The sequence below is a fragment of the Oncorhynchus nerka genome, linkage group LG14 (assembly GCF_034236695.1).
Source record: "Oncorhynchus nerka isolate Pitt River linkage group LG14, Oner_Uvic_2.0, whole genome shotgun sequence".
In the NCBI taxonomy this organism is placed as follows: Eukaryota; Metazoa; Chordata; class Actinopteri; order Salmoniformes; family Salmonidae; genus Oncorhynchus; species Oncorhynchus nerka.
Window position 1 is genome coordinate 41,400,200 of NC_088409.1, and position 144,179 is coordinate 41,544,378.

The 144,179-nt window shown below is 42.7% G+C and overlaps 5 protein-coding genes across 7 annotated transcripts in view; 1 reads left to right on the top strand and 4 right to left on the bottom strand.

The window, feature by feature from the left end:
* Nucleotides 1–15,340, bottom strand: part of LOC115142237 (synaptic vesicle glycoprotein 2A-like) — a 48,674-nt gene extending 33,334 nt beyond the window's left edge. The window contains exon 1 of the mRNA XM_065000077.1: nucleotides 15,124–15,340. The gene's annotated coding sequence lies outside the window, so the exon portion shown is untranslated. The remainder of the gene's footprint in view (nucleotides 1–15,123) is intronic.
* A 15,898-nt stretch (nucleotides 15,341–31,238) lies between these two features.
* Nucleotides 31,239–64,306, bottom strand: LOC115141102 (myotubularin-related protein 11-like). Of its 2 annotated transcripts, none has more exons than XM_029679723.2 (17): nucleotides 63,909–64,306; nucleotides 57,977–58,046; nucleotides 50,182–50,318; nucleotides 49,865–49,934; nucleotides 49,506–49,645; nucleotides 42,236–42,320; nucleotides 40,982–41,129; nucleotides 40,668–40,755; nucleotides 40,247–40,335; nucleotides 39,761–39,885; nucleotides 37,359–37,437; nucleotides 36,818–36,888; nucleotides 35,577–35,749; nucleotides 35,241–35,411; nucleotides 34,755–34,973; nucleotides 33,911–34,237; nucleotides 31,239–33,585 (listed from the first exon to the last, which is right to left on the bottom strand). In XM_029679723.2, exons 1-17 carry the CDS (start codon nucleotides 63,963–63,965, stop codon nucleotides 33,151–33,153), a joined length of 2,484 nt encoding a protein of 827 aa, XP_029535583.2. In that variant the 5' UTR covers nucleotides 63,966–64,306; the 3' UTR covers nucleotides 31,239–33,150. The 2 variants fall into 2 exon arrangements, with proteins under 2 accessions (XP_029535583.2, XP_029535584.2); XM_029679724.2 differs by having other exon boundaries at nucleotides 64,254–64,276.
* Nucleotides 64,307–66,075: 1,769 nt separating this feature from the next.
* LOC115141103 (OTU domain-containing protein 7B-like) lies at nucleotides 66,076–98,489 on the bottom strand. The gene is given in 13 exon segments (XM_029679727.2): nucleotides 66,076–69,872; nucleotides 69,875–71,195; nucleotides 72,115–72,193; nucleotides 75,319–75,433; nucleotides 76,292–76,441; nucleotides 76,566–76,693; nucleotides 76,912–77,009; nucleotides 77,110–77,237; nucleotides 77,657–77,758; nucleotides 77,949–78,176; nucleotides 78,434–78,604; nucleotides 79,045–79,265; nucleotides 98,286–98,489. Coding segments are annotated over 12 exon segments (2,766 nt in total). The 5' UTR covers nucleotides 79,130–79,265; nucleotides 98,286–98,489; the 3' UTR covers nucleotides 66,076–69,711.
* A 12,795-nt stretch (nucleotides 98,490–111,284) lies between these two features.
* LOC115141104 (RNA-binding protein 8A) lies at nucleotides 111,285–114,928 on the bottom strand. 2 transcript variants are annotated; one of them, XM_029679729.2, is made up of 6 exons: nucleotides 114,821–114,928; nucleotides 113,919–113,978; nucleotides 113,699–113,776; nucleotides 113,359–113,495; nucleotides 112,154–112,290; nucleotides 111,285–111,835 (listed from the first exon to the last, which is right to left on the bottom strand). In XM_029679729.2, exons 1-6 carry the CDS (start codon nucleotides 114,885–114,887, stop codon nucleotides 111,787–111,789), a joined length of 528 nt encoding a protein of 175 aa, XP_029535589.1. In that variant the 5' UTR covers nucleotides 114,888–114,928; the 3' UTR covers nucleotides 111,285–111,786. The 2 variants fall into 2 exon arrangements, with proteins under 2 accessions (XP_029535589.1, XP_029535590.1); XM_029679730.1 differs by having other exon boundaries at nucleotides 114,827–114,927.
* A 2,511-nt stretch (nucleotides 114,929–117,439) lies between these two features.
* On the top strand, nucleotides 117,440–119,104 carry LOC115142049 (type-4 ice-structuring protein LS-12-like). The gene is made up of 4 exons (XM_029681527.2): nucleotides 117,440–117,525; nucleotides 117,839–117,907; nucleotides 118,202–118,319; nucleotides 118,660–119,104. Exons 2-4 carry the CDS (start codon nucleotides 117,862–117,864, stop codon nucleotides 118,952–118,954), a joined length of 459 nt encoding a protein of 152 aa, XP_029537387.2. The 5' UTR covers nucleotides 117,440–117,525; nucleotides 117,839–117,861; the 3' UTR covers nucleotides 118,955–119,104.
* Nucleotides 119,105–144,179: the final 25,075 nt, after the last annotated feature.

Genomic DNA, 144,179 nt, shown 5'->3' on the forward strand with positions numbered 1-144,179 from the left:
GGAATATGAATTGTGGTAAAGCCAAAAGGCAGAAGTACTTGAAAAACATAAGGAGGTAAATATGAAATGGAAATCCTCCTGTAGGACCTTTGGCAGGTGAACAAGAGCAGACATACAGTATGCATAAAACATGAGGCTTGCTGTAACAAGCAGGTTTCCCAGGAAGGGAACAACCTTGTGGTTGCATTACACATGGAGTTAGTGCGTAAAGAGGAGGAAGCTCAAGAATAGTTCTATATGCTGATTTGTATGCCAGCAGCCTCTCTAAGAAAACAACATTGAATACATTGAATCATTGCATACTTTGACAACAGTATATTCATTGGCAATGAGATTGGAAATGTGGGCTGAGAGGGAATCCAATGAATCCATGTTGATATGAATTATTTTCAAAGAAGAGAAAATTATATCATTTGAAACAGACAGACAATGTATCAGAATATGTCGCCATGCAAATAAAAACTGTTGTCCCTTGTGCCTGCCTGTATTGGTGGAGGAGTTTCCTGCCTTAACATCCTTAGTGGTTAATGGGCCATAGTTTACAAGGATCCTTACACAGAATGACTCTGTTGGGAGCTGTCTGCTTTGGTAAGACATCTCAATCTAGCAACCAGAGGACATATTCCATGTGTCGTCAGAGAAGATGAATGAGGCCCTCCCAGAGGACATATTCCATGTGTCGTCAGAGAAGATGAATGAGGCCCTCCGAGAGGACATATTCCATGTGTCGTCAGAGAAGATGAATGAGGCCCTCCGAGAGGACATATTCCATGTGTCGTCAGAGAAGATGAATGAGGCCCTCCGAGAGGACATATTCCATGTGTCGTCAGAGAAGATGAATGAGGCCCTCCCAGAGGACATATTCCATGTGTCGTCAGAGAAGATGAATGAGGCCCTCCCAGAGGACATATTCCATGTGTCGTCAGAGAAGATGAATGAGGCCCTCCGAGAGGACATATTCCATGTGTCGTCAGAGAAGATGAATGAGGCCCTCCGAGAGGACATATTCCATGTGTCGTCAGAGAAGATGAATGAGGCCCTCCCAGAGGACATATTTAGTTCTGTGTTTGGATAAGAAAACGTGACACTAAAACAGAAGAGTAAAAGCTGTATTAAACCTCCCCCACCTACTGAAATATAGTTACTCCTTACTCCCTAAAGGTCTACCCTCTGCTCCTGATCTTTAATACTTTAAGAGGGCTATTACTCACCTACCCCATTCTAGAGACCCTGGTGTACCTTTACTGTAATGGTCCACTGAGCTAGGCTATTCTGTAAAAGAGCTGCTCCAAAACCAAAAGCATATTGTATCATCTCTTAGCAATCCAAGATCTTCAGGGCACATAAAACCGCCCACCTCTGCACTTGGTCTAGAAACTGCAGAAATCTTGATCTTCACACAGTGCCTCAGTCAATCTTCTATCCCTCTCGGAGACACCAGCCGTTTGGCTGGCTGTCCTTTGTCTCCATGGTCACAACTTCAACACCAGGAGCCACTCACTACTAAATGCAATGAGCTAGCCATCACCATCAGATTTCTCTTTAACCATCCACACTACTGATAGATATGAGTAGGTACAGATAGGCTCTTTAGCCTGGAATAATAAACCATTCTCTACTTGAGAGTTATGCTGCATCAAGTATGTGGCTGTTAGTACTAAAAAAACTTGAGCTAATCTGTGAGTCATGATGTGGACATTTGGCCACAACAAGACAGCAAATCCGTTTGGAAATATGCAACAACAAAGGGCTTAATATACGGGATAAACAGCAAGAAAGTCGATAAGATAACAATGTAATGAGTTATTCCAAAGTAAAGCACATCTCCTATTGGGCCTGGCATCTTCAATGAAGTGTAAATTGATAATAAATTAGGTGTCCAAAGGGAGCCGGACCAAAACCCTAGCTGTAGTTTGCCAGTGATGAAAGACTTAATTATTTAAACCTATTTCCTTCTATTGAGCTGAGAGGATGCCAGGGGGTCAGTGGAGCTCCTCTCTACACCACACACGAAACCGGAACAGAGCAGCAGCTTGCTCACAATAAAAGAGAGCAGAGAGAAACAGGAAATAACCTACCCTGAAGCTAAGATAACGCTAGCTAGCACGTTAAAACTGAAGCAGTGCACTAAAGCGGAACGGCCTTTTGCTCTGGCTGAAGCTACTGTATTTGCTTAACTTAAAAGGCACTACCACGGCTAAAATACAGCTAGTAAATTTAGACTCGAGCACTGGGCTAGGCAACAGTTAAGAGCTGAAATTGTGTGGGTCAATTTCCAATCAAATCATTGCTAATGCTAAGGAGCATTTGCTAAATGTGATACAACACTGTCAATTTCCACCCTAAAACCATTGTGCTAATAGTAATGGAGGAATATATGCCGAAGTTAAAGACAACAACAAGTTCAGACAGTTCTGTGCCAGAAGGGTACGTCACCGTGGCTTAAAACGATTCTAGTTTAGTGCTAATGCTACCAGGGCTATTATTCCACCCAAGAAAGTTTATGAGTTGGAAAAACGATGTATGTTAAAAGAGAATACTAGAGACATAGGCCCAAATTTATGTCATGCAGTATCGGCTCAACTTTATGTCATGCAGTATAAGGTGTGAGACAATCAATAAAAGTCACAAGTCAATGAAAACAGATACAATGGAGTAGGCCCTATAACTCAATATAAGCCTTGTTTGTTTAATCACAGTACATGAGACCCTACATACCTTTCGGTGTGTAAATGTGTACAGTAAGCTGTATCGATCTTTGTGCACAGTGTCTCCCTCTGTTCAAACAATGGAGTTCGGAGGGAATATGATGTTTCCGTTTCAGTCGACTCTCTCTGACTCCTCTGTTTACAGTTCACTGGAGCACAGATTGTCAGTCACTCTGCCAAGGACGAGAGTCAAGATCCCATTACAAAATGGCATGAGTGGCTTGGGGAGTCTGTCAGTAAAAGCTAACTGTTGTCATATATCCTACTAGCAAGAAAACCCTTCCACAGAAAACCCACAACTGTGCTGAATAGGGACACTTCAATTTAGCCTTCGGCTACACTTGGATAAGCTAGGTGAATGTGCATATAAATCGGTCATTTAGATCCACTTCAAACAGATCTCCATTTGACAATGTGGGGTATATATCCACCAAATAGAGAAATGCACGTGATAAAGGAGTGACATTTTATTCAGCGGAGGCTTTCTAAGCGTTTAGCGGGAGACAGTGTTGCCGGGGAGAAGACAGCCAGTAATGGGAGTAAGAAGATGGATGACAGTAGGACTAAAACACCAAACAGATAGATAGTGAACTGTGTAGACAGGTCTTTACTCTCCCACTCTAATCATATCCTCCTGACTAAACTGTGGTTTGATGAAATCCCACAGATTCTGTATGTGGTAAGACAACTCAATTTACTTCCACAAGAGTATAGTTTGCCTCAACAATATAGTATTGTTTGGCTGTCCAATACAGTAGTCTGGCGGGTGCTTACATGAACTAGCTAATCAGGAAGATTATCCATAATGCTCTGGATGGAGTTTACAGTAAAGTATTATTTGAGGACAGAAGAGTGAATGAGATTGGCTCCTCGTGGATGTGTTGATCTAACAGAGTTTTTGTGACAGGTTACAAACAGCAGGGCTTTAGCATTGTGTCAAGGTTACATCTCTCTAGGGATGCATATACCAGTTGAAGTCGGACGTTTACATACACTTGGAGTCATTAAAACTCGTTTTTCAACCACTCCATACATTTCTTGTTAACAAACTATAGTTTTGACAAGTCGGTTAGGACATCTACTTTGTGCATTGACACAAGTCATTTTCCCCAAAATTGTTTACAGACAGATTATTTCACTTGTAACTGTATCACTATTCCAGTGGGTCAGAGGTTTACATACACTAAATTCACTGTGCCTTTAAACAGCTTGGAAAATTCAAGAAAATTATGTCATGGCTTTAGAAGCTTCTGATAGGCTAATTGACATAATTTGAGTCATTTGGAGGTGTACCTGTGTATGTATTTCAAGGCCTACCTTCAAACTCAGTGCCTCTTTGCTTGACATCATGGGAAAATCAAAAGAAACCAGCCAAGACCTCAGAAAAAAATATTGTAGACCTCCACAAGTCTGGTTCATCATTGGGAGCAATTTCCAAACTCCTGAAGGTACCACATTCATCTGTACAAACAATAGTACGAAAGTATAAACACCATGGGACCCGAGAAGAACGTACTTTGGTGCGAAAAATGTAAATCAATCCCAGAACAACAGCAAAAGACCTTGTGAAGATGCTGGAGGAAACAGGAACAAAAGTATCTATATCCACAGTAAAACAAGTCCTATATCGACATTACCTGAAAGGCCGCTCAGCAAGAAAGAAGCCACTGCTCCGAAACCGCCATAAAAAAAGCCAGACTACGGTTTGCAACTGCATATGGGGACAAAGATCGTACTTTTTGGAGAAATGTCCTCTGGTCTGATGAAACAAAATAGAACTGTTTGGCCATAATGACCATCGTTATGTTTGGAGGAAAAAGGGGAAGGTTTGCAAGCCGAAGAACACTATCACAACCGTGAAGCATGGGGTTGGCAGCATCATGTTGTGGGGGTGCTTTGCTGCAAGAGGGACTGGTGCACTTCACAAAATAGATGGCATCATGAGGTAGGAAAATTATGTGGATATATTGAAGCAACATCTCAAGAAATCTGTCAGGAAGTTAAAGCTTGGTCACAAATGGGTCTTCCAAATGAACAATGACCCCAAGCATACTTCCAAAGTTGTGGCAAAATGGCCTAAGGATAACAAAGTCAAGGTATTGGAGTGGCCATCACAAAGCCCTGACATCAATCCTATAGAAAATGTGTGGGCAGAACTGAAAGGTGTGTGCGAGCAAGGAGGCTTACAAAACTGATTCAGTTACACCAGCTCTGTCAGGAGAATGCACCCAACTCATTGTGGGAAGCTTCTAACTCCAACTGTACCTCCACTTCTAATCACACACTCTCTCTCTCTCTCTCTCTCACCCTCTCTCTCTCTCACCCCCCTCTCTCTCTCTCACCCTCTCTCTCTCACCCTCTCTCTCTCTCACCCTCTCTCTCTCTCACCCCCCCTCTCTCTCTCTCTCACCCTCTCTCTCTCTCACCACCCCCCCTCTCTCTCTCACCCTCTCTCCCTCTCACACCTCCATGTTGGCGCTCTGCCACCTCATCCAACTACAGATGTCTATAATAACCCCGTGTAGGTGTGTGCCACACTGTCATCACTCTAAATCACATTTGGAAGCAGACCGCCTTCATAAAAGGACACCCTTTGCCTCAATGATTATAGACTGGACCTGACCTATAGGTTGTTAATTCCCAAGCATAATACGGTGCAAACAGCACCATCTGCACATTATAGAACAGGTATTTTCTGATGATGACACTTCAGATGATAGATGCCTTTTATTAATAAGATAAGAAGTGTCCTTAGTTACAACCCAAAACAGATCAGGTCACCACCGATGACAAAGCCACTATCAACTCTCATTGGCTCTGTGTTTTCTAATATTTGGTCTTTTGACCAATCACATCTGATCTTTTCACATCAGATCTTTTTCAGAGCCAAATATAACAATAATGTGCAATTGAAAACCCACTTGTTCTTACATCGGTTCAAAATACCGCCTTCAACAAGGCAAAAGGAAGTGTCCTTTCCAGCTGTGGATTAAGAAGGACAGCTGTCGGTTGGCATGATCACATATCTTCCCTTGAGCTATGCTATTCTGGTGAGAAGACATGCTAAATGTTACAGCCGAAAGGTATGAATGAAATTAGCAGAACATAGTAAAAAAATGGATCAGAATTGGCCTGCCTGTGTAAATGCGGCGGCCATTGAGGCTGACTAAGAGGTAACATAATAGAACATTTAATGGAAAAGCTCATCAACACCAAGTTACAGTACAATACTGCAGAGAGAGAGAGAGTGGCTTGGAGTCATCAGCAGCCTTGCTATAATCATCAGAAGTTTAGCTAAAGCAGCTCAGCTAAACTGCAGCTCCAGTGCGGAGTCAATCACCACCTTCCGGAGACACCTGAAACCCCACCTCTTTAAGGAATACCTAGGATAGGATAAAGTAATCCCTCTCACCCCCCCTCCCCCTGAAAAGATTTAGATGCACTACTGTTCCACTGGAGGTCATAAGGTGAATGCACCAATTTGTAAGTCGCTCTGGATAAGAGCGTCTGCTAAATGACTTAAATGTAATGTAAATGTAATGTAAATGCATTATGACTCATGCCTGATAAACCCAACTGAAATGCAGTGGAACATGCCAGTAATTGCCTGCTGATGTCCAGAAGAGTTTTCTTACTATTAATAAACATACAGTCAAATGTGAATTAAATTGCTGGGAATTTCCGTGTATATGATTTGAAGTGTTATGGTCCAAATGAATAGCAATTGGCTTCAGATTTACTGTACATGGTGAGAAGAGAAGACGCATGGCCATGATTAGTCATGGGGAAAACCATCAATATCCTTTATAGGTAACTGCAGCAATCTTCATCCCTGTTTATTCACTACCTGGGTAGGCCGACAGTATATGTAATTATAAGCTGGATGGTTCGAGCCCTGAATGCTGATTGGCTGACAGCCGTGGTATATCAGACCGTATACCACGGGTATGACAAAACATGTACTTTTAGTGCTATAATTACGTTGGTAACCAGTTTATAATAGCAATAAGGCACTTATGGGGTTTGTGGTATATGGACAATATACCACGGCTAAGGGCTGTATCCAGGCACGCTGCGCCGCACCTAACAGCCTTTAGCTGTTGTATTTTGGCCATATACCACACCCCCTTGTGCCTTATTGCTTAAATATACCTCAAGCCGTATTCAATGTATCAAGTTTCTGGTTGAGCCATATTTTCACACCATACTCCCAGCAAAACCTTGGCTTGCCTCAGTGTCATGTGTGCAGAGCACTACATGCTGGGCCGTGTCAGTGCGGCCCACTCACTCCTGGCACACGTCTGGTCTGTTTGAAGTGATCCCCACAGGGTCCAGTCAACAAACCCCTATGCTGGCACCATTCTGTCCACCATGGTGAAACACATACACACTGAGGAGGATGTGTATCTAGTCAAGTCCATTTGATTGGGCAATATGTTTCTGTTCAACCCCATTACACTTGGATAGGTATTACTATCAATACAGGTGTGTGGACCATAATCATCTCCAGTGTACAGTACACATCGAGCGAGAGACCAAATTCACATTCTCGTGAGTGTCTTTTTTGCTTTCTATAATTTCCTCAATACCAGAAAGCGTGTTAGTGAGGGGGTAGCAAACAACATGGAATACAAATATCTCAACATCTGTTTGTAACAGACTAACTGCAATGGAAATATATGACCTTCTAGAGACTAAATATTGAACTAAATGAGGAACCAGTGGTCCAAAACTAAAGATCCTATGAATATACTGTAGAATGCTCCTGAATGTGTGAAATGAAAGTAAATGTGTTTAAATTGGTTCCCCTTGGAGCGGATGAGGTGCCGCTCTGAAAGACCAGATAAACCAATACCTTTTCACTTATTCTAATTCTAAGCGAAAGTTGCATGAGTTGCAGTTTTGAGAATACGACATGATAGACTAGACAGTCTTTCTAGGTAATAAAGTCATTGAATTTCCCTCAAGGAATAAGTCTAGGTAGACAATAGAGTGCTCTGTTGAGGTAAGGCAGACAGGTAGAGAGCCTTGGGACTCCCGTGAGGACATACATACAAGCTCGCACGCACGCACGCAAGCACTCACACACACACACACCTTTTAATTTAATGTCAATCTACCACAAACTGCAAAGAAAGGAGAGAAAAGAGTATCATGTTAAAAAAAGAAAGTTGTGGAGAATAGGGAAGGGTGAGGTGAGGTTGTTACAGTAACTTTCAGAATATGATCTACTTAGACAGCTAAGTTATGACTCAGTTCCTTTTCCTCTCTTGCCGTAATTCAGATATCTGCTGCTCTGGTCTGAGAGTCCAGGGGTGGCCTGGTCTGGTCGAAACATCCATCAGTTATTGGCTGCTCTGGTCTAAGCGTCCAGGGGTAGCCTGGAGCGATCGAAACACCCATCCATAATTCATGCCTGGTTTTCTGGGCACAAGGACAGGGGCGCAGCGGCCAAGTCATCCCTCAGTGATGATGTATGTTGAAAGTTTCCTCAAGTGTAGTTGCAGAAACCATCAAGCGCTATGATGAAACCGGCCCTCATGAGGACCGCCACAGGAAAGGAAGACTCAGAGTTACCTCTGCTGCAGAGGATAAGTTCATTAGAGTTAACTGCACCTCAGATTGCAGCCCAAATAAATGCTTCACAGATTTCAAGTAACAGACACATCTCAACATCAACTGTTCAGAGGAAACAGTGTGAATCAGACCTTCTTGGTCAAATTGGTGCAAAGAAACCACTACTAAAGGACACCAATGAGAAGAAGAGACTTGCTTAGGCCAAGAAACACGAGCAATGGACATTAGACCGGTGGAAATCTGTCCTCTGGTCTGAGGAGTCCAAATTTTAAACGTTTGGTTCCAACTGCCTTGTCTTTGTGAGATGCAGAGTAGGTGAACGGAGGATCTCTGCATGTGTGGTTCCCACCGTGAAGCATGGAGGAGGGGGTGTGGGGGTGCTTATTTAGAACTCAAAGGCACACTTAGTCAGCATGGCTACCAGAGCATTCTGTAGTGATACGCCGTCCCATCTGGTTTGTGCTTAGTGGGATTATCATTTGTTTTTCAACAGGACATATGCGGACATATCTCAGCATATGTGGGAACTCCTTCAAGACTGTTGGGAAAGCATTCCTCATGAAGCTGGTTGAGAGAATGCCAGGAGTGTCCAAAGCTGTCATCAAGGCAAAGGGTGGCTACTTTGAAGAATCTAAAATATATTTTTATTTCTTTAACACTTTTTTGGTTACTACATGATTCCATATGTGTTTTTTCATAGTTTTGATGTCTTCACTATTATTCTACAATGTAAAAAATAGTGAAATCAAGAAAAACCCTTGAATGAGTAGGTGTGTCCAAACTTTTGGTGGGTACTGTACCTAGAAAGAGACTCCAAGGAAATGTATTTCTTTATTTGATTACATTGTGTCACTGCTGCCTGAACACTGCACAGGCTAGACACTCCTGGGTTGGGCATTGCAGGGTGGAGGTATACCTGAGAGAGGATGATGAGAGGCTGTTCAGCAGGAGCAGCAAACAGAGAGTAGACAATATCTATTTATTTAGCTGTTCCTTTCTGTCCAGCTCCAGTGCCATGTTTGGATGTGCGTAAACACACTCCTTTCATGGCTCATACAGTAGCTCCACCCACCTAGACAGTATGCATGGTTCTGCAGAGAAAGAGAGAGAGAGGTCCCCTCTGGAAAGGGCACAGCCCAACATGAGTCACGTCATCACTGTCATCATTCCCTGGGTGGAACCTCTTAGTGTGTGTAGTCAACCTGGGCTCACTACAGCAGTCAGCAACACCATGTCAAACAGCATGTCATCCCAGCATCCATTTTAGTTCCCCACACTGCTATATGGATATTCAAAGACAAAACAGCTGTGGATGCATTCCCAGTGCCTATAATGACAAATGTCATTATAAGCATCTGTGGAAGTTGCCCTTGCTACAGAATAGTTGAATATACACAATATTGTACTATTTGAGAGGGCTTCTTCATGTCGGTTTTGAGAGGCAACAAGGGAATGAAATGGGTGATATATGCAGAGGGAGACAACTCAATGAGCTTGTATACCCTTCAACGATGTAACAGTCCATAGGTTTTAACAGTACGGTACTTGAATTGGATATTGGTGGTATCCATGTCAAGGGTAACTACTTTGTACCACTTCTGTCCACCTTTAAACAGGGGCTCTGATTCTCTAATAGAAGCTATTGGCATTTGATTATACCTACTGTAATGCCTGAGTGGTAATGCCTACGTATGAAATAATAGATATGTAGAGGGTTTTTACCATTTTCATGGTCGTTTCATGACTCATAACAACAATGTTTCTGTTACTGTTTCAAAGCAGCAGGTGTAGATGCTAACACAAGGATGTCCGGCTTTGAACTGAAATATGAGAAAATTGTGACTATGTGTGCTGGATGTGACAATTGTGAAAGGTTGGAGAGGAAAGTATAAAATGTCCTTGCTGGAGAAAGGGAATCTTACGAACAGGAAATTGCACACTGCAGTGAAACACCAGAGAGGAGAAGGTGATTTCTCTAACAGAACCCCAAAATATACTGCAGGGATTATGGGAGGAGAAGATTATGATGCTGGGGACTGGGGTACTCTCGATGCAGATATCCTCACCACTGCATTCTGTAGAAACTATGGCAAGCTCTCCATTCTCAGTGTTATGCATTGGCTTAATACCATTTGTTGCTGTTACAAATTTAGCCCATGTGAAGCGTTTGAAATTGCTACTATACAGCGACAAGGTTTGCTCTTGTTTTCCTACTGCGTGCACTGAGGCTATTTGTTTTCCTACTGCGTGCACTGAGGCTATTTGTTTTCCTACTGCATGCACTGAGGCTATTTGTTTTCCTACTGCGTGCACTGAGGCTATTTGTTTTCCTACTGCGTGCACTGAGGCTATTTGTTTTCCTACTGCGTGCACTGAGGCTATTTGTTTTCCTACTGCGTGCACTGAGGCTATTTGTTTTCCTACTGCGTGCACTGAGGCTATTTGTTTTCCTACTGCGTGCACTGAGGCTATTTGTTTTCCTACTGCGTGCACTGAGGCTATTTGTTTTCCTACTGCGTGCACTGAGGCTATTTGTTTTCCTACTGCGTGCACTGAGGCTATTTGTTTTGCTACCGCTTTACAGTTTGGTTTACAACATTACATTCCTCTGAGGTAGATACCCCTTATGGCAGATTAAAAGCAAATGTGCTGTCAGTGGAAGACGGACGGTAAATGTGCTTTGAGAACTCCGTCGAGACACAAAAAAAAGGCATTGATTATCTCTCAGTTGTACAGTCAATCTATAAGAGAGTAGAAATGTAAAACACGTAAGTATGTATTTGACCGATGGCCTGTGTTTCTGGGTTGCTAGGCGGTGACGGAAGTGGACTGTCTAAATTTAGCAACACCTGCATCTCAGCGATATATGCCCATCTCAGCGATATATATTGGATACTGGTGGATGAGAATGAGTTGAATGACTGTGTTGCTGGTCCACAGGCTATTTCAGACTGTTTTAGGGTGCGTTATGGTAATGCAGTAAGCCACAGTGCTCACAGCCACCGCGGAGTCAAGTTGTAACTTGTGACAAGGCTCATCTTTGAGGACAGCCCAGAGCACACCCTAATCAGCAGAGGTAGCAGTCAGAAAATAAGAACACCAAAATGTCCAGCTCCCTTCCCTGTCGTCTGGCTAACTGTGGAGGCTGGAGCTGCTGTCGGATATCCATGATACTCTCCCTCTTCAATGGATAACCTCCATTATATTGTTGTTGTACAATTAGCCCAACTCTCCCTTAGTATAGCCACCCAGAGCTTGATCCAGAGCCCCTTGTGTCTCAATACTTCCCCAGTTTGTCAAGCTTGCGGGTACTTGATGTACTTGATTGTACTTCTGTGCCACATCACTGCTCAAGGAGCCCAAACAGCCACTGTATTTAATGAATACTGCCTTTAACGCCACTTTACAAATGGCTCATCTGGCCTCAACGGGTTGTTGAACAAGCACAAACAACACAGAGGGAGTAATATCAAAACTTCAATGAAGATTATGCATTGAAGAGGAATGTTTCATCATGGGCATGACTGTAACTGTCGCCAACCTGAACTGCCATGCCATTCTCAATGTATTCTGTTTTACTCTGTACTCTACAGTACACACACCTTTCAGAAGTAATCTCTCAAGGTTACACTACAGTGAGTATTGCAGCATCAGAAGAGCAGTGAATCAGCCAAGAGACTCACGGAGGAATTACTGCAAGGTTAGAGAAAAACATACATTTATAAACTCAACCAAAAAAGAAACGTCCCTTTTTCAAGACCATGTGTTTCAAAGATAATTCTTAAAAATCCAAATAATTTCACAGATCTTCATTGTAAAGGGTTTAAACACTGTTTCCCATGCTTGTTCAATGAAACATATACAATTAATGAACATGCACCTTTGGAACAGTTGTTAAGACAGTAACAGCTTACAGACGGTAGGCAATTAAGGTCACAGTTATGAAAACTTAGGACACTAAAGAGGACTTTCTACTGACTCTGAAAAACACCAAAAGAAAGATGCCCAGGGTCCCTGCTCATCTGCGTGAACGTGCCTAATACACTGACCACACCGCTCGCATCGCAAAATAAATTTAGGAATCTATGTTATTCAATTATTGCACCCACACTGCTCGCGTGCGCCAACGAGCGTCTGCATTGCCAAGGGCTAAAATAGAAGTCATTACCTATTTCTGACGCAGATCGTGCTGCAAGTCCTGCCTCTCCCATCTCCCCATTGGTTTATAGAAGCAGGTACCCACGTGCCATCTCCTCATTGGTTATACCGACGTGGGTGATTGAAAGACGAATTGTGTTGCCGGTTGTCGTGGTAATACTATGAAAGTTTAGATGCCAATCACCATATAAGTTCAAAGATGAAAAGGCTTAGAAGGAGGGAGAGAGATGACTAGAAACGATTCGGTTGACCGTGTGTGGACTAATTGTCAGAGTAGAGGACCTTGTGCTAGGACCTAGCAACAGCAAGCTAGCTAAATAGGACAAATTAGCTAGCAAGTGCAAGCTAACTAGCTAAATTGCCATAAATGTTTAATGCTTTTCGACCTGTCCCCAAATGAATGTCATTGGTTTAGAGTTTGTTTTGATATTTTAACCTGCATGTCGTGATCGCGTTTGGTGTAGGGGGACAACATAAATGGTGTAGGGGGACAACATAAATGTATGCAGATGGGGGCACTGTGAGACCCCTAAGACAGCACAGGGAGACAGGACGGCAGCTGGTAACAACACCTGGGTTAAACATGTTAAGCATGCTGCAAGGAGGAACACACAATTCCTCCATGAGGACTGCAGATGTGGCCTGTAGGGGGAAAGATGTGTGGGTCAAAGCATCATCTGGACAAGACTGAAAAAAGCTTCATTATCAGTTTTGCAGGCAATCTCAGCGGAATGAGCGTTACACCGAGGCCTGTGCTCTGGAGCGGGATCGATTTGGAAGACATCCTCACAGCATCCTCCCTCATGTGGAAGACCCTTCCTGCAGGCTCATCCTGAGGCTCATCCTGACATGACCCTACAGCATGACAATGCCACCAGCCATACTGCTTGTTCTGTGCGTGATTTCCTGCAAGACAGGAATGTCAGTATTCTACCATGGCCAGCAAAGAGATCTCAATCCCATTGAGAACCTTGCGGAGGGTGAGGTGCCATTCCCCCAGAAATGTGGAAGAGGTGCCTTGGTGGAAGAGTGGGGTAACATCTCACAGCAAGAACTGGCAAATCTGATGCAGTCCATGAGGAGGAGATGCACTGCAGTACTTAATGTAGCTGGTGGCCACACCAGTTACTGACTGTTACTTTTGATTTTGACCCCCTTTGTTCAGGGACACATTATTATATTTCTGTTAGTCACATATCTGTGGTACTTGTTCAGTTTATGTCTCAGTTGTTGAATCTTGTTATGTTCATACAAATGAACACATGTTATGTTTGCTGAAAATAAACGCAGTTGACAGTGAGAGGAGTCACCAACAGCCTTTGCAAGCTACAGCAGGACTTGATTGACATCAAGCATAACAAATGAAAGGGAGGGTAGTAAAAATACTGTGTCACTATTTGGCAAGCACTGTAATCCAATCCATAGGCCTAGTCAATTAGATTATAAACTGATGTAAATCACAAAGCATCTTCCAATCACATATTGATCTTAATAAATAGTGTGTTAACCAAATAAAATAAACATATATAGGCTATCATTCTATTGGTAAAGGCCATATTGTAGTTAATCCTATCCAAGGTGAGAACACGCGGACGTAACAGTGATTGTGAATAAAGGATTGTAAAAGAGATAGGTATGTGTCAATTGTTGTAAAATCAGATCGAATATTTTTCCCAGAATGCCTTTTCTATCAGGCCAATAAGTCAATGTAACCGTAGCCTATCCACGCATAGACGTTGCCTTCAAAAATCGACCATGTGGGGTTGTGTCATGTTTTTTAATGGCAAGGTCATTGTAGCAGAACTAACGCCACACTGCAATGACATATAAAAAAATTAAATAAGATTTCGTCAATTCGTTTAGTCCTAAACTAGACTCGTTCATCTTCAGGTTCACAGAGCGCAAGGTCATTTATCGTGTTCTACGCGTAATGAATAGGTCGCAGCCGTTTATGCCGCTTCTTTTAAAATTCTAAATAAACAGTCTACATATAGCCTATGTTAAAAACATTCACTGATGCTCAACAGTGTGTGCAGCCTATACCTTATAGTTCAGGTGAATATATCCAACCATCAAATCAAATGCAAGCAGTCCAGACTGGTGAAGGGGCGAGGCGAAGGTGAGAGGCATTATGTAAATCAACGCCACTTAACCATAAACTAAACTATGGAAGAGTCTTCACCACTATACGTACACCAACTGTAGCCTATATTTGGCCAGGTTATGTCATGCTTGAGAAGAACTCAGTTTTCAATAGTAATAATGGCTAAGATGTGATCGCGCAGGGATGGAGCTGGGATGCAGGTTTACATTATTACGCACGAGACCACGGGCCAAATTTGGTGGCTTTCGAAACGCTATTCGTTCTTTGGAGATATGTTGTTTTTGTTGTAGAAACAGATGTATATCACCTGTATTTTACTCACAAACGTCGACTTCTCCTCTGGCTCTTTCACTAACAGGCTATTAGGGGATGGGGTGGGGGTCATTTTCTATCGGTTGTGCGTTCTTGCTATCGCTCAAAATAACATCGGGAGCTCGGCGTGGTCAGCCGTGGGAAACTATTGACTAGGCTATTTAACACAATTATTGCAATACTAGCCTAAATGCTCTTGATAAACATCGAGTATGACGAAATAAGCGTGAAATAAATGTAACCAAGACTTATAATCATCCTTACCTTTGGTAGAAAAGGTTCGCGTTTTTCCACTTGACCTTATTAATGAACTGTATTTGTTTCTTAAGGTTGTCACCGTGTTCAAAAAATATATAAAGGTGTTAAATCCGGTCTATGAAAATTGTTCTGTGGTCACCTACCCAGTTTAGAATACAACCTAACCCTGTTATGTGCACAAGGCTGACGTGGTACGACAGCGCTACCCTACCACACAGCATCCTTCTTGGAACATCCCCCTCCTCTCGAGCATCCATCCCTCTTCTCTCGCGTACCCCATTCTCTTCAGAGAGGGGGTTCCTCTTTTGCTCCAGTGTGGACGTTAGAATGTCAATGGAGCCGTATGCTGTTTGTGACGTGGCATTCATTAATTCTTCAAACCACGGAAGCATTTGAAGACATATTATGATATAAGGGTTTTTTCGTTTTTATAGACGCTATAGATTTCTTACCAAACTGATATGGATTCGACTTAGATTTTCGCCATACTCACCAAATTGTTGAGGGAATGATCTGTGCACGAGATGTCTCTGTCTACACGTGCTGCAACTCGTGGCTATAATTGACCATGAAAAATTATAGTTTGATATTGATTTGGATGACTCAAGTGTTGTTTTTAATTAAAGCAGCACTGGCTTGAATTTAAATGTGTAAATCTTGTGTAGAACTGTACTTGTAGGTATTTATTTTGGGTGTCATCTTGAATACTCATTAGGTTATCAGTATCGACTTTAAATTAACACATGTGCAATAAAAGACTGATAAATCATTTGGGAGAAGTAAAAGGTGTAACATATTTTCAGGAAAGTTATTGCTGTAAATTAATCTGTTAAACTGAGATGGAGAAACCTTACCACTGTCTGTGCAAACCATAAATTGTAACACCAAAATAGACTAACATACACTACCAAACTGTACACTGCACCATATGTCTAACCCTGATAGGCCTACCTATTGCCATGCCAACTGCAAACCCTCTCCATCATGATCTCATCAGACCAGATGAGTCCCTGGCCTTTAGCTTCAGGCCTTACTATAGTCGCCAACCACAGTCTATTTCAGAGATGGCCAGCTGCCATTTGGACAGCTGCCTACAGGCTGGTATCTATTGACCACAACAGTCCTACTCCTATCTTTTCCCCAATCTCTGCCCTGATTACACATTAAATTAGCCTATACCCTTTAATTCACAAAAAGTGAGAAGAGTGATTGATGGAAGCTGTCAGAGTGACAGGTCACATGACCATGATGTTGATGGGAACAGGACATCAGGACATCCCATAGTACTCCTAACCTCTGGTGCACTGCACTCAGTCCCAGTTGGATGCTCAGTGCATGACTGGCATTATGTTAGAATAGCTATATGGCTTCTCTTACACTCTTCCACCCACCCTGGCTGACATATGTGAGGAGTACAGTGCAACACATCACTATCTTCCAATCATTTCCAGCATGGTTTGTTGGTGAGAGATTTGATTGGTCGGGGTCAAAAGTCGACATATTAAAGCTGCCTTGTTATTTAATCAGCATTAATGTGAGAGATCTGCATTAGAGCTCCAAGTGACTTCTCACTCGTAGCACGGTCCAACTTGGAAAGCATACTTGAAAAGCATACAATTAGGGTCAGAACAGAAGTCAGGAAATGGAACTCTCAGGGTGCTGTGATACCATCCCAGAATTCATTAGGGAGGCCATGCTGGTTTTAATGAAACACGTTCAAAGATGTTTGGGGAAGTTGTGGTGCCTATTGCTACAGTAAACAAAACATGTTTCTATAAGGTCTTTATATGTTTTTCATGTTGTGAAATTGCATGTTAACAATACTGTATTGAAAAGTGACCAAAATCTTATTTCCGTTGCTATCTATAATACTTTAACTAAATTCATATTAATATAATACTATAATCAGTGTATCACTGCAACCACACACAACCCTGAGTAAAATGATAATCCTATATTGCAGTAGGTGCTTATATTGCCATACTGTATCTCACCTAGACATAATTTCCACAGATGGTCCAGACTCCAGTGGAGGGAGGAGGAGCAACACCTATCCATGCATCACCCTCAGAGGAACCAGAGGAACAGCTGCACAAATTGCCCCTAAACCAGTCAGCAGATGGCTGGTGTGAGATCCACATAACTGACAGAAAATATTACAATCTTAACAAACAAATGTGCTTGAAAGTTAACACTGCCCAGGCTAGGTAGCATTTCATGTGGCCTACAATAGAATGATCTTCATTGCTATTTGCATCTATTTGACTAGTATTTGCCTGTTATTACATTTAATTGAGAAAAATATAGGACTGCATCGTATCTTTGTACAATAACAAAAGTGAGCCTAGCCAGTGCTGATTTACCAAGAACACCTCATTTAATTACAAAGAGATCCAATTTCCTGAGCACAATAGTGGCATCATGGGCCAATATTACTATGCATTTCCTTCCCTGCCCTATAATTTCATACTTTATGATAAACATATAAGACAAATAATAGAACACTTGCATTGGAACCACTCTTTTTTTTTCAAACATGAAGTTAAAACCATAGCTGATGTTAAAACTCAGTGGGACAGTAAGTCGTGTCAAAGAATGCTCAGGTATGTATCGCCACCCTGTGGCTACCTTGTGAAGTTATGCCTTCATGTAGCGATTGCCGCATCCTAATGACCCGATATTCCATATGAACACATGCACATGGCCCATAAAGAGAAAAACCCTATGTGCGTTTGAAGTCAGCATTAAATGAACGTATTGCTATATGTCGAAACGCCAAGTGTAACCTATAGACTTTCCATGTATGATAATAAATAACGTTAACGTCAATATCAACGGTTTTCATCGTTTTGGTCAAATCCAGTCTACGTCGTGTGCGTTTTTAATCTATCCTGATTACTCCAGCTGCTCTACCTCGTATTCAGTTTCTGTTCGCGTGCCGTGAATACCTGGTGTCAATGTAACCTACTCTAGTTAGAGGAACATTCGAAAGCAATTGCCATTGTAACGTTATTCATTTTCTCTCACTGGAACTGGTACAACGATACTGCTTTGTTATGCATTTTGGATTTGCCTAATTTCCATATTTAGATAGGGTGGTTTTAAAGGCAACAGAGAGTGTAACATATGAAATAAGACCGACGCATAGAGGAGAGGATGTGCCCCAGAAACCAGGTCGATGAAATATTGGCACTACCATGAGAGGAAGCGGTATGGACCTTTTATGGAGAATCTTAGCGGCTCTGAGCTTCGATTGTTTTAAAGGTTCGGCGTCTACACAGAGGTGAGTGTGAGAAAATTCCATCAAATTTTCCCACGGGCAATGACCATAATTGTTTAATATCCCACAGTTTTTATGCCATTCTATATTACACTGAACAAAAATGTAAAGGCAACATGCAACAATTTCAACGATTTTACTGTTTTACAATTCATGTAAGGATATCAGTCAATTGAAATAAATGATTTATGTCCTAATCTATGGATTACATGACTGGGAATACAGATACCTTAAAAAAGGTAGGGGTGTGGATCAGAACCAGTCAGTATCTGGTGTGACCATCCACACATCTCTGTCACATAAAGTTGATCAGGCTGTTGATTGTGAAATGTTGTCCCACTCCTCTTCAATGGCTGTGCGAAGTTGCTGGATACTGGTGTGAACTGGAACACGCTGTCATATGTCGATCCAGAGCATCCCAAACATGCTCAATGGGTGTCATGTTTGGTGAGTATGCTGGGCCATGGAAAAACTGGGACATTTTCAGCTTCCAGGAATTGTGTACAGATCAGAGTGCTACACATTATCATGGTGAAACTTGAGGTGATGGTGACGGATGAATGGTACGACAATGGGCCTCAGAATCTAGTGTTGGTATCTTTGTGTAATTCAAATTGCCATACAATGCCATCTTCCCGGTACACTTGAAACCCGGGATTAATCCGTGAAGAGCACACTTCTCCAGCGTGCCAGTGGCCATTGACGGTGAGTATTTGCCCACTAAAGTCGCTTACGATATCAAACAGCAGTCAGATCAAGACCCTGGTGAGGACGACGAGCATGTAGATGAACAGCAAGGAGTCATCATGTCAGGTAGTCCTGAGGCATGGTCCTAGGGCTCAGGTCCTCCGAGAGAGAGAAAGAAAGCCCCCCGACATATAAACTACTGCAGCATAAATACTGGAGGCTGAGACAGGAGGGGTCAGGAGACACTGTGGCCCCATCCGAGGACACCCCCGGACAGGGCCAAACAGGAAGGATATAACCCCACCCACTTTGCCAAAGCATAGCCCCCACACCACTAGAGGGATATCTTCAACCACCAACTTATCATCCTGAGACAAGAACGAGTATAGCCCACAAAGATCTCCGCCACGGCACAACCCAAGGGGGGGCGCCAACCCAGACAGGAAGATCACATCAGTGACTCAACCCACTCAAGTGATGCACCCCTCCCAGGGACGGTATGAAAGAGCCCCACAGTAAGCCAGTGACTCACCCCCTGTAATAGGGTTAGAGGCAGAGAATCCCAGTGGAAAGAGGGGAACCGGCCAGGCAGAGACAGCAAGGGCGGTTCGTTGCTCCAGAGCCTTTCCTTCCCACTCCTGGGCCAGACTACACTCAATCATATGACCCACTGAAGAGATGAGTCTTCAGTAAAGACTTAAAGGTTGAGACCGAGTTTGCGTCTCTTACATGGGTAGGCAGACCATTCCATAAAAATTGAGCTCTATAGGAGAAAGCCCTGCCTCCAGCTGTTTGCTTAGAAATTCTAGGGAAAATTAGGAGGCCTGCGTCTTGTGACCGTAGCGTACGTGTAGGTATGTACGGCAGGACCAAATCAGAGCGAGGGGTAGGAGCAAGCCCATGTAATGCTTTGTAGGTTAGCAGTAAAACCTTGAAATCAGCCCTTGCCTTGACAGGAAGCCAGTGTAGGGAGGCTAGCACTGGAGTAATATGATCAAATTATTTGTTTCTAGTCAGGATTCTAGCAGCCGTATTTAGCACTAACTGAAGCTTAGCCGGAAAGTAGAGCATTGCAGTACTCAACCTAGAAGTGACAAAAGCATGGATACATTTTTCTGCATCATTTTTGGACAGAAAGTTTCTGATTTTTGCCATGTTACGTAAATGGAAAAAAGCTGTCCTTGAAATGGTCTTGATATGTTCTTCAAAAGAGAGATCAGGGTCCAGAGTAACGCCGAGGTCCTTCACAGTTTTATTTGAGACGACTGTACAACCATTAAGATTAATTGTGAGATTCAACAGAAGATCTCTTTGTTTCTTGGGACCTAGAACAAGCATCTCTGTTTTGTCCGAGTTTAAAAGTAGAAGGTTTGCAGCCATCCACTTCCTTATGTCTGAAACACATGCTTCTAGCGAGGGCAATTTTGGGGCTTTGCCATGTTTCATTGAAATATACAGCTGTGTGTCATCTGCATAGCAGTTAAAGTTAACATTATGTTTTCGAATGACATCCCCAAGAGGTAAAATATATAGTGAAAACAATAGTGGTCCTAAAACGGAACCTTGAGGAACACCGAAATGTACAGTTGATTTGTCAGAGGACAAACCATTCACAGAGACAAACTGATATCTTTCCGACAGATAAGATCTATACCAGGCCAGAACTTGTCCGTGGTGGTCTGCGATTGTGAGGCCATTTGGACGTAATGCCAAATTCTAAAACGACGTTGGATGCAGCTTATGGTAGAGAAATTAACATTCAGTTCTCTGGAACAGCTCTGGTGGACACTCCTGCAGTCAGCATGCCAATTGCATGCTCCCTCAACTTGAGACATTTGTGGCATTGAGTTGTGTGACAAAACTGCACATTTTAGTGGCCTTTTGTCTCCAGCACAAGGTGCACCTGTGTAATGATCATGCTGTTTAATTGGCTCCTTGATATGCCACACCTGTTAGGTGGATGAATTATCTTGACAAAGGATAAATGCTCACTAACAGGGATCTAAACAAAGTTGTGCACAAAATTGGAGAGAAATAAAGTTTTTGTGCATATGGAATATTTCTGGGATCTTTTATTTCAGCTCATGAAACATGGGACCAACACTTTACATGTTACGTTTTACATTTTGTTTAGTATATTATGGAGTCAGAGCCGAAGTGTCAATATCACAGTAAATAATATTTCATTTCAGTTTTAGGACTAGATTAATAGCATAGGGGATAATCTATTTGACCCCCCCTCTATAAGAGTTTGTGAAATGTAACAATATATTTGCTATGAAGAAAAAATCCATCCTTTAGTTGTTATGACAAAAGGTTTGTGAAGCAAAAAGATTTGCCTCCATTCTCCAACATTGTCTTCATGAGACAAATTATGAGAGGGATGAAATAATGTCACATGACCACAAATGTAGCCAGAAATGCATCTGTTGGAAACTCTTTGTTAAACCAAAGCATATCATACACTATATATCTTACTGAAAATGCAATGATATCTGCATGTATGATATGTGTTCTATTCAGGGTTGCTGAATGATAGTTTCTGTACATATATGATTCTATTACATACCATTTTGCCCCACAGCATTTGTTTGGACTAAATTGATTTTCAAGATTCTCAGAGTACCACACTGTATAGTCTATACACCCCCTACCATTGCAATTCAGCAAACACCTTGTCATGCCTATTCCTGCTCCCTCCCTCAGGCATTTGACATCACCGGTCCTAGCAATCCACATTGCGCAAACCTGCTCCCCTTCGTTAAGCACACCTGGACTTCATCACCACCCTGATTACTTTCCCTTCATATAGCCCTCCGTAAACCTCAGTCATCAGGCAGTATTGGTTTTGGTCACATTCAGTACACGTATCCTGTTTTGTATTTTCTTCATGTTTATTATTATTAAACTCACCTTCTGCGCCTGCTCCCTGATTCCCTGCGTATACGTTACTCACCTCTTACCTAGAGTCCAACCCCTAACTTCTCATCCCCTCTGTAGGTCTCCAGGCAAGCTGAGCTCCAGCCAGGCAGGTAGTCTGGAAAGCAGCTCCCTGACTGGCTCGCTCTCCCTGGGTCCAGACCTGCCTCACTGCCAGTGCTGCATCTCCTACGAAGCCCGCCTGAAACGCCTGTCCTGCGGCCATCTCTACTGTGACCTTTGCACAGACCAGATCGTCAACCTGGCCTTCGAGGACATCGAGGGCCTCTCTGATTACCCCTGCCCCATGTGCAAGTCCCTCCGCAAGCTAGGGGACCTGGGCCCCCCTCTTATGGGTACCTGGGGACCCCCTCCTTTGGGCCATGTGGGACCCTGAAGCAACAGATGGCTAAAGAGCATGGGAGCAGCTGGGGGTAAAACTGAGGCAGTTTATACTGTACATCAAGGGGTGTGGGTAAAAAAAAGCATGTTGTCCCCTCTCCAGATGAAATACCGTAGGAACCATTTTGTCTTTTCAGTTATGTCTTTAGTGTTTTGATTTGAATGTTTTAATGCACTGCCTTACACTGAGATTGTGATCTGGTAACATGTGGTGCGAAGTGGCTCTGTCTTTCTTCTTTGTGTAATATGGTGGTGGAAGTGAAACTAATGGAAGTGCATAACATTACAGATAAAGTGCATTTGTGTGCCATAACATGAGTGGTTATTGCAGGGTGATTAAGCCAGATCAAAGATAAATATTAGATGTTTGTGTCAGAAAGTTCTTTATATTTATGTGTACTGATTAAGATTACTAGACATTTGCACCTTATTTTATATTTTGAGTGTACTTACAGCTTATGCTTTTTAATTTAACTGAATTGTGCAGTGCCATACTACTTTTAAAGTGTTCAATATCATATCGGAAATATTTATTTTGCTAAAAAATAAAGTTTGTGAATTGTATTACTCTGTTTGAAGACTTGAATGATTGCAGTACATCATCATCTGGTCATCTGGAGTCCACGGCATGAAAAATGTGTCTTCCAGAGCTTCCTGTCCTCCATTGTGATCTCTGGCCTGACTCTTCTGCAGAACGGAATATGTTCCGGGATTCATCCGATGGCATTGAGGAGTATACTACCACATCCGTCATTGGCCTCGATGATGTTGTTCCCCACAGTGACTGTACGCACATATCCCAACCAGAAGCCATGGATTACAGGCAACATCCACACTGAGCTAAAGGCTAGAGCTGCCGCTTTCAAGGAGCGGGAGTCTAATCCTGGTGCTTATAAGAAATCCTGCTACACCCTCCAATGAACCATCAAACAGGAAAATCTTTAATACAGGACTAAGATCGAATCCTACTACACTGGCTTTGACACTCGTTGGAGGTGGCAGGGCTTGCAAACTATTACGGATTATGAAGGGAAACCCAGCCACGACCTGACGTGAGCATACCAGATGAGCTAAATTACTTCTATACTCGCTTCGACGCAAGCAACACTGAACCAATACTGAGGGCGCCAGCTGTTCCGGACGACTGTGTGATCCATAGGTGATGTAAGACCTTTTTTAAACAGGTTATCATTGACAGATTACCAGGACACATACTCAGAACATGTGCTGACCAGCTGGCAAGTGTCTTTACTGACATTTTCAATCTCTCCCTGACTCAGTCTGTAATACATGTTTCAAGCAGGCCACCATAGTCCCTGTGCCCAAGAACGCAAAGGTAACCTGCCTAAATGACTACCGCCCCGTAGAACTCACATCTGTAGCCATGAAATGTTTTGAAAGGCTGGTCATGGCTGAAATCAACATCATCATCCCGGAAACACTGGACCGACTCCAATTCGCATACTGCCCCAACAGATTCACAGATGATGCAATCTCTATTGCACTCCACACTGCCCTTGACAAAAGGATCACCTACGTGAGAATGCTGTTCATTGACTACAGCTCAGCGTTCAACACCTGCGCTGCAGGCATCTTATGTGACCCAGGATTCACAGCTGTAAAGAAGTGTGGTGATAGACTGCTTGATAGACAGCAACTTTGGTGTGGAGGTGGAGATCCCTGTTTTGGAAGACTGAGTTTCCTGAAGCCAGTTGATGCTTTATCCTATTTTGAATTTCGAGGTCGATGCTGCAGTCCTCGGAGAGGATGCTTCCCAGGTATTTGAAGGATGGGACTATTGCAAGTGATTTGTGTTCAGTGGTGAAGACAGGCATGGTGGGTGGAGGGCTAGATCTCCATTGGTAGACCACCTCTGTCTTGGTGGTGTTGCTAGACGGTCTCATCCTGCTATAGACCCTCACAGCCGCTACAAGGACAGACTGAAGGTCTTTCAGAGTGTGGCCACGAGCACAGTCATCAGCATACTGCAGCTCAAGTACCCACGCCGTCAAAACCTTGATGGTTGCTTGGAGCTTCCTGATGTTGAATAGGTTTCCATCCAGCCTGAAGTCCACTGCAAACCCGCTGCTGTCCTCAATCTCCTTATGGAGAAGCTGGGTGACACATAGGAGGAAGATGTTAAAGAGTACAAGTGCCAGCACATGCCCCTGCATCCCACCGATGCTTACTCCAAAGGGCACTGACTCGCCCTCCTATGGCCACCCGAGCCATCACCCCATCATGGAACTGGCAAAGGATGTTGACAAATTTATCTGGACAGCCAAATTTGAGTAGAATGCTCCATAGTAGTTCCCTGTTCAGTGTCGAAGGCCTTGGAGAGGTTGACAAAGGCAATGAAAAGGTCCTGATGTTGTTCACAGCACTTCTCCTGGAGATGCCGTGCGGTGAATATCATGCCGACTGTACTCCTGTTCTTTCTGAAGCTGCATTGTGACTCTGTTGTTTACCAGCCTGTGTAACATCACCTTGGCCAGGACCTTGCCGGCAACAGCCAGAAGAGATATCCCCCAGCTGTTGCCACAGATGGATTTGTCACCCTTGTTCTTATAGATGGTGCAATGTTGGCATCACGCCACTGTTGGGGGATCATCTCCCAGTCCCAAACCTCAGTGATGTACTGGTGGAGCTCTCAGTGATGTACTGGTGGAGCTCTCTTTTGGTCCTTCAAGAGATTCAGACCATCAGCTGTTTTCAGGGGGGTGATGGAGTGACTTCTAGGGTGAAGATAGAAATTGTGCATGTTGTTTTTGTCGGCCGACATTTGGATTTCCTGTGCCTTATTCATCCACCATTCGTTCTGCAGAGCACACAAGGTTGTTTGCACTTCCTTGCGCGACGCATTTGAACCTTTTATTTAACCTAGGCAAGTCAGTTAAGAACAAATTCTTATTTACAATGACGGTCTACCACGGCCAAACCCTCCCCTAACCCGGGCCACACTGGGCCAATTGTGCGCCGCCCTATGGGACTCCCGATCACAGCCGGTTGTGATACAGCCCGGGATCGAACCAAGGTCTGTAGTGACACCTCTAGCATGCCATTGACGGTGGAGGGTAGCAGATGTGTGGCTGTTGAGAGTAGCTCTGTGCGCTTTGCGCATATTGTCCAGTGGGGTTGTGATGGTGACAGTTCTCATCGAACCAGTCCTGATGTTTCCTACCTCTGTAGCCAATGGAGTGGGTCGCTGCCTGATAGAGCACTGAGCTAATAGCCACTTCTGGTCCATGGGGTCCTCTGTGCTCAGAAGAGGCTAAGTCTCTCTCAGCCTTTTAGCGAGAGGGCGAAGGAACTCGTCCCTTATTGCAGCTTTCTCAAGCCGAGTACAATGCAGAGGCCTCTTACTGGACATCTGCAAGCGTTGGGGGGACGTATTCTCACCTGGAGTGTAGCCAGTATCATACAGTGATCTGTCCAGCATTCAGCACCTGTAACAGTTTTGCTTCCGTCCCTCTCCTCGCCCCTACCTGGGCTCGAACCAGGGACCCTCTGCACACATCAACAACTGCCTCCCACGAAGCATAGTTACCCATCGCTCCACAAAAGCCGATGGCCCTTGCAGAGCAAAGGGAACAACTACTTTGTCTCAGAGCAAGGGACGTCACCGATTTTGAAAAGCTATTAGCACCCACCCCGCTAACTAGCTAGCCATTTCACACTGGTTACACACCCCTCATAGTATGTGTCAGCAGGACATCATTTGTGTCAGAATGTCTCACTATGACGTAGTCGATCAGGTGCCAGTGTTTGGAGCGTGGGTGCATCCATGATGTTTTATTTGTTCTTCTGCGGGATCAAGGTGTTAGTGAAAATGAGATCGTGCTCTGCACGTAGTTAGCAGTCTCGTGCCGTTCTCATTGACCTGGCCAACACCATGCCTACCCAGTACTCCACTCCATATCCTGTTGTTCCATCCCACCCTAGCGTTGAAGTCACCCAGCAGAAAGATTTTGTCATTCCTGGGGATGTGGTGAATGGCCTCATGTAGTGACTGGTAGAAGCAGTCCTTTGACTCATTTTCAGATGGTAACGTTGGTGCTTATGCACTGAGAGGAGTAGTAAAACACATCTTGGCTAAGGGGATATGGAGAGACATGACTCTTTCACTTATGCCGACAGGTGTTTCGGTGAGGCTGGGTAAAAGGCTGTTCTTAATTGCCAGTCCCACACCATGCTGATGTTGTCCACCTGGAGAGTAACTTTCCAAAAGAAGGTGTAGCCTTCTCCCTCCTCTTTCAGGGATCCTTCATCCAGGAACCTGGTCTCGGGTGTCAATGATGTCAAATCAAATTTTATTTGTCACATACACATGGTTAGCAGATGTTAATGCGAGTGTAGCGAAATGCTAGCGCTTTAGTTCCGCACAAATCAAAGCTGTTCTCTGATAGGGTCTATCGCTATTATCATCAGTGTCCAAAAGAGTTTTGATGTTCCATGTCGCCAGTTTCAGGGGAATTATTTTCGTTAGCATTTTTTGACTGCTGAGTGGAACTGAAATAGGTGCGGTAGCCTATCCAGGATGGAGCGAGTGGGCAATTTTTAGACCAGCTTTTCTAGGCCTCTTCCCAGCTTGGGTGAGCAGTGTGGCTCCTAAATAGGGCTGCTTAGTCACACAGGGGTCTGTCAAGAGCAGCTGCCACTCAAGTCCTAGCTGTTGGCGACCATAATCGTCCTGTGCCGCTGGCGTGCATTGGTCTAATTTAAGGGATCCCGGTGCATTCACTCCTGCCCCTGTCACCAGACACCCCAATGCCACCAGACTTTAGTCCGGTTTCCGGTTGATGATTTCACCGAGGTCAGAAGTGGATACCTGCGCAAAGGAAGTTATTTAAAGTGCCACTGATGGTGCACAATCCCCAACAGCACTGCTTCACTGTAGGTAGGTGAATTCCAGTGGCAAGGAGGAAAACCCAGGATGTCCGGTATCTTCCACAGCTGTAGGAGGCTGCCAGATCCCCACCTACCGCTCACCTCCAGCACGCTACTTTTCTCTCAGGGTGTGCTCCCCTAGCCTTTGTCGTACCAGACTAACCCACAAGGCAGCAGAGCAGTGGTTGATGGCTGCCAGGACGTGTCCACACAGAGGTGGGCCTGTACAGATGCATCTCTGCGGCCCACTGCTGCTCTGAGATCTCCTGCCGGTTAGCCTGGAGTTTCAAGACAACCAGCTAACTGGGAGGAGGTCAGAGACCTGGCAGTGTGGTGCCACGACAACAACCTCTCCCTCAATGTCAGCAAGACAAAGGAAGCAAGGAAAAGGAGGGCAGAGCACACCCCCATTCACATCGACTGGGCTGTAGTGGAGCGGGTTGATGGCTTCATGTTCCCTGGTGTCTACATCACTAAGAACCTATCATGGTCCAAACACACCAACACCTATTCCCCCGCAGGAGACTGAAAAGATTTGGCATGGGACCTCAGATCCTCAAAATGTTCTACAGCTGCACCATCAAGAGCATGACTGGTTGCATCACCACTTGGTATGGCAACTGCTTGGCATCCGACTGCAAGGCGCTACAGAGGGTAGTGCGTATGGCCCAGTACATCACTGGGGCCGAGCTTCCTGCCAAACAGGACTTCTATACCAGGCGGTATCAGAGAAAGCCCTAAAAATGGTTAAAGACTCCAGCCACCCAAGTCATAGACTGTTCTCTCAGCTACCGCACGGCAACCGGTACCGGAGCACCAAGTCTGGGACCAAAAAGCTTGTTAACAGCTTCTATCCCCAAGCCATATGGCTGCTGAACAGTTCATCAAAAGGCTATGCAGAATATTTGCATTGACCCCCTTGTTTTATTCTTATTTATTATATATTTTTTGCCCTCACTCTTGCACAGGCTCATTGTACACTAACTACACACTACACTGACACTCCAACACACACATGCATATTGACACCACACACACACATACATTCACACTCATTACATACGCTGCTGCTACTGTTTATTATTCTATCTGCATGTACATATTACCTTGACTAACCCGTACCCTTGCACATTGACTTGGTACTGGTACACCTGGTATATATCCTAGTTATTGTTATTTTGTGTTACTATTTTTCTGCAAATCTGCTTTGTTAAGGGTTCGTAAGTAATAATTTCACGGTACTGTCTACACCTGTAGTATTTGGCGCATGTGACAAATATTAGATTTTATGATTTGGTTGCCAGAGGATCAGTTCCCTTCTGCCTGTAGACTTGGCCGACACAGACACAGCAAAAGCAAGAGTGCTTCCGCAATCAAAGCCCTAGATTAACACAGAGGTATGCGCTAAAATAAAGGACAGAGCTGCCGCACACAGGGCTATCGCAGCCAACCCAGAGGCTACGACTAAGGACACGTGTACATGAAGTCCCACTACGACCGCTGCAGAGTCATCAAACAGGCAAAAGGACAATATAGGAACAAGGTGGAATCCTATAACACCAGCTCTGATGGATATGTGGCAGGGGCTACAGTCCATTACAGACTACAAAGGTAGACCTAGCAGTTATCTCTCCAATGGTGCCTCTCTACCAGACGAACTCAATGCATTTTATGCACGCTTCGACAAAAAGAACACAGGGCCCCCGCCATCCCAGAGGATTGGGATGGCGGGGTCTCATGCTCTCCGGGGCTGAGATTTTTAATCTGGTCAACACTTGCAAGGCCAGACGGTATTCCAGGGCGCGTTCTCAGGGCATGCACAGACCAGCTGGCAGGCATCTTCATGGTCATGCTCAACCTCTCCAGTCTGTAATCCCTACATGTCTCAAGGTGACCACCAACATTCCTGTTCCCAAGAACTCTGAGGTTAACTTCCACAATGACTACTGCCCTGTAGCACTAACACCTGCAATCATGACGTGTTTTGAAAGGCTGGTCATGGCACATCTCACCTCCATCATGCCAGACACCCAAGACCCACGCCTATTTGCATACTGCCCAAACAGATCTACAGACAACGGCAATCTCAATTGCACTCCACACAGCCCTCCCACCTGGACTAGAGGAATACTTGTGAGAATGCTGTTCATCGACTACAGCTCAGCGTTCACACCATAGTGCCCTCCAAGCTCGTTATGTCAAGCTTGGGACCCTGAGAATGAACACCTCCCTCTTCAACTGGATCCTGGACTTCCTAACGGGCTTGACCCCAGGTGGTGAGAGTAGGCAAAAATACCTCTGCCACGCTGACCCTCAACATGTGGGACCCCACGTGTGTGCTTATTAGCCCCCTTTCTGTACTGCCCGTCTACCCACGACTGTGTGGCCACACACAACCAACTCTATCAAGTTTGCTGACGACATGAAGATGGTAGGCCTGATCACCAACAGCAATGAGACAGCCTACAGGGAGGTTGTCAGAGAACTGGCAGGGTGGTGCCAGGACAACACCTCTCCCTCAAAGTCAGCAAGACCAAGGAGCTGATCGTGCACACCCCCATCCACATCGACGTGGCCGCAGTGAAGAGGGTCAAGAGCTTCAATTTCCTCTGTGTCCACATCACTAAGGACATAATATGGTCAGCAACGCCTCCTTCTCCCTCAGAAGGCTAAAACGATTTGACATGGCCCCTCAAACTTTTACAGCTGCACCATTGAGAGCATCCTGTCTGTATCACCATCTGGTATGGCAATTGCACTGCCTGCAACTGGAAGGCCCTACAGAGGGTGGTGCGGCCGGCCCAGCGCATCACTGGCGGCGAGCTCCCATCCATCCAAGACGCACATGCCAGGCGGTATCTGAGAACGGCCTGAATAATTGCCAAAGACTACTGCCGAGACATGGACTGTTTTCCATGCTCCGTCTGGCAAGCGGTACAGGAGGTGCTTCAAGGCTGAGTCCGAAACAGCTTCTATCCCCTGTCCATAAGACTAGATGGCTAACTGGTCATCCCCAAAGCCAACACCTCCTTTGGTCACCTTTCCTTCCAGTTCTCTGCTGCCAATGACTGAAAGGAATTGCAAAAATCACTGAAGTTGGAGACATATCTCCCTCACTAACTTTAAGCATCAGCTGTCAGAGCAGCTTACCGATTGCAGCAGCTATACACAACCCATCCAACCAACTACCTACCTCATCCCCACATTTGTTTTTCTGTTCTTTTGCACACCAGTATTTCTACTTGCACATCCTCATCTGCACATATCACTCCAGTGTAAATTGCTAAATTGTAATTACTTTGCCACTATTGGCCTATTTATTGCCTTACCTCATTACTTCATTTGCACACACTATACATATTTTTCTATTGTGTTATTGACTGTACGTTACTTTATCCTATGTATAACTGTGTTTTTTCACACTGCTTTGCTTTATCTTGGTCAGGTCGCAGTTGTAAATGAGAACTTGTTCTCAACTGGCCTACTGGTTAAATAAAGGTAAAATAAAAAATAAATGCTCTCCTTCTCCCACAGACAATGCACACTGACTGCCCATTCACAGGTCTCTACCCACTGACACAATCTATGCTAAAATTGATGATTGATTTGATGTATTACTCCATTACGCTGCTGTCCATTGATTTCCATTACCATTAGTATTGATCCTGCTACTGGTCACTATTACTCCTGTTTACATGTCTATCCTACCAGTCACTTTTCATGTAAACACACCTCAACCACTCCAGTACCCCTGCACATTGAATACTGTAAATACTTGCATTCTCATGTTCTTTAGCTCTCATCATTGTTGAGGTTTTTACTTGTATTTTTTAAATTCTATCATCTGTGTATTACTTTCATTACATTTTTGGAAAGAGCCCAAGGTAAGAATTTAACTGTCCTGTTGTGCACATGGCGTATACACTTTGAAACTTGAAAGCAAAGATTTTATGAACTTATAATACAGTTTATTAATCAGGATCCTAACATGCTGATACAAAAAAATATGTACATCTGGCAAATCATTTTGTCATTCGTACCACAACATTTAAATATATAGTGTATAGATACAGGAAGTAGGGTTGCATGCAAAAAGGGACTTTCGTTTTCTCTTTGTATAGCCAATGCCATTAGGGAATGTGATGGCCGTGTGTTTTTTCCATGGAAGACCAGAGCAAAAGTACTGGCATCAAATCCAAAAACTCAAACAACCTGATATTCAGTAACTGATATCAAACAGTGTGCTGTGATATTCAAAAATGAATATTTACAGCCCTTGAATAATTCAAAATGCTCTCGTACTGAGGCATAGGAATGACTGTAGGTATTGCAAGAGTGATGATGTACACCACCTTCAGCCTTTATATTTCATAATAAACATGAGAAATACATTGTATGCCAGCCAGAAACCCTTTCATCCTATGTTACACAATACAAGTACTTCTCTGCATGGAAATGCTAGTTTGGTATAAACACACAGTACATCCCTGTAGCCTGAAGAGTGTTACAGTATATGGAAATCATGCCAGTGTATTTGCTGCTTAATATCCACATCATGCAAACAATCTGTCTGGACTGAGTAACCCAGTCCCAATAGCTCACTGGGCTTTGAATAAAATGACCCATTTAGAAGTCCTTGACCTGAATGCTAGCTGCATACGAAACTAGCAGTCAGGACAAGTCGTGAAAAAATACACTATTGAAAAAAAAAAAGTAGCTTACCTTAAAAAAAGCTACATCTAGAAAAACCAAATAAAAGGAAATTATAAATATCAACCATCAGAACTTATGGTTTGCACAATGACACCATAAGGGGAAAAAAAAGAGTAATACTCATCTTGGTCACGACCACTTAAGAATGTATCGTTAAATATTCTGAAATTCATACGCAACCAAAGTTGGTCAATAATACTTAGAATTCTCAATAGAGATGCACAGACCATAAACATAATAGCACTTTTACCTCAATCATGCACACTTACAGCAATATTAACTGACCATGGCCATAATCTGAAAAACAGGGTTATGATACAGAGTTCACTACTAGCATGCATGCAAGTATAAAGATATGGGAACAGTATCAAAATAGCTCCAGTGCCCTAAATTCCAGATCAAATTTACTGGACAAAATGCCTGGAGTTACAACTGCATGTTTTTTTGTGACGCCAATGTCTGTCCCTAGTGTTTACTTGGTGAACAGCTCTCTGTATTTTTCCTCTCAAGGCTGAGTTGGTTTTGGAACTGGGGGTTTATTGTCACTCAAAAGGAGCGAAGAGTCAGGACAACAGTCCTATTATAGCTGTCTGGTCAAGAATGAAGGTTGTCACTCAGCTGAAATCATGATTCTAAAAACAGCTGAAGTCTGATCAATAGAAGTATTTGATTCCATATTTCAGCCAACGGCTCACTATTTGTGCTCCCAGGTCATTAGCTTATCAATCATCATCAGCCCTTATTCATTTTGGGTATTAGCTTGCTGCTTTTAGAAACACCAATACGTTCTCAGGGAATGCTGACCAGACCATCAGTTTGGGTGTCATATTCAGTAAAACAGACAATTTGATAAAAGTAAAACAATCTTTCAGAAACATTTCAAATACTATTTGTGCTTTGCACTGCTCAATGCATTATTACTGCAGTTTAGTCTCTCCTCCCTGCTCAGTACATGACTCTCCTCATCTTGTTATGGCCTCAAAGCCCCTCAAACAGGCCTTGACAGGAAAATCACATCAGGTTCCACCCAGAGATCAGGTGTCGGGGAAGGAAATAGTCTTGGAGGGTGTGTATAGGTTCTAGAGTGCTGAGCCAGGAGGAACAGTTTGTACCATTTGTGCCAACTGACAGCGGACACCCAGAGCTCAGGAACCCAGTGAAGGACCGTTGCTCTTGGGCAGCTTGGCATTATTATTGGGCGCGGGGAAATAACGCTGGTCTGGACGGGCCTCTGAAGAGGATGGGTGGCCAAATAGGAATGTGTGCTTGCTGCTGTCTCTGGGGCCAGGTCTAGATAGAGGGGCAGAGGAAACTGGAGGAACCATGGGTTGGAGGTTCAAGATAGGGGGCGTGGTTCTGGAGACAACCGGCCCAGGGTGTCTGCAGGCTGGGAAGAGGAAGGTGCTATTGTTGGTGTTCTGGTTGAGGTTGGAGTCTGTCTGACGGGGCTCCAGGGTCTTGGCTGGGACTGTGTTAGTGGGGCTGGAGGCCAACGCCAGCTTGTCTCTAAGCTGCTGGACCTCCCAGGCTAGCTGTTCCACTGGGTGCTGGGTGGATGAGGAGATGGGGTGGGAGAATGCCTGAGGACACAACATGGCCAGGGTTTCTGTTAGTTTATGACACCATCATGACTACAGCCATCCATGAGGAACTAATTGTAGTTTCTGATGTGACCAGCAAAAATTAGAAGCTTGTCCAGTACAACGTATAAAAATATTAATTTCGATTTCTTACTATATTTTTTATGCAATACCTCTAGTTGAAATCCTTTTTCAGATACCGAGTTCAAAGTTCATTTTGATCTCCCACCCACATACCAGTAGAGTAGGCTATTATAAACATCCCCATGGCAACAGTGTTCTAGGCTCTGTATAGTAGTGAGAATGATCCTCCTTCCCTATGTACCTGAGCATGAAGAGCCCCACGGAGGTAGCAGTCTCTCCACACACCTAAGCAGGGCCCCAGGAGCAAGGGCAGCAGAGGCTCATAGGGGTCCAGGGGCCCCTGGAGACCCGATATGGTGGTGGTGTGGCCCTGGGGGAGCTCTGTGAGGGCCCAGGCCTTCAGAAGCCTCTCCAGGCCCGGCAGGTTCTCTGAGGAGGACCCCCCTCTCCGGTGGCTCTTCCGGTAGACGCCTGAGCCCCCTCCGCTGCGCCAGGGCAGGAGGTTAGCAGAGCAAGAGAAGGAGCCCCTGGAGAGCAGGAACACAGAGCCTGGTGCGCTGTCACTCAGCTGAGAGAGGGAGGGAGAGAAGAGAGAAATAGGTGGAGATTAATACGTTTAAATATCCCTTATGTACCTCAAGGGCGGCAGCGTTGGGCCAGTAACCAAAAGCTGGCTGGCTCAAACCCCCGAGCTGACAAGGTAAAAATCTGTCGTACTGCCCCTGAACAAGGCAGTTAACCCACTGTTCTTAGACAGTCACTGTAAATAAGAATTTGTTCTTAACTGACTTGCCTAGTTAAATAAAGGTTAAATTAAAATAAAATATATTAGGCATGTTGCAATACTGAGACCTACCACACGGAGGTGCAGTGGGCTTGTGCTCTTCCCTCATCATGGCCATTAATATTTGTGTGTTTGTGTGTGAGCGGGGTGGCTTTTGTAAGACAAGAGCTCATTAAAATAGCAATAGAGTTACTAAGCACTCTAACATGAATGATCAAATGCATGATTTGCATTTACATTGTGCTTTTCACACTCCTAGCGCCTGGCTGTATCCCCCATAACAACATCCTCTCTCTCCTACCCTGTGTGCCTCAGGGTTGGTGTTGAGGTTGCCGTTGAATAGGGGCTGTGGCAGGGCGGGCAGAGACACTGGCTGGGTGAAACGTTCCCGTCTCTGGCTGCTGTACTGCAGAGCCCAGTCCCACACAGGGGGCAGAGGGGGGTCTGAGGGGTCCGGGAAGGAGCCCCTGGGTACCACATCTCTCCAGCCGTTCACTGGAGTGTAACTCTGGGATAGGTTCTGGGAGAGACAGGAAGGGATGGAGGAAGAAGAGGTGAGAGAACAGTGATTCATCTGATTCAATCTGAGCTCATTCAAGAGTTATCGTTGAAGACAATCTGAGCTGATGCATGTGTGGGATTGAAAATGATGTGGACTCGCCTCGCAAATCAACCGCTTTAATCTAAGATGGTTTACAGAATTAGCCTAGGGTAGCATACCTACAGTGTACCTTGTTTAGTACTACAGCTTCAGCATTAGCGGTGGTGTTGCTGAACAGTGGCCTACCTGTGAGCGTTTGCACCTCTCCCTGTGGCAGTTGGCCAGAAAACTGCTGAAGAGGGGCAGGTGGAAGCTGTCATGGAGGGCCAGCAGGAAGTCCCCTGTCAGCTGGAAGCGGGACGGGTACTGGACCCACAGCTGCCACACACAGTCCAGGAAGAGCAGGAACACTGGTGCCTAGTGGGGACAAAACACAGGGTTAAGAAAGATGGGAGATCACCACAGACAAATGACTGGCATTAAACGCTGAGTCCTAATGCAAATAGTTTCATTTCCTTGCCATTTTTCCTCCATGACCATTGATAGGCGAGTTGACTGATAGGTGACAGCTTATCCTCTCACCTCTTCCTTGTCGCTGTCCCTGTGGTAGTTGATGCGGCTGAGGAAGCGGTGTCCAGCCATCACCCACTCCTTCTGCACCAGACCCTGGAAGCCCACCCTGGTCCTGCAGTGGGGGTCACACATCACCTGGACCAGACTGGACATCACACAGGTCATGTCCCGGTCTTCCGCCTCTGCACACAACAGGAGGAAATAGACCATCAATAATCATTTGTAACTGAATACAGTAACAGAACACATATTCAGGGCTCAGATATCAGAGGATAAGAGAAGTATCCACAAAATAAAAGATTTGAGAAGATGCCTTGTATAAAAAACAACACAACATGACAATCTAAATGCCACAGTCTCACATCAGCCCTTTCATTCTCACAAAAAGTCCCCCCCAAATCCTCACAGAACTCCCAAATCCCCACATCTGGTTGGCAGGTTTTTTCTAATGTTGGCTGGGCCTGTCTGAAAATGCCATTGGGTAATTTCTCCAGTCATTTACTTGTGTTCAGGACACTGTCAGCTCTGTGGTTTTAGGGGGGTGATATGCAACCCTCTTCTCCAAAAAGCCCACTTGAGGCTGGCCAGGCAACACAACTCATATGGGGGGGAAGGGAAATCACAGAGCAGTAGCAGCCATTGTTCATGTGATACAGAGTTCTGTTGACTTTTCAGTCTGTGGTAGCTACCTTAGATATCAACAGACTAGGACAGACTCTCACAGCCCAATTATGTGTCAGTACAAGGAGTCATGTAATAATAATGTATGAACATAATTGTATTTAGTCAAGAACGTCTGTAGCTTTGCCATAAGACTGTTCTCTCTCATAATAGACTGTAATATTACACTTATCTCTCCAAGGCTGTAGTCTCCAGCCTGGGTGCCAGACTATTTATGTTCAACATCGCTAGTTCGCTACGTCCTTGCCTTGTGTGGCAAGACAACCACAAGCTGGATAAAACAGAAACAGACAGACTGGCACCCACCTTGAACTTCCAACACACTACAGTAAACTTCCACAACTAAGTGAGCCAGTCAGCATGACAATATGGTACACTATCATAACACAACCTCACCAGACACAATAGACTTACCACCTGCTGCATTAGTGTCCTAGTAGAGTAGTGCTTCTAAAGTACGAGTCTCCTTCAGGGTAAGCCCTAATGCCGCTTTAATGAGGGACGCAGCGTGAATAATAAATGAACGGATTGAATATTCGGTACTGCTTGGCCCTCGACACGGGACTCACCTTGAAGCACCACGGTCAGGTGATCTCCGCGGAGCAGACAGGCCACCTCAGCAGCTTTCCTCAGACAACACCTGGGGTGGGAGCAGAGCAGCATGCTAATCAGGCTAACGCTATGCTACTATCACAGTTATAGCTAGTTTCAGCACATAGATGCTTCAACATCCACGTGTGTAAGCCTGTAAAAAAGCTATGCACTAGGTCTTGGTCTACTGTGTAGATATAACAAGCTCCAACACTTATTGAATATACGAGAGCTACATTCAACATCCATGTGTGTAGGCCTATTATAGCCTCACGCTAAAGGTATGTTAGAGCATTCCAAATCTGCTTACAGCTAATGTAACACAATAAAGCCAAATATTCAACCAGGGCTAGGCTAATGTGCTATAATGGTACATTCATACTACATCAACATTGAACTACAGGCTATTCACTATCATTACTAGGTAGACATAAACAAATCGACCAAATCAATGTAGGCCCAGCACATTTATTACAGATGATTTATTGCTTTGATGAGAAGCCAATCAGGACCTCTCACCTGGTGTAGTCCAGCCAATGGGTGCTCTCCAGCATAGACAGCCATTTGTCATCTGGCACAGACACAGATGTGGAGATGTCTGTGGACCAACACAGAAGACAAAGAAACCGTGTTCATGTTTTTGTCGAAGGAGCCTTATTGTACATAAATTAGGGTGGAGATTTGACAAGTTTTAAGATATACTATTGCACCTGAAATCTTTAAATAAGATCCATAGCTCTACATATCAAATGAGTTTGGTTGTAAATACATATCTTCTGAAAACATATTGTTTAATAAGTCTTAAAACATTTTTTTTCACAATTGTTAAGGTAGTTCAAACATGACATGATGAGTGAGGCTCATAGATGTGTGTGGTTGTTGTCTATCCAAATCCATCAGCCTTGTGTAGCGGTATCACACAATAAACCAAACAATGTGAGCATTGTGTTGGCAATGTGTGAGCCATGGGAATCAATGACCTGTGGTGTGCCCTGCCTTGACAATGTGAACTCCACATCAGCACAACAGAGAGGGTGTTGTCTAGGAAACTAGTTGTCTCCTAGTTTAGATAAACTGTCTCTCATAGCTTTTTTGACTTCTCACAGCATACAGGAAGAATAGTCAGGAAAAGCACGCCACCATCACATGGTGCTCACATATCTTATAATTTGCATATTGCTACATATTCGTTGCCAAACCCACTGGATCCAGGTAATCTATAAGTCTTTGCTAGGTAGCCTTAGCTTAGCTCACTGGTCCCATAGCAACACCCACCCTTGGCACACGCTTCAGCAGGTATATTTCACTGGTCATCCCCAAAGCCAACACCTCCTTTGGTCGCCTTTCCTTCCAGTTCTCTGCTGCCAATGACAGGAACGAATTGCAAAAAGCACTGAAGCTGGAGACTCTCTAACTTTAAGCATCAGCTGTCAAAGCAGCTTACCGATCACTGTAACTGTACACAGCAAATCTGTAAATAGCACACCCAACTACCTCATCCCCATATTGTTATCTTTTTGCTCTTTTGCACCCCAGTATCTCTACTTGCACATCATCATCTGCACATCTATCACTTCAGTGTTAATGCTAAATTGCAATTATTTCACCTCTATGGCCTTACCTCCCTAATATTCTACATTTGCACACACAGTACATAGATTTTTCTATTGTTTTATTGACTGTACGTTTGTTTATGTGTAACTCTGTGTTGTTGTTTTTGTCGCACTGCTTTGCTTTATCTTGGCCAGGTCACAGTTGTAAATGAGAACTTGTTCTCAACTGGCCTACCTGGTTAAATAAATACATTTTATTATTTTTTTTTAATGAGTAGTATACGCCAGTGGTGGAAAAAGTACCCAATTTTCATACTTGCGTAAAAGTAAAGAGACCTTGAAAGAAAATGACTCAAATAAAAGTGAAAATCCCCCAGTAAAATACTACTTGAGTAAAAGTCTAAAAGTATTTTGTTTGAAATGTACTTAAGTATCAAAAGTAAAAGTATAAATCATTAAACATTTCTTATATTAAAGAAACCAGACAACACGATTTTCTTGTTTTTATTTATTTATGGATAGCCAGGGGCACAGTTCAACACTCAAACATAATTTACAAATTAAGCATTTGTGTTTAGTGAGACTGTCAGATAAGAGGCAGTAGGGATGACCAGGGCTGTTCTCTTGATAAGTGTGTGAATTAGACAATTTCCCTGTCCCGCTAAGAGTTCAAAATGTAACGAGTACTTTTGGGTGTCAGGGAAAACGTACGTAAGGAGTAAAAAGTACATTATTTTCTTAGGAATGTAGTGGAGTAAAAGTAAAAGTTGCCACAAATATAAACAATAAAGTAAAGTACAGATACCCCAAAAAACAACTTAAGTAGAACTTTAAAGTATTTTTACACCACTGGTGTACGCTTATATGAGGGGGTATACATTGATTTATTGAGGATCTAACTGAATCCAAATCTGTAATTTCAGAAGGTAAATTGGTGTCTGGGGTCTTGTCATCTGAATGTGATCTCTACTAACCTACCATCTCTGTCTCAGTAGCATTGTAATGGGAAGCACATGGAAACAGATTAACACCACTTTAAGTCCTCTATAAAATCTGCATGCCCACTGTCCCTCAGGGCTAGAGTGCCCCTCCATAGATGCGGTGTAAAAACCTGTGCTAAAGCGAATTAATTTGTCAACAAATAAAAAAGACGGCACGGGAGAGGCAAGGGGAGGGCTTGCCAATGAAACTGGCAACCCCAATCAAATGTATATCAGGCTATCATGTGAAACGAAAACAGAATACACTCCTATGTTTAAATGCACTGTAGAAACATTTTGACAAACATTTTATTTTATATTGTCAGGTACATTAGAACACATACTAATACACTTGTCTTTCCAAAAAGTGCAGATGATTTGTACTGACCTCCCAGACACAGAGCCCGTAGGCGGGTGTGTGCCAGCTGTATGTCTGTGGGTGAAGGCATCTCGTCTCCCAGCTCCACCACCACACATAGAGACTGGCCCCCAAACAGGATCAACTCCAGGTTCCTACAGTAACACCCCACAGGACAGACAGACAGGGATCCCTTAGCATTATTCTCTGTGATTAGACATGTCACATTCCATTACTTTGTAACCATAGCCCAGGGCTAGTAAACTGTCTTGCCCCCAGTCTAAGCGCTGTTTCAGACATGCACAAGGAATAGCATTCAACGATAGCCTGCTAACCTGTCCCATCTCAGGAATGGCCAGGTAACATGTACATGATTACAGGTTAGTTTTGACTTAAAAATTCTGCTGTGAAGCAATAGCCTTTGGCATAAAAACAAACAACAAAAGTATTACTATGTTAATCTCTCTCTATCTTCCTCTGTCTCTCTCTCTCTCTCTCTCTCACACACACACACACCTGATGTCATCCTTCTCATGGTAGATGTTGTTCTGGAAGCTGGCCATCCGTAGCAGGTCACTGCCCCGAGGATGTCGCCAACACCAGCGCTGGACGACAACAGTCACACAGATTTAGACACAACGTGATCACAATAGTAATGTTTTTTTGTTCTGAAATCCCTGTATGAGTTCTTAGTGACCAGGGCATGAGATTTTAACTGAGTTTTCTGACATGACTGATATTGTGGGGTCATATGATGAGTGGTAGAGTTCTACTTACAGGATTGACTGATATTGATGAGTGGTAGACTTCTACTTACAGGATTGACTGATATTAATGAGTGGTAGACTTCTACTTACAAGATTGACTGATATTGATGAGTGGTAGAGTTCTACTTACAGGAATGACTGATATTGATGAGTGGTAGAGTTCTACTTACAGGAATGCGTCCCTCGTTGAAGTGGGCAAAGGTCTTCTTCAGCTCAGTGTCTAGAACTTTCTGAGGGACCACGTTGAACTTGGGCAGACTGACATGAAATAGGAGAAAATTACATTAACCATTGCAAGTTCAATGGGCATTTGGGCTAGGATACTGACTATACACCAGGAGCACAGTGTGAGCAGGCTTCTGTTACAGCCCAACACTAACAGGACCAGAGTGGGAAACTATATCATGTATTTTATATTTTCCACTAATAAAGTTCCATACAGGTGAACCACCAGGAAGCGTCAGGTGGTGGGTGTATAGGCTACCTGGTGGACATCTCAAAGCGGTCATTGACAGAGCTGACCCTCCAGCCGCAAGCCCCGGTCCTCTCTAGCTCCTGCTCCCAGTCCGACAAACTATCAAACCAGTTCATCTGGGCGTCACGCCTACGGTTGCTTAGAAACTGCTTCATCTCTGGGGGGGAGAGGGGGTGGTGGAGAAATTTAGCTTTCCTTGAGAGAAGCTTTCCTTGCCACACTGAAACATTGGTTATGCTGATTTCATGTGTATCACTATTAATACATTTTAATATCAAGTTTAAAGCTGCATTATGTCACTTTTTGGGCAACCTGGCGAAATTCACATAGAAATGCGTGTTATAGATCTGTCGTTCTCATTAAAAGCAAGTATAAGAAACGGTAAATCTGTTCTATGTGTGCTATTTCTATGGTTCCCGTTCTTAAGTTTAGTTTTTGTGTCTTTTACTTTCGGTTTTGTACACCAGCTTCAAACAGCTGAAAATACTATATTTTTGGTTTTGGAAAATATATTTCACAGCGGTTTACATGGTACATTATTCTCGCCCCGATACTTGCTTGTTTTGTCACATAAATTGTAATTAGGGGAACCATTAGAATTTTAGCAACCAGGAAAGGGCTGAGTGATTTCTGTATAGTGTATCTTTAATGCTATTCTATTCAGCTAGAATAGAATGGTTGTAGGTCAGGGGTTTGCAGTTGTTTGGTGTATAGACCTGAACTGAACACATCCTGACCACACTTCAACCTTTGACAGGGTTCAGCAGGGTGATGTTTCAGATAGCTTAACATTAGAACTGCCTAAGAGCTAGCTGGATGTATCCTGGCCAGTGTAGCGTACCGTAGCATTGAATAGCATTACATATTAGCATGGTGTATAGTAGTGGCTCATGTTTCTGTATACAGTATGTTCTGTCCAGTCAGATATTCACTGTCATGGTGAAAACCAAGTTACTTCTTAGTTGGCAGCTACATGTTTTATATTTTGTGTCTGCACCTGTAACTTTCGGTTGAGATATATATATATATATATATTATATATAGAGATTTTATCAAGGGCCTGCCTGCAATAGCAATTATTTCCAGCCCCATAACCCGTCGGACAAAAATGTGTGTGTGTGTGTGTGTGTGTATGAATGACTCATGAAGAAATTATTCCAAGTATCTGTATGACCTTTCAAATACTTTAGTTATTTGTACTCAGAATGTACTCTCTTCAATGTCACTTCTTTAATAACGTATTCCAGCGTGTGTGTGACTCACCAACACTCCCCAGGGCTGCGTTCTGGAAGGAGAGGACAGTCCCTGACTTCAGAGGCTGGTAGGTCTTGGCAATGGTGTACGTTATCTGAGGAGGAGGAACAGGACTCATTCTGCTGATCAGCATGACAAAGTGCATCAGCTTTCAACATAGAGGGAGACCCTGTAAGCATGATCACAATGACCTAGCAGACACATCAGTTTATCTAATCACAGGGTAAATGCTGCATAATAGCCATTTGACTCAAATCACAACCCTCTGAAGTCAACCTTCAAATAAGGAGACGCTGGGCATGCTACATGGTAATTAATATAAATGTGCTTTAAAAGGTAATTTTGTATTTAATCACAAGGACTCGTATACTAAAATATACACACACATGCTGACATAGAGTACAGTGCATTTGGAAAGTATTCAGACCCCTTGACTTTTTACACATTTTGTTACGTTACAGCCTTATTCTAAAATGGATGAAAATGTTTTTCCTCATCAATCTACAGTACACACACACTACTTCATAATGACAAAGGCAAATTTATATATACATTATTTTTTAAATACCTTGTTTACACAAGTATTCAGACCCTTGCTATGAGACTCGAAATTGAGCTTAGGTGTATCCTGTTTCTATTGATCATCCTTGAGATGTTTCTACAACTTGATTGGAGTCCACCTGTGCTAAATTCTATTGATTAGACATGATTTGGAAAGGCACACACCTGTCTATATAAGGTCCCACAGTTTACAGTGCATGTCAGAGCAAAAACCAAGCCATGAGGTCGAAAGAATTGTTCGAAGAGCTGAGACAGGATTGTGTCGAGGCACAGATCTGGGGAAAAGTAACAAAACATTTCTGCAGCATTGAAGGACTCCAAGAACACAGTGGCTTCCATCATTCTTAAATGGAATAAGTTTGGAAGCACCAAGACTCTTCCTAGAGCTGGCTGCCCAGCCAAACTGAGCAATCGGGGGAGAAGGGCCTTGGTCAGGGAGGTGACCAAGAAGCCGATAGTCACTCTGACAGAGCTCCAGAGTTCCTCTGTGGAGATGGGAGAACCTTCCAGAAGGACAACTATCTCTGCAGCACTCAACCAATCAGGCATTTATGGTAGAGTGGCCAAACGGAAGCCACTTCTCAGTAAAAAGCACCTGATAGCCCCTTGGAGTTGGCCGAAAGGCACCGAAAGGACTCTCAGACCATGAGAAAGAAGATTCTCTGTTTTGATTAAACTAACTCTTTGGTCTAAATGCCAAGCGTCACATCTGGAGGAAACCTGGCACCATCCCTACAGTGAAGCATGGTGGTGGCAGCTTCATGCTGTGGAGATGTTTTTCAGCAGGAGGGACTGGGAGACTTGTCAGGATCGAGGGAAAGGTGAACGGAGCAAAGTATAGAGAGACCATTCATGAAAACCTGCTCCAGAGCAGGGCTGTTACGGTGACCGTATTACTGCAACACCGGCAGTCACGAGTCATGAAGGCAGTCAGTCAAATTCCACGTGACCCTTTAGTCACGGTAATTGGGTTTCTCCAAGCTCTGATGCTCCAAAACTTGCTAACTGCCTGCTACTCAGCACTCTATTGTCCCTCTAATCACTCTGCCATCAATGCAAATGTAATTACATTTACATTACATTTAAGTCATTTAGCAGACGCTCTTATCCAGAGCGACTTACAAATTGGTGCGTCGTTCACCTTAAGACATCCAGTGGAACAGCCACTTTACAATAGTGCATCTAAATCTTTTAAGGGGGGTGAGAAGGATTACTTTATCCTATCCTAGGTATTCCTGAAAGAGGTGGGGTTTCAGGTGTCTCCGGAAGGTGGTGATTGACTCCGCTGTCCTGGCGTCGTGAGGGAGTTTGTTCCACCATTGGGGGCCAGAGCAGCGAACAGTTTTGACTGGGCTGCGCGGGAACTGTACTTCCTCAGTGGTAGGGAGGCGAGCAGGCCAGAGGTGGATGAACGCAGTGCCCTTGTTTGGGTGTAGGGCCTGATCAGAGCCTGGAGGTACTGAGGTGCCGTTCCCCTCACAGCTCCGTAGGCAAGCACCATGGTCTTGTAGCGGATGCGAGCTTCAACTGGAAGCCAGTGGAGAGAGCGGAGGAGCGGGGTGACGTGAGAGAACTTGGGAAGGTTGAACACCAGACGGGCTGCGGCGTTCTGGATGAGTTGTAGGGGTTTAATGGCACAGGCAGGGAGCCCAGCCAACAGCGAGTTGCAGTAATCCAGACGGGAGATGACAAGTGCCTGGATTAGGACCTGCGCTGCTTCCTGTGTGAGGCAGGGTCGTACTCTGCGGATGTTGTAGAGCATGAACCTACAAGAACGGGCCACCGCCTTGATGTTAGTTGAGAACGACAGGGTGTTGTCCAGGATCACGCCAAGGTTCTTAGCGCTCTGGGAGGAGGACACAATGGAGTTGTCAACCGTGATGGCGAGATCATGGAACGGGCAGTCCTTCCCCGGGAGGAAGAGCAGCTCCGTCTTGCCGAGGTTCAGCTTGAGGTGGTGATCCGTCATCCACACTGATATGTCTGCCAGACATGAATTAATTAATTAATTGAAAATATAATCAAATACTTCATGAGAGCCTATGAGCTTATGTTTATGTAATTGCGTGAGAATACAGGTTGATGGCCTCTATTAAAAAGAGGAGGATCCCATCAGCTTTTTATAGGCTAGGCCTACTATATTTATTTCTCAACTTCTTTCCTAATATTAAGCACATTGCTTCTCTTTACAACAGGAGTATAGCCTACCTAACTGGCATGAAAATTACCTACAGAAAAAGCTGCTCCCTTCGCTATTTAAGTGCATAGATTACATTTATTTTTTCCCCTGTTTCGAGACAGGTGCATGATAATGGTCCATTCTAAATCAAAACAAATTTCCCACATATATGTAAAGACAAGACTAAAATCAAGAATAGTCTGATGGGTGACAATATTAGCCGATCACTTGAGAATGATGCCCAGCTTAAGACAAGAAACAAAGCCTTTTTTTGCAAATTAGTCACACACACCTCATGTAGCCTAGCCCATAGGCCTATATGTTTTGATAAGGTTTGTGCCAAATAACTTAAGCAGATTAAGCAGATTAATCTGCTTTACAAGGGGCATAGAGCCTAACTGACAGGTATAAGCAGTGCGTGAGTTTCAAGTTTGGGGAAGATAATTTTCACCATATAAATGCACCTTTATAATAAAAGCATTACATACTTATAATGTGAATAAATAGCCTAATAGTTTATCAACATTTTAAGCTAAACATTCTGATCTGTTGCATCAGCTTCATTGCGTAAAAAAGTATTTTTGATGCTACTGGTTGTATTCATTTGGGATCTATCGCATCCCACAACTGTCCAAGACTATGTTTGGAAAATGTATTTCTCGCACAGTATAAGTCAACTTTTGTACTATGGGGGATAGTAGATTGACGTTGGCTTGTGCTTTTGCTATTCGTTAGGCCTACTCATCTTGTTGGCTGACAAAACGTAAATGTGGACAGTTCTTCCAATATCTTCAATATGCTCGGAATTGGATAAGGACGCCCGCAGTTGCGAACCCGATGTGTCTGTCTTCACTTGTAGCCTGTGAGGAAGACCTGATGTGATGGAGAGCCATGTGAGTGAGAGGTGCTGTTGAGCACACAGCATTCAGGGACTCTAATTAGAGTGCACACAGCACTCTAATTGTTATAAACTCAGCAAAAAAAAAATCCTCTCACTGTCAACAGTGTTAATTTTCAGCAAACTTAACATGTGTAAATATTTGTATGAATATAACAAGATTCAACAACTGAGACAAAAACTGAACAAGTTCCACAAACATGTGACTAACATAAATGGAATAATGTGTCCCTGAACAAAGGGGGGTCAAAATCAAAAGTAACAGTCAGTATCTGGTGTGGCCACCAGCTGCATTAAGTACTGCAGTGCATCTCCTCCTTATGGACTGCACCAGATTTGCCAGTTCTTTCCGTGAGATGTTACCCCACTCGTCCACCAAGGCACCTGCAAGTTCCGGACATTTCTGGGGGGGAATGGCCCTAGCCCTTATCCTCCGATCCAACAGGTCCCAAACGTGCTCAATGGAATTGAGATCTGGGGACTTCGCTGGCCATGGCAGAATACTGACATTCCTGTCTTGCAGGAAATCATGCACAGAACGAGCAGTATGTCTGGTGGCATTGTTATGCTGGGGTGGCATGTCATGCTGGAGGGTCATGTCAGGATGAGCCTGCAGGAAGGGTACCACATGAGGGAGGAGGATGTCTTCCATGTAACGCACAGCGTTGAGATTGCTTGCAATGAGAACAACTCAGTCCGATGATGCTGTGACACACCGCCCCAGACCATGAAGGACCCTCCAGCTCCAAATAGATCCCGCTCCAGAGTACAGGCCTCGGTGTAATGCTCATTCCTTCGACGATAAACGTGAATCCGACCATCACCCATGGTGAGACAAAACCGTGACTCATCAGTGAAAAGCACATTTTGCCAGTCCTGTCTTGTCCAGCAATGGTGGGTTTGTGCCCATAGGTGACGTTGTTGCCGGTGAAGTCTGGTGAGGACCTGCTTACAACAGGCCTACAAGCCCTCAGTCCAGCATCTCGCAGCCTATTGCTGACAGTCTGAGCACTAATGGAGGGATTGTGCGTTCCTGGTGTAACTCGGGCAGTTGTTGTCATCCTGTACCTGTCCCGCAGGTGTGATGTTCGGATGTACCAATCCTGTGCAGGTGTTGTAACACATGGTCTGCCACTGCGAGGATGATCAGCTGTCCATCCTGTCTCCCTGTAGCGCTGTCTCACAGTACAGAAATGGCAATTTATTGCCCTGGCCACATCTGCAGTCCTCATGCCTCCTTGCAGCATGCCTAAGGCACGTTCACACAGATGAGCAGGGACCCTGGGCATCTTTCTTTCTGTGTTTTCAGAGTCAGTAGAAAGGCCTCTTTAGTGTCCTACATTTTCATAACTGTGACCTTAATTGCCTACCGTTTGTAAGCTGTTAGTGTCTTAATGACCGTTCCACAGGTGCATGTTCATTAATTGTTTATGGTTCATTGAACAAATCAAATCGAAGTTTATTTGTCACATGCTCCGAATACAACAGGTGTAGACCTTACAATAAAATGCTTACTTACAGACTCTAACCAATAGTGCAAAAAAGGTATTAGGTGAACAATAGGTAAGTAAAGAAATAAAAGCAACAGTAAAAAGACAGTGAAAAACAGTAGCGAGGCTATATATAGTAGCGAGGCTATAAAAGTTGCGAGGCTACATACAGACACCGGTTAGTCAGGCATGGGAAACAGTGTTTAAACCCTTTACAATGAAGATCTAAGCAGTCATTTGGATTTTTACAAATTATCTTTGAAGGACAGGGTCCTGAAAAAGGGATGGTTATTTTTTTGCTGAGTTTATTTAGCCCAAGAGCACAACGGCCACTGGCTGCAAAAGGCATGGATTTTGTTAGGGGACAAAGGGGATGCTGCCGGGAAATTCTAGGCATTATCAAGTATTTGTCAAATTGAGTGAGAGACTGATGAAGTGTGTACAGCCTGCTCAAAAAACAAAGCAGAGGGGCCTCCCGAGTGGTGCAATGGTTTAAAGGCACTGCATCGCAGTGCTAGCTGTGCCACTAGAGATTGAGGGTTCGAGTCCAGGCTTTGTCGCAGCCGGCTGTGACTGGGAGATCCATGGGGCGGTGCACAATTGGCCCAGCGTCGTCTGGGTTAAGGGAGGGTTTGGCCAGCAGGGATGTCCTTGTCCCATCGAACACTATCAACTCCTGTGGCGGGCCGGGCGCAATGCACGGTCGCCAGGTGTATGGTGTTTCCTCCGACACATTGGTGCAACTGGCTTCCGGGTTAAGTGGGCATTGTGTCAAGAAGCAGTGCGGCTTGGTTGGGTTGTGTTTCGGAGGACGCACGGCTCTCGACCTTCGCCTCTCCCGAGTCTGTACGGGAGTTGCAGCGATGAGACAAGACTGTAACTACCAATTGGATACCACGAAATTGGGGAGAAAAAGAGTTAAAACATTTTTTTCAAAAAACATGCCTTTCAAGCAAATTTTTTCAAATTATTATTAGAGTCGAGTCATGTAGCCTTACAATTAATTAAAAATCTAAACATATAGCTCAACATTTGTAGAAAAACTCAAGTTAAATTAATAACTTTAAATTAGGCATATAGGAGTACCTATTTCTTTGTTAACTGCTCAATACAGAATAGCCACATGTGCGCAGTTTCTCAAATCGTTTTGTGAAAAAGTATCCTTTCTACTTTATTCAGCTTTGTTAAATTTTATTCTATAAAATAATATTAAATAATGGCACGGAATTCTAAGCAAATCTTGTCTGCTAAATGAACTAGTGTAGCCCACAGCCATATGGCAGAGCCAGATCAGGACTTAACATAAGGACATACATGGATTTATTGTGAAGGTGTAGGCTATATTACATGGATTTATTAGACTTTATAAAATGTAGACGTTCCAACAGTCTGTATCAGTGGCTTATAGGCTATGTGTGGAAGCCAGGAGTTGCTAAATGTGTTTATGTTAATTAATGGTAAATTACCATGAAACCGGCAGTTATTTGCTTGACAATCACCGGCTGATGAAATTCCGTGACCGCCACAGCCCTACTGCAGAGCGCTCTGGACTTCAGACTGGTTCGAAGGTTCCCCTTCCAACAGGACAACGACCCTAAGCACACAGCCAAGACAACAGAGGAGTGGCTTCGGGACAAGTCTCTGAATGTCCTTGAGTGGCCCAGCCAGAGCCCAGACTTTAACACGATCAAACATCTCTGGAGAGACCTGAAAATAGCTGTGCAGCGATGCTCTCCATCCAATCTGACAGAGCTTGAGAGGATCTGCAGAGAAGAATGGGAGAAACTCCCCGAATACAGGTGTGCCAAGCTTGTAGCGTAATACCCAAGAAGACCCAAGGCTGTAATCGCTGCCAAAGGTGCTTCAACAAAGTAAAGGGTCTGAATACTTATGTAAATGTGATATTTCCATTTTAAAAACCAGTTTTTGCTTTGTTATTATGGGCTATTGTGTGTAGATTGATGAGGAAAAAATAATTTCATCAATTTTAGAATAAGGCTGTAACGTAACAAAATGTTGAAAAAGTCAAGGGGTCTGAATACTTTCCGAATGCACTGTATACACGCACGCACTCACACACGCATGCACACACACACACATGCACAGACACACACATGCACAGACACACACATGCACAGACACACACACTACCTCCACAGCCTGTGTGTCGGGGGTGAGGCGGTCGAAGAGGAAGCAGAGAACACGCAGGTCCCGGCAGTACAACACCAGCTCCTCAGGAGTGAACTTCAGAGAGGAGCTGGCCGTCACCAGCTTGGTCCGGGATGGGCCCACTGCAGCACAGAGGTTACACAACAATCTTACAGTCAAAACCCAGGTACACCACTGATGGTTCATAGCTACAGCTTCCTGTGTCAAGCCGAGTCTAGAATTGGGTTTAGGATATTACCACTGTTTAATTCATCAGATTTTCTTTTACAAGTACATCTCGTGGCTCTCATAGAACAAAGGACTTTGGGAGCACTACAGCCTAGTAGTTGTAGAAGCCTTACCAGCTACAACCTTCTCAATGGAGGCCAGGGCCACGTCATGATCCCCCAGGAGAACAGGGTCTGCGTTGTCCTACATACGGAGGGTTAGAGGGATTGTACAAATATAGGTCAGTTTGTCTGATCAGGATTTTTTTACACCAGTTACATTCAGTAATGGATGGTCTGAAAACGTTCTATATGATGTTGTTGATTGTTATGATGGTGATTACGCCCACAAGCCTTCTTCTAGCAATAATACGGCATCATTATCACTCCTACTATGATAGCAGGTGAGCTGTCCTTCAACAGTCCATACTCAGAGCTAGTCCAGTACTCACGTCAGGTTTGGGGCTGTCCTGAGGCACAAAGGCCACTCTGAAGTGGGTACAGAAGAGAGTGCCAGACAGCCATCCACCCCCCTCCTTGGCAGTTAGCTTCTTCCTCACCAACACAGCCCTCTGGAGCACACACTCTCCTGGGGAACACAGACAGGGGGTTTAGGCTGGAGCACACACTCTCCTGGGGAACACAGACAGGGGGTTTAGGCTGGAGCACACACTCTCCTGGGGAACACAGACAGGGGGTTTAGGCTGGAGCACACACTCTCCTGGGGAACACAGACAGGGGGTTTAGGCTGGAGCACACACTCCTGGGGAACACAATCAGGGGGTTTAGGCTGGAGCACACACTCTCCTGGGGAACACAATCAGGGGGTTTAGGCTGGAGCACACACTCTCCTGGGGAACACAATCAGGGGGTTTAGGCTGGAGCACACACTCTCCTGGGGAACACAATCAGGGGGTTTAGGCTGGAGCACACACTCTCCTGGGGAACACAATCAGGGGGTTTAGGCTGGAGCTTACTGAACATAATGCAACAACTTTATTGTCCACAGAGTGTTTCAAATGTGCCTGATATTGAAAACAATAAAAAAGTACACAATTTTAGAACATCATGAGGGTTTCATTGTCAAGACTGAGCATTCCAAGGTAAAGTGATAAATTGTGCAAAATACCAGAATGACTGCTTGTTTGAGGGAAGGGAGAGGGTAACGTTGAGTGCTATGTATAACAGAAATGTGAATGAAAATAAACTTCAGCATGGAGTTTATCAAGGGGCTGGGAGGTGCTATTTTCTCACCTATGTCAGCCACTGAACGGTTGAGTCAAGCAGATGTAGTTGTCTGGCATCCAGGACCAGCTTGGCATTTGCCTCATATTTCCGATCACATTGACATTTCACATACACATAATGAAATATGGTGTGTGCAACCAATGTGATTACAGTTCTACTGTACATAACAGTTAGCATAACAGCCCTTACATATAAGACCTCTCTCATGTACTGCAATCACAATTCACCAGCTTGTGATCGGGCTCCATTAACTCAAAATCACTGAAAGAGGGTTTCAGAAAAGGTACTCAGTCATTTTCTCTCTAAAATGCAACATTCAGCTCTCTTTTGTCCTTCCACACTCTGAATTTGTATCTATTTCATTACCTTCATACCAATATTTCAGCTCAGCCTGTCTACGTAGCTATCAGTCTGTATCAAACTGGCAGCTGCTAATGTTTTAGTAGAGAAGGGCCAATTCTCCTGTCCGATCAGGTCTGGATCTACTGAAAGATCCAGTGACAACTGCCTGGGGACACAGCTACTGTAAGGACTGTATTGAGCGCTACTGGGATCAGGATGATGAGAAGGGGTTCTGCATCAGCCCCCAGGGCAGACTGGCCTTTATCCCCAAGGACTTTTTTGAACAGAAATACCATCCTGGCTGATATGGTGGAGAAACTGAACGGAGAATTCCAAAGTGTTTTCTTTTATGCTAGACCCGGAGATATGCAGTGTGACGTCTGCTCGGGGAGAAAACGGAAAAGCGTATATTTCCTGTCTGGTGTGTATGGCCAGCTACTGTAGGACTGCCCTCCAGCATCACTATCAACCTTCTGCATCTAAGATGTACACGCTAGTCAAAGCCTTACCAAAACTGCAGGAGAAGGTCTGCTCTCGTCATAACAAACTGTTGGACGAGTACGGCAAAGAACATCAGTGTTTCTGTTATCTGTGTAGATGAACATAAAAGCCATGATACAGTCTCAGCTGCAGCAGAAAGGAGTGTGAAAGAGATTCAGGTGAAAATACGGTGGGAAACATTCCAACTGAAGAGAAAAGAGAAGACATGGGAGAGCTCAGCTCAGAGAAGGTATGGCGTCACTCAAGAGCTCTGCACAGGCAGCAGCGGAGGGCAGTGAGAGGAGGTTTAGCTGGAGCTGATCCACTCCATTGACAGAAGGTGCTCTGAGGTGAAGGAGTCAATCAGAGCCCCGGAGGAGGCTGAAGTGAGTCGGGTTGAACTGCTCCTGAAGCGACCGGAGCAGGAGGTGGGTAAGCTGTGGATGAGAGAAGCTGAGTTGTGAACAGCTCACACACACACAACATATCACATCTATTTCCTTCAGACGTACAAGGAATATTGTAAGCCTGTCTCTGAAGATTTGCCTGCCACTTCGACTAAACCAGGCTGGGATTTTGGGGCGGTGAGGAAACACTGACACTGAACTCAAGAAAAAGTTGAAGAGCTACTAGAAGGGAGGGGTGGAGATAACCATGGCAGTGAAAGCTGTCCAAATGCTAGTGCGACACAAATATATTTAAAGCAAGTAAGGAATCATTCCGTCATCGCAATTATTGATATCAATGCAAACATTGTCACAAATACAAAAGGCAGCATGATACCAGAGGCATGTGCGTGCCAATAAATTCATTTTCCTATTTAGATTGATGAACAGTTCCCTGCCTTTTCTCACTGTGGTGTTTCGGCCGTAAATGAAGCTGTTTGTATCAACGCCAGTCATATACTATTCCACCTCACACTCCAACATATTCTCATCAATATACTGTAGTTACAGTTGAAGACGGAAGTTTACATCCACTTAGGTTGGAGTCATTCAAACTAGTTTTTCAACCACTCCAAAAATGTCTTGTTAACAAACTATAGTTTTGGTAAGTCAGTTAGGACAACTACTTTGTGCATGAAACAAGTAATTTTTCCAACAATTGTATACAGACAGATTATTTCACTTATAATTCACTGTATCCCAATACCAGTGGGTCAGAAGTTTACATACACTAAGTTGACGGTGCGTTTAAAAGGCTTGGAAAATTCCAGACAATTATGTCATGGCTTTAGAAGCTTCTGATAGGCAAATTGACATCATTTGAGTCAATTGAAGGTGTGCCTGTGTATGCATTTCAAGGCCTACCTTCAAACTCAGTGCCTTTGCTTGACATCATGGGAAAATCTAAATAAATCAGCCAAGACCAAAAAATTGTAGACCTCCACAAGTCTGGTTCATCCTTGGGAGCAATTTCCAAATGCCTGAAGGTACCACGTTCATCTGTACAAACAAGTATAAACACCATGGGACCACGCAGCCGTCATACCGCTCAGGAAGGAGACGCGTTCTGTCTCCTAGAGATGAATGTACTTTGGTGCGAAAAGTGCAAATCAATCTCAGAACAACAGCAAAGGACCTTGTGAGGATGCTGGAGGAAACAGGTACAAAAATATCTATATCCACAGTAAAACGAGTCCTATATAAACATAACCTGAAAAGCCACTCAACAAGGAAGAAGCCACTGCTACAAAACCGTCATAAAAAAGCCAGACTATGGTTTGCATCTGCACATGGGGACAAAGATCGTACTTTTTGGAGAAATGTCCTCTGGTCTGATGAAACAAAAATAGAACTGTTTGGCCATAATGACCATCATTATATTTGGAGGAAAAAGGGGGAGCTTGCAAGCCGAAGAGAACCATCCAAACCGTGAAGCACGGGGGTGGCAGCATCATGTTGTGGTGGTGTTTTGCTGCAGGAGAGACTGGTGCACTTCACAAAATAGATGGCTTCATGAGGGAGGAAAATTATGTGGATATATTGAAGCAACATCTCAAGACATCAATCAGGAAGTTAAAGCTTGGTCGAAAATGTGTCTTACAAATGGACAAATACCCCAAGCATACTTCCAAAGTTGTGGCAAAATGGCTTAAGGACAACAATGTCAAGGTATTGGAATGGCCATCACAAAGCCCTGACCTCAACCCTATAAAACATTTGTGGGCAGAACTGAAAAAGCGTGTGCGAGCAAGGAGGCCTACAAACCTGACTCAGTTACACCAGCTCTGTCAGGAGGAATGGGCCAAAATTCACTCAACTTATTGTGGGAAGCTTGTGGAAGGCTACCCAAATATTTGACCCAAGTTAAACAATTTAAAAGGCAATGCTACCAAATACTAATTGAGTGTATGTAAACTTCTGACCCACTAGGAATGTGATGAAATAAATACAAGCTGAAATAAATCAATCATACTCTCTACTATTATTGTCTCTACTATTATTCTGACATTTCACAATTTCTTAAAATAAAGTGGTGATCCTAACTGACCTAAGACAGGGGATTTTTACTAGGATAAAATGTCAGGAATTGTGAAAAACTGAGTTTAAAAATATTTGGCTAAGGTGTATGTAAACTTCCAACTTTAACTGTATGTATCCTAATTATATTTCAGATGCATTTTCCAATCCAAGTGCATGACTTATCTTCTGGGAAGGGGTGTATTGGTGCATATTTACAGAGCCTTTTTTTAATGTCAATTAAACTTGCAATTTAACCTGCTCTTGTCTAGTCCCATGGGATACAGGGCTGATACAGCTTTGACTCTACAGCTATCAATATTAGTCTATTACCATGTTATTACGCCATAAATGTGTTTAAATGCTTTGTTAGGAATGATGAATTTATGCAACATATTTTAAAATCTGTTTGTAGTATTTTGTTGATGCTTGAAAATAAAAACTAGATTCCAGAACTCATCTTCCAAAAACAAGCACTTTCATCCATACAGCTCTCTCACATCTAAACACACTGAGCACAAAGACACACCCTCTTTCACACATCAGTGAGACAGCACATTTGTAATGCTCTCTCCCAGCAAAACAAAGCATTAGCCAGCTAGACTTGGGTTTCCATGGCAACAAAGTCCAGGACAGAGTAGAGGGGGAAAATAGCCTTTTTATCTCTTGCAATGGAAGTGTTTGGCCAGACACCATCATGGTGGAGAGAATGTTTTCATTTTCAGTTTTTAGAACAATAAAAAGGATTTGGTGGGTTGTTGAAAGGGCTCAATTCCTTCAAAACTAATTTTAAGGAACTGAATTCCTTCAAAAATAACGTTGAAGGAGAAAAAAAAGGGAATAAGTCAAAAACATAACTGCACAAAGCATGCCATTTTTGGTAGTGCTCAACCTCAGACAGCCAATTAGACCTCTGTTGAGAGAAGATTTTCAGGGATACCAAATGACATAAAAACAGGAAATCGTAATTTAACACATCAAATGCTTGTTTATCCTATGAGAAAGGGAAGTGTGGCTGTAATCAAGGTCTTCACAGCTAACACTCCAATACTTTGCCCATTGCACAAGATTAACACCAAAGCCTGGCAAAAACTACAAAGAAATCTTCAAAGGGTCCCTCAGCAAAGCCACAATATCTTTGGGGTGTGTGAGCTGAGGACTGGAATCAAGCAAGGCACTGTGATTAGGCTATGTTTACGCCGACTTCGGTCTTATGACGCCGGATCAAAGTCATAAACCCTCAACACAAGTATTCCCTTTCTAAAGTCCCAGACATATAGCTACGAATTAAACTCTTGAACCAGGCGCCCTACGGACACTTTAGGTTTTAAACACAAATGAGCCCTTGTTTCTAGGATTGCCTGTTACTCTGTGGCCAATCAGGCTCAGTGGGATTTGCGTGCTCCTTTTAATGGCTCCCGGGTGCAACAGTGCTGAAGACATTTCTTAGGCATTGTGGCTCACAGACATGAGAGAGGGGACAGGAAGTGTCTGCTTCTGGTTTGACTGTTCTGGACTGGAGAGTCTGCAGGTGGTTTACATTCCTAAAACATGGGAAGCTGAGGATTGAGTCACTCAATACTCTGTATACAGTGACACTATTTATAAGATGACACTGGTAATTTAACAGTTTAAACCGTTTTACTTTCGTCCAACAGAGTGCAGGCCCTACCCCCACCACACACACAAAGCTCAAGTGCCTTTGTCTCTCTCTTTTTCTAACCCTCCCTCGCTCACAAAAACACATGTACTCACATATGCACTCAGACAAACACATACACATTCAAACAAACACACAAACTCTGGAAAATCCCCACTGTGGCTATATTTCTCTTTGTCCATTGGTGTTCTGCCAGTGGATTGAACAACCTGAGAAATCGGCCAGAGAGAACACAGCTGAATGTGATATGAACCAAATGCTCCATTTTCAATTTCATTTGTTTCCAACCACATTTTGTTCCTATGTGCGTGCAGAGGAGACGTTTCTGGCCCTCTGCTAACCAATGGGAGAGAATAAGACAAAAGGTTTACCAGAGCGGTGTCATGAAAGGTCTGATGAAACAACACATACAGCTTTGTTTTCATAAATTTACACGACTTTTGGGCAATAGAAATGTATTCCCATTCAAAAATCCTATTTTGCCTACCCCTAAACCTAAATATAACCCTAACTTTTACCCCAAACCTAATAATTAAGCCTAAAATATAATTTTAACAAAATCCGGACATGAAGTCCTGACTTTTCAAAATGTTTCTTGTTTTCCTACATAGTCAGGACATTCTGGTGACCTGTCAAGACATTGTGGTTGTGATAATGTAGGAAAACATGTATACATATGCACACACACGGAATGCACAGAGCTCTTCATTACTTCTTTAGGTAGTGTGCTATCCAAATTGAGCTCATAAAGCATACAATTGTATATTATTCAGAGATATTGACCTGCTCTTCTCTTGTCACTCAGCAAGGCCAGCAGTGACAGTCCAAGGATTGACACCAAACCAAATCCAGTGTAACATAAGCGCATGGATCAGGGGATTGTGGTTATGCTCTGAGGAGGGTCCTGTCCACTTGGCTTTGTCTGTGGATCTACAGTAGGCCCTTCATATTCAAAAAGGTACACGATCTATCTTTCCACCCATAGCTGTTTGTGCTGCCCTGACCCATTCACCCCCTGGAGCCCGCTTTGGTTTCCCCTGTCCTGTGTTCGAATGTTATCTGAGAATGTGATGAATGGCACGCAGGGTTGTATAGTATACAGTACACTGAGGCCTGGGACTTTTCCGACTGTCTGTGTGTCTTTGGGATGCTGCAACGTGAGGCCTTTCATTCAGTTTGCTTCCACAGATTCCCCATTACCTTGTGTGGTGCATCTGTGAAAGTGTGTGTAGCACATTTTTCAGAGCTGAAAGTCAGTTTCCAACATGAGAGAATTCCTTTGCAGAAACTATGACAGTGTTTCCAATTCGGATGGATCCTTTCTGCCTTAATGTGAGGCAGATTTCCATGACCAGATGTGTTTCAAATCTGCCATGGCAGGACACAGAAAATTGGTCAGAGAAAGGGATGTGAGAGCCGGAGAGAAAGAAAAACAGACGGACAGAATTTCACAGTCACACGATAACAAAAACAACTCAGAATGGGTCCACAGTGACCCTCAGACAGACTGGGAGAGTCTGGAAAGAATGAGACAAAAACAGTTTCTGAATCAGACAGAAAAAGTGAATGAAGTGGGAAGTGAGGGAGGAGGGGTGTGTCTAGGTCAGCGGTACAAGGTGGAAGTGAGAGCTGAAAGTGAAAGGGACAAGGAAACACACACACTGCTCCCACAGAGGTGCTGTGAATAACTGCTGATATGAATCGTTAGAGATTAGCTTGGCTCTGGAGGGGCCCTGGCCTGCCAACATTCCAGTTGGAAAGCTCCTGATGCGGCGTGCTGCTGAAACTGAGATTATGAACAGGGGTAGGGGCCTGCAGCACTTCTCTCCACAGTACACTGACACACTGTTCTCAGAGGCTACATTACAGTAGCTTAGCACTAGGATTTAGTAAGAAAACAGAGATACAGATGGGTGCAGTTTCAAAAGATGGACTTGCCTAAAGAGATGTGGCTGACACTGTGTTTTCAGACATGTTATGATACGCGTATGGCTACTGTATTTGTCACATGGAACTAGCCTCATATTCATCAGTGCTCTTCAGTCTGGGTCTTACCTGGTAAGCAGCGTAGTCCAAACATATCTCTCCCCCGTGCGTTGACACCACTGTGACTCAGCATCCTCTCCTGCAGAGGGAACAGAGAACAGGCCTGGTGTTACTACTGCATCCCGTCAAAAATAATAAGAGAACAAACACTAATGTGATTTTGCTTCAACTCAAGATTTTCTTATTGACCACATTCCCCAAAACCATAGCCAATCCCACAATGCTCCATGATGACTCTGTTTCCATGTTTTATTAGTTGTTTTGCTCTGTACTGTATGATTTGATGCGGTCTCAAAGTACTCCAGGCTGTTCTGCTAGCGACATAATCCAATCCCATAGAACCGCAGGTTGCTATTACCGGACTACTGGCTAGCTGCTAGCACATATGGGCCCATTTAGCCTGAGCTCCCACCCACCACAGAAGACCATTTACATAGGGTAGAAATCACACAATGCACAAGACATAGGCCTAGGCATTGAAAAAGGAACTGTTTGTTCTGGTAATGACCACTCTGGCAGTCCAGTATAGAGACATGGAAATTGCTATAAAGTATACAATGAATCTTTATGGTACTGACTACTCACTCAGCAATTCTTCACTGCCTACAAGGCCAATGTTCACAAACACGTTACATTTTTGCTCCAGTTTAGTCACATATTTCTTGGCTTGCGAACTAAAAACAACTTACTATAATGTGTGACAAATACTCTTAGGCTACTATAACTCTTGTGACACACACAATGTAGAGGTGAAGTGAACTGTGTGCTAACATGCTAATGAGAACATTTGACACACTTCTGGTTTCCTTTAGATTGACAGTGGCTAAAACCTCATGAGAACATTAAACAAAGATAACCTTTGCTCCTTAAACAGGTTGTAAATTCCACTCATTCATAGCATAGCTGTTTGTCTGGTCTGTGAAATGCATATGCCCAACTGACCATATCAACAGCGGCCTAAGCTCAAGAGCACTCTGCTAACATTAGCATGATGCTAGCATAATGCTAGCATAATATGCTAGCCTCATGCTAATGTTAGCAGAATACTCGAGTGGCTGAAAATGCTAGAGAATATGGAGCTTAAGGAACTTGTCAACAATAACAGAACTTGCACATCTGAATAATAGTAGTATTGGTTTTCAGCTTTTTTCCCCATCATCAAATCACAGAGCTTTTAAATTCTTGCCACAGCAGTTAGTGTGAGAGAAACCCCAACCCCAAACTGCCAACCCCCCTAACAAAAACCTCAAAAATGGGCTAACAAAAATCTCAAAAATAGGCGAACAGTCCTGACTTTCTCAAAACAGAAGATGAAATCCTGGGTCATACCAAGACATCCTGGACAGGGTTATTGTTCCACCAATTTTATTGACTCAACCCTCCACCCAAGACCTGAGTTAGCAGAAGGGCATGGTGGATAAACAAGCCAGTTTTTAAATTACAAAGGAGAACACTAAAACTTTACAACATTCTTGGTTTCTGCTCGCCAGCAGGCTTTTCAACTCATTTGTTTTTCCATTGTTTCAGCACCAATTCCCCATTTATAACTCAAACACCACAGCTGCATTGCTTGCTCTTTTTCTGAACTTATTTTGATATTTAGATCTTGTTTTATTTTTGAAAAATTTGAAACTCAGTTCCTATCATCAACCCTTTTGGGAGTTATCAATATTAACAAACTCTGTTTCTGTGCCTTGGGATTGTGTTATATTCCGAAGTTCAGTCAACATATTTGGATTCCAACAGCAGAAATTCTCCAAACTGCTCCACCAGCTAAAACTACATTGGAGGCTGTGGAAGAATAGAGTGAAAGCCCATCAAATAAACTACAACAAAATGTGTCATAACATGAAGAGTAACTGCACTAGACAAAGGTAGAACAAGTCAGCAGGTAGATCAGATAGGAGAGAAGGGCGAGGTGAATCTGTCTAGACGAAAATGACTGGAACCCTAAATCGGTGAGGGAGAGGAAAAATCCCAAATTAGAGTCCTAAATCCAATTCACCCCCAAAAATGAATAACCACATGTCCAGGCTCTGTTTCTGCTGATGATTCACTCCTTGACTCTCCCTGAAGTATCTGGCTTTTGCGTGTGTACTACTCGATCACTCTTTCCCTCCCTCCTGCCCTCCTTCCCTTTCTCCTCAGGGAGTACAGCCAAGGCCCATTGCAGTTTCCATTGCTCATGGCTTCCCCTTGCCACTGCGGGCAGACTTCTTCTGCAGAGGAGAACATACCTCCTCTGCCCTGAAATAGACCAAACTTACTGGTGGAAGGAAAGTGGCAGTCTAACACCACATAAACCTCACACTGTAGGTTTGAACAACGTCCCTCGCCAACAAGGGGCCTGTGTGTAGCTCAGGTAGTTAGATTTTTACTAGTTAGATCATTAAAACACACTGTTTTAACATGAGGTGCTGCTGTAGAGGGAGGTTAGCCTGGCGGTTTATGTGGTATTGTTCTTTTCCTCACATCAATAAGCAGGTTTGTGGCATTGCCGTAGGGGCTCTAAAAAATGTAAACAAGGATGTTGGGTCTTTTCTCTAAACATGGACTCGCTTTGAAGTGTTTTACCTCTTTCCCCATTTGGAGCAACTCCTGAAACATAAACCAGACAAAAGTTGTCCTGAAACCCAAAACCGTTTCTGTCTAGCCGTGAGCCGTGGCTTTGCTTTAATGCTGCCTCGTTTCTTTTGCTTTCAAGGAGCGTCTACGACAGTGTAATACATTTCCTACAACATAAATAGTCACATCACTCACTTTGTTATACCGAGAGAACAAAACCCCAACGACAAAACAATGAAAGATCCCACACTGGAATAGACTACTGAGAATTCCACCTCGGAATGTACAAAAGACAAGGAAGGAAAGTGATTTAAACATACAGGAGAAAATATGAATGTTTTAATGAATCGTAAATTCATATACCATTACCCACTTGCCCTGCTTAAAATGCAGCTTTGAACCACTAGCTTACTCTACAGCCTGCAGAAGCATTACTATAACTCTCCCTATGGAATCGAATGTGCCCACTACTCTCCATATAAATTAAGGTAGAGGGACTATTTATAGTAATGCCTATGGCGTCTTGGCCTTAAATCATAATAACGACCTCAGCACAGACTTGGTCTGCAACAAACACTCATTAACTGCCCTTAATGATAGTCCAAATGAGTTGCTGTTCATGGTGAGACATTTTGCATTCTAATCTTCTTCTATATCCCTCTAAATTAAACTCTGTATCATCTAGTCTGAAGGAAACTGGTTGTATACTCAATGATGCACTCGCTGTGTAAGGAGGGTTCAAAGTTCAATCAGAGGGTGTGTGTGGGGCACGTGTGTGTCAGAGGGTGTGTGTGGCGGTATGTATTTCAAGCTTCTATTTGTCACTGGTTGTGCATGTGTCAGTTCATAGCTTAACTATGTCAATTTGTAGACTGTAATAACAGGACAGGTTTCAATAACTCGTGTTTTAAATGTGCTTCTTGTTTAACAAAAATTTGTGACTCCAGCAACTCATAAACATACAACTCCCACATTGGGTGTTGTCCAAAACATTCTAGACACTTGAAATGGACAGAAACAGGCTACCATCCTTGTTTCACGCTTCCCTCGGGATAGCAGTATTGGTTAATAATCACCCAATGTACAATCAATAAATCCTTGAAAACAAGCATAGATCTTGTTTACTAATGACAGAGCGCATTGTTTTGTTCATTTTCCGCATGGGAAGCACCGCCAGTTCCATAGCTTGTTTCAGGATCGGAGGCCTTGGCCCTATGGGACTGGGTGTGTGAATACCATTTTGGCTCTCTTTTATGAGCCCTCATGGATCTCCAGCCACTCTGAATAGAGCGGAGTCCTCTGACATTTTCACTACTGTGGCACTTGCATTGTGTTGTGTGGCTGACTGACTGACTGCTTCCAGATTCTAGCTAGCTGAGGAGCCAGCATGTGAACAACTCAAGGGAGGGGAAAGACAGAGTGGGGGAAAACAACAAGCCTGGACTGTAATTATGAACAGTAACATGCAAACCTCCTTATAACCCAACCAGTCTGCATGTGATGTGAAATGGATGGCAGGACTTTGCTTAACCTTATGTCATATCTCAATGGTAACTAATTTGGTATTACTGTACATAGCCTACATACAGAAGAGTTACAACACTTATTCCACAAATGTAATTTGATTCAGTATTGGGACCAACTGTAGCCTACTTCTTAAATACAAAATGTACACGACAAAGGTTTCAGATCCAGTGTCAACTCATTCCTATTCAGTGCGTTTCTAAACCTCAACACTTTAGTAGAAGTGAAACCAGAGTGTATAGGTGTATAATATTCAGGACATCACCATATGTTAATTTGCAGCCACATTGCAAACGTTTATTTCCAAGATGGCTAAAAGAAACGGCTATTTCTGTTAGGCACTTATATTCAAGAACTCCTGCTCCTCAGGCTGCCGTTGCCATGGCAACAGTCAGATGTTGCGCTAATCACCCCCACTCCACATGTGAGCAGCAATGCTTGAGGGTGGAGTTGAGGCATCTGTTATCGTTTCCCCCTGCGGCTTCTCAAAATAACCATGGAGGAAGAGCTAAGCAGCACAGAGCGCACGAGCACACCAGCATAAAATTCTAAATAAATATCTAGGCTATGACCATCACTGTAATAAATCAGTCTACCAATTTTCACCAAGGTTCTTCAATTTAGATTGGTTTTAATTGTATTGGGCTTATAGACATGTTCCTCGCCCCGAATGTGTTCACACAGACAGTCTTCCACACAATGATGTCCAAATCTCTGTAAATCTGCATGGCTGCTGCCTTTACAAAAGACTTTTCCCAAAGACGGGCGTGACAAAGCATGTTCACTAACATACTGTAAGTAAAAGGTTGATCCCTTTATGGTGGTATAACAGACTTGAAGGCATCAACAGTGTAGACCTGTGCAGACAGACCCATCCAGAGCTCCACCACAATGTGTCCTGTGCAACAACAAAAAATTCAAGGCCACAACACATGAAGTATCTCAGAAATAAACCTGAATGTTAAGAAACCACAGGTCTCTCTGATGTTCAAAATAAATGATATATATAAATATATAATAGGCTTTCAGTGATAAAGTGTGATGGTAGCAGCTTCCTGTATGATTACTTCCTGGCCACCCAAGTTTAGAATCAAGAGGTGCTGCTGAAGAGTAGTGAGGAGTTATTTAAGAAAACAGGCATCACTATATGCATAATGATCCAAGGTCTTGAATATGTTGACTAATCCCACTTGTCGTAGTCAATTTATATTCCCACATTTCATTAATCTCATATAATACTGTACAGAATGCAACTGTACACTGTCTGTAGGGTTTAAAAGTTTGTTTAGTCCATCAGCTCAAATTATTTTCTCTCTAAACCCGTATTAACCATATGGGCATTCATAGCACATGCCATCATTTGGTATGGATAATAATTAATAGAATCCAAGCAGGCAAAATGAAATCGGTGCACATGTGCTGGCTGTCTCTTTACCATACATAAACCTAGTGCATAAAACAAAGAATGCTACGATGGACAGCTTCTTTTTGATGCTGTATAAAAGGAAAACAACCGCCTTAGTCCCAGACAATAAGAATAAAAGGCCTTCAGTCTTCTGTCTGTGGAATGTAGGTTATCAAACCATTACGGTTTCCACAAGTAATACATACGTCTTACAATGTTTCATAGAATTCGAGACATTGTCGAATTAGTTGGACACATTGTAACTAACCATTCTGAACACAGCAAGATATCTAGGTGGAATCTACATCTGTTTATATAGTCCAACGATGGAACAAAGTATTTCAGTTCATTATTCTCATTGTTAGCTAAAGTTGACCCACGGCAAGCTACCTTTCAGAACACGAAACAAATCCAACATAATATTAAAACATTGAGTCGAAAGCCTACCTTTATATCTGGAACCATCTGTCTCACTTTGAACGTGGTTTTGGATCCCGTTAACATTTTGACGTCCAACACTCAACTCTCTCGAGCGAAATATAGAAAGTAGACCTTAGACCTTAAGAAACGGTCCACTTTCTTCGAATGACAGCGAGACCCTGCATCACCGGTTTCGAGAACAGAGGTGGTCTCTGTGAATTAAAAACTAATTTCGTTCCTTTCACGGTTATCATTGCCGAAAGAATCCATGTATGTAGGCTACGGTGTAGTGCACGCCCCACATAAATGTACCGCCCGTCAGGAAAATTTGCCTATAGTTGTTAGTCACTGGAATGTGTAAGAAATGTTTACCTCTGCTTGTACCCATTCCTCTCATTTCCATTTGTTGATTCCCTCGCCATAGTTAAAATGACACAGCAGTGAAAAAAATAAAGTGCAGTACAGCCTCTTAAAGGGCCAGCAGTGTAAAAAGCATCTAATAGGATCCCAATTTTTCACCAGTAGATTGTACTTCAATAATAGTCCTGCAAATTAAGCCACCTTATTCAGGTAATCAAAGTCTTGGTTAGTTGAATGAAGTGTCACAGCACTGGGACTAAAGCAGTTTAGTTCTTCAGGACTATGAAGAACACTGTGCTATGACATTTTGAATTTAGGAAAGGTAAGACAGACAGTATGTCGGGCTTTTGAAGTAGGCCTATTTTTTTGGAGATGGTTCAAATGGGCCATTTAATAAGTTGTTGAATACAGGCCTATACACAGATGCACATATATTTCTAAATACAAGTGTTTTGCCTCCAATACTACATTAAGTAATTTGTAATTGACAAGCTGATTCACTGAATTTAGAAGTATAGAAACAGCCTGAGGTACAGAAATAAAAATGTGATCGTGTAGTCCCATCGTTAACTTCAATATAGATATTTAACATCAACAGCCCTATAACATTTTACAGGATCATACATGCTTATAAAATAGTTGTAAATCATTATACCCGTGTTAATGAATTGAATGTTGCATTTGTAGTATACTGTAAAATGATTCACTAAGTATTCAACTTCTCACCTACCTTGAGAATTTCAAACAAGAATGGAAGCAACGATGTAAACAAGAAAATACCATGAGGATGACTAGGCTTAAAGAGCACAGAAGCAAAAAAATAAAAATAAATAAATACTATTTCAAATTCTAAATAATATTACCAGTAGTAAACTACCTACAAGATACAAGCCCTAAAAAAGGCACCCATTTGTAGGCGTTAGTCTTAACACAGGCCAGTGATGAATATGAGTGATACAGTACCTGCAGTTGATCCTTTGGTAAATGATGAGCGTCTGAGGTACGGCTGCACTGTCATCTGAACTGACAATGTAGAAAGGTAGTACTGCAGTAATGCAGACAAATGCTATTGGAAGAATATTTTAGCAGGAATGTATTGAAGAAATTCCTTTTGATGAGCAAATAGAAATTCTAAAATGGATAAAGTACAGTCTGTCCCTCCTAACAGCCAGGTGGGGAGACCGTGTCCTGGTGAACGAGCTATAAATCCAAGCCTCGTTCTACCACATGGGACCCTATTCAATATTACATAAGGGTCTCCAATTTCTCTAATACATAGAACAGCTTCAGACACTGTCAGCTGCATCATCTGGGTGAAAGTTACTACTAATGTGTAATGCTGTAACAAGTTGTTTCTAATACATAAAAACAGCTTTTGTGGTTTAATCAACCAAGTGAGAGAGAGACTTGAGTGTTTCAACACAATTGATAAATTGGACAATATCATAGTTTTGAACATTTATATGCACTAGCTGGCATCAGATGTAGATGAATCGATGTACACATTGATTCTAACAATGTAAATCGCAGTTAACCCAGAACTAAAATCTGGTGTAATTTGGTCAGATGGTCGATAAATGTACTGGACTACGGTACCATTTATGTTTAAGTAGTATGGCCACGAGAGATTTCAAATCAATGGTGTCACAATTACATCATCCTTAGATCAAGATAATACCAATTCTCTCCCTTCATCTAACATTGTATATCCAATGAGTACATTGAAAAACAGACAATCCCTTTTCAATACATCTCTGGAATACCTACCATACATTTGTAACCCCCCCCCAAAAAACAGTCAGAAACAGAGAAAAACATTTGGATTGCCACTATGTTGTTGAAATACAAATGAGAGTTTATTCAAACAGTGCAAAAAAAATAAAAATAAATCAGATGTTCTTTCCATCCAGATTGCACTGTCACAGCCTCTCCTCTCCAAACATGAAAAGAGAAAATATATATATTTTTTAAACCAGGACAGCCCAAATCAGCTCAAAATAATGCACAAATTTGGTTAAATGGATAGTAATTTACATGCAACAGTTCCAGTCCCATGCAACTACAGTATCCCATGTTCATGTTGCTGATGACTATTTTGTCCCATAGAAATGAGAGAAAATGTACAATATAAAAATAATGGGTCAGTTACTTTGTAAAACAAATTCAAAGCCATCTAATTCCTAGAGAGGGATTGCAGCAAGAGCATAGGTTGAAAACACCAACAATCAAGTATTGAATCATTACCGTAATGTGTTAGCATTGCATGGATTGGTGGTGGAAAAAAATACACACGTAAAATTCAAATAAAAACAAACAAATAAAAGCCAGTCTGCTTGACACAAGTTCCGCAACTAAACATTCCAAAAGGAAACTTCTGAATTTTTTTTTTTTTTTACTATAAATATATATTCTCAAATCATATCGTCAGGTCAGCAATGAGGAAACTAGTTTGCTAATGAGAAACCTTTGAGTTTAGGAGGCTCTTTTGTGATCAACCTTGACAGCCAAACTGTCCATTCTGGTGAATACTGACTCCTCCATAAACCCAGGCTATTACAAGCTTATATTCCACTCATTTTAGCATCCGTCAATATAGATTATCTTTAAAAACATTGTAAAACTTTGGGTTTACAAAAATAACTTCCAACATATACAACCTCGCTGTCATTTGTTTTTGTAATACAAAAATGTTTGCAGTCTATAAGTGAAATGTTCAAGATGTTGTCTGTAAGCCATCCAATTCTTTAAAAAAAAAATTGAGTTGATGATGTAAGCTAATATTATTACATTGAGAGGAGAACGCACACACAGCCATTTCTTAGTTATCCCGCTTTCCATTAAAGATGACCTCTTGTTTGTGCCTTGTGAGCTGCAATTTGTTTGTTGCAAAAAGGTTTCATACAGCGTAAGCACACACACACACACACACACAGAATTATTGTTTTGGATATAGCATAATGGTATTGTGGGGAATGGTTGGTTCCAATTCAAGAAGCACATGCCACCTCGAAGTCATGGAGCATCCCTTGAAGGATGACTATTTTGAGCCGCATGTTTGAACTACCTCTCAAAAGACAAACATTACTTAAAGTCCCTCATACCCTTGGCAAATTGTATTTTTGGAAATTAACTCAAATCTTAGTACCCTTGAAAATGGTTCTCTTTTGTATTTTTGGTTAAGTAGGGCATGGAAACTTCCAGGAACAGTGAACACAAATACAAGAGCGCCATCCATTGGGCAAGGCAGTGAATTGCATACAGATATTCTCACACCATTGTGCTTCAAGTGAAAAGACTGAACGGCTGTTTATCAAGTCAGGAAGATTGGTCTTCCTCATGAGTCTACATGGCTCATTGGTAATAACACGGCTTGGGTGAGAAAGTGTTAATACATTGGTGATGAGATAAACAATCAATTCCTAATCTGCAAATCATTGAGAGTAACAGACCAAGACGGTATCTAAAAAATGTGATATGTTCCAATCTCCAGAATTATTACTTATATATATTTTTTTACATTTGATCTCTAAATCGCTTTATGAACTACGAACAATGACTCCATGTCTGGATGCAAAATGAAAATAATTAAAACAGGGGCTTTACACTGAGTAGGGTACAAAAACACCAGAAGAGAAACTGCAGCAAAAACAAAGTGTACATCTGATGCACATTTTGTAAAACATACAAACAAGACTGTAATGCCACAAGGACAAGAGACTGAAAAAGGCAACAAGGAAATAGAGTTAAATCACAACACTGGCACCAAAAAGCTGTACCCATGGTAACTGAATCCTTAGAGAAGGGGTTCTAGCCCATGCATCTGCCCTCCCGCAAGTAGAGGTGGCAGTGTCTACAGTTCTGACATGACCTAAGGACAACATAACAGTCAGATACCTTCAAAACGGTAACAAAATGTCTACGGACATTAGGAAAGTGCTTGAATTTGTGCAGAAAGAGGTTAAGCGACAGGGGTCAGTCACTTGTTTGGAATCAACACAATGCCCTAAATAGGACTTGAAGGGGAGTTGGGTCAAACAATCCAACTCGTTTTGAATCGTATCAATGGGGTGTCCATGTCAGGAATTTGGGGTTTGCCATAAGTAGGTTCACGAAAAGTTACATGAATATTTAGACCAAAGTAACACAGCCCTATGGACGAGATTCCAGAAAATACCTGTTACCTTTCTCAGCCACAAGAGAAGCAGAGACTAATTGACAGTTACAATGTAAGTGGACAATGTTACAATGGACAGTGTCTTTTTCAACCAAAATGTGAACGTTTACCAGTTTAGCATATACTGATTACCTTGAGGTCGAGCTGAAATTGTGAGGGGAGTTTGTGTTTTGAATGCCGGTTTAGTAGTGTTGGATGACCCTAAATGTACCAGCATATTATTGAAATGCCTCATTTTCATGGATATAAAATGACGAAAACAAGTCAGGAACAGTAAGATTATAGCAATCTTATTAAATACTGTATATTAGTCATTCGTAATATCTACCACAGTACTCTGCCATGTTTGTTCTATAATTGATACTGGGAGACATCTAAAAATGGTAGACGTTTTTAAATGTACTTGACTGACATCTGGACACAATATGGTTTGGACACAATGGTGAATTTAGATTGGATAGTTACTTGGCCATAAAAGGCATCTTAAGGGTGGATAGGGCTATATGTTTGCCTGTTTATATTTGAGATGAACTTGTATAGAGGGGGTCTGTTGCATTCTGGAACGTTAGCAGCACCAATGCAGCCCACAGAACAGCAACCACTGTAACATAATACTGTAGTTTCAATTTGCATTACAAGAGAAAAGAAACCCAACAACTCATCAGGAAAGAGCTCCGTTCATTCCCAAGTCATACATGAGCACCCGGTATCAGTAATGCCCTAGGCTAGTCCGTCTGCATACATCTCTAACCCTCTGGTTGAAAAGACTAACAAGACATCGAAGGGCTGATTCGTATGTTAAAATACCACCAATTTACAGGGCCAAATATAGGTTGTCTCCACATATAGAGGAGTGATAATCAAGAAGTTTCAGGTTGTGCTTGTGCAGTGTTAGTTTGTGTGTGTAATGTGGATGTAAGAGTGCGTGTATCGCCTGCCGTATACATTCTCTCCACCAGGAGGAGACAGTTGCGAGGTGACAAGGGGACAAAGCGGAGGAGAGCCTGAAGTTCTCACTCACACACACACACAGCCTGCATAAGAGCCACAGCAAATGTAAGAGAAGTGCACAGTCCTATTGTCTAACGCCCGCCGCAGCAGCCGCCAGCCACCTTCTCTCCAGTCACTGTACCGATCCTGTCCAGGACGCTCTCCACACACAGTGTTGCCTTTAGAGAAGGAAGTGATGCGATGAGAGGGCCAGGCTCTGTATCGTCCTATAGCAGGAAACCTCATCCATCAGTTCCCTTGTGGTTGGTGGCCACAAAGCCAGTTCTGGTCAGTCTGTCCGTTCGTTCAGAACCTGTGGATGGCCGGCTCCGTTTCCCTCCTCTTCAGCTCCTCTCGGTAGCAGCAAGAGCAGTAGTTGCCCGTCTCAGGGTGTCCGTAGTAGTTGCAGCTGGGCGTCCGGCAGCGGCTGGACTGGAGGCTGGATAGGCCTCCTGCGCTGCCCAGGAGTAGTGCCTGACCGGGAGAGGCCCGCTGCGAGGAACATCCAGGCCGGAGCGCACTTCCCGGAATCCGTTAGTGTAGCCTACAGGCTCTGAGGTGGGGTAGTCTGGAGGGTCGTGCTCGGGGAGGTACGAGGGTGCGAAAGAAGAGGGGATGAGGCGAAAGGGGCTGAGGGGTACCGGTGCCTGTGGGGGGTGGTACTGGGGGTGAGGGGGGCCCTGCGCCATGGGGCAGTGGCGGGGGAGGGTGGCGTAGGAAGGCAGACCGGGATAAGACGAGGCTGGGGAGCCACCCGCAAGCTGGCGCCGCGTCTCCATGTAGCCATGCATGTGTGGGTGCTGAGTAAGAGGGACGGGGGCCGGGGAGGGCGGCTGATCCATGAAGGTTGGCCGGGGGATGGGCATCACGCCAGAGTAGAGCGAGGGGCTGAACGAAGACGACTTGAGGTGGTTGAAAGTGGGCGGTGAGCTCTCAGCCGACTCTTCTTTCGGTTCATGAGTGCGGTAGCCCACCTCTGTACCCATCGTTACCTCCTTCTTGGGCTGCTGGATGCCGTTGGTGCTTCCTTTCCGCTCTGCCTCTCTCCGCTGCTGCTCCTGCTCTACCCGGAAGCGCTCCTCAGCATCAGACAGGTAGCGCTGGATCATCTCCTCCTGGAAGGGCTGGCGGTTGCTGGTGGTGAGCAGGCCAGCAAAGATGAACTTCCTCTCGCCCTGCATGGCCGCCCGCAGGATGCCCAAGCTCGCCTTCACGTCGGCACTGTACTTATATGGGTCACACTCTCTGCTTCCGCCACCCGTGCCATTCTGACGCTCGCTGCCCGACGACGGTGAGCCCTTCCCAGAGTCCTCGGAGGCGTGGGCCGAAGGCGAGCTGTCCTTGCTGCCTTTCCGCCCCCTCAGCGAATTTTTCTTCTTCTCTGTGCCCTCCTGCTTGGCTCCGCCTCCTCCTGCATTCTTCCCCGTCATCAGCCCGCCCACGTTCTTTTTCAGCTTGCTGCCCAGGCTCTTGCCGAAGCTGCCCAGCTTGTTGGCCACAGAGTCAGCCCTCTTCTTGTCTTTGTCTTTCTCCTTCTTGGTCTTCTCCTTTGCCCCCGTACCAGTCGTCAATGTTGCCGAGCTGTTACTGGACGAGCTGGAGGAGGAGGAGCTGTTCTTGGTCGACACACCTCCACCTGCGCTGGCCGCCCCTGCTGTCGTCATTGCATCCCCGTTGCCGTTGGAGCTGCTGCTGACAGACTCCTTGTCGGATTCTCCTGAGTCGGGAGGGGTGCGAGTGTCTTCTCCTGCAGAGGCGGTGGGGGACTCGGGCTGGGCCAAAGGTGCCTGCTGAAAGAACAGATACACCGATGATGAATTATAGAGAAGAAAAATGTAATTTTAAAAAGAAACAGGGAGCAGGTGTGAGTGACGCAGAGAGCAACAGAGAGATTAAGAGCAGGAGTGAGAGGTACAGATGACTCAGTTCAGAAAGCTTCTTTTCCATTTCTATAAATTCTATTGGAAAATGTACGCAATAATTGGAGAGGCTGTGACCTACAATGAAGACGTCACTCTAGTTTACACAATAGACAGCTATAAAAACGGTCCTCTCTGCCAAGCCCCATAACCATGACAACCGAAGAGCTAAAGGTAACTCCAACATCCTCATTTTTATTGGAAAGGCCTAGAAAACCTCACAGATCTTCAACAGCGATCCTTCTATTGCTACTTCTCACTAGAGGTTAACAGTGAAATTGCCTTGAGGTTGAGATTCCTTTCTAACTCCCCGGCATTAAATTGGAATTCACAAAAAGGCCACTCAAACCATTTAGTGTGACGTCATTTTATGCATGGTTTGTTTTCACATGCGATTTGTGAAGCAGAGGGGAAATGACTACCGGTCTAGATCAAAACAGAAAATTACAACCCACATAATAACAGAAACCCACACAGTTATGTAACACTGTAAATAGCTTGTCTACATTTAATAGCTTTAATAGCTTTCAATTTAATCATCCATTACAACATGCTAAAAACATAACCAGGTAGGTAGCATATGATCGAAGCTTCACATTCAGAAACTATTTGGGGGTGGGGGGGGGTTCAGGTATGCCATTGTTACAAAATGATCTGCAACCAGGGCTGAATCCAAACCAGCACTTAACTCAAATGATCACTTAAGTCTCCGATTGACATCAACGCATGACTGAGGGAAATGTGTTAAGAGTTAGGATTCTCCGTTAGTGAATGAGAACACAAAAGATACCTCACAGGGCAGGGGCAGCCAGGTGACAGTCATGTAGCTGTGTAGCAGCTGGAGCTTTGCCTCCAGGGACAGGGTCACACTGAGGGAGGAAGACAGGTCAAAGTTCAAACGGGGGGGTGAAATCGCCTCGTCATGCCCCTAACAGTAACACCATGTTGGGTGAAACATTTAGAGAAAAAGGCTGCTTCCCAGAATATTACATGCATCATTTAGAGAAAGGAAAATAAGAACTAGGCTAGATAAGTGATGTCTGGTAACATGTCAGTTATTCAAACTAGGCTAATGGCGTGGCATCTGTTCAAGTCTTGAGCCCCAAACGGCTCAGCTGAAACTATGTAACCTTTCATAATGCAGAAATAGTATACCGTGTCAGATATGTAGCCAACATGAATGCATAATTGTGCAGAGCTGAAATACTAACGACCCCATAATGTTTCTATAATCCATTTTCAGACAAACTTCAGAAAGTATTCATACCCTTTGACTTATTCCACATTTTGTTGTGTTTCAGCCTGAATTCAAAATGGATGAAATAATCTCACCCATCTACACACAATACCTCATAATGGTATACCACAAGTTTTTAGAAATGTTTGCTAATTTATTGAAAATTAAATACAATAAGTATTCACACCCGAGTCAGTACATGTTAGAATTATCCTTGGCAGCGATTACATCCATGAGTCTTTCTGGGTAGGTCTCTAAGAGCCTTGCACACCTGGATTGTACAATAATAGATTATTGTATTCTTCAAACTATGTCAAATTGGTTGTTGATCATTGATAGACAGCCCTTTTCAAGACTTGCCATATATATTCAAGCCTATTTAAGTCAAAACTGTAACCAGGCCACTCAGGAACATTCAATGTAATCTTGGTAAATAACTCCAGTGTATAATTTGGCCTTGTGTTTTAGGTTATTGTCCTGCTAAAAGGTGAATGTGTCTCCCAGTGTCTGTTGGAAAGCAAACTGAAGCAGGTTTCCCTCTAGGATTTTGCCTGTGCTTAGCTCGATTCCATTTATTTTCTATCCTAAAAAAGTCAATAGTCCTTGCCGATGGCAAGCATACCCATAACAGGATGCAGCCACCATCATGCTTGAAAATATGACGTGGTACTCAGTGATGTGTTGTGATGAGTCGCCCCAAACATAGCGCTTCGAATTCAGGACAAAGTTAATTTCTTCGTAGTTTTACTTTAGTGCCTTACTGCAAACAGCATGCATGTTTTGGGATATTTTAGTCTATATTTTTATTCTGTACAGGCATCCTCCTTTTCACTCTGCCATTTAGTTTAGTATACGGGAGTAGTGCTGAGAAATTGTATGAAAGTTATATTATTAAATAACTAATTGACCAATGTTGGTTCAATTATTTGAAATACATTTTTTCATCCCCCTGTGAGCTCAACGCACACATTGCAGTTTCTCTAGAGATAAATCCGATCCAGCCAGAACTGTGCGATATAGTAGTGAGCTGAAGTTTCCAGCAGACAAATATTTTGGTGCTTAAAATGTGGTAATTAACACACCTGTGTGTTCTTTGACACTATATAAACTAGTCACCCCGCAGTGTTTGTCATTACAGCCTGATCAAGACAGCTTGTCTGTCGAAATGTTGGATTTTAGGTTATTAAATTATTGCATTTGAGCTCCTAGAGTCTGGGGCTCTCCTTTCATTTTTCATGTGTTCTATTCCCTTAGCCAGCACCTCGTCTAAATAGGTGTGAGTTTCTTTCGCCTCTAAATTGATTACAATGATCATAAACCATTGCACATCTACTTGTCGGTCTGTGTTTCTTTTATGCCTGCTACCGAAGAGAAAAGAATGCTTGATCGTGAGGGGACATAGAAAGCAGCAGTTGCTTTGCTAGTCATCTCTACCTGAAAATACAGTAAACAGCAGTCATAAAATAATGCCTTATTTACTTTGGAGAACAAAAAAATTAAAAATAATTCTGACCACTTAGGCAGCAGCTCTACAAGAGATGAGGACTTGGAATTAAATAAAGCCATAAAACAAATGTAATATGCACAACTGAAATTTTGAAAGTAATGTGAATAAATGATGGTTAATAAATTAAGCAGTAATGGACAGTCACTACCATCATGGGACTCATCCATTGTTTTATTCTGTGTTACAGCATTCAACCCAAATAACCGAAACTGAAAAACAAGGTTTAAAAAAAATAATCAAACCAAAACGACCTCAAAAGCACCAATCGCTCAGCACTATTGTGGAGTTCTATCACTACTGTCCGAAGTTCTATCACAGCCATTACATTTTAACTGTTTTAATGTCACCATTGGCCTCATAGTGAAATCTATGAGCTGAGCGGTTTACTTCTTCACCGGCAACAGAGTTAGGAAGGCCGCGTGTATCTTAGTCACTGGGTGTATTGATACACCGTCCGAAGTGTAATTAATAGCATCACCATGCTCAAAGGGGTATTCGATGTCTGCTTATTTTAATTTTTTTTAAATTATCTACCATTAGGTGCTTTCTTTGCGAGGCATTGGAAAACCTCCCTGATCTTTGTGGTTGAATCTGTGTTTGAACTTCACTGCTCGACTGAGGGACCTTACAGATAATTGTATGTGTGGGGTACTGAGATGAGGTAGTCATTCAAAAATCATGTAAACACCATTATTGCAACTTGTGACTTTTGCACATTTTTACTCCTGAACTTATTTAGGCTTACCATAACAAAGGAATTGAATACTTACTGGCTCAAGACATTTCAGCTTTTCATTAATTAGTAAAAATGTCCCCAAAAAAATCATTCCACTTTGACATTATGGGGTAGTGTGTAGGCCAGAGACAAAACCTCAATTGAATTAATTTTAAATTCAGACTGCAACTACAAAATGTGAGGAAAAATCAAGGGGAGTGAATACTTTCTGAAGGCACTGTATTAATTCCATTTAAGTTATTCTTGTACACCATTCCAGTTGAAACAGCAAATCTTAATCCAATGGAATAAATATCCAGCTATTTTTATTTCAGGCTATTTCTGTATTCCCCTTGTTCCAATCATAGAAGGCATTTAGTCCTAATCTCACTCTCACTGACAAGCATTTCTCTAATCTGGTGCAGGGGTCAATCCCTACCCACAGACACTAGGTCCTTTGAGGACAAAGTGACTGTGTGTGTTTTTGGAGGGGGTAATGCAGAACCAATTCGAAGTGTAATGATTCAGGTCATACCTTGCCAACATGACATTGTCTGTGTCATCCTTGCCCCATTCCCAGTCCTTCCCAGGGTCCACTGCAAAGTGTACAGGCAGCATTTTGTGTTCTGAGTCAGTGAGAGGGATCACAACTGTGGGGGAGAGGGAGCAAAAATGATCAAAGTCAAATTAAAGGCATTCTTTCATCCAGCAATTGTCATTCAACTGATTCAAAGTACTAATTAAAGAGGGACTGTAAGGGGGACCCAATTTCACCTCGGTTTTCATATGCCCCATTAAGAAAATACAACTGAAAAGACAAGATGTGTGTCTTGGAGGTGTACTTTGATGTTGGTCATGGGGTAAATTCATAAACACTGGCAATCTACTCCAATCAGTACTCTGGTTTGAGAGTCCCAGAATGACTCTCAAATTGATGAATTTACAAATGACATACACCCAGTTGACATGTTTCTGTAAAAACTGGCTTTTTTTTTTTGTTGCCAGTATGACATTTAGTCACGAACCCTTCTAGATAAGAGAACAGTATAACCAGCTCTTCTAGGGTGAGTAAAATGGTCAGAGGAAGGTGTTCTCTCATTTGTGTCTGGAAGTAGCTAGCAAGCTAGCCAACTTTAGCGTCAGTGTTTGACTGATGTGAGATCAGAATGCTACTCTTCAGTCGGAACGTCAAGTGAGTGTTATTTTACGAACAAACACTGTCAGTCAAGGGAAATACTTGAATTCAAAACCGAACCTTCAAATATTTCAAAGGAAACATCAGAGATGTCACAGGTAGCCCTAATCTCAGACTTTTTCATTTTAGAAAAACATTGACGTCCAAAAATATATATATATTTTTTTTACACGTTAGTCAATTTTGGGACTATGATTGATGTGCAGTTCCTCCAATTTCCACTTTGGTGAGGTGTAGTCTATTCAAGTGGCCCACTTCACTATGAGACGTGTTGGCGTGTTGTAGTAGGCTGATGATGGACGCGTAACATTACCTTGCTCTTTGGATCCGCCCTTCTGCTCCATGGAGACGAGGGCAGAGAAGTGGGCCTGGTCGTACGCCAGTACTAAGGGCGAGCGATGGCACTTGGCAGCTGGCACCTCCAGGGGCAGATAGATCCCTCCGAATGGGATGGGGGCAAAAGCTGGTAAGGGAAGAAGAATACCGTTTAGCATAAAACATCACAATCCACTACAACACTAAAGTTCATAAAGCACAGCTTATGATGTAAGGCAGCCAATTGGTAATATCAACATGTATCTTCCTACCCTCTCCTCCAGAGTCCCTGAGCATGGTGTCTGCCACCACTACTATGGGCCTCCTCAGGACATGGGCCAGGACGAACACATGGAACTCCTCCAGACTCTCGTACACAGGCTCCTCTGATGACTCCGTCCTGCACATAGGAAACAAACGGGGTCAGATCAGGAAACACCCAGGAAGTGACATAGGCAGCCACTATCTAACATTTTCCTCTCACTATCTTAAGTTTTCGTTCCAAAACAGAGGCTCATGAAGGGTCGTAACTTCATGTGGTATGCCTCAAACTTAATATAATAGTATACATACTTAACATAAATAATGCGTGTGAGAGATGTCCGAGACAGGTCTTACCCATTGCTGCCATAGTGTATCCTAGGTTCACTGGAGGCCAGTTTTAGCAGCTCATTCCACTCCTTCTGCCACTCCTCCTCTGTGTACACCAGACCAGACTGTGGACACACACACTTCAATACACTGAAATGGAAGTTTGGACTGTAAACAATCCCTTGGACTAAGTTTCACATGGATCCATCCTAGTGAATTCCCCACCTCTTTATTCTGCATGGTCTGCTGCCACCTCCACCTGCGTCTCAGCGACTCCCTCTCCTGGCCGTGGTCCATCAGTGCATATAGAGACTTCCGCAGCATCAGGTCGCGGTCATGAAAGCCCCACATACCTGCAAGGCCGTACAGACACATAGTATAAACAACACCATCTCAAAGAAAGGAAAACCAGTGGTTACATCCAAACCTTACTCAAGGCAAAAGGCAAGTTGCTTGATGTGAGAGTTCTGTTCTTAATTAGCCTAAGCTGCCATTATGGGCCTTAGCTTCAGGAATATCACAAATAAAGCCCCATTTCTAAGGATGGATTACAAGGCATTTTGCATACAATGCTTACACCTCAATTGGGTCTTAATGAATTGCTCTGGGCTAAGCCTCTCCAGCAGGACACTGCCGCTTAGCTTTAATGTGTATCACAATTATTCAAGGGCTTACTTTCAGCTAACAATGAAGCTCTCATCATTGGTTGACATAGGAGAGTATGACCTAACACGTTAGATTTGGATCTTGTTTGAAAGGCTATGACACTCACCCAATGACGCTGCATGCAACAGGCAGTTTCCGTCCCCACTCGTTGCCAATGGCAATAGACTCTGACAGTTAGGTCCCACCCGTGTCCACCAATTGAGTCGGCCTTAACGTAAACAGAACAGTCACTCGCGGTTTCACTCACACTAAAAACAATTCAGAACGCACATGTAGTACTGAGAAACTACGGTGTAGACAGTCATCTACACAACACAATTAACAAGATTGCCTCAGAAGTGAATAAAGTAATTTATTTGCAATTAATGGCAGCAGTGGACCCGTGCAGTTAAACTCACCGGCGTGCTCTAGGGCCACCATCATAGATTGCTCAATGAGGTCCCTCTCGATGAAGCCGCGGAAGTCGTCCCGGTACACAGTGAGGTCGGGCAGCTGGAATGTGCACAAAGGCGTGTCCAGAAGGGGCTCACTACTACAGTTGCCAGTACTGGAGACGTGTGACCGTGCCAGGGACACGATGGTAGAGCTGGCATGGGAGATGCCTCTCGATAGACGCTTCTCTGTGGCTGCAGAGGGAGGTATCACAAAAAAAAAAAAGGAGTTTAGGTTAATTGTGGGAAGGGGTGGGAAAGAGAAATTGGACAAGGGGAAAGTATACAAGGAAGGCTGACTTGAGAATTGTCAAAAACAAAAAGTGAATTAACAAAACAAAAAGAGGGTTCTAGTTTATCACAATGAGGAGAACAAGATGACAACAGATAAGTGGTTGTGAGTAAGTGACATTATGCTCAAAATATTATTTTACACTTACCACTGTTCTCACCTTGCAGCACCTCCTCTTGACGGTGCAGAAGGGGCCGCCCCACCCTGGCCATCTCCTTCTCCGGGGCTGGGTACGTCCTCTCCTCAGCAAAAGAGTACGACAGGTTCCCAGCATGCACCTGTCGCAGCTGTTCAAAGTCACTGAGGGCGGCGGTGAGATCCCAGTTCTTCCCTGCAAATGAAAAGGACAAGTCATACCTGACCGAAAAAGCCAACTCATTTTATGAAAGTCAGATCCACACAACAGTCATTAGTTTAAATATTTACCATATGTCAACAGAACCATAGCGACTGTTATCGTATGTAAAGGCCACTGACACTTTCCGTTGCTTGAGTAAATACTTGAATTTTGAGCACGTCTTGTCTCTCACTGCCGTATAGCTACTGCAGTGCATTACATTTTTAACCCATATTCGTATCTGCAACTTGTGCTGCTGCTAGGCAACAAGAGTTGAGTCTCTTCTGTATTTAACTTCCTCCTTTTACATGATAGCTTACCTAACCAACAGCTACCAAAAGCTCTAACTGGGAGGTGCACTGCTCAATTTATACCTCTCACTAGCAGTTGGCCATAAAACCATCTATTTTACCCCAGAATGCCTTGCAACTCACCCTCTAGCAGGTCTCTGGCTAGTCCTGGTTCGGCTCCAGTAGAACGGACAAAGTCGGACAGGACTGCGTCCATATCCAAGGTCATGTGATCATGAATTTACAGGGCGGCGGGGGACATCAGGGCAGAAAAACACAGGGGATCCGCCCTCCCCAACAAGACCACTGGACCAAGGGGAAGGGGGAGAGGGGCTCTTCAACTTGCCTTACACGTCCAGCCAAACCTGAATAGAATCAAAAATAAGCAAAACGGATGAAAATGTCAACCTGAATTGGCATCAAACTATGATCCATTTGTACAGCATGCAGGTACTGTGGAATGTTATTGGTCCAGGAAAAAGGATTCAAGTGTGTTAAATGTAATCTTATTAACAGCTAACACACATAAAAAAAGATAGAACATAATCCCACTGACCCTTTCATAGTACCCACGTGTAAGCCTGTTTTGGTAAAGGGCAACATCTCTGTGGAAAATAAGATTCCTGTTGACCCCTATGCCTGGCCACATCTCATTCACCCATGACCACTGTTGTGGTAGGCTGCTCACAGAGCTGTTGAGCAAATTAAAAAAGGTGTTCACATTTGCATTGAATCATAGCAACAAAATAACATGTTGGGATGATGCAAATGGGTCTCTAGGTTGTTTTCTACCTACACAGCACACTCTGAACTACAGTGCACAAAGAAGTCCCATTTAGAGATTCAGCACACAAAGGGTCTGGTGTACTCAAACAATGACTGGGGTTGAGAAAAAGTCCAAAACTACAGCAATCCATAGGCAATAGAAAGCACATGACTGAAAAGAGGCATAACTGAACCAGGCAAAATGTCATGTTACTATGGTAACCAAGGTTTGTAGAGTAGCAAATAGCAATGATGACCCCCATCGAGACTGGGGAACAATACATTTTCTACAGATGCATTTTCTATTGAAAGGAGAGATGGAGAGGGCAATCGATACAAGTGCAAGGACAAATAGAACTGTCCCTGACAGAAATAAGATAGATGTTGACACTAGAAGCCTCAGTCCATAAGGCAGCTAGTGTTTGGCTGTAGCACTGTGCCAATATGTGACCTATAATACGTCAAAATATAAAACATGTAAACGGTTGGTCCCATGTTTCATGAGCTGAAATAAAAATCCCAGAAATGTTCCATACAAAAACAATATTTTTCAGATTTTGTGCACAAATTTGTTTACTTCCCTGATTGTGAGCATTTCTCCTTAGCCAAGATAATCCATCCACCTGACAGGTGTGGCATATGAAAAACATAATGCCACAGATGTCTCAAGCTGAGGGAGTGTGCAATTGGCATGCTGACTGCAGGAATGTCCACAAGAGCTGTTGCCAGAGAATTGAATGTCAATGTATCTACCATAAACTGCCTCCAATGTCGTTGTAGAAAATTTAGCAGTACGTCAAACCAGCCTAACGACCGCAGGACCTCCACATTCGGCTTCTTCACCTGCAGTATTGTCTGAGGGGAGTGGGGGATGCTGAGGAGTATTTCTGTCTATAATAATGGCATTTTGTGGGGGGGGGGGATCTGATTGACTGGGGCCTGGCTTCCCCCATGGCTACACCCCTGCCAGTCATGTGAAATCCATAGATTAGGGCCAAAATAATGTATTATTTCAATTGACTGATTCCCTTATATGAACTGTGGATAAGAGAGTCTGCTAAATGACTTAAATGTAAATGTAACTGTAATTGAGTAAAACCTTCGAAATTGTTGCATGTTGCGTTTAGATTTTTGTTCGGTATAAATATCGGAATTGAGATTATGCTCTCTTTTGATTATGCTCTCTAAAGCAGTACTTCAACATCCTTTGGTAACCTAGGATAGGGTTGGGCGATATGGCCAATGGCAATTTTACTTGCAATTTAGAGCAAAACACTTGGGTTAACTGTTGGAATCATGGAAATAGAATGTATATTCTAATGATATAGTTGGAATATAATAGTGGGCACTTTAATACAGTGTTGTTTGACATAAAAACAAATGAAAATGCCAGGGAGGAGATATTGTGACAGGGTAGGAACTAAAACGCGGATAGGCGTTTCCTAGGGGACCCTATAATCATTGGCTACATTGAATGATCTCTTAGCTACTTCATGTAGCTAAAATATTATTGATTTGCGTTCACCTCTTCAATTTCAAAGATACTGTTGCACAAACAACATGCTGACATAGGTCTACACCATCACTGGTTTTATCGAGCTGTATTGCTAATTAGCTTCCGGTTGCTCTTACTCAGTAAATGTATTAGCTAGCTAGCGATTAGCATTAGCGGCTAACAAGATTTAAGAACAACTTGCTAAAAGTGACAACTGCATCATTATCATCAACATTGTTGCATATGCTGCATTGACCATGCAGACTGGACGCAAGTGTCTCGTGGTCGAGGAAAAACAAATGCGCTCCTTGAGTGGTTAGGCCTGTCTGGAAAGTGGCATAGAGAGTGGAGAGAGATGACTCAAGTAGCAAAGTACACTATAAAAGTGTACGTTAGACACTACGCATCCCATTTAACAAACCAAACATTCAAATACCGTTATAGAAAGTAAAGTAAAAACCCAAACCGGCCTGTGCATCAATACGGTATATCGCAAAAAACGGTATACCGCCCAGCCCTACCATAGCGTACTATATGGTCAAATGTTCCACGTCTCATGTTACGGCTTTGAGGTACTAAAGTTCAAGCTGTGAGTGGACTACCATCCTTGTTACCTGCAGTCATCTAGCCCCACCCATGCCTCAGCTCATCCACCCTCTATTCTTGCCTCAGCTCTGACTCAGTGAATTCTTCACTGCACCTGATGAATCATGGTTTTTTTTTTTTTACACCCACCCATTTAACACCCATCCCCCTCTCTCGCTCTCCTTCTCTTCTTACAACAAAGGCACACCGGCAGGCAAGAGAAGAAAGTCAACAGGACAAAAGGTCTTTCTAAACCAGAGTATTTCCAGTGCCCTCGTTCCAAAGTCGGCCACAAAAAAAAGCCTTCTCTTTGCAGGGTCTCCAACACACTTGCTGTGTAGAAATGCACTCTTGTTCACATATATACATCACATCAAGGCTATGTTCACATCGCTTGTACTAGTCTTTTCCCAAAGCCGCTGTAACACACAGCTAGGAGCTGTGGATAGGAGCCAGCCTACCCTTCAACAAAACTATACAGTGCCTTCTGAAAATACTTCCACATTTTGTTACGTTACAGCCTTATTCTAAAATTGATTAAACGCTAACTCAATCCACACACAATACCCAATAAGGACAAACCAAAAACAGGTTTTTAGAAATGTTTGCTAATTTACAAAAAATATATATATAAACTGAAATATCAAATCTACACAAGTATTCAGAACCTTTACTAAGCACTTTTGACAGTGATTAGTCTTCTTGGTACGACACTACAAGCCTGGCACACATGTATTTGGGGAGTTTCTCCCGTTCTTCTCTGCAGATCGTTTCAAGCTATGTCAGATTGGATGGGGAGCGTTGCTGCACAGCTATTTTCAGCTCTCTCCAGAGATGTTTGATGGGGTTCAAGTCCAGACTCTGGCTGGGTTACTCAAGCCACTTCTGCATTGTCTTGGCTCTGTGCTTAGGATCGTTGTCCTGTTGGAAGGTGAACCTTCGTCCCAGTCAGAGGTCCTGAGCGCTCTGGAGCAGGTGTTCATCAAGGATCTCTGTACGTTGTTCGGTTCATCTTTCCCTCTATCCTGACTAGTCTCCCAGTCTGTGCCATTGAAATACATCCCCACAGCATAATGCTGCCACCACCATGATCCACCTTAGGGATAGTGCCAGGTTTCCTCCAGACATGATGCTTGGTATTCAGGCCAATCTTAGTTTCATCAAACCTGAGAATATTCTTTCTCATTGTCTTTAGGTGCCTATTGGCAAAGTCAAAGCGGGTTGTCATGTGCCTTTTACTGCGGAGTGGCTTCCGTCTGGTCACACTACCATAAAGGCCTGATTTGTGGAGTGCTGCAGAGATGGTTGTCCTTTTGGAAGGTCCTCCCATCTCCACAGAGGAACTCTGGAGCTTTGTCAGATTGACCAACAGGTTCTTGGTCACCTCCCTGACCAAGGCCCTTCTCCCCTGATTGCTCAGTTTGGCCGGGCGACCAGCTCTAGCAAGAGTCTTGGTGGGTCCAAATTTCTTCCATTTATGAATGGAGGCCACGGTGTCCTTGGGGACCGTCAATGCTGCAAACATTTTTTGGTATCCTTCCCCAGATATGTGCATTGACACAATCCTGTCTCGGAGCTCTATGTACAATTCCTTCGACATCATGGCTTGGTTTTTGCTCTGACATGCACTGTCAACTGTGGGACCTTATATAGACAGGTGTGTGCCTTTCTAAATCATGTCCAATCAATCGAATTTACCACCGGTGGACTCCAATCAAGTTGTAGAAACATCTCAAGGTTGATCAATGGAAACAGGATGCACCGGAGCTCAATTTAGAGTCTCATAGCAAAGGGTCTGAATACTTATGCAAATAAGCTATTTCTAAAAACCTGTTTTCACTGTGTCATTATGGGGTAGTGTGTAGATTGCTGAGGATTTTTTATTTTATTTAATCCATTTTAGAATAAGGCTGTAACGTAACAAAAACGTGGAAAAATTCAAAGGTCTGAATACTTTCCGAAGGCACTGTACATCTGTTGGCAAGAGGCTGTGTGAGTATACTATCATTCAAAAGAGACAGGAGTTGAGTGGACAAGTACTTCTGGCTCTGGTGGTAGGTTAGTGTTTACACTAGTGAGAGAAGAAAAAGCCAGCAGGACAATATCTCCCTAGGCCCTGGCCTCCATACAAAGCCTCTTGTTGTGTTGACTTTCCTGCATCTCATAAAGATAACTTTGACATGATTAGTTTGAGAAACACTATTACACCTGCTGCTGGGAGTTGAGCGAACTAAGTCCAACAAATAATGATGTATCAACGGACAAGCTAGTGCCAATGCCTGCTGGTAATGTGTCGCTCTGTGGACAGAATGGACCCAACAGACCAGTGAAAGGACTTTGTTATTACCAGCCTCCAACATCATCCATTCCTGTGGACGCACTCAGCTTCTGACGCATCAACCAGCAGGAGTTCTTGACAATGAGGTGAGGGCCACAAAACTAGGGAAGGGTCCCACTAAATTATTAGTTGATGGCTGCTAGCGGTGATTAATCGACAAAGACAACAAATTGATGTCAATATTGTGTCTGCAAATATTGACAGCAATGTAAGAGAACAGGGGTTGAAACTAAGTCAGAATTTCCCAAAAATAGTTTCAATCCTGTTTAGGTTATGTGAGAGACACCCAAGCGATGACCTGACTAGCATAATGGCCCTGCTGCCAGCACAGAGCAGTCAGTGATGTGTGCAGGCCGGCTAGGCTTTTGTCTGAGAGGTTACATAATGGAAGCTGCTGCTAGCACGTGGGTGCTGACCCTGGGAGAGGCCTGGATCACTGAAGCAGACATGAAGAGGTCACCACGGCCTGCTGCAGCCATTGTGTGGGCCCCTGGAAGATTCATGGAGGTAAACAAGGGATGGAGAGACAACCTCCATTACAGTATAGGCTTCCAGCAGTGAAACTGCAGGCTAACCAAAACAGAGACTTCCACGAGACTGAGAGAAGTCTAATTTAAGCATGTGAAGAACAGGCCTACTGCAAGTGACTTAGGAGAAACGAGAGTTGAGTGTAAGCACAGTCAATGCGGTGCTAATCTAACTTTGACTAACAGGTTAGTAGAAAGCTAATGTCAGCAACCCAGAACCTCTGGCCAGCTACTCCATTAGGTTCTGGGTAGAGGACGGGGAGATGTTGGACTAGTGCGAGAAGCGGATCCTGTTTGGCAGCTTCCCACCCCAACCTCACTCTCTCTCTCGCTCTGCAAGCCTTGGAAAGTCTATGGGCCAAATACACCACCCCCATTCTGAAATTCAAAATAATGCATGGGCAGGTGTAGGTGAACCCCCTCAAAAATCGTGATTCTTCTAAACAAACAAGTACACAAAAAAAGCACAACAGAAGAAATGTTCCACACTATCCGTCATATCCCAGTCTCCTGACAGACATTTGAAATGTTTTTGTTGTCACGAGACTAGTACAAACCTAAAAATCAAACACTGAATCAAATGAACATAGAAAAAAAAAATAGTGCTGCTTGACACATTTTGAATGATAAATTGGACCCAAAAGGGGCATGGCCTGAAATCATGACACTAAATTATTAGTCACTGAAACAGCAGAGACCTCCTTGGCAAGTAGTTTGGAGCCATGTTGGTCTAACACACAGCTACATAACCTGGGGTGTGAGCCAGCTAAAACAAGAGAGCTGCCACCCCAGCAGCTGAGAGCCACAGAAGAATACTAGAGATATCATTCCAAACAGGAATAGGTCTATAGAACCATTGCTTTAAAATGAATCAGATATTATAGGAAGTGATCTAGCCTAAGATAAATGTTTAGCACAACAAGACCGAGAAAGACTAGGTTATAGCCTAGTTATTAAGGGCGGGACTGCTCCAAATGCTTTGTCATGTCACATTGTGTAATCATGTAAGGTCACTCAATATGACCTACATTACTTAAGTAGGCTTACACCAAGACCTAGATGTGTTTTTTGCACTTGCTCCACTATAGGCCTAGCACTAAGAAAACTTGCCTATCTAGGCCTACAAGACATCTTGCTCCACCAACTTCCATCAAGCCTGGACAAGAAATTAGGTCCAGCTGTACAGGCACGCTTTCATGATAAATCTGCATTGCCTGTGGTAGCGCACAGGGGGAGCATCAAATAAACTGGTAGGCCTACTGCTAAGAAAGATGCACAGGTCTGGAATAACTGATATTTCAGAATTTTGGTGACCTCTGCCAACCCTTCAAATAGTCGTATTCAGAACCTCATGAAGCAAAAAGACCCCATTTTGAGGCTATTATTAAAGGGAGTTCAACTTCCTGATTTGGCTTAGTTTATATCGGCTTGTTCATTAAATGCAGCGGCCATGACTGAAGCCAAAGTAGAGTTGTCTTGGGGGGTGGTTTACCTTTATTTAACTAGGCAAGTCAGTTAAGAACAAATTCTTATTTTCAATGACGGCCTAGGAACAGTGGGTTAACTGCCTGTTCAGGGGCAGAATGACAGGTTTGTACCTTGTCAGCTCGGGGGTTTGAACTTGCAACCTTCCGGTTACTAGTGGGTGCCTTGTGTGTGTTTTCCCACGTGACAAGCGTTCGTACATAACTTGAAACAGTCTAACCAGGTATTGTGTCTTGTAGTTGCCTAGGCTAGTTAGTGCTAGCCAACTTCTTTCACCAATTAGCAGGCTGGTGTGCAACTGTGGCAAAGTTGGTTTGACATGGGATAGCCCATTTCTGGGGCTAGTTAAGCACCATCAATAGATTGTGCAATGTAAATGGGACAATATTTTCATGTTGCAATCTTTTAGTTGTCTCATTAAAATACCTCAATATTTGTATATGCACTTTTACAATCTATAGTACGTTTGAGGTTAAGTCATTGAAATTGGGAGCTACTGACATTAAAATATTGTCCCATGTAGGCCTACATTGTGTAATTTACTGATATCCCTATGGGGCTAGTTGGGAACTATCCAATGTGAAACCAATTTGACCATGGACAATACGATGGGGTCGCGTGCAGCTACTCATTCCGAATTGAGGTTTCACTTGGGTGCTGCCAGCTGTGGACAGGATTGAAATAAACTTAACCCAAGGAAAACTGTTACAGTACCCTTTTTTCAAAAAAAAATCTTTAAAACTCACAAATCTTAGCTTTGGACAAGACTGACTATATGACCAAATGAGAATTAGCTTTTTATGGGCAGTCATTCGTTAGAGTCAGCCCTCTATGCATCCTTACAAAATGAGAGGGATCTGCACTTCCAGTGAAGGGGGAGCAGGGTTGTTGGATGTCACTAGTGCACAGCAGAAGGACTTGCCATTTCATGTTTGGCCCACTAAGTCATTCATCATCTGTAAAGTGAGGTTCATTTTTCACTCGAGAGGGAGAGCAGCTAAAGCCTGAGGCCCAATATGAAAACGGTACGGCTAGCCACTTTACCGTACCACCTGAAGATACTCAGGATTTACAATTATATTGTTCCATTGTCATCAACATATTGCCTTAAGTCAGCCTTTTCCAAAGATGGACAATTGGGTTGTTCTATTCCCATTTCATCCTCAGTCAGGACAAGATGGATGACCACATCTCTAAATGTGTCAGTTCTATTTTAGTTTAAATCAACGTTTCCCTGTGATCTCAGTGAGTGTGAAACACCCTCTCACCACTGCAAAAATCACGAGTGATAATATAGAAGGGCTGATAAGACAACAGAGGCTGTGTGAGTTGCGTCAGCGATGATAAATGTTGCCCAGTGGTAGGCCCATACCCCTGGGCTGGAGGAAATGTGAAGAGGGGTTAGGAAGTGGCACAGTAGTCCAAGACACAGCAGCTCAGAGATGGCCAAAAACACTGGAACAACAGGTTAAGCTATTTGGTTAGACTGATTTATGAACTTTATGAAGTGGCATACTAGACTGTCAACTATAGCCTGATAAGCTATTACTGTACTTGGAAACCCTGTATCGCATACAAGGCTAGCCTAATCACAGCTTTAAAAGAGCAAAATCTTATGAACATCTAATAGCCCCAAGCCTTCCTTGGTATGTACTAATAATCCTTCATTCTCAGCAAGTCAAATGTACCAGGGATCAGTCAGAAATAGGATCAAGAGATCATAAAGTGACTAAACAGAGTACAGACACTTCACAACTAGAGGAAGTCAAACAATGGTGTGATTACTGACTGAAGCTGAGCCCACTAGCTTATTACATAACTGCACCGCTACGTCTGAGGAGGCCGAGCTTGTCTGGCGGAGGAATGAAGTCAAATCAAGCCCATTTTCCCAGTTCCTCCTGAGCTTCAGAACACTGCAACTACAGCTAAGCATACCACACAGCAGCAACGGTCTTTGCTGTACAAGTCAGCATAACGCAGATCAACTGAAGTAACCTACTTCTTGCTTTGAATAGCTGCAGAAACATGAAAGGCAGGAGCCCTGGACAAAGAAGCACAGTCCAAGACCATAGGCTACACACTACAAGGCAACAAATCGCAGGACATCATAAGAGACAGAGCTGTCCAACATTAGCCCAATGTCATGCTACGCTAAGCAACGTAACACCGTGGGAGTCAACACAATGCAAATCATTGAGTGCCCATTAAACATGGCGCAGGAACACGGCAATATCTGTGACCAGACAGGAGCCGAGAAGACACAAGCCCATACTGTAGTTTCTGTTCCACATCTCGCCTTTACAATAATCTATTTTTTAAATATTAAATACTCCTGTTCTGCTAGCAAATTGGTGTATTGCTAATGGTACCGTCAATGTTTTGTCCGTTTGGTTAAGTAAATGTGCTTAACCAGTTCAGGTGGCGAGACTAATGTCTCCAATTTTCAATGCCTTCCAGCTCTTAGCCAAATCAATATTTAATTGGAGTTGGACCATTTTCTCTGGTCAAAGAACATTTGTTTAAGCTGGTCATTGGAGAAAAATCTATGAAATGCACAATTTGAGCTGGAACATTTTCTGAGATGTCAGCCAATTGAACCATGAAAACTACTGATTTGAGTTTATTAGTGAAAAATTGGTTTTCCATAGCAAAGCAAGCTTTAGTTTGGTGTCGATGGCACATACAATACAAACCGTCATTCTGTTACCAAACTTTGCATCTGTTCTATTCTCCCTTCTCCAAATCGAGATCTCAAAATATGGTAATGCGACAACAGGCGCAAGAGTTCGGGTAAACAAAGGGTTGTTACTTGTTTTCCCTTTGAATTAGGCTAGGTCTTTTGGTCATCATCTATTCATTCATGAACTCAGAGATTCCAGTCTTGATCAAGGCTTGGACACCAGCTGAGGTAAGCTGTGCAACTGAATACAAAGGCACACTGCTCATGCGCTAACTGAAAGAGAAAAGGGGGAGAAAGAGATAGAGCTGATGTCAGAGATTCCATGGGATGACCACCCTCAGAGAGGGCATGTTGCTGGAGCCAGGGCTTAGAGATTTCCAGTCATCACCCCAAAAAAACTGCCCCTTCCACCCTTCCTCTCGTCCACACACACCTGGCTCAGCTCGTCAGCACCAACTCTTTAGCCCCCAAAATGCCTCAGATAAAACTAGTCCATAGCAGACTAAGCAATATTAGCATACATCATTTAATCTATTTTGTAAGAACATAGCTAGAAGTTCACATCAACCACATCCCATCTGAAGGAGGCTACAAACATTGAATGGCATAAGGGGATCCCACATGTTGTCTAAGCCTGCTGTAAGCATTCAGTAACGCTTGATCCCAGTCTTCCCTCACTCCTTAAATACTCAAGCTTCTCATTCCATGTGATAGCTAACTGTCGACCCTGTATGTTCTACTGTGAAAATAGACTTTACGTTTGTACGGTTTGTTACCACAGCTAGAAACGCATACAGAAAGCCAGCCCCTTATCTGCAAGGTGCCAAAATTACAAGACTTTTCACAGCCTAAAAATACCCCTCCATAATCATGAAACAAACGTATCACCTCCTCACTGTCCAAAGTTTTTAAACAGCAGACAACTGAAAGAAAACAGAGGCGGGGAAAAAGACAAAAAGTTCCGGCGAGCAAACAAATCAGCTAAGCTATGTCTGCAAGTGTCATGGCTCAGAAGCTTGTCTACAAGAAACACAAAACATCCCTGACAGGCTCCTGCTCGCTCTCTCCGGTGTATCTGCTGAACTTCAATGGGTAAATGGGTTATGCCACCAGTAAGGTGTGCAGTGTTCTCTGACAGTGTAGGACTAGCTACTGCAGGCTTTTCAGTAGCAACTCGCAGTGTAGGCTAACTCCAGTAGGGTACAGAAGGGTTAGGGGCCCTGGTAGTCGGTAATTTTTTTGGCAGACAGAGGCACGATTTCCTCATTGACATGCATGGCAGTAACTGCCAAGTTCAAGCAGTTCAAATGTGCAGAGTAATAGCTTTTCAGATAAACTGTTTATCAAAGTGTCTGAGAGCTGACGTCATGGCTAAGCCAAGCATTTTGTGGCCGAGGTCTCAACAAAGTTTCACTTACAAACAAACGGTCTTCCTCAAGTGAGGAAGAGGATGTCTCAACTCCTCCCCCCAGTTCACGATTTCTGGTGGGGGTCATGTGCATATGGCATGGAGTATTTCAGAACAGCCCGTTCTCTCCTCTCCTGCCACCGTGCTCCATTGGGCACTTTATTACAGCTGCCCAGTGCCTGGCTTCAGAGGTAACCCTGCCCTGTGCACAGGGCCTGTCGCTGTAGTCAGAGTTAGTCATCAACAGTGAAGCAGTGCTAATTAACAGCCACTCATAGCAGATGGCTTCAGATGGGGATGTGGGATGCCGAGGCAGCAGCCAAAAGTACTGACGCCCCTGACATATCCTCCGACCAGTGCTGTGTGCCATGCAGTGTCGTGCCATGCTGTGTCATGCGGTGCTGACCCATGCCATATTGTGCCTTGCTGTGCCATGTAGCAACCTGTGAGGACACAGGGGTAGTTCACAGAGAATGGTCGCAGAAAGGGAGTAACAGGACAATTTACGAGGGCATGTTTGATTTGTGTGTGTTGTAATGAGACTAGGCCTACACTTTGTCCCCATCTGCTTACATGTCAATGCTCTTCAATGCTGTGGATAAACAAAATAATATAGCTCGATTCTGTCAGTTGCAGAGTGCGAGCAGAGCGCTGCTATGCCAATGAAGGACTGCAGCAGAATTGTTTAGTTGGACTCAGGGAACAATCTGCCCTGGTTTCAGCATTACCGGAGAACTGCCAACCTAAACTCAGCACACCGTGGGCGGTAACTCCTCATACGGCACTAGCGTTTTTTTTATTGATGTCTTTGTGCAGAAATGCCAGCTTCTGCATCGTCCGAACACAGCTAGCCTATTTGGATGAAATTGTGCAATAAGGCACGGGGGGGTATATGGCCAATATACATGGCTAAGGGCTGTTCTTAGGCACGACACATCGCGAAGTACCTGAAACCCCACCTCTTTAAGGAATACCTAGGATAGGATAAAGTAATCCTTCTCACCCCCCCTTAAAAGATTTAGATGCACTATTGTAAAGTGGCTGTTCCACTGGATGTCATAAGGTGAACGCACCAATTTGTAAGTCGCTCTGGATAAGAGCGTCTGCTAAATGACTTAAATGTAAATGTAAACACAGCCCTTAGCCATGGTATATTAGCCATATACCACAAACCCCCGAGGTGCCCTATTGCTATTATAAACTGGTTACCAATGTATTGGGAGCAGTAAAAATGTAATGTTTTGTCATACCCTTGGTATGATATACCACGGCTGTCAGCCAATCCACATTCAGGGCTCCTCTAACCACCCAGTTTATAAAAGCAATTAAACCCTATGGGGTAGGGCAGTAAGAGGCATGAGACTGAATTTTAAAATGTTGACCAATATTTGCTTTCCCCAGTAGCCTAACATGCAAAGTGTTGTAGATGCCAATGAGACTTCACAAAAACATGGTTTGTTGTGGGTATAGAACAATGAGCTAAGGCTTACATAACTCACATTTAAAAGGGTGGGAGTTAGCTCCTTCACGCATATCGGATATTTCTTAGAAGCAAACCTGCATCTTTGGCTGCACTGCTCTGTGGAAACAACCACAGGACTAAACAAGAACAGTACACATCCTGACCATATTACAAAACCTGTAAATGAAGTCAAAGTAAAAATCCTATAATAGATTTGTTATGTATATATCTTTTTAAGGAGGCAACAACAACCTTCTTGTTCAAAAAACACTGAATACAAAGGTCTTGATATTTGCAATTGTTCAAAGACCTACTACCAATATCTTGAATTTTAAGTCTCCCATTGACATTAGCTTAAATTATGATTAATGCCGAGTTGCACCTGTGGATCTCAAGTCAGAATACTGTCAGCCCAAAATGAATGGTAAATTATCTGTTTGGCTGTGATATAATTAACTTATTTTCAACATCGGGTAGGCCCATCCTATGTATGTGCAAGGTCCTACCGAACCTGTAAGCAGTCCGTGGCTAGGCTAACGGCAGCGGTTAAACAAGCATTAGCAGTGACAGGCCTGGGCATTAATGCTCATGTGAATCCCCACGTGGTGCTGGCTTAGCAGTCAAGGCAGTGCGGTGGCTTTACGTCACCCTGGGCGAGAGGCTCCTCTCCTGCGGGGATAGGATTACTGCTGTTCTGTCTTGGATCTAGAGTGGAGAGAGTGGGAAGGACTGCTGTTGTGTTGTAGAGGCAGGGTGAGGAGCCAGCGGCCCTGTGATCTTACCATGGCTTACTTCCGGGTAGAGGGCCCAGTCATGGGGGATTGTAGATATTTTTTTATGTGAGAGGGCAAGCGATTAGCCTCTGTACCCATTCACCCCTCTATTTGGGTATACCCAACAACCTTTTGACCCAGTTGGCACATCCGTAGAGCGATGCTGAGATAATATTGGGGATGCTTCAGAAAAGCAAAACTGTGAGCATGTGTCCCATTGTTTTATATCAGAACTCAATGTTTTCAACATCCTTCAATCATACCACAGTGATGCCTCTGAAAAGAGTTGGCATAGCAAAGTTGAGTACAAAACCCCCACATAAAATGGTAAAATAACCAGTCAGAGTATCCCAAAGCATTGGGCACACACACCCAGTCTCTGGTTGAACACAAAGGAGGTAGGTACTAGGTAGGGACGTGGGGAGAGGCCGGGGTGTGATTGCTGATGCATGGTTTTGAAGGCCTCGCCACCCTGACACAAACAGCCCTGGCTGCTGTGTCAAAAGGCTGGCAGGCATCCAGGCATGCAGGGGAGGGTGGGGCTGAACAGGGTTTTTATGAGTCGCAGTCTGGGTGCACAGGATCTCAGAGACAAGCTTCCTATTGATCGCCCCTCTGCTGAGGAATCATGGGGATGTTTTTTCTTCCAAAGCACATCTGGTACAGTCTTATCTGGGCCATGATGTGTGCTGGCAAACAAGGATGCAGGGGTGCATGGTGGTGGAATTCTAGATGTCTCACATGTCATGGTTATAAAGTCTTATGAAAATGTATGGAGGAGACTATATGTGCTGTGTAAAGCAGTAATTGTGACCACCAGAGCGAACCTGAAGAATAAATCGTCGTCGCCTAATTAGAGAATTTCTTCACGAAGGGGGGCAGGATCAAATCAAATCAAATCAAATTTTATTTGTCACATACACATGGTTAGCAGATGTTAATGCGAGTGTAGCGAAATGCTTGTGCTTCTAGTTCCGACAATGCAGTGATAACCAACAAGTAATCTAACTAACAATTCTAAAACTACTGTCTTATACACAGTGTAAGAAGATAAAGAATATGTACATAAGGATATATGAGTGAGTGATGGTACAGAGCAGCAAACAGTAGATGGTATCGAGTACAGTATATACATATGAGATGAGTATGTAGACAAAGTAAACAAAGTGGCATAGTTAAAGTGGCTAGTGATACATGTATTACATAAGGATGCAGTCGATGATGTAGAGTACAGTATATACGTATGCATATGAGATGAATAATGTAGGGTAAGTAACATTATATAAGGTAGCATTGTTTAAAGTGGCTAGTGATATATTTACATCATTTCCCATCAATTCCCATTATTAAAGTGGCTGGAGTTGGGTCAGTGTCAATGACAGTGTGTTGGCAGCAGCCACTCAATGGTGGCTGTTTAACAGTCTGATAGCCTTGAGATAGAAGCTGTTTTTCAGTCTCTCAGTCCCAGCTTTGATGCACCTGTACTGACCTCGCCTTCTGGATGATAGCGGGTGAACAGGCAGTGGTTCGGGTGGTTGATGTCCTTGATGATCTTTATGGCCTTCCTGTAACATCGGGTGGTGTAGGTGTCCTGGAGGGCAGGTAGTTTGCCCCGGTGATGCGTTGTGCAGACCTCACTACCCTCTGGAGAGCCTTACGGTTGAGGGCGGAGCAGTTGCCGTACCAGGCGGTGATACAGCCCGCCAGGATGCTCTCGATTGTGCATCTGTAGAAGTTTGTGAGTGCTTTTGGTGACAAGCCGAATTTCTTCAGCCTCCTGAGGTTGAAGAGGCGCTGCTGCGCCTTCTTCACGACGCTGTCAGTGTGAGTGGACCAATTCAGTTTGTCTGTGATGTGTATGCCGAGGAACTTAAAACTTGCTACCCTCTCCACTACTGTTCCATCGATGTGGATAGGGGGGTGTTCCCTCTGCTGTTTCCTGAAGTCCACAATCATCTCCTTAGTTTTGTTGACGTTGAGTGTGAGGTTATTTTCCTGACACCACACTCCGAGGGCCCTCACCTCCTCCCTGTAGGCCGTCTCGTCGTTGTTGGTAATCAAGCCTACCACTGTTGTGTCGTACGCAAACTTGATGATTGAGTTGGAGGCGTGCGTGGCCACGCAGTCGTGGGTGAACAGGGAGTACAGGAGAGGGCTCAGAACGCACCCTTGTGGGGCCCCCGTGTTGAGGATCAGCGGGGAGGAGATGTTGTTGCCTACCCTCACCACCTGGGGGCGGCCCGTCAGGAAGTCCAGTACCCAGTTGCACAGGGCGGGGTCGAGACCCAGGGTCTCGAGCTTGATGACGAGCTTGGAGGGTACTATGGTGTTGAATGCCGAGCTGATGTGTCCATTCATGTTAACTTTTACATTACATTTGACATTTTAGTAATTTAGCAGAGAATTAAAAGTTAGTGCTTCATCTTAAGGTAGCTAGGTGAGATAACCACAAACAATATTGCAGTCATAGTAAGCAACTAGGCCTAAGTAATCTCTGTTAACCCAGAACTAAAGTCATGGCGGAATTGGTCAGCTGCTCAATTAAGTTCTCCCAAAATGATGAATTGCCCATGTAGGCCACCTCTACCCTGTTATTTTCAGGAGTCCAGGTTAACTTTGGTAACCCACGGTCTGACCTCCTTGATGACAGCAACGAAATGCCTATGTTGGCTGGAACATTAAGCTGGCAACAACCAGGGTTGAAGGGGTGACTCCTGCATGCATGGGGATACTAAAAGCCTAGACCTACATTGCATACCCTGTAGCATTTGGTCGTGGTAGGACAAATTACAATCCTTGAACACAGAGGCAATAAGAGACGCAGAGTCATGCAGTTGTCCCACTAACCTGGAGAAGCACTCAACTATTTACTTATTAATCTGACCTTGTTTGTGGGGGTAGAGGGATCCTATGGGAATAGTTTTAATCTACATGGGCCTGGCACTGAAGCTGACACTGGATCCTTGAAACATACTCTTACTGAACAGCTGTTTGGGGGAGCCCAGCGAGAGACCACTTTAAAATTGTATCTCTAGACTAGGTGTTGCTGCGGCAGCAGGGTTCCACACTGAAATATAATATTCAGTCTCTCCTACCCCACAGAGACAGTTATGATGGCTAAAGCCAACCAACACAATGGTAGGCTAAATGCCTGTGTGAGAGAGAGATGAGGGGGTTTAGCCTTAACTCATAACTTCACATATGTAACACTTCAGAGCATTTATAAACTGTACAGTGACAAATCATTTAGACTAGAGCTTTGAGAGAGTGCTAGATAAGGAGAGTGGAAAGAGGGAAAGGATCCAAAAGGACAAATGGATGGACTCTGGGTTTTTCTCTCCACAGAACTGTTCAAATAAGACATGAGTGCTCACAAGGGAACTGCACACAGATCTGTCATGTGTGGATGACTTCACTGTGTGTCACACATAGGCTAAAGGACACCAATAAACTAGACAAGCACACCCTGAAAACTTCCACAATGCTCAACTGGTGATAAAACATAGAAGCGAATTATGACGTCACCAGGTCAATAGGATAATCCCTTGCCTTTATGGATTATGGTGATAATGCTCTCTGTCATCAGTGTCATATTTCTCCCACCTGTGATTCAGCCAGCCATCCAGTTTGACAAAGTGTAGTGTTTATAAATCTCAAGGAAATTTAGAGGCAAAAAAACCAAAACATTTTAATGTTGGTGGAGAAGCATGAAAAATGGCAAATTAAGCCATGAACCACAGATTTTCCAAGTTTCATTGTCAAGTGTCAAAGGGCTCTATGCAAAACAACTAGTGATCACTGTCAAACAAATGCCTTCAGAACACCATTTTGTTCTATGTGATGCTGTTGTTTTTAATTGTGTTTTTTTGGTGTAACATATTTTACATTTACTGCTGGATTAAAACAGTCATTCAGTGTCTTAGTCGTACTAGAGAATCTCAATATCACAGAGGGACACTATACAGTCTCCCCAAAAGATGTTCTCAGGTGTTCTGTGTGACGCTGTATGATCAATGCGTTCCTTGAAAAAGGGAAGACTTGTGTAACGAAGCCTGACGATGCAAACTTGCACTCACACCCTAGCAGTCTGCTCACTGGGGAACACTCCTCTTGCCAGTTAGCTCATCCATTTTGCCTTTCAAGCATCCCCCTGCATTGCCATTGAAATGAGTAGAGGTGGGAGGGCTAGATGCATTTCTTCCTCCCACTGCAATAATAGATCCCTTAGAATTTCACTGTGCTTGTGTGCTCCCTCTGAATTCTACTTGTACTACTATAAAAAGGCATTTGCTGCATTTGTCCCTTTGTTTCCTTTCTCTCCCCAAGCGGTAAGCTCGATCGACTAGTGTTGTAATGCAAATGGTCACAACTTGGACAACCACATGGTCTTGAGTGAGAATTTTCTTGCCAAAACACAGATATCATAACAACTCTCAAAATGATGCTTCATCTGGCAATTATCATGGTATGGTATAATGCATAGCGTACTTGTAGTGGGTGTAAGACACACATGGGTTCAGGTCGAAGTGCATACAAACAGCAGTCAGAAAGCTGCAGGGAAGGTAGAGTTGATAAGGTTTAGACTACCCTCATTTCTTCTAACAATGTGCCTTCTTTACATAATGAAACAGAGAGAAGGCCGTGTAGGCCTAAGAAGTGAAGAGCATGTCTCTGTCCTACTTTTATGTTGCAGGATGGCTGCCTATACCAGACTACAAGCAAACAAAATCAATTGTAAATAAAGAGCTGAATAATTCAAGTCCAAGTGTAATGCTACCCTTTCAATGGCAATGGCGCAATGCATAGTTTACATAATGAGGAGATGTCTTTACATAAACATATACACTGTGGAGCTGCCAAAGCCTATGTCACTGGTTTCAATCGTCAGGGAAGAATATTAGTGACCCACTGAAATGTATGGTCAATGTTTTACAATTAACTAAGCAATAGCCTAAATACAGGCCATTATTAAACTCTGGGGCAAATAACCATAAAGCAGGAGTCCATTGTATTGATATAACATTTGATACTCTCTGCATGTCAATGGGTTTACTTTAAAACGTTAATTATAGCAAGCAACAGGGCTACGATTTGCTGAATATTTCACCAACAATTGACTGACAGAGGCCTCCCGTTTGAAGTTGTTCATTCCTTAAATGGATTCATAGACCCAACGTTAGATGGGGAGAGAATGATACAAGGCGAGTTGTATGAGGGTACCAGGAGAGAGTATAATGGCTAACTAATCAGCTAACGTTAACTAGTTAGCCCAAGAATGTAACGTTACTAAAGGAGCCGACTGGTATGTGTAAGTCGTCTATGAATGGGCTAAGCGTTAGCTAGCTAAATTTGTTAACGAAACTAACGTTAGTTAACTAAGCATAGTACATATTCGTCCTATCCTTCTCTGACTAACTAGGCAGATGGGCAAGAAAGAAAACTAGCCAGCTAGCTAACGTTAATGTTAGCAAAGTTATCCTGCACGTAGTTAACTAACGCTAGGCACAGTAACCGAAGCAACATTGTTAACGCGACATATAGCTAGCTAGCCCGTTACTAACGCAAGTTACGTTGATAAGTCTAGCTAGCGAGTAGCTAAATGGGTTATAAAGGCTGGGCTGACTAGCTAACGTTAGCTAGGTAACTTAGTTAGCTAGTTCATGTTTTAGCCGTCTAGGAGTCTCCCACTTAAAACTTCCCATTTAATGAGTTAGCGAGCTAGTTCCTTCCAGCTCAATAAAAAGGTTAATACAAAAGCCAGCTACGGGTCGTCCTGTCCAAAATGTTGCCAGATAGCTATAATGTTACAGGCTAAAGTCGTTAGCAAGGATAGCTAGCTAGCAGTTGAGTGTCCCTTGTCTGCTTACCTTGAGCGGCTTCGCAGATATTTCTTTCATCGTCCCATAATGGTCCTCCTCTCGACAAATATTGTGAAAACCAAGTTTATTAGACCAGTTTTTCCTGACTTTGAGCTAATACGGAGGTTGCAGTCTACAATTAATCCAAAACAAGACTCAACGACAAAGTAGTTTCTTACTTACAACAACAACAATGTCAACCAAGGCGCTTCTGAGTCGGGCCAGCTGAGGTAGCCAAATTATGTCGCCTGCCAATCGCAAAACAGACTGATGTTGACTGACAATCCAAAACACCAATGACCACACGATACTTTTTGACTGAAACGTCCCAGTGTAGCTAACGTCAAATGGAAAAGGGAGAGTGGGGGAACCTTCATACGCCGATTGGCTGCAGAGAAAGGAGAGGCAGGCAATCGATTCAAGGCTCGGGATGGGACGGGAACTGTTCCTTCGATGAGGTCATCTGGGTGATGTAGCTAATGTGCAAACTTGTGCCTTCAGAAAGTATTTATACCCCTTGACCTATTCCACATTTTGCTGTGTTACAGCATGAATTGGGTTGACTCCGGGCCAAGAGTGTGGTGGAGATTGAGGTTCACTAGAATAAGGATAATTAAGGCAACGTTTCTGTCAGCAAAGAGCCACAAAGCCAAAGTCTCACCTCCCTAAATAGCCTCCCATCGCTCAGCAATAAGATAACTGTATTCTACATACTAAACAGGACATATTTGGGAAAGGTATTTTGTAGCAGAAGGAAAAGTAATATACATGATCAAAACTCTTCAAAACAGGGGTTTGGCTCAGATTTTCAATAGCCTAGTAAAGCTGTTTAAAATGTTAACATTTCATTTATCTTCAATATTTATAGAGTAATGTTGAAAAGTAAAGATATGTGTGATTATAATACTTTGACTATATATTTGTAAAAAAAATCTCAATTTTTATGAACTCTAAATATACAAAAAAAGTATTCATTTTATGAATTGAACATACTAAAACCTACATTAGATATATAAAATCAGTAATTTTTTTACAAAAACACTGCACTAATTCAAAACGGATGAATTTTTTTTTTTCTCACCTATGTACACACAATACCCCATAAATGACAAAGTGGAAACCTGTTTTTAGAAATGTTTGCAAATATATTGAAAATGAAATACATTAATATCTCGTTTAAATAAGTATTCACACCCCTTTTCTATGACACTTCAAATTGAGCTCAGGTGCATCCAATTTCCTTTGATCATCCTTGAGATATCACTTCAACTTGAATGGAGTCTACCTGTGGCCAATTAAATTGTTTGGACAGGATTTAGAAAGAAACACCCCTGTCTATATAATGTCTCATAGTTGACAGTGCATGTCAGAAGATTTTGAGACAAGACAAGTGTTTACACCAGGCGCTGAGTCGAGATGGCCTGTAAGATGGTGGACAGGGAAAAAAAGAAGGAAAGTGGAACATATTATGAGTAAATATGGAGTGGGGGATTTCACAAGCCTTCTGGAAGATCTGATGAAGGAGAAGATGTTGGGCAGAGAAGGAAAAAAAGGAGAAAGGTGTCACATTTTTTGAGTGAATATGGAATAGAAGATCACACAGAACTTTTGTAAGAGCTACAGAAGGAAATTGAGAGTGACGAGAGTGAGGATTAATTAAATGCGGTGGCCGGTGCAGTGGTGACCGCTGAAAAGAACTGAGTGTAGAAGGAAGCGATGTTGTGAGGAAGGTTGCCATCAAGTGGAAAAAGAGGGATATGTGCTCCGGTAGCTCAGAGATGGAACCTGACAAGAGTGAGGGTGAAGCACCTGTGGTGAGGACTGCCAAATTCGTGCCTCATTCTGATGATGACAGGGATGATTCTGTCCCAGTGGGAGTGAGATTTGTGGAGAGAATGGATCCGTGCATTCTAGCTGATCCATATGTGGTGTCAGGTTGGGTGGAGAAGGGGTTGGAGACTTGAGTTGGTGAAAGTAACTCGAAGTGGAGTTTCTATTGTGTTTATAACGTCCAGAAGGAGCGGGCGCACTGGACTACGGTACTAGGGACAATAACTGTGACTTGCTTTGCTTTTCAGAGCAGGGTGCCGTTGCAAAGAGAGATAACGTGGGTAGCATTAAGTTTTGAGGAAGATCAGCTTTAATGGAAGATTCCTAGTGTCTGTGACGCCTGTCATTTGGTGTGATGCAGACCCAGTGGAGAGCATGGTGAAACAGAAGATGTCTGCCCTGCTGAGTTTTGAGGCAGAGTCTTTGCCTGACAAGGTGAAGTTAGGATGTGTTATCTCGTGAGAGCTTTTATTTCCGAAAATACTACAATGTTTTAGGTGCCAAGCTTGTGGTCATGTTGCAGCAGTGTGTAGGAGGGAGATTCCTAGATGTAAGAAGTGTGCAGGAGGTAATGAGATGAAGGAATGTGTAGTATCAGTGGAGAAAGTAATATGTGTAAGCTGTGGGGGTGCCAATGGGGCTAGAGATCGGAGGTGTCCGGTGAGAGAAAGATAGGTTGCCATGGTCAGAGTAGTATAGAAAGTGTGTATGCTGGAGCAGTGAAAACAGTGGTGGAGGAAGATAGGTACAAGGTGAGGGATCCTGAAATGATTCCTGTGAGTATGCAGAGACCAATAGAGAGGGATGGGAATAATATGTGCTTCAGTAAGGTGGGTTTCTTAGCATTCATAGCATTGATTGTCAACTGTACTGTATAACTGGAACATAAGTCACAGACAATTGAGGTTGTGTGGTGGCAGCTGCAGCGAAGAACTTGGGATTGTGAGGTTTTACTGCAGAAGATTTGCAGGGGATGTTGAGTGGTAGTGTTCTGTTCTCCCAGGCTGTTGGCCTCTAGTAGGATCAGATAGGGTTAAGTACTGGAATAGGGTGGTGTTGTTTTTAGTGAGGGCTAATAGTTGGCAGGGTTATTTACCTTTTCTCCCAATTTTGAATTACCGGTTGGCTGTGACTGGCCTCACACTCCAGTACAGTAGGTGGTGGTGTATGCACCTAAAAGTTGGATGCGACCTGCCAACCCAATCCCAATGAAGAAGAAGAAGAAGAAGAAGAAGTGCACCTCTGAGCAGTAACTATACCATGAAGTTCAAGGAACTGTCCGTAGATGTCCAACATAAGTCGCCACTGGTCTCATAACAATTCTGTCATTCAGGGTAGGTGAGGTAATAAAGCCACATACAAACATGGTCTCTTTTTTGCTTTCTTGAGTAAGGCAGCTCAAAAATGCAAGTGTTTCAGCCTAGCACAGTTCTGCACAGTTCAGCAAAATGGAGCATAGCGGTTGGTAATGTTCTCTAGTTGTGCAGTGATTGGATCAGTGTCCTGTCACTGACACCATTACATTTTACATTTAAGTCATCTAGCAGACGCTCTTATCCAGAGCGACTTACAAATTGGTGCATTCACCTTATGACATCCAGTGGAACAGTAGTGCATCTAAATCTTTTAAGGGGGGGGGGGTGAGAGGGATTACTTTATCCTATCCTAGGTATTCCTTAAAGAGGTGGGGTTTCAGGTGTCTCCGGAAGGTGGTGATTGACTTCGCTGTCCTGGCGTCGTGAGGGAGTTTGTTCCACCATTGGGGGGCCAGAGCAGCGAACAGTTTTGACTGGGCTGAGCGGGAACTGTACTTCCTCAGTGGTAGGGAGGCGAGCAGGCCAGAGGTGGATGAACGCAGTGCCCTTGTTTGGGTGTAGGGCCTGATCAGAGCCTGGAGGTACTGAGGTGCCGTTCCCCTCACAGCTCCGTAGGCAAGCACCATGGTCTTGTAGCGGATGCGAGCTTCAACTGGAAGCCAGTGGAGAGAGCGGAGGAGCGGGGTGACGTGAGAGAACTTGGGAAGGTTGAACACCAGACGGGCTGCGGCGTTCTGGATGAGTTGTAGGGGTTTAATGGCACAGGCAGGGAGCCCAGCCAACAGCGAGTTGCAGTAATCCAGACGGGAGATGACGAGTGCCTGGATTAGGACCTGCGCCGCTTCCTGTGTGAGGCAGGGTCGTACTCTGCGGATGTTGTAGAGCATGAACCTACAGGAACGGGCCACCGCCTTGATGTTAGTTGAGAATGACAGGGTGTTGTCCAGGATCACACCAAGGTTCTTAGCGCTCTGGGAGGAGGACACAATGGAGTTGTCAACCGTGATGGCGAGATCATGGAACGGGCAGTCCTTCCCCGGGAGGAAGAGCAGCTCCGTCTTGCCAAGGTTCAGCTTGAGGTGGTGATCCGTCATCCACACTGATATGTCTGCCAGACATGCAGAGATGCGATTCGCCACCTGATCATCAGAAGGGGGAAAGGAGAAGATTAATTGTGTGTCGTCTGCATAGCAATGATAGGAGAGACCATGTGAGGTTATGACAGAGCCAAGTGACTTGGTGTATAGCGAGAATAGGAGAGGGCCTAGAACAGAGCCCTGGGGACACCAGTGGTGAGAGCACGTGGTGTGGAGACGGATTCTCGCCACGCCACCTGGTAGGAGCGACCTGTCAGGTAGGACGCAATCCAAGCGTGGGCCGCGCCGGGAGATGCCCAACTCGGAGAGGGTGGAGAGGAGGATCTGATGGTTCACAGTATCGAAGGCAGCCGATAGGTCTAGAAGGATGAGAGCAGAGGAGAGAGAGTTAGCTTTAGCAGTGCGGAGCGCCTCCGTGATACAGAGAAGAGCAGTCTCAGTTGAATGACTAGTCTTGAAACCTGACTGATTTGGATCAAGAAGGTCATTCTGAGAGAGATAGCGGGAGAGCTGGCCAAGGACGGCACGTTCAAGAGTTTTGGAGAGAAAAGAAAGAAGGGATACTGGTCTGTAGTTGTTGACATCGGAGGGATCGAGTGTAGGTTTTTTCAGAAGGGGTGCAACTCTCGCTCTCTTGAAGACGGAAGGGACGTAGCCAGCGGTCAGGGATGAGTTGATGAGCGAGGTGAGGTAAGGGAGAAGGTCTCCGGAAATGGTCTGGAGAAGAGAGGAGGGGATAGGGTCAAGCGGGCAGGTTGTTGGGCGGCCGGCCGTCACAAGACGCGAGATTTCATCTGGAGAGAGGGGGAGAAAGAGGTCAGAGCACAGGGTAGGGCAGTGTGAGCAGAACCAGCGGTGTCGTTTGACTTAGCAAACGAGGATCGGATGTCGTCGACCTTCTTTTCAAAATGGTTGACGAAGTCATCTGCAGAGAGGGAGGAGGGGGGAGGGGGAGGAGGATTCAGGAGGGAGGAGAAGGTTGCAAAGAGCTTCCTAGGGTTAGAGGCAGATGCTTGGAATTTAGAGTGGTAGAAAGTGGCTTTAGCAGCAGAGAGAGAAGAGGAAAATGTAGAGAGGAGGGAGTGAAAGGATGTCAGGTCCGCAGGGAGGCAAGTTTTCCTCCATTTCCGCTCGGCTGCCCGGAGCCCTGTTCTGTGAGCTCGCAATGAGTCGTCGAGCCACGGAGCGGGAGGGGAGGACCGAGCCGGCCTGGAGGATAGGGGACATAGAGAGTCAAAGGATGCAGAAAGGGAGGAGAGGAGGGTTGAGGAGGCAGAATCAGGAGATAGGTTGGAGAAGGTTTGAGCAGAGGGAAGAGATGATAGGATGGAAGAGGAGAGAGTAGCGGGGAGAGAGAGCGAAGGTTGGGACAGCGATACCATCCGAGTAGGGGCAGTGTGGGAAGTGTTGGATGAGAGCGAGAGGGAGAAGGATACAAGGTAGTGGTCGGAGACTTGGAGGGGAGTTGCAATGAGGTTAGTGGAAGAACAGCATCTAGTAAAGATGAGGTCGAGCGTATTTCCTGCCTTGTGAGTAGGGGGGAAGGTGAGAGGGTGAGGTCAAAAGAGGAGAGGAGTGGAAAGAAGGAGGCAGAGAGGAATGAGTCAAAGGTAGACGTGGGGAGGTTAAAGTCGCCCAGAACTGTGAGAGGTGAGCCGTCCTCAGGAAAGGAGCTTATCAAGGCATCAAGCTCATTGATGAACTCTCCGAGGGAACCTGGAGGGCGATAAATGATAAGGATGTTAAGCTTGAAAGGGCTGGTAACTGTGACAGCATGGAATTCAAAGGAGGCGATAGACAGATGGGTAAAGGGAGAAAGAGAGAATGACCACTTGGGAGAGATGAGGATCCCGGTGCCACCACCCCGCTGACCAGAAGCTCGGGGTGTGCGAAAACACGTGGGCAGACGAAGAGAGAGCAGTAGGAGTAGCAGTGTTGTCTGTGGTGACCCATGTTTCCGTCAGTGCCAAGAAGTCGAGGGACTGGAGGGAGGCATAGGCTGAGATGAACTCTGCCTTGTTGGCCGCAGATCGGCAGTTCCAGAGGCTACCGGAGACCTGGAACTCCACGTGGGTCGTGCGCGCTGGGACCACCAGATTAGGTGGCCGCGGCCACGCGGTGTGGAGCGTTTGTATGGTCTGTGCAGAGAGGAGAGAACAGGGATAGACAGACACATAGTTGACAGGCTACACAAGAGGCTACGCTAATGCAAAGGAGATTGGAATGACAAGTGGACTACACGTCTCGAGTGTTCAGAAAGTTAAGCTTACGTAGCAAGAATCTTATTGACTAAAATGATTAAAATGATACAGTACTACTGAAGTAGGCTAGCTGGCAGAGGCTGCGTTGTTGACTATGTAGGCTAGCTGGCAGTGTCTGCGTTGTTGACACTACACTAATCAAGTCGTTCGTTGAGTGTAATGGTTTCTACTGTGCTACTGTGCTGCTATTCGGGGCTAGCTGGCTAGCTAGCAGTGTTGATTTATGTTACGTTGCGTTAAAAGAACGACAATAGCTGGCTAGCTAACCTAGGAAATCGCTCAAGACTACACAATTATCTTTGATACAAAGACGGCTATGTAGCTAGCTATGTAGCTAGCTACGATCAAACAAATCAAGCCGTTGTACTGTAATGAAATGAAAAATGTGATACTACCTGTGGAGCGAAGCGAAATGCGACCGGATTGTTGAGTGCGGAAGTTCTGTTACGTTAAGGACGACGAATAGCTGGCTAGCTAACCTCGGTAAATTAAGATAATCACTCTAAAACTACACACTCTAAACTACACAATTATCTTGGATACGAAGACAGCAAAGACAACTATGTAGCTAGCTAACACTACACTAATCAAGTCGTTCAGTTGAGTGTAAGTTGTGCTGCTAATCGGTAGACGGTGGACTAGCTAACGGTAGACGTTAGCTAGCTAGCTAGCTGCATGTCAACGCATGCAGCTAGCTGTCAACGCAAAATCTACGGGTAGAGCTTGAAAGTCAAGCCTCTTGGTTGCTACCAGAGTTACATTAGAGGTGCCCATCCAAGAAGGCTCAAGTTCATTGGCCACAGATAAAATGACGTCAAATCATGTTATATCTACCATAGCTTTGATTGGACTGATCATGTCAACTCCATATTTTCAAAATCTTAGCTAGCAAGCTAGAAGTCGTCATCATGAATCAAGTCGACAATCTACTGGCAAATCCTTTTCAATCCTTGTCATATGAAGAGAGATAATGAAGAGAAATTATAGATAAAACGTATCAGTGCTCATTGGCCATTGGACATAACATTACACAACAAGTTGGAAATCACAAATTCAACAATGAGTGGTTTGGAAGGAATCAGTGGCTAACTGCAAGCATTGCAAAGCAATCACTAGCCTGTTACTCAAGGGTCTTAAGGGTCTCTTTTCCAAGCATAAAATGATAAACATTCAACATTGGCCATGCTGTCAATCCAGCATGACTTCTGCTGTGCTCAAAACAACTAGAAACTCTGAACTGGGAAATCTCAGACTTCAGTGAGTTCAAGACAACTGGGAACATGGAAGAATATGAGCTCAGACTGGGAAAATAGTTGGAAATCTGGCCTCTTTCTAGAGCTCTGACCTGAAGATCACTGACGTCATCATGATTCAATCTTGTTGTCTTGAAAGCACCATAAATCCAGAGAATTTCAGAATTTGATGACAATGTTTGATGACTAAATTTGCCCATGAAAGACTGCCTCCCCACCTTCCTGTTCAAGTGAGCACAACATAACAAGGTGAGTCCAAACATGTATTGTGTGATGCTGCATAAATGATGTAATATGCCAGGGAGATATGTATACTGTAGATAAGAAAGTAATGCAAAGTGTATTTTGTGTAGTAAGCTGTTAGTAGCCCATGTGCCTCACCCTAATAATTTGGTCCCTTTTCCCTTCATAATTTAGCCAACTGTTCTGACTTGTTGGTGCATCTATAGCCTGTTTTAGAGAAATGTCATCATTGAATATTATAAGAGCTTTCATTGTCTGCTTAAATACCCCCTTTTATTTATCCTACGGTTCTGACTTGGTGTACAGGGAGAATACTGTAAGAACGACCCATGTTCTGAATTCTGTCGCTGTACATTTCAAAAGTGCTGATATATAGTTATATTGACTATGTTTGTACTGGCTCGCTCATTAATGTCTTAATCGAAATTACGGATTGCCTCTTATCCGCTCGTAGTCCCCTTATGCCATAGTGTGTACATCGCAATTGTCAGTAAAAACCACATTTGTTTAAGCAAGTCAGCTATCTTAGCTATGTTTTTTTGAAAAGTTTGTAAATGAGGCTGAATGAACTGCTTTGCTACCAGACAAGGCTCTGCTGATAGCCAGGTGTAGCAGTGGTAAGGTGTTGGGACATCTTTATGTAGGCCCTAATAGTTTGTGGGCACCGTTTGTCACCGTTATAGTGCAATTAATGTATTTTAGTGTTATAGAGGCTTTGCTGGCATGCATCCAAAACAACAACAAAAAATGTGCCCCACCAATATTTACATGCTATAATCGTCACTGGATGATGCATATAACTGGGGAAGGGAATAACACAATTTCTACAGTGTTGAATGTTTCTAAGAACACAGTGGTCACCATCATTGGGAAATGGAACAAACATGGAACTACCCAGACTCTGCCTAGAGCGAGCCATCGGACCCAACTGAGCAACCAGGCAAGAAGGACCTTTGTCAGGGAGGTGACCAAGAACCCAATGACCACTCTGACAGAACTACAGAGTTCCTTGGCTGAGATGGGAGAACCTGCCAGAAGGACAACTGTCTCCAAAGAACTTCATCAATCTGGGATTTATGGGATTGGCCAGATGAAAAGCCCTCCTAAGAAAAAGGTACATGACAGCACGCCAAGGGCATCATTTATAAACCGTACATATGTGCAAAATATAGTTTCGCGCAAAAGTTCACATGTATACAAATGTCCCTCCATACAAACTTTAGACCATGCACACGCTGGCAAGTAAGTATTTTGTGCAAAAGCTGATTCATAAAAAAACATTCAAACAGGAAAACAGACAACAAGAATGCAACCATTCTTGTTTTAGATTTTATTTTTAATCTAAAATGATTAGACAGCAATATTTTCCCAATTTATTTTAATTCATAACCATTGCAAAATATATTCCTCAATTTTTCTGGCCATGATGGGTTCATATTCCCGAAGAAGGCATTTAACAAATGACCATGCGCATCTCTCATTTAATTTGACCTAGTAGCCTATAAATATATAGGCTATATGTATTTCAAGTTTTGCAATATCATAGGCAGTGCGGTTTCTAATGCCGGTATACACTCGAATTTAACAGCTGGTCTTTTACATTGAAGTAGGCCTATGTATCACGTTTCAAGTTTGTATTGTTACGTGCACAAGTATAGTGAAATACCTTTCTTGCAATGCTCTTTCCCAAAACATGCAGTAATCAATAACAATAGTAGGCCTGCTATAAAATAAATAATCCAACCAGAACAAAAACACACGAGAAATAGAACTGTAACCACAATAAGTACTGCAATTGCATTATTTTGTAGCTTGCCCAACAATGTTTCAGAATTCGCGGGCAGTTCATCCTATTTTATTTAGGTTGGGGGGGAAAGTCGATGCAAAACATTGTTGAATTCAAACGATCTGCTGACAGGTCCACGACAATTTGCCATTGTTTTCACTTTAAGAAACGCATTCACTTTAAGAAACACATTCATTATCCAGGTACAGCATAAATTACTAATAAAGATTAAAACATTCTGCCAACACAGTAAATAGACCGGTAGTTTAAGTAACATATTTGACAGTATGGGCTGCAGTATTGCTATGCCGCAGCATGTGCTATAGGGGCGCGACATCATTGCCTAGTTAATGTCAGACCCTATAAAAAGGCAGGGCCTATAAACCCAATAATCTATTGATAAACGTAATATTAAACAACAATTTGTGTTTTGGCTACGGTGGCCTAATGCCAATAGTTACAAATTATACAGCAAATAAAGGGCGTTATTGCCGTCATAAAAGATGAAAGGAGGCGAGTTTTAATGCTCGTTCACACAAGCACAATTTTACCATGGGTCTGATTTATAAAGGAAACGTGTATGTATGGCGTGCGCCAAATTTATGAATGTCAATATTTGTACCTGCACTGACTGGCGCAAGCAGAAATTTACGCAACTGTTTTGAGGCCCCTGGAGATTGCAAAAAGGCACTAGAAAGACTGAGCTCATAAGACAAATGTAACTCTGACCTGAATTCAAAGTGCTATGCACAGCTCATCACCTGTTTAACACCATCCATACCATGAAGCATTGTGGTGGCAGCAGCATCATGCTGTTGGGATGTTTTTCAGTGCAAGGGACTAGGGGACTGGTAAGGAAGGGTGCACTGAAAAACTTTCCCCTGTATATTTACAGCATTATACTGGCATCACAGTTGCCAGTTTAATACTGTAATTTTGCTTTACAGCAGTGATGCTGTAATATAGTTTACAGTACTATTTTCTTTACTGTAAAACGTATTACAGCATCCCTGCTGTGAATTTAGAAATACAGGCAAATCCTTGATGAGAACCTGCTTCAGAGTGCAAACGACCTTAGGCTGGGGCAAAAATGTGCATTCCAACAGGACAATGACCTTAAGCATACAGCCAAAGCAACGCTGGAATGGCTAAAGAACAGGAATGTGAAAGTCCTTGAGTGGCCCAGCCAAAGCCTAAACTTGGTTCCCATTGAAAATCTGTGGAAAGAATTGAAGATTGCTGTTCACCGCCACTCCCCATCTAACTTAACAGAGCTGGAGAAAATCTGCAAGGAAGAATGGGAGAAGTACAAATCTGATAGACATACCCAAGATGACTCAAAGCTGTAGTCGCCACCAAATGTGCTTCTACTACAAACTATTGACTCAGGGGTGTGAATATTTAAATTAGAAAACATTTCTAAAAACTGATAACATAGATAATTAAGACTAATATGCTTATGTGAGATACTTGTCATTAGAATGTATCCCTTTGGACTATAGTGTTGGCAGTTGCACTTTTCCCTCAGCTGGGGCTCAGTCACCTGGGGCCGAGAGAGGGGAGAGGTAAGGCTTGTCTTTCACATGTCCCTGATGCTATGCGGAATATCAGAAAGGGAAGAGGACAGAATGGAACATTGTCTTCATATGTGAATGTGTCTTTACCTATTCTTAAACAATGTGAAGGGATGGCGTGATTAATGGGGAACCAATTACTTGTCTCCACAATGTCTGTGTGCTTATCCTAGGATAGTGTATGACCTAGAGGCTCACTCCCCTCAGTGAGCTTGTCCAGGAGTGGGGTCAAGAGGGGGTTTACTTGAGATGGGAGTATCTAGAGTTGACAATTGAGTTATGCCTTGGCTGAGGTAATAGTTCTGTGCTATGAAGGACAGGGAACGAGATTAGAACCTCGTCTTTGGGAACAAACTGAATGATAATTTTTAACGAATGATATCTGGCTATGGGATACTCCTCTCTCTCAAGTAAAAGTCTTTCTTTGTGAACAGTTCCTAAGATCTGTGATTCGTCATGTAAGTTGAGAGGGGTGTATCTTGGCTATAAAAGATCTTTGTACTTTTCTGTTGGTACATTTCAATGGTTCATTAGAGATAGCGCATCATTGAAAGTCAAAAAGGTCAATATACCACGGATAAGGGCTGTTCTTATGCACGACACAAAGCAGAGTGCCTGGATAGCCCTTAGCCGTGGTATATTGGCCATATACCACAAACCCCTGAGGTGCCTTATTGCTATTATAAACTGGTTACCAATGTAATTAGAGCAGTAAAAATACATTACATTTTGTCATACCTGTGGTATATGGTCTGATACACCACAGCTGTCAGCCAATCAGCATGCAGGGCTCAAAACACTGTTTCTAAATATAAATTCAACAATCAATGACTTAGTTTGTGTAAGGAAATCAGTCAATTGAAACATTAATTATGCCCAAGTCTATGAATTTCACATGACTGGAAATAAAGATATGCATCTGTTGGTCAGATACCTGTAAAGAAAATAGGCCTCACAATAGGCCACAGGATCTCGTTACGGTATTTCTGTGCATTCAAATAGCCTTTGATAAAATGCAATTGTTTGTTGTCCGTAGCTTATGTCTGCCCATACCATAACCCTACCGCCACCATTGGGCACTCTGTTCACAACGTTGACATCAGCAACCTGCTCAACACACCATACATGTGGTCTGCAGTTGAGGTCGGTTGGACATACTGCCAAGTTCTCTAAAGTGACATTTGATAGAGCTTATGGCAGAGAAATTATCATTCAATTATCTGGCAACAGCTCTGGTGGATATTCCTGCAGTCAGCATGCCAATTGCACGCTCCCTCAACTTGAAACACCTTTGACATTGTGTGACAAAACAGCATATTTCAGAGTGGCCCTTTGTCCCTAGCACAAGGTGCATCTGTAATGATCATGCTGATTAATCAGCTTCTTGATATATCACACCTGTCAGGTGGATGGATTATATTGGCAAAGGATAAACACCCACTAACAGGGATGTAAACATTTGTGCACAACATTTGAGAGATAAGCTTTTTGTGCAAATGGACACTTTCTGGGATCTTTTAATTCAGATCATGAAACATGGGACCAACACTTTTACATGTTGCATTTAAATTTGTGTTCAGTGTAAGCATACACACACACTCCCCAAAAACATTTACCATGCTAACATAAATGACCATGGCACACACGATCCACTTAAAATGTTTTATTCCCAAGAAATACATTTAAAAAAGCTGCACAAATGCCCGGTTTCCCCAAAACATTAAAGAGTATGTTCATCATTAAAACCAAGGATCCTATGGTTATAACAATGAACTTTTGGGAAACAGGGCCCAGAACACAACCAAATTAAACCTTGAAACAGAATAGAAAGATCAATAAGAAAACACATACCACTACTTTAAAACAGTTTTTTTATGCAACAAAGTTTCACTGATCATAGTGCATTTGGTGTTCGTTGTTTCAGAAAAAATAAAATAAAATGGCAGCCCTGCCATTTTGCTGGAACAACTAATAATTTTGTCTCGAAAGCACACTTGTCAGGACCATTTGCAATTTAAACCGATTTACCATAGAGCCTTCAGTGAAGTTAGCGCTATTACAAAGCACAAATGTAATTTTAAAAAACAACCCTTTCAAGAGTAGATGACAACAGCCATTGCTCGGAACTGGGGCTACGCTATGTGAGGGAATCAACGTCGTCTCCTGTCTGGACTCCTGCTGCGTCTACGTCCACCACCCCTGTGGGGAACAGAGGAAAGGTTTTAAATCAACAAAACCATTTAGAACACACCACCTACAAATTTACACACATAAACCTACACTTGAATCAGTAATGTATCTGTTTTTTAAAATTCAAGTTAAGCCACTGCACCCATTCTGTTCCACTCTTTATATAGACCCAAACGAGTCACATCTTATACTTAAAATGTGAAATGGAGATAACCAAGTGAAGCCCTTAGCTCTGGGTTTGCCCACTTGTTTAAAGTGTTCTCGCAGTTCCAAACCCTTACAATTACCCTCCACACAGCAGAATACTGCTCACTCTATTACACTCACCTCCTCTTGCTCTTGGGTGGTCCTCTGACGAAGCCCCAGTCCACACTGATAGGCTGGCCCATCATGTCCTGGCCATTCAACCCTTCCATGGCTGCCTGGGCTTCTTTGTATGTCTCATACTCCACCAGCGCATAACCCTGTGAAAAGGGTTGATGAGCAAATACATGAGTCAGTGATGAAAGTCAAAAAATAGCCATATTACGACGAAAGGGCTTCCCCTTCTTGTCGTAACTGTCGCAGGTCAATATGAGCACCTCTGAACCCAGACTAAAAAGCACAGGAAAACATACTGCAATACAGACATGGTAGGTGTCACTGTATTCCTAATTATCCCAAATGCAGCTAGTTCTTAATTAAACAGGCTTTTGCGTCGTGTGATGCCTTGACGTTGAGATGAGCAGCTACAGGAAGTGTTGCCCTGCTATAGTCTAACCACACTACTTAGTAACCAGTTAATGATGGTACAGATATTGTTGGAATGCTAATTCCAGTGGTGGAAAAGCACTCAATTGTCATACTTGGGTAAAAGTAAAAATACCTTAACAGAAAATGACAAGTAAAAAAAAAAGTATCTTGTTTTAAATGTACAGTGGTGGGGGGAAAAAAGGTACTCAATTGTCATACATGGGGTAAAAGTAAATGCTATACATCAAATTCCTTACCAAGCAAACAAGCTGCACAATTATTTAGTTTTTTTCAGTCAGGGGCACACTCCAACACTCAGACTTCATTTACAAATGCAGTATTTGTGTTTAGTGAGTTTGCCAGATCAGAGCCAGTAGGGATGACAACGCGTTACTATTGATAGCTGCGTGAATTGGACCATAATTCTGTCCCGCTTGAGCATCCAAAATGTAACAAATACTTTTTGGTGTCAGGAAAAATGGGAGTAAAAAGTACATATTTTCTTTAAGAATGTAGTGGAATAAAAGTTGTCAAAAATATAAAGAGAAAACCCCAAAAAATTATTTTACACCACAGCATCATTTTAATGTCTGCTCAGCTGTAAAGTCACAAAAGGCCCATTGTCATTTGTCCATGTCCAGTGTATTATTGCCATCTTGTGGCTTAAAAGAGCATTGCACAACAGATTACACAATTATGAAATTTACAATACTAGCCAGGCAAATTAATCCTGTCAAAACTGGCCAAGCAACAAATCCTCATTTAAAATGTGCTGTGTAGATATGGGAATTGGGCCTAACCTTGAGGTAACCTGTTCTTCGATCCAGGTTCAGATGTAGGTTCTTGATCTCTCCAAACTCTGCAAACTTGTCGTGGATGTCCTCCTCAGTGGCCTCTTCATGTACCCCAGTCACAAAAAGGATCCAACCCTCCACAGCTGAGAGAATCAAAAGACAAACATGTCCGTGTTAAATAACTGCCTCTATGGTTAACTAGGGCTACCACCTGTTTATAAACACAATATTTAAATTAAACTCATATTGGAATGAGCATTTGAAACTTGGACAATGTACAAACCAGTTTCAAATCAACACCACATTCAGAAGTGACTGTCCACCCTAGGTTCATCATGTCACTTACATCTCTGAGGACCTGGCTCATCTCCATCCTGCTCCACGGTATCATAGTCCTCTCTCACTCTGGACCTTGCTCCCTCCTCTAGCACAGCAAGAGAACAAAGGGAAGAAATTGCATCATGCATCCCACCTAAAACATAATTGTACACTGTCCATATACTATTGAAAAATTGGAGAAGCAGAATACAGCCAGGTTAGGAGTCAGAACTGCAGTGCTAACTCACCTGAACCAAAACCTCGACCCTTTCTCCTCTTTGCCTTCTCTTTTAACTTGTGGATGCTGTCTGGGGAATGAAGACATTACAGACACACATTAGTGAACTGAAAATGATAACTACTGACTTACCTAGAGTATAACTAATAAATAGCCTAACGCGTTAGTAAAAGACAGCTAGCTAGAGTAACTATACAGAAAAAATATATAATAGCTAACGTTTAATAGTAATAATAATAGCTAACGTTTGTAAACCGTGACCTCGCGGTTTACAAACAAATTAATTAGCTAGCTTGGTGTAGTAACGTTTGCTAAAGTAGATTGGTCACATACATTTAAAGGGTGTTAGCTAACGTTATTAACAGTAGTTATGATACGTTAATCTTTGGATTGGTGTAGCTAGAGGTAAATCTAGCGTTAACTTTCTAACGTTCGTTAGCGCACACGGTAATCGCCATCAATTTACAATAGTCGACACAAGAAAGGCTGATTATGTAATTTGCGAGTTATTAACATTGACCTCGTAGTTTCCAAACAAATGTATTGTCTACATAGCTACCTTGGTGTTAGTTACGTTAGCCAGATAGCTTGCTAACGCGTTAGTTCACAACCTAATCGCCATATTTTAACAATGCCAGTTCTGTTATGGGTGTAAGATGAGTGGCAAATATACATATTCGCTGGCTAACAAATATTTTCTAAACGAAATAGGCACAATTCAAAAAGTTATTACCAACAATACATTAGCCAACTAGCATGTTTGAATGGCTGCAAGGCCCAACAGGCAACACGCATCCACGATTTGCGGATACTATTCACTCAGTTAGCCGAAAATTCCCAAAACACGCATTTTTAGCGAGTCCATAGTAAGCAAAAAACAACAACACAGAACTACTGTTTCATAAATTTTACCATCACCATCCTCATCCATAGCAAAGTCCTCGCCTCCCGCTTCATGAAGATCTAGTACGTCAGCCATGTTGTTAGCTCCTGTTTTGCGCTAATGCACGTGAACGTAGACGATATCCGGGAAGTATCCCTGCCTGGTGTGTATTCATTAGTTGGATTCCGATTTCAAAACGTTTCGTCTGTTGCTAAACGTTTTGCAGCGGAATACTACTAATGAATACACCCTGGTTGTCAGAAACGGCATAGAAAGAATATAAATAGAATCCAATATATATTTAGAAATGTGAAATAATGAAAACTGAATGAATACATTAATACATGGGTATGGGTATGTATTGGTCCCACTGAATTATTTGTCAGTTAGCTTATATTTGTCAGTTATTGTATATAGACTGCCCATTTTTTTTTTTTTTTTTTTCTACTGTGTTATTGACTTGTTAATCGTTTACTCCATGTGTAACTCTGTGTTGTCTGTTCACACTGCTATGCTTTATCTTGGCCAGGTCGCAGTTGCAAATGAGAACTTGTTCTCAACTAGCCTACCTGGTTAAATAAAGGTGAAATAAAAAAAAAAAAAAATTAGTTTATATTTAGTAGTTGAATTTCATAGATGCAAATGTCAGGTAGCCCAGCAGTTAAGATCATTGGGCCAGCAGTAACCGAGCTACAAGCGGAAAAAAATATGTCGATATGCCCTTGAGCAAGGCATTTAACCCTAATTGCTCCTGTAAATCGCTCTGGATAAGAGCATCTGCTGAATTACTTAAATGTAAATGCGTTGACATGTAGGCCGGAGCAGGGACAGCACAACACACATCACAACATCTTGGGAAAAGGTCAGCAAAAAAAATCAAAATAACCTAGAGAGAGATTTTCCTCAACAAAATAGGCTGTGCCTTTCTGTAAGAAAGTTGCTGAAACTACCAATCTCAGCACAATCTTTTCACATCAGCCTACGCAGTGACTGCTGTCTTTTCTTTGCCTGCACTGTGCAGAATTAGCTAAACATTGCATTCCCTTAAGTGAATCATAAACTTCATACAAAGAAAGATGCAGAGATTGAAAAAAAAAAGAAATAATGAAATACAAAAATGACTTTATCCACGAGTTGGAGGAGGGTGATATTTATGACAAATTGTTCAGTCAACATCTTGGGCACATGTGAACTATTTCACATTGGGATCTCTGGTCCAGCCAATCTAATTTCCTGAGATAATTGCATTGCTTGGAGAGATGCAAAATAATGAATGAAGTCATATTACATTTTTTAATTATGTTTTTTTCTATTCATATTCATTCAAGCAATGTGCAATTTTATATACAGTATATCTTATGTATTTCCAATGAGTTACATTTAAGATCGTCTTTATATCAAAGAGGATCATTCTTGCTGTATGTACGAATGATAATATGTGTCATCATTACCTTAGATTACCCAGTAGAGAAAGATAATCCACCTGTACAGAAACCACGTTAAACTATAGCATGCGACTATTGGAGCACATACCAATATCTCTGTTCTCAATCTATCAACTGAACAGGAAATGTTTGCTCTTTTGCTGACTCCAACTGACCTAAACAAACTATAAAACGCATAAATGCAATTCCCATTAGTTTCACATTATAACCGAAATAGATGTCCTCAGGAATAGCAAGTTCATATACAAACAATGCATCTACCATTCCCCTGATGTGATGGGTTTATCTGAGGCCCTCTGTTTCTGCCTGGAACTGTAACAGTGGTAATGTGCAGTGAGGCAATCGCTGATAGACAGATATTACTGTTCTAAGGGATGTCCGACCTGTAAAGTAGAAAAGGCGTTATCAGTCATGTTACTATCAGTGTATTTCTAAGAAATGTGTGTTTCATGGCTGTGTAATAAAGACTAGCTATTCAGGAAGTTATTTGAATTGAACATTTCCAAAACTTTTGACATAAATAGCATCCCCTTTTCAGATGATTGAGAACTCATTGACAACAGATGCCCTTTTCCAATTATTGAATTGTAATTTCAGTTTACTGTATCAGCCAGACTAGAATTTACTTCAATCAATTCGAAAGGACCTCAACCCTGGTTAACACGCACAATACCAAGCTTCTCTCATTTGTGTTGCTGGGAGTTACTGCCCCAAAACCAATGTTATTTTTCTATAAAAATGCTCTGCCAATCATTTAGAAAACGAGTTGATAAAACCTCAAAACATTGGAAACAAATGAATGAGGGGGAAAACAAAATGATGCAACTTCCAACTGCCGTATAGTTGAACCCAAATTAAAAGATGAGGGTAACCTAAAATTCATACCCAAATAATTTTAAAAAAATGGGCATCTTTACATTTTTTAAAAATAAATAACTAATCTATTAATGATTGTGTTAAGCCTACACAATGAAGGGATGACAGGATAGGTTGGATTGAATGTAACTTTTTTATTCAATCAGTATTATGTGTTTTAACTGTGGTGCAAAAGCACTTTATCTCAAACCCAATCAATACACACATTTGGACTTTGTGTCATTATTGTGACAGGCAACACATCAAGGTTCATCAGCCAACACTACACATTTGCACATTCCACCTCAGTTCACTTCCTTACATGTAGTAGCCAATAAGATTTGGGCCAGGCCCCTTTTCTCCAGCAGGAGCCATAAAACCCCTTGGCACCAGACACAAGGTATTGTTAGGTCCAAGAACCCCCAGAAGTAAAGGTAAGTCTTCCATGGTTTTCTCTGTCTGATCCCAATGTCTCAGTATAGTGTGTATTTTTGTTAGTAGTAGCCTCAAGAGAGATACATCTAAGTACTGTAAAGTTTTCATTATGACTACATGGTTAAATATGATACCAATTTCTACTGAGATCTTAATGTGGTAAGTTTCATCACATTTACCTGGTTTCACCAGGATAAGTGCAAATTCTGAAAGTGAATAGAATATCTTAGAGTGTCAATTGCCATGTAGTGTACAATGTTGCATCTGAAACTCCCTGTTGTCGTCCTAATCCTCTTGTCTCCTCTCCTGTAGATCCACCTTGCCCATTAGCAATCATGAAATTCTCTATCGTCGCTGCCCTTGTTGTTGTGGTGGCCATTGGTAAGAATTCATTACACAAATTGTTCCGCAACAAAGAAAAATCTTTGACTTTCTATCGTAATCTGCATTTATACCTAATACTACTCATGAATAGTAATTGAGTAACGCATAACTGCTAAACCAGGTAATTCAGAGGATAAATATGTACTTGAAATCAAGCCTTTTACTCCTCTGCTCATCTATAACCTCTTCAATCATAACTACATCCATCCTTGTTTTCTGACTGAACACAATACTGTGTGTGTAGTGAGTGTGTGTGTAACTAAGTGGGTTTTCTGTGTGTGTGTATGACAGGCTGTGAGTCCAGTTCCCTGGTGAAGCGTGACATCCCTGCTGAGATCGAGACTCTCACCAAGTACTTCCAGGACGCCATTGAGAAAGTGAAGTCTCATGAGCTGATCAGCCAGGCTCAGTACGTCACTGACCACAACACTCTTCCAATAGAATTTAATATAATAGAATACTTCTCTTGAGGGGGGATTTTTATTGCAGATCAACAAAATAAGTACCATCAACTCTGTATGGAGTTGAATCTCTTCACGTTTAAGATATCAAGTCATTCTAAATAGATCACTCATTCAAATTGTTCCTATTCATTTGATTTATTTGTAACATTGTACTTGACAGGGATATTACCTTTAAAACATGTCTGTTTTCACATCAGTACCATAGAGTCGGCTTTAAAGCTAGCTTGCTCCCTGAGCTTACAGCTGTTGGAAAACGTCTCTCTAAGTGTGTCTCTTTACCCATAGGGGTTACCTGGAGGAGGGTAAGACTCAAATCACGCCTCTGACCGACAAGATCCAGGAGCATGCTGAGAAGATCCAGGAGCATGCTGAGAAGATCCAGGAGCAGATGAAATCCTTTGTCAGTGACATTGAGGAGCAAGTGCGTCCCATGGCTGATAAACTGCAGGCCCAGTTCATGCCTCTGGTTGACAAGATGCAGGCCCAGTTCAAGCCTCTGGCTGATGACTTGCAGGCCCAGATGGAGCAGCTCTTCCAGACCGTGGTTGACCAAACCAAGGCTCTCCTCCCCCCCCAGTAAAACTAACGTAACATCCCCATAGCTTGGGTTCACTTTTGGTTCAGCCCAGACCATAGAAAGGAAAAACCATCTCCCCTCTGTCTGTTTCACCTGCGTCAAGTCTACCTCACTCCTTCTCTTGACATCACCAATAAAGGGCTTGAAAGGTGACCATTTTGTCTGTGATTGTTTTCTCTATGGTTCACATGGGCACATTGCAGATTAAATGAATGCACTGTGTACTGCTGTGTAATCTATTGAAGGTTCAAAGTCAAATTATGGGGTTGAAATTAGATACATTTCTGGGTGGAATTTCATGGGAAGTGCTTATTGAAATGCAAGTCAATATTTGTTTTTGATGTACTGACCTTTGGGCCACTCTATCATATAGCCTATAAACAGAGTTGGGTAGGTTACTTACTAAATATAATCCGTTACATAATACGTTACAGTTACTAGTTACCTGTAAAAAAAAAAAAAATAATTTTTAAATCTGTCATTTTGGATTACCCATACTCAGTAATGTAATCGTATTACTTTCCCCTTAAGAGGCATTAGAAGACAAAAACGATCCATCAAACGCATTTGGTGTGTCATCATTGTGGTCTCTGATTCATGGTCAGACTCGCTCAGGTGGAACAAGCTAAATTTGCGCCTTTTTTCAAGGCTGAATTGAATGTCATTGAGAACAGTAAAAGGGTTAAAAAAAAAAAAGATTCGCAAGCAAGTAATCCAAGGAGTAATCATCTAGTTTTTCAAACGTATCTGTAATATGATTATATAATTTTAGCTGGAACTACTTTTTTTTGTAATCAGATAACATGATTACATGCAATCAGTTTCTCCCCAACCCTGTCTATGAGCCCGAGTTGTTAATATTCTTTAAATGTCATTTGTATTGGATGGAGTTTAGCATCAGCTACATTTAGATTGTTACATTAATGTCATTGACTGTGGCCTAGGCCAACTACACACACTCATTAATGCATAGAATGTCCAAAAGATGACAATGAAAATCTGATCTGATTGAGGAGATAAATGTGAAATAGCCTTGCTTGTCCTTTGTCTTGATGATACCATAGCTCTGTTGAATTGACTGGGTAATAGGGACATGCTGGGACTACAAAGTGCATAGAAAAAGAAAAGGTTACAAAAACTCAGGAAAAGGCACTAATATACAGTCACGGTTACAGATTTAGTAGGCTATAACTAATTTACACTGTAGACAGGGATTTGAGCTAAACCCCTTGATGTCGCGGGAAACCATCATCTGTGATCCGATCCATGCACTCACGGCAGACGTGGTGACCGCAGGGATGGCGCCAAAGTCTCCAGTGTCGAATGAGACCACAACGCTGAAAGTCGCGCGGCACAGTTGTGCATCCGAGAAGCCTGACATGAGTGACTTCAGAGGAATAAACCCACCACGTAACTGAAGGGGGTCAAAATAAAAATATATACAGTATATTTTGATAGTGCAATTCATAGGCTTTATCATCATCACGACATCACCATTACATTCTTAAACCCTAATCATACAGAGTACGACCGTTTGTAGTCCTAAAAACGGAAATAATTTACCTCTGGTTCGTTCAGCCATTACTATGAGCAAAGTTAATGGGGAAAGAATAGAGTTTTGGAATAAACGGCGAAAATAAGGTCTGAGGTTGAAACAGTTTTATGAGATCTTATAGGTTTTGTTCTATGAGGTGTCGGTCAGTTAACATGAACTTTATGAATGACAAAGTCTTTAAGTGCGATAAGTTCTTAAAGTTACATAAATGCTTAAAAATGAACAAAAAGTGATGTTAGCTGATGAAGATTATCTCATAGAACAAAAATGTACAAGATCTCCTAAGCCTGTGTTTATCACAGACCTTATTTTCGTGTTTATCCAAAAACCCTACAAAAACTCCATTCATTTTCACATAGGATTTGTTCAATGAACCATGGCAGAGTTAGTGCCTACAAAAAAACGTCATCACAATTGCTCTCTATATCACCACCACCACCTTCTTCTTCTTCATCATCGTCGTCATCAAAAAAAGGCTGTTCCTTTCAACCAATCAGCGTGCCCGAATGGACATTTGGGTTGCTGATCCATCCCACTTCAGGCAGACCAGACACTAGACTAGAGTGTTGTCCGTGCATCCGCAATGTAAGTTTATGGCTTCAACGTCATCATCATTGATATAATAACCTAAATATAAATTAATTGCAGTTTTAGATGGAAAGTTTGTTGATGTTTTGACAGACCAAAATTGACCTCATTTAAATTTGGTGTAGGCCTGCCTGTCTGTTGTATTTTGTCCTCTCAGTTGGCAACAAGGGAAGATGGGAAACATCCCTCTCCAAAATCTCTGCAGTCCCTTCCATACTCTCATTGCTTTGAAAAGTCAATGGAAAAGGGTGAACATCTCTGAAACTGAATGAGACAAAGAGTTAAGGGATGAGGCAGTGGTGTTTGCTCAACCTCGACTACAGCTTCGAAGATATTGTAACTTGAATATAGGCCTGCCTACCTACAGATATCTCCATTTTAAATAGCAAAAAAAAAATCATAAACGACACTACATCATAATGGAGAGATGGTTGCAATCTGGAGAATGTTGTACATCCTTTAAAAATAAGTATACGCATGTTGATATAGAACCTGCATATTAGGGCTTTTTGTCTCAAAGCAATGAGGTAGACCATGACTTGTTGTCAATTTTGACACATAACAACAAAATCACTAGTCTTCCACACAGCTATGGACCCTTAAGATGAAAGGCTGCATGCTTTATTGGTTTTAGAAAAGGAAACTCACATAGAGGCAACACTGTGTGTGCTGTAGCAACCCAAGGAATCAAATAATCATTCATCAAGTCAATGTTGAGTCTGATTTGGGGAAAAAAAGAATGTGTGTACTTCCTCTACTCTCATTATTAGCATGATGGCGGTGCATCTAAGTGTAAACAATAAGTAGGCGTATAGCCCTCTTGAATACACTATGCTCAATGATTTGATAGCACGATCTCATCGGGCTTCACTTTACGTTACAATTGCCTATTCAGTTGCCAGGCTACAAGATGTACTCAAGGTGGCCTCCTTTAGCTAATGTTTAAAAGACTGAAGGATATTTTCAGGGAACCTCAGTCTCCTTCCTGCTGAACTAATCTCTATACATCACAATAGCCTTCAGACCTTCAGGCTGAAGGCTAAAGGCATTTGAACGAGGTAATGCCAGTTCTAGGTGACCTTCTCATTGTAATAGAATATTTAATGAAGACAACTTATTAAGTGCCCTTACTTGCAATCAAAGAAACACGTGACAGAAAGTTTTTTTTATTTTTATCACATGTAAGTTTTATACCTCTGCTCATTTTGATAGGCCAGATGTCTTGTCAGTTCTGCAACGTTGCCTACTTGAAGTAAGCATAACATTAAAAAAAAATACATATATATGAACCATTTAAACCTGATTCCAATCTCGACAATGGAGTAACCAGGAATTGCCTCTAGGCTGTTTTTTTAACATATTTCAACTATATGTCTGTCAGACTTCTGTACTCATAACAAACGTATCAGTCAACATCAGATGCCAGTGTATGACAAATGATCTAGCGACCACTGTTACGAAGCAGCAGCAGCAGCACAGATGTTTATCAGACCATTAACTAATGACTGCATGTCTCATGGCATGTCTTTTCATAAACTCACAGAACATTTTAGAACTGCTCAATACATTTGGTAACACAGGCTTCATATCAGAGGGTTATGAAGGCCTATGAGGGACATGAGGCTTAACAGATGCTATTTCCATAGTGTTAAAGAGGCAGTTGGTGGCGGTACCTTGTTATACAGCCTCTCAGACCCTGGGGTGTTAGTGGAAGGACAAGGCCAGGGTGATGTAGGTAGGCACACCAGCTGGATGGGGAGCCAGTGATAAGCCCCAGAGATAACTGGGTATCTGGGCACACTGTGTCCCACAAAGGTTGGCACATGCAGTTACTGCCATGTAGTTAGGCATAGAGAGAACCCCTAAAGATAAACGGTGTCTTTGAGGTTCCCTTTACATTTAAAAAAAAAGTGTGTTACCTGTTTCAATAACGTGCATTAAGTTGGATTTGATTTGTACTTATGAGCTCCATTTAACTTTTTTATACTGGAAAAATAGACATGAATAGCATAACAAAAGCAAATGGTCATGTTTGTGCATGATGTGATGATCAATCAATTTATTTAGCTATGTTCTGTCTTAATAACCATTAGAATCACAACAAAAAATGTTTCCCCTTACCTGTTGATGTTGCCCACTGAATATGGGGAACATCACAGTAGTATGTATTATGTATATACTGTATTATTCCCGAGGGGTTTTTCTCTGTTACTGTAGGCTGGTGAGTGATTTGGGAAAAGACTCCTTGTGGTGCCACGTCAATTTCCAGAATGTCGAGGTTATTTGTAATCACGCAACCGACCAAATTACGCAATATTTTAGTTCTGGGTTAACCAAGATAAATGTTTTTTGACATCTGAAGTCTGTCTGCGAGGTATGAAATATGGTGTGACATATCTAGCTGGCATGTGGCCATTGTGTTACTGTTTGGACTCCTATAACACATATATTGACATTAACACATTAGACACATGTAGTTAATGCCTAAAAGCTAATTCAGCTATTTCAAAGTTATTGCCTATTCTATACTGGCATAGGCTCTAATCTAATGCATATTATCCTCTGCATATTAAAGGCTATACTGCATGTGCATTATATTTATATTGGATTCCATCACATGTACAGGTCCTGTTGAGTAACTAAATAGTCGCAGATATGACAGGAAACACATTTACAGGCAATGTTCTGCAGTTTGATCCTGTATAACAAAATAAATAGATTGATATAATTTCACTACACAAGGAGTGTTGTGTGTGTGTGTGTGTGCCTTTGATAATATGCTCTGTGTGTCTATAGTCTTTAGAATAAAACATATATATTGTATGCCCATGTTGTCCGTGCACTCTTCCTTAAATCAAGGAGAGCTAGTTAGACACGCAGATTTGATTTTTGATCTAACAAATCAGATGAGTATGAGGTGAAGGATCCTAGATAACCCAGGAGCATATAGTGCATAGAGACATATGGCACTGGTTCAGAGACAACCCATAGTTGACTTTGATTATGCAGATAAAAAAGAGCAGGTTAACATGATACAATGTACCATTTAAAATCATGACATGTCAAGATCAAAAATCATCCATACATCCATACGCACCCACATAATGACAGGACTACTTTTTGCCCATTAGCTAAATGGAAGGTACTCACCATGTTTCAATTTAGGCACCTAGAAGGGTCATCCAGAAGGGCTTGAACTGCGCGTGGAAAATGGCGAACCCTGACAGAAAAGAAACGGTGGCCTATTATGGGAATCTGAAAGCACTTAAGAATTTGACAAAAATTTGAGAAAAGAGAGGAAAATAAGAAAGCACTACATGGAAGCCACACTTACAGATGGTTTTGGGCTGTAAAAAGTGGGACCAATCCAATATCTACAGTTCCAAATGCCTTGTCTTTAAGAAGAGTGCTGTATGATTTGGTGTCTGAGGAGTAAGGACACAGACTGTCTCAATGGGCAGTGGGGAATACTGATGGATATGTTTTTGCTGGCATGGGTTATGTTTTTTACTCAAAGCTGACAGACAGACAACCCCCATGCACACAGGTGCTAGCCTATTCAAGGGAATTGTGTAAAAATGACGTCACTGAAAATCTGCTCTGAAAGCCTTTCAACATAAAAGTCCTTCCTTCCACTATGAGATGTTCTACAGTACATCGTTTTTTCTTTCTTTCTTTCTTTCTTTCTTTCTTTCTTTCTTTCTTTCTTTCTTTCTTTCTTTCTTTCTTTAATTCTTGTGTCCTTACAGAATAATGTAGTGCAATTCTATACAGCAGCAACATATATTCACACGTATATAGTCACCGTACAAAAAAACCCCGGAATATTTGTTTTCACAATAGTTGCCATTTTCTGGGAATATCTTAGAAAACAAATGAAATATATTTTTCCCAATTGTCTGATGTTCCTGTTTTTATGTTCCTGTTTTTCTTCTGTCTCTCCAATGCTGAAATACCACTTTGTGAAATTACAGTACAATTTTGAAAAGTAGACACAGGCAGTTAGCAATATAGAAATAGAATGGGCTTGGAAGCTCTAACCCTGGTAAACTCAAGGGTACACTCAAAATGGCTGCCTGCTATTGTGATTCAATAATTCCCATGGTAATTTGGAATGTTCTATCTACCAACTGATGCTGGATTGCCATAGTAATCTAGAATGTTCATTTAAATGATGCTAACTGATGTGGTTCATGCATTGGAATGTATTTGTTGTAATGTCAGTTGAGTTGACTCAACAAATCATCGCACAGACTGAAGGGTACACTTCCTTCTTTTACTTCATGACATGGGTCTAGGTTGAAGATGACAAAGGTTAAGACAAGATGGTTACAATATCCCTTTGCAACAATGGGGTCAGCTACTGTATGCTAGTGAACAACAGCTCTGGTAGCCTAGGGGTTAGAGCGTTGGGCCAGTAACCGTCAGGTTGCTGGTTTGGATTTCCCAAGCCGACATTGAGAAAAATCTGTTAATGTGCCCTAGTTTGGTCCAAGGGTGCCATACTATTATGGCTAAAACTGTAAAATGAAATCATAACTTGTCCCCTAACCTTCTATCTTCAAACTAAGCATGGGTACACTCAAAATGGATGTCAGTCCACCCGTTATGCCATCATTGACTTGAATAGGGACGTCCGTTCTGTTCATTCTATTTCTACGGTTGGCAATGCATGTGCATAGCCTCAGCAACAATGGAGTGCTGGCCTTGGTGATGGTTGCTAGGCAATGGAGGAAATACAATGGCCTCCTTGGAAACCAAAGGCCCTTAAGTGGACTAAAAGGAATGAAATCACACAAAAAATGTATTGATGAGGAAAACAGTGATGCTGTGCACCTTAGAGTAGACATAGAACAACATATTGCTGTGCTGTAGCACATGGGGGAGACAGACAAGAGTAGGTACCCCTGAAACGTACGTTGGACTTGAATTCTAGTTCCACACAAACCCTTATGGCTTTGGTTCCATGTTGGCTAGACTTATCAATCAATCAAACATACTAATCAATCTAATAATCATTACATGTCTGGCTGGCTCTTGTGTTCTGTCTGTCTGTGATTCGTGTTAGATGTCTCTTGATTGACTAACATGTCTTAGTCTAGATGTGGTTACTGCAATAACAACAATCACGTTACAAATAGGGGCTACCAGTGTAAACGTCAAGAAAATACAAATATGGAGTTGGTTATCACTGTTGTGTAATCTGTTATTTCCTCTATCAAGTCACATCAGATCTTCTACATGATCCGGACATTCTGTTTAGGATGAGGACTGAATGAACCAATTGATCCACATACAAAACATTTAATGATCCTTGTGTATTTTAGACAGGCATTGACGATGTGTACATGTGAAGGGGCTGAGGCTAGAGTGCAGCAGGTTTTATTCATGTGGATGTTTGGTTTGGCTACAAAATGGAAGCAAATTAGAGAGTGATCTTAAAAACAGCAGCAGTCCACTTGCGCTTGACAATAGTGCTTCTGCTGTACAATATTGTTCTTGTTGTGTGGCTAGATGAAACAGGTGCACTTTGCAAGTGGTTGACAGTGGGAAAAGAGTATTCCTAGCATGTATTTTTAGGAGCTAGTTTGTTGTCCCCTTATGAAAATATGAAGAGTTCTCTCATTTAAGGAAGGTGTATGCAACTGCAGAATAACCTCATTATATGTCCATTGTCATGAATATATTGATTTGCCTCAATTGCAATCACACATCAATTATTATCACACAACAAAGCCTACAGGGTTTTTTCTTAGATCAAAAAGGAGATTAGGTGGTGAGCTTGGCAGGAGGCGTGGCAATGGGTGTGGTCGCAGTTTTAAAGCTCATTTCCTGCGATTTAACATATTCTGCCTTGGAGCTGAAAGTATTTTGTTGTTTTACATCAAATTTCCTGCATTTCTATGCATTTTGCCATGGCTAGTGCTGCATTTTTATGCTCAAACATAATAACAAAATCTATACTCCTGAATTCATAGTTTTGGGAAAGTTCTATTCTCCCTGACTGTCTAGCTTTCATTTCGATGAGTTAGCTCTTAAAGACTATAGTATGCAAAAATATATACAGTGGCAAGAAAAAGTATGTGAACCCTTTGGAATTACCTGGATATCTGCATAAATTGGTCATACAATCTGATCTGATCTTCATCAAAGTAGCAACAATAGACCAACAGTTTGCTTAAACTAATAACACACAAACAATTTTACATTTTCATGTCTTTATTGAACACACCCTGTAAACATTCACAGTGTAGGGTGGAAAAAGTACGTCAACCCTTGGATTTAATAACTGATTGACCCTCTTTTGGCAGCAATAACCTCAACCAAACGTTTTCTGTAGTTGAACAACGGTCAGGAGGAATTCTGGACCATTCCTCTATACAAAACTGTCTCAGTTCAGCAATATTTTTGGGATGTCTGGTGTGAACCCCTCTCTTGAGGTCTTGCCACAGCATCTCAATCGGGTTGAGGTCAGGACTTTGACTGGGCCACTCCAGAAGGTGTATTTTCTTCTGTTGAAGTCATTCTGTTGTTGATTTACTTCTGTGTTTTGAGTCGTTGTCCTGTTGCATCACCCAACTTTTGTTGAGCTTCAATTGGCGGACAGACAGCCTGACATTCTCCTGCAAAATGTCTTGATACACTTGGGAATTGATGCAAGCTGTCCAGGCACTTAGTCAGCAAAGCAGCTCCAAACCATGATGCTCCCTCCACCATACTTTACAGTTGGGATGGGGTTGGTGTGCTGTGCCTTTTTCTCTCCACACATAGTGTTGTGTGTTCCTTCCAAACAACTCGACTGTAGTTTAATCTCTCCACAGAATATTTTGCCAGTTAGTGCTGTGGAACATCCAGTTGCTTTTTCGCGAAATTCAGATGTGCAGCAATGTGTTTTTGGACAGCTGTGGCTTTGTCCGTGGTGTCCTCCCATGAACAACATTCTTGTTTAGTGTTTTACGTATCGTAGACTCATCAACAGAGATGTTAGCATGTTTTAGAGATTTATGTAAATCCTTAGATGACGCCCTAGGATTCTTCTTAACCTCATTGAGTATTCTACGCTGTCCTGTTGCAGTCATCTTTGCAGGACGGCCACTCCTAGGGAGAGTAGAAACAGGGCTGTAACGGTCATCGTATGAAGGAGAAGAGGACCAAGTTGCAGCGTGATATGTGTCCATATTTATTAAAATGAACACAAAAATAACAAAGAGAACCAACTGAAACCAGTACTGGCTGGTGCAGACACATAACCCACAAAACACAATAGAAAACAGGCTACCTAAATATGGTTCTCAATCAGGGACAACGATTGACAGCTGCCTCTGATTGAGAACCATACCAGGCCAAACACAGAAATAGCAAATCATAGAAAAACTAACATAGACAACCCACCCAACTCACACCCTGACCATACTAAAACAAAGACATAATAAAATAACTAAGGTCAGAACGTGACAAGTGCGTAATTTTCTCCATTTAAAGACATTTTGTCTTTATCGTGGACTGATGAACATCAAGGCTTTTAGAGATACTTTTGTAACCCTTTCCAGCTTTATGCAAGTAAAACGAAATATATATTTTGTCTTCTGAGCTCTCTTCTGTTCGAGGCACGGTTCACATCAGGCAATGCCTCTTGTGAATAGCAAACTCAAATTTTGTGAGTGTTTTTATAGGGCAGGGCAGCTCTAACCTACATCTCTACTCTCGTCTCATTGATTGGACTCCAGGTTAACTGACTGATGACTCCAATTCACTTTTGGAGAAGTCATTAGCCTTGGGATTCACTTACTTGTTCCAACCTGTGAATGTTTAAATTATGTATTCAATATAAACAAGAAAAATACAATCATTTGTGTGTAATTAGTTTAAGCACACTGTGCTTGTCTATTGTTTTGACTTTGATGAAGATCAGATCAAATTTATGACCAATTTATGCAGAAATCCAGGTAATTATTTTTCTTGCCACTGTAGGTCCATTATCTTTTCTGGTTTTAGACACTGAAAGTGTTTTTTCATCCAGATGTTTTTCTTCTAAAAACAGTGTTTGGACTTCGATGGCCCGAAAAATCAATCCACAACCAGACTACATTAAATGCACTGCACGTTTGACACCTAACATGATCAATTGTAGACGTCTGTAGGCAATAACAAGGTAAACACACTAAAATGAAGGAACCCACTGCTCTTCTAAGACCAAACCATAAACTCAACTCAAAGATTCAAAGAACCACGATGTCGTATTTCTCTGAAAATGCTCCTCTCAAATTAAAATTAATCTCTCTCAAATCTCTGTGCAATCTGTTGTGGAAAAACTGAAGCACCCACTCCAAAACAACACTGTTATTTGCTCCTCCTGGGGCCGACCACTGAAGTGTTCTACTCAGTTAGAGCTCCTAATGCAGATTCCATTTCAGTAGCGATTAGGCATCCTCCCTATCTACCAGACCTGTCTATTGGATATACATTCTACTGCCCCCCCTCCCATCCCTCCATCCCACCCCTGGGATGCCCTGCAAACTGCTTATTCAACAATCGCTAACCATAAATATATGTAATGACATTTTGGAGGCAAAGAGGCCTGTGTGGTTTTTAATTCATATTTAATGGCTGTCAGGCTGAATAGCTGGCCCACTATCCTAAATTGGAGCTGCTCTGCCACTCCCCTCCACTTAGGACTGATAGCTGTCTGCTCGGATGCTCCTCGTGGCGCTCTCTCTTCCATCCTTGTTCTCTCGTCGAAACAGAGTAGTACACTCTTTAAAAAAAGGATTCCAAAAGGGTTCTTCAGCTGTCCCCATAGGAGAACCCTTTTTGGTTCCAAATAGAACCCTTTTCAGTTCCAGGTAGAACTCTTTTGGGTTCCATGGTGAACCCTCTGTGTATGGGTTCTACATGGAACTCAAGAGGGTTCTACCTGGAACCAAAATGGTTCTACCTGGAAACAAAAAGGGTTCTTCATAGCATTCCACTGTGGGGACAGCCGAAGAACCCTTTTAGGTTCAAGATAGCACCTTTTTTTCTGTAGCGTGATCCCTTACTTAGGTTGTGTTAAATACAGCCATCTGATTAGATCAGATCAGCCTAAGACGCTGAGATGATGGCAAAAATGACCACTGTAACAGTTCAAATGAGTAGGACTGATTCTATACTACTGATAGAACAGTTGAATAAATGTGACCAAACTCAGACAATTGTAGCTCATAACATCATAGAGAAGATACACAAATAATTCAATGTGCAGACAGTCTGTGGACAGAAAAACATCTCTCTAGGCAAGTCATTTAAGAACACATTATTTTTACAATGACGGCCTACCCTGGGCTAATTGTGTGCCGCCCTAAGGTTCTCCCAATCACGGGTGGTTGTGATACAGCCTGGAATCGAACCAGGGTCTGTAGTGATGCCTCTACCACTGAGATGCGCTGAGATGCCCTGAGATGCCAAGTGCTGCGCAAATACAAGGAGACAGCAGGAAATAATCAGAAGCACATTTTCAGATGTCCAGATATTTTATCTAATCTGACGACATTGACAAATAGAGGTAGGCCTACATTACTCCTCTGAGGACAGCCAATGACTGATCAGTGCATCAATACACACTGTGATATAAAACGGTATCCTAACGCCAAGATGAGCATTAATCCCAAACAAAGAGTAGGGGTGGGTTAAAAAAACATCCTCATAATCACTACAACAAACATTGATGCCCGCCCAGCTTCTTCTTTCTTCATTTAGAGTTGGGCCCAGGCGCTGAAATGTAAATAAATCTATCAGGGCAAGGAGCTGGAGGCTCGTGTTACCACTACTAACAGTCAAGAGCCTTTTCATGCTGCCCAGGAGGGCCATTCCTGTAACGCTAGCACACTAGAGAGGCCCACAAATCATCTCTCTCTCTTTCTCTCTCTCTCTCTCTCTCTCTCTCTCTCTCTCTCTCTCTCTCTCTCTCTCTCTCTCTCTCTCGCTCTCTCGCTCTCTCGCTCGCTCTCTCGCTCTACCCTCTGTCTCTTGCTTTCTCACTTGACATTTCTCTCGCTCTCCTCTTTCATCCCTTTTCTTTTTTTCTTCTTCTATTCAGTTATTTGTTTGTATTAATCTTCACCCCACGCCCTGCCCATGCCCCTTCTACTATCTTATTCTCCTCCTCTTCTTCACTCTCTCTTTATCCTCTCCACTCTTTCACAGTTACTTACATGCCTGAGAATAAGACCTTAGACCAAAGACAACCGTAAGAAATGTAGTGTTGTGTAGTGCACGTGCACGTGCATGTAGAAAGAAGGGGTTGGGGTTGTGCTCTGTCCCTCATCATGCACTATCCTGTTGTTATCCTATCTCCAGTAGTTAGACAAACAGGTTGAAGCTGATCATTGATGAGCGATGATACTATCTCTGTCCCTGATCAATGCTGGGCTCAGCCTCTATCAATCTGTCTTCAAGGCGGGATGGAGCTTTTCTAGTTCTGACCCACACAGGCCAAGTGGGGCACTTGGGTCGCGACCACTGTTTGGGCAGATCCTAGGAGAGGTTAATAACCACGGCAGAACAACAAACACACAATAGGGAAGGGTTATGTCAATGTTCATTCAATATGTTTCTTCATTATTTCTTCAGTGGATGGTGAAATATAATTTTCTTTTACATTGACCTACAAACTGAAGAGCTTTGAGAAAACATCAAGACTGTGTGATAATACGTCACATTTTATAAGAAATTGTGCAAAAAAATGAGTTTATTTGATTTCATTTATGTGGAGCAGTCAGTCCTCAGCTTCAGACAGTAGCAGTGTTCTAAGTACTCATAGATGAGGGGTAGCGCTTCCCTTTTTTGGCCCAATTCCAAACCACACCCTAGCCCCTAGCCCCTATCCCAGACCCTTGGTAATTCCCTCCTGTCAGATCCATGACAGGGAATCAACATGGGGCCCTAAGGGTATGGGGCTGGAGATTGCTTTGGTATTGGGCCTTTATCTCTGACATCTCCTGTTTCAGGATCAGTTGGTAGCACACTCAACAGTCATACACTCGCTGTTCCCATTACCGAGTCCAAGTGCCTTTTTTCTGGACCACTTTTTTTCTTCTATGATTAGCTTTATTTTTCACTGTGACAGATCTCCATCTGATGTTTGGAGTTGACTTAGCTCCTGAATCAGAGCATCAATCAATGGTAATTACTGTCAGGCTTCTGGTGGGCCAACCCTCACACCCATATGGACCCGGCACATCCATCCTGGCCAATTGGCAGCTTTATAGCCCCATATAGGACGCTCTCTGTCAGCCGGTGGGCTGGGCTTGGGCCTGTGTGGAAGTAGGACTCTAACAATGAAACGCATTTGACATGTGATTGAGGCATTGAGCCCCAGGGTTTGGCACTCTATTCAACGCCTCACTGCCAGAGCCAATTTACAGTATTCACAGCCTGCCACTCACTCTACCGTGGGTTATCTGCTGTCTGCTTCTTTTTCTATTGGAGTGTGATCCCATAGATAGAACCATTCATAATGAATCACTGATAATGCAAAAGCGAGTTTGGACAGATGCGAGTTTTGATGCTTTACAATATACATCATGCTGAAATGATTCATCAATATTCTCCATTCTTATGTTGATCAGAAGCCTCATTGTATCGCGAAAGGGTTAATGGAACTACACGAGTGCATGGGATGTGTTAGCAAGACTTCCTCTTGATGTTCTCTGACTCAATGATTGATCTAACGTGATTGGGTAGGTGAGAGCAAGGCTCCCATTGCATTGCTTTCATCCAATCCAGGCATGTCAGATCAGTGACGCAGCTCATTCCAAGTCACGCACCAAGCATCCTTGTGGAACTGGCAGTAACAGACTTATGTCACCTGGGATGGACGCCCACTGAGGCTTCACATTGCTTTCTCCTGGTCTAGACAAACGTCTTGCTAAATACATTGTTGGAAACTTGCAGAGTATCCAACACACAGAATATCAAAAACTTGCAGTGAAAGACCGATTTCAGTACGAAATCTGTTGTGCCACCATGTTGTATATGGTTCATATTCAGGCTATGAAAATCTTTACCTCAAAAATAAATCATGAAATGAATCAATATATGATTTAATCACTGTTATCCATGGGTTAGTAATTACTTATCCCATTGATAAATTAAACTACTCTGCCACTGAATAATCGTTAGGGTACATGCTTGTAATTTTCCCTCAATATGTGTCTCTGAAATATGGACCTTTCCTAGAACTATTTATGAGTGTTGTGTACTTTGCTGTACTGCCCTGCTTAGAACACTTGCACTATGTGTGTGTACGTGTGTGTGTGTGTGTGTGTGTGTGTGTGTGTGTGTGTGTGTGTGTGTGTGTGTGTGTGTGTGTGTGTGTGTGCGTGTGTGTGTGTGTGTGTGTGTGTGTGTGTGTGTGTGTGTGTGTGTGTGTGTGTGTGTGTGTGTTCATGTGCATTCATGAGTGCTGTAGGTCTCTCCTTGTGTCTAATTCAGTTATAGAGTGTGTACCCCAGGGCACGACTCTCCAGCTAAAAAACATTAGTAATGATGCTCCCAAAGATAGAGCTGGAGATCTGGGCCGAGGAATCAATAGAATTAGGTGAAAATGCATAACAAACTGTAAGGAGGGCACTTATGTCTAATTGAATATATACAGTAACTATCAGAGGGGTCTGGTGGGTTGGGATTTTGACAGGTCCAAAAATATTAGGGAATAGGTTAAACGTATATATAGCAGGACAAAAACACAATACTGGATTGAGATGCAAATGCTTTAGATGGTAAGATTAGAAGTGTTTGATTACTTCGTTCTTGGGACATAACAGGTCTCTCTTGTAAAATAGATTTTCAATGTGAAACGGATCTGTATGAATAAATGATTTGTTTTTTTTAGCTAAATGCATTTTCAGAATAGATTAGAATGGGTTGAAAAAAAATCACTGTTGATTTGAAATCAGCACTGAGGTCCATCAGTGAGAGAACATATTGTCTGTCGATGGGAGGCAATTGGTCTTGGACCTCAAAGTGGGAGTTTAAATAAAATACAATTGTATTTGTCACACGCTTCGGAAACAACAGGTGTAGACTAACAGTGAAATACTTACGGGTCCTTCACCAACAATGCAGAGAGGGAAAAAACAGAGAAATAATAGAAAAGTAAAACACTTAATAACGAAAGTAATAATAAATACACAATGAGTAACGATAACTTGGCTATATACACGGGGTACCAGTACCGAGTCGATGTGAAGGGGTACGAGGTAACTGAGGTAGATATGTACATATAACTAGGATTATTACCTAATCATCTACCTACACTCAAAGCCCATCCAAATCTGTTATCTTCCATTTATTTCATTTGATGTCAGCTACAGCACAAACTTTGTGTCAACACACAATCTATTTCTTCACTGCAAACCCACTTTCCTATTGGTAGAGGTTATTTTCTATTCACATTGGCTTATTGGTTGCTATTGCCTATTCAAGTATAACTGAATAGCATTTCCTTATATAATCCCTTATTTCGCTTGATCCTTGCACTGATGTGTATGAAATTAATAAGATGGGTCAAAGCAACAACTTGTACAGACAATGGCCATTTATTCTCATTTTTCAATCTACTAATGGAGTTACAACCTTTTGTCTATCCCTGTAAACATTTGAATACTAGCTGTGAATAACATCATCGGGAAGAGAGAGAGAGAAAGAGGAGGTGGAGGAGGGCTGGAGAGAGTGAAAGTGAGAAAGAAAACAGAAAGGGAATTTTTTCAAAGTTTTGATCAGTTGTATATTCCATCTATTGTACCTTAGTCCCAACATTAAACCTGGGCCTGTGGTATATGTCCAGGAGGTGCCAGAGACAAAGAATGAGTGATACAGAGGAACACGTGTGTGAAGCAGAGAGAAAAGAGAGAGGGATAGAGAGAGAGAGAGAGAGAGAGAGAGAGAGAGAGAGAGAGAGAGAGAGAGAAAGAGAGAGAGAGAGAAAGAGAAAGAGAAAGAGAAAGAGAAAGAGAGGGGGGAGCGACAAATAGAGGGAAGAAAGAGATAATGAGAGAGAAAGAGTGAGAGAGGGAGAGAGAGAAAGAGTGAGAGAGGGAGAGAGAGAAAGAGTGAGAGAGGGAGAGAGATAGAGAGAAAGGGCAAGAGAAGAGGGAGCGACCAATAGAGGGGAAAAAGAGAGAATAGCGAGACGTGTGTTCATTAGTCCTGGAGCTAACTGCTCCTCTCTCATATAGCTCCTTGAGTTTCAGCTCATCTGCATGAAGCAACCAGGGCCTCTGGTGTCCCTGGGCCTAATGAGAGAGAGGAGTGGGGGATTTGGGTTACACTCACCCTTACCCTGCCCTGCTCCAGCCTGGGTATCGATCCTGGGTTTACCCATGTGAGTTTCACTCATACACACACTGGCGAGGGCAGGGCACTACTGTCTGGCTGGGTGGGTGTTGATGCTGGGCCACTACCATGGAGAGAAACAAATGGAAAATAAGATAATACGGCTAGGATAGCGAGAGGGGGAAAAAAGAGAAGAGTGATGAATTTGAGACGGCTACAGCCATCGATCGGAGGAGAGACTTTGTACGACCAGAGCAGTGATGTCGATGGTGTTGTTCGCGCTACCCTCAGATCTGGAGATAAAACCATGTTTTCAGAGTCCATGTCGCAGGCCGTGTATTCTGATCTAACAGTAAGATACTGGCAATGAGGCTTCACATAACAACCGGTTGAGCTGGGGAAAAACAATCAGTAACAATCATTTCTTAAGATTTAGCAAGAGGAATGAAATGAAAATTGAAATTGGATTGTTGGAGTATCAAGGACAGGACATACAGTATCTGGGTAGAATGTCCCTGAAGGAAGTCTAGAATAGAACAATCCCTCCCCCTGTTGATCAAACCAAGGACGCATTTCTCAAGCTTCACAGGGGAGACAGATTGTGGGCATTCTATAAAACCTAGTCAGAGGAGAGAGGAGAATACAAGGGGAATTGAGAGTGGGTGGTCTAGTACTGAAGGTAATGAAGTACTGTCTAGGGCACTTTCACAACCACTTGAGCCTTTCTCTGAGTTTTCTCTGTTCCACTCAATCAGTAGCATTAAGCAATTTCAAATCCTACTCTATATGCTGCTTCAGTGTAATTACTCATTAGTGTCAATCAAAAATCCATATGCTCCATTTTCCTTTTCAGAATCCTGCATTTCAAGCTCATATCAAGGATAGGGTTGCAAAACTACCAGTAATTTACCAAAGTTACCAGAATTGTCAGTAATTTTAGTAAAGAACATACTTTTTGGCAATCTATGGAAATGTTGGTAATTTAAACTTTAATAACTTTTAAAAAATCATGTAAAAAATAAAAAATAAATCTTAATCTTTGTGTCCATATTGTCCATGAGTTTCTAGTGGAAAGACCACATGGTTCAAGAGAAAATAGTGTAATTCATTTTAAAAAGCATCTAATCAACAATGACAAGAGTTTGGCCCCAAAACATTTACAACGAAGACATATAGACATAAATAAATCAAAGTGTGTTAAAATATAAAGGATATCCCACTCTGAAACCTTCATATTGAACACAAACGGTATTCACTAAGTTGATGGGTTGGATTTTAGGATACTATTTTACTGCATTGCCATTCAAATGTTCATATTTAAAATATCTTATTTTATTATTTTATATATTTTACATGTTATTTACATGTTGTTTACATGTAATTACCTACAATTCCGTAGATTACTGGTATATTTCGAAAGTTACCAGTAACATTCCCTCCCTTTGCAACCCTAATCGAGGAGGAAAAAAGGAACGTGTGGACAATTTACTGTCAATGTCTTGGCTGGAAGCCTTTTTCCTAAGCTACGCCTCTCAGGTTTCTTTGACTGACATCTGTGCGATGTCACGCTATTATCGGCCATTTTGTTGGTGGACTGTATGTGAGTGGGTCAATGTACAGCAACCGTAGTGTAGCAACGCAGGCTGGACAAGGGCACTGTGTGCATTAACCACTCTCCGTGTAAAAGCCTTTCCTTGTACCTGATCCAAAATAGCTTTTACTCACTCTCTCTTTACTCTGCGCTCACTCTCTAGCTCCCTCACTCAAACACTCTGGCTTTAGGACATTAATATGTCGCTTTCTCTCTTTCTTTTGCTCTTTCTTTCTCTCTCTCCCCTCTCTATCCTTCTCCCTCTCTTTCTCTGTTTCTCTCTTTCTCTGTTTCTATCTCTCTCTCTCCCTTTCTCTCCCTCCTATCTCTCTGCCCTCCATTTCCACAGCCGTTAATTCATCTGCGCTTTGGTAAAGTTTCAGAGAGTGTATGGGATTACTTTAATAACCCAGTAGAGATCAAGATATAATAATGGATTACATCTGCACATTAATAGTTCATATACTGTATATTGCCATACCTTTCATTGATTTTAATTATTGTTGCTTATGGTTATGTCTTCGATCGTGGCTATTCATTTGAGTTTCAAGACAATGAACAAAGACAATGAACATGTCATTCCACTCAATTAGCTAATGCTTCCCGAAGAATATGTAAAAGCCCTTGTAAAACTCTAATTTACAAGAGAGCACTTAATTAGCAGGTGTGAGCCTGTGAGGCTTTCAAGAAGCAAGCAATTCATAAAGTAATTGAATCTAATGGAACAGTAATTCATAGAATAATGGTAAAAAGCTACAGGGAGAAAGAGTGTGTGAGAGAGAGACAGAGTGGGGCTGTTCAGGGATGGTATAACTACTGTATACATGGTATTGTGGACAAGGTGATGGTTGGTCTAGACCTGGGGCCAAACCTACAATATGCACCACAGTGACCAAGTCCATTTTGAATGAGTGATGTCCAAACCACTGTGGTTATGTTTGACATGACAGGAGGAAGATGGATTCATGGGAGTGAAGGCAGCCATTAATTCATCTTTGACCATCGATCTTCATGGTGCCTGAACATAGTAATTTATTCTAATAGTACATAATAAAAAATATGTAGGTTATTATAAAAAAATATATGTAGGTTATTAATAACCTTTTCTTACCTGAAAATGACCACATTTTTCTAAATGATAAGAAATTGGGGAAGAAACCTCTTTATAAATGGAAATTAATATACACTACTGAGATTAATAAAAAGAGTTCAACCAAACAGGTCATTCAATGACAGACACAGCAACAAAAATGTGTTGTTAGGACGTCCCCAGAACGTCCTGAAATAGTCTCCAAAAGTCGTCAGGATGTTGTGTCATGGTCCACCTTATTTCCCTCGTTCGCGGCGTGTCTCGAGGACACGAGGGACGAATCAGAGAGCACGGTTATGACGATGTCATTAGGAAGTGACCAAATGGGAACAATGTTAACCTTCGGTTGCGATCAAGGCCCAGCGCACTGGCCTTTAAAACATATTTGTTTTATATACACTCAGTGGCCAGTTTATTAGGTATCCTTCCCTGTTGTTTGTGGCTTACTATATAAAGCAGGCAGACAGGCATCAAGGCATTCAGTTACTGTTCGATTGAACGTTAGAATGGGTAAAACAAGTGACCTAAGCGACTTAGAGTGTGGTATGATCGTCGGTACCAGGCGTGCAGGTTCTAGTATCTCAGAAACGGGCGGGCTCCTGGGCTTTTCAAGCTCGGCAAAACAAAACACATCCAGTCAGCGACAGTCCTGTGGGCGAAAACAGCTAGTTAATGAAAGATCGAAGGAGGATGGCAAGAATCTTGCAAGCTAAAAGGCAGGTGACAAACATGCAAATAACGGCGTACTACAACAGTGGCGTGCAGAACGGCATCTCGGAACACACAACTCGTCCATCCTTGTCACTGATGGGCTATAGTTCGGCACAGTGGACTCATCATAATACCCATAAAACCTAGGGGTAAAACGAGGTAATGGTTCCAATCGTTTTTCCTCCATTCATTTTTGCATCTGGAATTTTAGACCTACTTCATATAAGGTCAGCTTACCCTGGTGTGACATTTTGATAGCCATGTAATTCTGTCTCGGACAAGGTGAGTTTTCCCAATATATTGCCCTCAATTTACTCTCAAAAATTCAAAATGCTAATTAGAAACAGAGAAGACCTCAGCAAGACTACAAATTCCTGCAGGAGGCTCCTGCACGTCATCTCTAGCCGACACTGTCAGCTACCGTTCAACAGCGCAATCAGAGACCTTATGTGCCCAATCCATGTTCTGAAGTCCTCTTTTCTCTATCTTAGCTAGCCACTGACTACACTTTAGATAGCTAGTTAGCAGAGCAGTAGACAAAAAACATTTTTTTTTTTACTTAGCCTAGATAAATGTTTGTACATTATGTCGACTTCTGTGTCTATTTCAGACCTTGTGGCATTTTGTTCAAGGACGAGCATAAAGAGCATTAAAGGGGGATAAAACCACTATAAGTCTTGCCTTCTGGAGAAGTGCAGCTATAGTGAGAGGCAATTTACCGGTTTGTCAGGGCCAGCATGAGGGACAACGTTTATCCTGTGTCGGTGAGTGTAGCTATTAAGTTAAGTTTGAGCATCTTAGCAATACAATGTGTTCTGTACGGCTGTCAACATTCAACAAGGAAAGAGCCACTTAATCAATGATAAAATCATTAACCAGATTACCCCGGATACCAGACTTCGATGAGTGATAACTCAGTTCTAGAATGTTGTCATTGATGAAAAAAAAATCTATTGACATTCAAACTGGACTTTGTTTAGAAGTCCAGCCTGTATTATAGTTTCATGACCAGAGACACATCTTCAAAGGCATAGTATTTATTTATACAGTCTTGATTTATAGGATCCCACTATATGATTGATATGTCAAGTGATAAAATCCCAAGTTATCAATTACAAGTTTATGGAAAAACTGCACAAAATGACAGTTTATTAAATATTCTACAGCTGTAATGCCATCAATCAAATCAAACTTTATTTATATAGCAGATTTATTACAACGAATGCATTTTAAGGTGTTCACAGTCATTGGATGGGGTGTTGTCTGTTAAATGGGGCACAGATGATGAAGAGGGCATTGAGGCATTCAAAATGGCTACAGGGATGTATGTGCAGGAGTCAGGTCTTTGGGTCACGGGGTCTGGCATCCCGGGTGCCTCACTGGATGGTCTGGTGGGCACCACAGCAGTAGTGGAGGTCAAGTGTATGGTGCCAGGTGCAAGGGACGTTACCACTGAAGAGGCAGTGAAGTCAAAGGATTTTAATATCAAGTAGGGAGGTTACATCCTCCGTGAAGACCATCCTTACTGGCACCAACTCCACATCACTGGAAGGGACACATGCTTCTTTGTTGTGTGGACCACCAGCGCCTCCATCACCATCCTCATCCAGCGTGACGACCTCTTACAGACTCATATTGCTTCTCCTGTCAGTACCTGTTTTCAGGGAAGCCAGTGGTCCAAAAATATTCCACATAGCTCACACACACACATACTAGGCTCCCAGAATAGGTTATATTACATACAAGTTTGGCTCAATGCTGCCAACTAAAGTAATGTAGTTAACTTTATCATGGGCACATTGGGAATATATATCTGTGATGTTCAAATTATCCTCTGTGTCTTACTTAATGAAGGCCCACGTCATCCCTGCCTGTACCTGATATTGTTGAAAATCAAGTGACTGTCACATTCTTTCAAAATCGAACCCAGAAGCAGACCAGGACAAGGAGAGTAGGAAGAAGGTGAGTATTTATTTACAAGTGAATGGGTAGATATATCCAGCTGGTGTAGCGGGCAGCGGTGGTGAGTTGATGGGAGTAAATAGGTGGATGGGAGTAAATAGGTGGATCCAATGGTGTAGCGGAATCCTGACGACCAGGCGGGAATGGGGTAAATGATCCTGAACTGAAGACAGAACAAACGGAGGTAAGTTTAAGGCAAGCAATACGTAAAAAAACAACAAAACAAATTCTATCCAACTTGAGGCTGATACTATGGCACAACATACTGTTCATGGCTAACGATCCGGCAGGGAATGGATGTCAGGTCAGAGCTTTTGAAGGGGAGAGGTGATGATCAGGACAGGTGTGCAGATTACTGATGGGATACAGGTGCGGGTGAAAATCGATCTCCCAACAAGCTAATTCGCCCGGCAACCAGACAGGGTGCGTTCCAGGACACCGGAAACACACTCCAGGACAGAAACACAGGCAAACACAGACTCAGGAAGCGGGATTCGTGACAGTGACAAAGAATAAAGATCATACACAAACAATAGACTCCCAGAATAGTTTATATTACATACACTTTTTGCTCAAAGCAGCCAACTAAAGTAATGTAGTTAAGTTTAATCACAAAGGCTGGTCTGAGTGCATTTCCTCACAGTTTTATTCAGTAGTACAACACAATTCACATTGCATTTTATCATGGGCACAGTGGGGATTTATAACTGTGATTTTTAAACAGTCATTATGCAAGCCTATGCTGGTTTTCTTTTTACTTGTAAGGAAGGTAATTACAGTCGGTGGGTATCTAGCTCATTTTCATGGGCACCTAGCTAACCACAGATCTTTGATCTAACCAAAATGGCTTGTTAACTGCTATCAAACAGGGCTTACCTTATCACACTTCTCCAACAACGCCTCTCGCTTACAGAGGTTGGAAAATGCTGAAATCGGAGTAGTGGTTACAATCCAGTCCATAGCACAGAACCATCCTTGCTTCTGATCGACGAAGAGACCTAAGGTTAGCTAGTTCGCTACAAAGGCCAGAGGGTAATTCAAAAAATGTAAGTAATAAAACAATTCTAAGGTAGCTAGCGAGAAAATTTGAAAAATGCTAAACAAGAATACACATTAGAAACACAATCAATTACTTACATGAGAAAGTAAAAAGGCTATAATATCGACTTTATTTTTTATTTAAATGTTTTATTGAACCTTTATTTAACTAGGCAAGCCAGTTAAAATATTGTTGACTTACTAGTTTACTTGCTACTAGTCGAAGAGTTTGCATTGAGAAATATGCCTTGAGAGATGATGTCAAAGCTTGCATCAAGATGTGTAGGTCTGTATGCGAGCCACATTAGCGGCTAATTAGCATTTCAATGTGTAGGTGTAATTACAGGAGAATATATTGATCAAAGTTACCTTGTCCGAGAGAGACTTGCACGGTTATCAAAGTGTCACGCCAGGGTAAACCTACACGAAGCACAGACCTTATATGAAGTCATTCTAAAATCCCCCACACCAAAAATGCATAATGAAAGGACTCATACTGTGCTACTCAAATGCAGCAGACAACCACACCGGGTCCCACTTATATCAGCTAAAAACAAGAAGAAGCGGCTTCAGTGGGCACGTGATCACCAGTACTGGACAATTAAGGAGTGGAAAAAACATTGCCTGGTCTGACAAATCACGGATCCTGTTGAGTCATGCTGATGGCAGAGTCAGGATTCACAGCCCTATCCTGCCTGGTGCCAATGGTACAGGCTGATGGCGGTGGTGTAGTGGTGTGGGGAATGTTTTCCTGGCACACGTTAGGTCCCTTGATACCAATTGAGCAATGTTTCCATGCCCCAAAGAATTCAGGCTGTTTTGAAGGCCAAGGGTGGTCTGACCCAGTACTAGATAGGTGTATTGCAACCTCACTTCTACACTATGAGGTTGCAATAATACTGTGAAATTGTGAAAATTATGATAATGCCCTTTAAGTGTAAGAGCTGTTTGAAAAGATCGCCCTGACATTTCAGCCTGTTTCGGTGGGATGCAGTTTTGGCCTTCTATGGTGACATCACCATGTGGTTAATTGGTTAATAGACCAATAAGAAAGAGAGTTCCAAACCTCTCTGCCAATAACAATTAGTTTTCAGTTTTCCCTCCCCACTCCCAGACTGTCCTAGCAAAATTCTTGAATGAGAAATTGTTCTTTGCTAAGAAGCTATTTTTGCTTTGTTTTTACCATTTTATTTGAAAACAATCACAAAAGATACTTAATTGTTACCCAGAAATGATTTGATATTGAGATAAAAAAAAACAGCTACATTGGAGCTTTAATGTTCCTAGAACTTTTTCAGAACTTTCAGTTAGATAACATCTCACTGAAACCTAGAAGGGACCCAGCGGGGATGTTACCTAACATCATTAGGATGTCCCCTGTGATGCTTTGAGGTTCTTGCTGAGGTGTGGGGGTGGTGAATATTGGCTATTTGTCCTTAATTTGATTACCCATTGTTCTGATTGGCTGCTTTATTCAGTATATCCTGCTCTGCCCTTGATTATTGGAGACTTCCTATCCCTAACTCCATCATAGATACTGAACATTAGCGCAAAAAGAAATACAAAATTTTACGTATTCTCTATATTTTCTTATGTTCAGAGAATATGGAATATGATGAGAATGTATAAAGTATATTCCATAAACACTTTGCATAAGCATTCCTCATTTCAATGCAAACAGACATGTACACTGCCACACAGAAAAGAAAAGAAACGAAACAACTGTTTAAAAACATTATCTAATTTAATTCAATTTCATTTGAAGTTTTCTTTTCTTTGATATCAATCCATTGCATTAATAATGGGGTGGTATAAAGCATTCTGTATGCTCAATGTCACATTTCAAACACTGTTCTATACCTTTATCTACTCCAGGAAAAAGAGGACCGAGCACGCCCCCATTCTCATTGACGGGGCTGCAGAGAGCAGGTTGAGAGCTTCAAGTTCCTTAATGTCCACATCACCAACAAACTAACATGGTCCAAGCACACCAAGACAGACGTAAAGTGGGTACAACAAAACCAGGAGACTGAAAAGATTTGGCATGGGTCCTCAGATCCTCAAAAGTTTCTACAGCTGCACCATCAAGAGCATCCTGGTTGCATCACCACTTGGTATGGCAACTGCTCGGACTTCGACCGCAAGGCACTACAGAGGGTAGTGGGAACGGCCCAGTACATCACTGGGGCCAAGCTTCATCCAGGACAATCCAGGACCTCTATAACAGGTGGTGTCAGAGGAAGGCCCTAAAAATTGTCAAAGACTCCAGCCACCCTAGTCATAGACTGTTCTCTCTGCTACTGCACGGCAAGTGGTACCGGAGTGCCAAGTCTAGGTCCAAGAGGCTTCTAAACAGCTCCTGAACATCTAATCAAATGGC

Coding starts and splice junctions, on each gene's coding strand:
- LOC115142049 (XM_029681527.2), top strand. CDS start 117,862: ATGAAATTCTCTATCGTCGCTGCCCTTGTTGTTGTGGTGGCCATTG. Junction 117,908..118,201: donor TGTTGTTGTGGTGGCCATTG/GTAAGAATTCAT, acceptor TGTGTATGACAG/GCTGTGAGTCCAGTTCCCTG. Junction 118,320..118,659: donor GAGCTGATCAGCCAGGCTCA/GTACGTCACTGA, acceptor CTTTACCCATAG/GGGTTACCTGGAGGAGGGTA.
- LOC115141102 (XM_029679723.2), bottom strand. CDS start 63,965: ATGTTAACGGGATCCAAAACCACGTTCAAAGTGAGACAGATGGTTCCA. Junction 42,321..49,505: donor CCGACACACAGGCTGTGGAG/GTAGTGTGTGTG, acceptor CCTCCTCCTCAG/ATAACGTACACCATTGCCAA. Junction 35,750..36,817: donor CCTGACCGTGGTGCTTCAAG/GTGAGTCCCGTG, acceptor TGTTGTGTGCAG/AGGCGGAAGACCGGGACATG.
- LOC115141104 (XM_029679729.2), bottom strand. CDS start 114,887: ATGGCTGACGTACTAGATCTTCATGAAGCGGGAGGCGAGGACTTTGCT. Junction 113,979..114,820: donor TATGGATGAGGATGGTGATG/GTAAAATTTATG, acceptor TTCATTCCCCAG/ACAGCATCCACAAGTTAAAA. Junction 113,777..113,918: donor GGGTCGAGGTTTTGGTTCAG/GTGAGTTAGCAC, acceptor TTGCTGTGCTAG/AGGAGGGAGCAAGGTCCAGA.